The sequence below is a fragment of the Dendrobates tinctorius genome, unplaced genomic scaffold, assembly GCF_039654945.1.
Source record: "Dendrobates tinctorius isolate UK_male_01 unplaced genomic scaffold, ASM3965494v1 ptg000020l, whole genome shotgun sequence".
NCBI lineage: Eukaryota > Metazoa > Chordata > Amphibia > Anura > Dendrobatidae > Dendrobates > Dendrobates tinctorius.
The window spans coordinates 1,144,103-1,288,281 of record NW_027361688.1 but is presented as its reverse complement, the minus strand read 5'-3'; the positions used below and the strand labels follow the sequence as shown (position 1 = coordinate 1,288,281).

The following is a 144,179-nucleotide window of genomic DNA, read 5'->3' as shown; positions in this document are numbered from 1 at the left end:
GCAGGATATGGATGTATATAGCACTATATGGGGGTATACAGCTGGATATGGAGGGTATATAGCACTATATGGGGGTATATAGCACTATATGGGGGTATATAGCACTATATGGGGGTATATAGCACTATATGGGGGTATATAGCTGGATATGGAGGGTATATAGCAGGATATGGAGGGTATATAGCAATATATTGGGGTACATAGCTGGATATGGAGGGTATATAGCACTATATGGGGGTATGCAGCAGGATATGGAGAGTATATAGCACTATATGGGGGTATATAGCTGGATATGAAGGGTATATAGCACTATAAGGAGGTATACAGCAGGATATGGAGGGTATATAGCAGGATATGGAGGTACATAGCACTATATGGGGGTATACAGCTGGATATGGAGGGTATATAGCACTATATGGGGGTATATAGCACTATATGGGGGTATATAGCTGGATATGGAGGGTATATAGCACTATATGGGGGTATACAGAAGGATATGGAGGGTATATAGCAATATATGGGGGTATATAGCTGGATATGGAGGGTATATAGCACTATATGGGGGTATGCAGCAGGATATGGAGAGTATATAGCACTATATGGGGGTATACAGCTGGATATGGAGGGTATATAGCACTATATGGAGGTATACAGCAGGATATGGAGGGTATATAGCACTATATGGGGGTATACAGCAGGATATGGAGAGTATATAGCAATATATGGGGGTATATAGCTGGATATGGAGGGTATATAGCACTATATGGGGGTATGCAGCAGGATATGGAGAGTATATAGCACTATATGGAGGTATACAGCTGGATATGGAGGGTATATAGCACTATATGGAGGTATACAGCAGGATATGGAGGGTATATAGCACTATATGGGGGTATACAGCAGGATATGGAGAGTATATAGCAACATATGGGGGTATATAGCTTGATATGGAGGGTGTATAGCACTATATGGGGGTATGCAGCAGGATATGGAGAGTATATAGCACTATATGGAGGTATACAGCAAGATATGGAGGGTATATAGCACTATATGTGGGTATACAGCAGGATATGGAGGGTATATAGCAATATATGGGGGTATATAGCTGGATATGGAGGGTGTATAGCACTATATGGGGGTATGCAGCAGGATATGGAGAGTATATAGCACTATATGGGGGTATACAGCTGGATATGGAGGGTATATAGCACTATATGGAGGTATACAGCAGGACATGGAGGGTATATAGCACTATATTGGGGTATACAGCAGGATATGGAGTGTATATAGCACAATATGGAGGTATACAGCAGGATATGGAGGGTATATAGCAATATATGGGGGTATATAGCTGGATATGGAGGGTATATAGCACTATATGGGGGTATACAGCAGGATATGGAGGGTATATAGCAACATATGGGGGTATACAGCAGGATATGGAGGGTGTATAGCACTATATGGGGGTATACAGCAGGATATGGAGGGTATATAGCACTACATGGGGTTTACAGCAGGATATGGAGGGTATATAGTACTATATGGGGGTATACAGCAGGATATGGAGGGTATATAGCACTATATGGGGGTATGCAGCAGGATATGGAGGGTATATAGCAATATATGGGGGTATATAGCTGGATATGGAGGGTATATAGCACTATATGGGGGTATGCAGCAGGATATGGAGAGTATATAGCACTATATGGAGGTATACAGCTGGATATGGAGGGTATATAGCACTATATGGAGGTATACAGCAGGATATGGAGGGTATATAGCACTATATGGGGGTATACAGCAGGATATGGAGAGTATATAGCAACATATGGGGGTATATAGCTTGATATGGAGGGTGTATAGCACTATATGGGGGTATGCAGCAGGATATGGAGAGTATATAGCACTATATGGAGGTATACAGCAAGATATGGAGGGTATATAGCACTATATGGGGGTATACAGCAGGATATGGAGGGTATATAGCAATATATGGGGGTATATAGCTGGATATGGAGGGTGTATAGCACTATATGGGGGTATGCAGCAGGATATGGAGAGTATATAGCACTATATGGGGGTATACAGCTGGATATGGAGGGTATATAGCACTATATGGAGGTATACAGCAGGACATGGAGGGTATATAGCACTATATGGGGGTATACAGCAGGATATGGAGTGTATATAGCACAATATGGAGGTATACAGCAGGATATGGAGGGTATATAGCAATATATGGGGGTATATAGCTGGATATGGAGGGTATATAGCACTATATGGGGGTAGACAGCAGGATATGGAGGGTATATAGCAACATATGGGGGTATACAGCAGGATATGGAGGGTGTATAGCAGTATATGGGGGTATACAGCAGGATATGGAGGGTATATAGCACTACATGGGGTTTACAGCAGGATATGGAGGGTATATAGTACTATATGGGGGTATGCAGCAGGATATGGAGGGTATATAGCGCTATAAGGGGGTATACAGCAGGATATGGAGGGTATATAGCACTATATGGGGGTATACAGCAGGATATGGAGGGGATATAGCACTATATGGGGGTATTAAGCAGGATATGGAGGGTATATAGCACTATATGGGGTATACAGCAGGATATGGAGGGTATATAGCACTATATGGGGGTATACAGCAGGATATGGAGGGTATATAGCACTATATGGGGGTATGCAGCAGGATATGGAGGGGATATAGCACTATATGGGGGTATTAAGCAGGATATGGAGGGTATATAGCACTATATGGGGTATACAGCAGGATATGGAGGGTATATAGCACTATATGGGGTATGCAGCAGGATATGGAGGTATATAGCACTATATGGGGGTATTAAGCAGGATATGGATGGTATATAGCACTATATGGGGTATACAGCAGGATATGGGGGTATACAGCAAGATATGGAGGGTATATAGCACTATATGGGGTATACAGCAGGATATGGAGTGTATATAGCACAATATGGAGGTATACAGCAGGATATGGAGGGTATATAGCAATATATGGGGGTATATAGCTGGATATGGAGGGTATATAGCACTATATGGGGGTATACAGCAGGATATGGAGGGTATATAGCAACATATGGGGGTATACAGCAGGATATGGAGGGTGTATAGCACTATATGGGGGTATACAGCAGGATATGGAGGGTATATAGCACTACATGGGGTTTACAGCAGGATATGGAGGGTATATAGTACTATATGGGGGTATACAGTAGGATATGGAGGGTATATAGCACTATATGGGGGTATGCAGCAGGATATGGAGGGTATATAGCAATATATGGGGGTATATAGCTGGATATGGAGGGTATATAGCACTATATGGGGGTATGCAGCAGGATATGGAGAGTATATAGCACTATATGGAGGTATACAGCTGGATATGGAGGGTATATAGCACTATATGGAGGTATACAGCAGGATATGGAGGGTATATAGCACTATATGGGGGTATACAGCAGGATATGGAGAGTATATAGCAACATATGGGGGTATATAGCTTGATATGGAGGGTGTATAGCACTATATGGGGGTATGCAGCAGGATATGGAGAGTATATAGCACTATATGGAGGTATACAGCAAGATATGGAGGGTATATAGCACTATATGGGGGTATACAGCAGGATATGGAGGGTATATAGCAATATATGGGGGTATATAGCTGGATATGGAGGGTGTATAGCACTATATGGGGGTATGCAGCAGGATATGGAGAGTATATAGCACTATATGGGGGTATACAGCTGGATATGGAGGGTATATAGCACTATATGGAGGTATACAGCAGGACATGGAGGGTATATAGCACTATATGGGGGTATACAGCAGGATATGGAGTGTATATAGCACAATATGGAGGTATACAGCAGGATATGGAGGGTATATAGCAATATATGGGGGTATATAGCTGGATATGGAGGGTATATAGCACTATATGGGGGTATACAGCAGGATATGGAGGGTATATAGCAACATATGGGGGTATACAGCAGGATATGGAGGGTGTATAGCAGTATATGGGGGTATACAGCAGGATATGGAGGGTATATAGCACTACATGGGGTTTACAGCAGGATATGGAGGGTATATAGTACTATATGGGGGTATGCAGCAGGATATGGAGGGTATATAGCGCTATAAGGGGGTATACAGCAGGATATGGAGGGTATATAGCACTATATGGGGGTATACAGCAGGATATGGAGGGGATATAGCACTATATGGGGGTATTAAGCAGGATATGGAGGGTATATAGCACTATATGGGGTATACAGCAGGATATGGAGGGTATATAGCACTATATGGGGGTATACAGCAGGATATGGAGGGTATATAGCACTATATGGGGGTATGCAGCAGGATATGGAGGGGATATAGCACTATATGGGGGTATTAAGCAGGATATGGAGGGTATATAGCACTATATGGGGTATACAGCAGGATATGGAGGGTATATAGCACTATATGGGGTATGCAGCAGGATATGGAGGTATATAGCACTATATGGGGGTATTAAGCAGGATATGGATGGTATATAGCACTATATGGGGTATACAGCAGGATATGGGGGTATACAGCAAGATATGGAGGGTATATAGCACTATATGGGGTATACAGCAGGATATGGAGGTATATAGCACTATATGGGGTATACAGCAGGATATGGAGAGTATATAGCACTATATGGGGGTATACAGCAGGATATGGAGGGTATATAGCACTATATGGGGGTATACAGCAGGATATGGAGGTATATAGCACTATATGGGGGTATTAAGCAGGATATGGATGGTATATAGCACTATATGGGGTATACAGCAGGATATGGATGGTATATAGCACTATATGGGGGTATTAAGCAGGATATGGATGGTATATAGCACTATATGGGGTATACAGCAGGATATGGGGGTATACAGCAAGATATGGAGGGTATATAGCACTATATGGGGTATACAGCAGGATATGGAGGGTGTATAGCACTATATGGGGGTATATAGCTGGATATGGAGGGTATATAGCACTATATGGGGGTATACAGCAGGATATGGAGGGTATATAGCACTATATGGGGGTATACAGCAGGATATGGAGGGTATATAGCACTATATGGGGGTATATAGCTGGATATGGAGGGTATATAGCACTATATGGGGGTATGCAGCAGGATATGGAGGGTATATAGCACTATATGGGGGTATACAGCAGGATATGGAGGGTATATAGCACTATATTGGGGTATATAGCTGGATATGGAGGGTATATAGCACTATATGGGGGTATACAGCAGGATATGGAGGGTATATAGCACTATATGGGGGTATACAGCAGGATATGGAGGGTATATAGCACTATATGGGGGTATATAGCTGGATATGGAGGGTATATAGCACTATATGGGGGTATGCAGCAGGATATGGAGAGTATATAGCACTATATGGGGTATACAGCAGGATATGGAGGGTATATAGCACTATATGGGGGTACGCAGCAGCATATGGAGGTATATAGCACTATATGGGGGTATACAGCAGGATATCACCCTTTGCTCCCCTGACAAGTGATAATCTCAGTGATTTCTCTGGTCTCACGCCGCCATTGCTCTGTGACTAGTGAAACGTCCTGGAGATAAAAGCGGGAAAATGACAGGAAAAAGTGCGGGAAATTCAAAACCCCCAACAGCTCTGTGCTCCGCCCACATGTGAGGAGAAGCCGCAGCTCCTGCTGCTGGGGGAGGGGCTGGTGACCGCGCTGTGCCCGGATGGCTGCAGTCTGCTCTACGGGAGCCGGAAACACCGACCACTGAAGGGTTAACTCTGAGTGTCTGCGGGGAAGTGACCCTGAGGGCGGAGCCATAGCCGTACTGAGTGCTGATTGGCTGAGCACTGAATATGAAATTCCCGCCCAACGGCTGTTAGTTTCTCGCGCTGTTTGTTCTCAGTGTAACACGTGGTGCTCAGCGCTGTGTGGAGGGAAACATAATGCGCTATGTGGCCGTATACAGCACTATATGGAGGGAGTATTGTAGTATTTGGGCACAGACCGCATCATAAGGAGGAATACAGCCCGATATTCAGTGTATAAGGCGTGATATCCTGTATCCAGCACTATGGATGGAGGGTGACACTATATGGCGATATACAGCACCACATGGAGGGTGACACTATATGGCGATATACAGCACCACATGGGGGGTGACACTATATGGCGATATACAGCACCACATGGAGGGTGACACTATATGGCGATATACAGCACCACATGGAGGGTGACACTATATGGCGATATACAGCACCACATGGAGGGTGACACTATATGGCGATATACAGCACCACATGGGGGGGTGACACTATATGGCGATATACAGCACCACATGGGGGGTGACACTATATGGCGATATACAGCACCACATGGAGGGTGACACTATATGGCGATATACAGCACCACATGGAGGGTGACACTATATGGCGATATACAGCACCACATGGGGGGGTGACACTATATGGCGATATACAGCACCACATGGGGGGTGACACTATATGGCGATATACAGCACCACATGGGGGTGACACTATATGGCGATATACAGCACCACATGGAGGGTGACACTATGGCGATATACAGCACCACATGGGGGGTGACACTATATGGCGATATACAGCACCACATGGGGGGTGACACTATATGGCGATATACAGCACCACATGGGGGGTGACACTATATGGCGATATACAGCACCACATGGGGGGTGACACTATATGGCGATATACAGCACCACATGGAGGGTGACACTATATGGCGATATACAGCACCACATAGGGGGGTGACACTATATGGCGATATACAGCACCACATGGAGGGTGACACTATATGGCGATATACAGCACCACATGGAGGGTGACACTATATGGCGATATACAGCACCACATGGAGGGTGACACTATATGGCGATATACAGCACCACATGGGGGGGTGACACTATATGGCGATATACAGCACCACATGGGGGGTGACACTATATGGCGATATACAGCACCACATGGGGGTGACACTATATGGCGATATACAGCACCACATGGAGGGTGACACTATGGCGATATACAGCACCACATGGGGGGTGACACTATATGGCGATATACAGCACCACATGGGGGGTGACACTATATGGCGATATACAGCACCACATGGGGGGTGACACTATATGGCGATATACAGCACCACATGGGGGGTGACACTATATGGCGATATACAGCACCACATGGAGGGTGACACTATATGGCGATATACAGCACCACATAGGGGGGTGACACTATATGGCGATATACAGCACCACATGGAGGGTGACACTATATGGCGATATACAGCACCACATGGAGGGTGACACTATATGGCGATATACAGCACCACATGGAGGGTGACACTATATGGCGATATACAGCACCACATGGAGGGTGACACTATATGGCGATATACAGCACCACATGGGGGGGTGACACTATATGGCGATATACAGCACCACATGGGGGGTGACACTATATGGCGATATACAGCACCACATGGGGGTGACACTATATGGCGATATACAGCACCACATGGAGGGTGACACTATATGGCGATATACAGCACCACATGGGGGGTGACACTATATGGCGATATACAGCACCACATGGGGGGTGACACTATATGGCGATATACAGCACCACATGGGGGGTGACACTATATGGCGATATACAGCACCACATGGGGTGGTGACACTATATGGCGATATACAGCACCACATGGGGGGTGACACTAAATGGCGATATACAGCACCACATGGGGGGTGACACTATATGGCGACGTACAGCAACCACATGGGGGGTGACACTATATGGCGACATACAGCACCACATGGGGGGTGACACTATATGGCGATATACAGCACCACATGGGGGGTGACACTATATGGCGATATACAGCACCACATGGGGGGTGACACTATATGGCGATATACAGCACCACATGGGGGGTGACACTATATGGCGATATACAGCACCACATGGGGGTGACACTATATGGCGATATACAGCACCACATGGGGGGTGACACTATATGGCGATATACAGCAGCACATGGGGGTGACACTATATGGCGATATACAGCACCACATGGGGGGTGACACTATATGGCGATATACAGCACCACATGGGCGGTGACACTATATGGCGATATACAGCACCACATGGGGGGTGACACTATATGGCGATATACAGCCCCACATGGGGGGTGACACTATATGGCGATATACAGCACCACATGGGGGGTGACACTATATGGCGATGTACAGCACCACATGGGGGGTGACACTATATGGCGATGTACAGCACCACATGGGGGGTGACACTATATGGCGACGTACAGCACGACATGGGGGGGTGACACTATATGGCGACGTACAGCACCACATGGGGGTGACACTATATGGCGACGTACAGCACCACATGGGGGTGACACTATATGGCGACGTACAGCACCACATGGGGGTGACACTATATGGCGACATACAGCCCCACATGGGGGGTGACACTATATGGCGATATACAGCCCCACATGGGGGGGTGACATTATATGGCGATATACAGCACCACATGGAGGTGACACTATATGGCGATATACAGCACCACATGGAGGTGACACTATATGGCGATATACAGCACCACATGGGGGGTGACACTATATGGCGATATACAGCACCACATGGGGGGTGACACTATATGGCGACATACAGCACCACATGGGGGGTGACACTATATGGCGACATACAGCACCACATGGGGGGTGACACTATATGGCGACATACAGCACCACATGGGGGGTGACACTATATGGCGATATACAGCACCACATGGGGGGGTGACACTATATGGCGATGTACAGCACCACATGGGGGGTGACACTATATGGCGATATACAGCACCACATGGGGGGTGACACTATATGGCGATATACAGCACCACATGGGGGGGTGACACTATATGGCGATATACAGCACCACATGGGGGGTGACACTATATGGCGATGTACTGCACCACATGGGGGGTGACACTATATGGCGAAATACAGCACCACATGGGGGGGTGACACTATATGGCGATATACAGCACCACATGGGGGGTGACACTATATGGCGAAATACAGCACCACATGGGAGGGTGACACTATATGGCGACATACAGCACCACATGGGGGGGTGACACTATATGGCGACATACAGCACCACATGGGGGGTGACACTATATGTCGATATACAGCACCACATGGGGGTGACACTATATGGCGATATACAGCACCACATGGGGGGGTGACACTATATGGCGATATACAGCACCACATGGGGGGGTGACACTATGGCGAAATACAGCACCACATGGGGGGTGACACTATATGGCGATATACAGCACCACATGGGGGTGACACTGTATGGCGATATACAGCACCACATGGGGGTGACACTATATGGCGATATACAGCACCACATGGGGGTGACACTATATGGCGATATACAGCACCACATGGGGGGTGACACTATATGGCGATGTACAGCAACCACATGGGGGGGTGACACTATATGGCGATATACAGCACCACATGGGGGTGACACTATATGGCGATATACAGCACCACATGGGGGGGTGACACTATATGGCGATATACAGCACCGCATGGGGGTGACACTATGGCGATATACAGCACCACATGGGGGGTGACACTATATGGCGATATACAGCACCACATGGGGGGGTGACACTATATGGTGATATACAGCACCACATGGGGGGTGACACTATATGGCGATATACAGCACCACATGGGGGTGACACTATATGGCGATATACAGCACCACATGGGGGGTGACACTATATGGCGATATACAGCACCACATGGGGGGTGACACTATATGGCGATATACAGCACCACATGGGGGGTGACACTATATGGCGATATACAGCACCACATGGGGGGGTGCCATGGGGGGGTGCCACTATATGGCGATATACAGCATCACATGGGGGGTGACACTATATGGTGAAATACAGCACAACATGGGGGGGTGACACTATATGGCGATATACAGCACCACATGGGGGGTGACACTATATGGCGATATACAGCACCACATGGGGGGTGACACTATATGGCGATATACAGCACCACATGGGGGGGTGCCATGGGGGGGTGCCACTATATGGCGATATACAGCACCACATGGGGGGTGACACTATATGGTGAAATACAGCACAACATGGGGGGGTGACACTATATGGCGAAATACAGCACAACATGGGGGGGTGACACTATATGGCGATATACAGCACCACATGGGGGGGGACACTATATTTCGATATACAGCACCACATGGAGTTTGACACTATATGGCGATATACAGCACCACATTTGGGGTGACACTATATGGCGATATAAAGCACCACATGGGGGTGACACTATATGGCGATATACAGCACCACATGGGGTGTGACACTATATGGCGATATACAGCACCACATGGGGTGGTGACACTATATGGCGATATACAGCACCACATGGGGGGTGACACTATATGGCGATATACAGCACCACATGGGGGGTGACACTATATGGCGATATACAGCATTATATAGGACTATATAGCACAATATGACTGACTGCTCAGGGCCTATACAGCGCTATATCGAGGGTGTATAGGAGTATTCAACACTATATGAGGATAAGACCATAAAGGGGGAAGGAGAGTCCACTCACCCAGGTTGCAGCAAGGATCCTTTAGAAGTCCATGGCCGCTCCAATGTAACTGAGACCTATGTACACATGAGTGAGGCGCCAGAGAGGTGTGATGCGCCGGTCTCAGTCACACTGGAGCTGACAGGCACTTTTAGGCTAAGTGCACACGTGGATTTTCCTTCTGTGGATTTTTCCACGCAGATTTGAAGAAATCCGCAGGTGAAATGACCTGCATTTTTCCTGCGGATTACTTTCTGTTTTTGTGCGGTTTTCTTGCGATTTTCCCCCTGCGGATTTGGAGAATGGAGCAGGTGGAAAACCGCACAAAAGAAGTGACATGCTGCATTTTTTGAACCGCACAAAAACCGCGCGGAAAAAAACGCAGCGTCTGCACAGCGGGGTTTTTTTAAAATTGTACTGTAAATCACTTTGCGGATCCGCAGCGTTTCTGCGCGGTAAAATCCACTGCCGATCCGCAGGAAAAATGCATCGTGTGCACATGGCCTTAGGCTATGTGCACACGATGCAGATTTGCTGCGGATCCACAGCGGATTTTTCCGCACAGAAACGCTGCAGATCCACAAAGTGATTTACAGTACAATGTAAATCAATGGAAAAAAAGCTGTGTAGATGGTGCAGAAAATTCAGTGCGGAATTGCTGCGGATTTAAAAGAAGTGCATGTCACTTCTTTTGTGCGGTTCTGCAGCGTTTCTGGAACCCTCCATGATAGAAATCCGCAGTGGCAAAAACCGCAGAAAATCCGTACAAAAACAGCGGCAAAACCGCGGCTGCGGATTTTGTGCAGAAAATTCTGCACCACTTTTCCTACGTGTGCACATAGCCTTAGTTTATTTTTCTATAATCAATGTGGATGTTATCGTACACACCTGCTGCCTCTCTGGATTTTCGTTCCTCTGTAAGTGGACAAAACCGCAGTATTTTAGTATCAGCATCTACATGGAGGATTTCTGCTCTATACGGATGTATACGGCACAATTTGGAGGGTATGAAGCGCTGCACTGGATGTATACAGAACTATATGTTGTGTAGAAAACTATACAGAGGGTATATAGCACAATACTGAGGATCACAGCACTATATGGGGGTACATGACATAGCAGTGGGATTCTGGAGTGATATGATATTTTAGCTTAATCATCAAAGGTTGTTTCCTATGACCCCAGATGTGAACACTGCCCCCCATACTCTGCACACAATGGATATATACACTCACTGGCCACTTTATTAGGTACACCATGCTAGTAAGGGGTTGGACCCCCTTTTGCCTTCAGAACTGCCTCAATTCTTCGTGGCAGAGATTCAACAAGGTGCTGGAAGCATTCCTCAGAGATTTTGGACCATATTGACATGATGGCATCACACAGTTGGCGCAGATTTGTCGGCTGCACATCCCTGATGCGAATCTCCCGTTCCACCACATCCCAAAGATGCTCTATTGGATTGAGATCTGGTGACTGAGGAGGCCATTTGAGTACAGTGAACTCATTGTCATGTTCAAGAAACCAATCTGAGATGATTCGAGCTTTATGACATGGCGCATTATCCTGCTGAAAGTAGCCATCAGATGTTGGGTACATTGTGGTCATAAAGGGATGGACATGGTCAGCAACAATACTCAGGTAGGCTGTGGCGTTGCAACGATGCTCAATTGGTACCAAGGGGCCCAAAGAGTGCCCAGAAAAAATTCCCCACACCATGACACCACCACCACCAGCCTGAACCGTTGATACAAGGCAGGATGGATCCATGCTTTCATGTTGTTTACGCCAAATTCTGACCCTACCATCCGAATGTCGCAGCAGAAATCGAGACTCATCAGACCAGGCAACGTTTTTCCAATCTTCTACTGTCCAATTTCGATGAGCTTGTGCAAATTGTAGCCTCAGTTTCCTGTTCTTAGCTGAGAGGAGTGGTACCCAGTGTGGTCTTCTGCTGCTGTAGCCCATCTGCCTCAAAGTTCGACGCACTGTGCGTTCAGAGATGCTCTTCTGCCTACCTTGGTTGTAACGGGTGGCAATTTGAGTCACTGTTGCCTTTCTATCAGCTCGAACCAGTCTGCCCATTCTCCTCTGACCTCTGGCATCAACAAGGCATTTCCGGCCACAGAACTGCCGCTCACTGGATTTTTTTTCTTTTTCGGACCATTCTCTGTAAACCCTAGAGATGGTTGTGCGTGAAAATCCCAGTAGATCAGCAGTTTCTGAAATTCTCAGACCAGCCCTTCTGGCACCAACAATCATGCCACGTTCAAAGGCACTCAAATCACCTTTCTTCCCCATACTGATGCTCGGTTTGAACTGCAGGAGATTGTCTTGACCATGTCTACATGCCTAAATGCACTGAGTTGCCGCCATGTGATTGGCTGATTAGAAATTAAGTCTTAACACACAGTTGGACAGGTGTACCTAATAAAGTGGCCAGTGAGTGTACATAGCGCTGCAGCTCTAGCCGCCCTGAAGAAGGCTCCGGCTCCTGGAGGATGGGACGTAGAGAAGCGTAACAGCCGCCTGAACCATCAAGCCTCCGGTCACCAAGGGCACTGGGCTCCAGCTGACGGGCAGCAGCGCCTCCAGATCCTTCAAGCTGACAATGGATGCGGACAACCCTGAGAAACCAGCAGGCAAGAAAGTGGGCGAATCTCTGATCTCAAGAAGAGCCCCAAAAAATCCAAGAAAGTCACCGAGAAGCCAAATAACCCCCCGAAGCTGAAGAAGGTGACGAAGAGTCCGACTAAGAAAATGGCTAAAGACAAGAAGTCCCTGCCGAGAAATAAGATTTAGCTGCCTCATCCTCCCACAAAGGCTTTTATTCACTGCCACCACCTTGTCCCAGCAGAGCTGTGTGATCAGTGCGACCACCTTGTCCGGGCAGAGCTGTGTGATCAGTGCCACCACCTTGTCCAGGCAGAGCTGTGTGACCAGTGCCACCACCATGTCCCGGCAGAGCTGTGTGATCAGTGCCACCACCTTGTCCCGGCAGAGCTGTGTGATCAGTGCCACCACCTTGTCCCGGCAGAGCTGTGTGATCAGTGCCACCACCTGTCCCGACAGAGCTGTGTGATCAGTGCCACTACCTTGTCCCGGCAGAGCTGTGTGATCAGTGCCACCACCTTGTCCCGGCAGAGCTGTGTGATCAGTGCCACCACCTTGTCCCGGCAGAGCTGTGTGATCAGTGCCACCACCTTGTCCCGGCAGAGCTGTGTGATCAGTGCCACCACCTTGTCCCGGCAGAGCTGTGTGATCAGTGCCACCACCTTGTCCCGGCAGAGCTGTGTGATCAGTGCCACCACCTTGTCCCGGCAGAGCTGTGTGACCAGTGTAGACATGATGTGACCCTTTCCTGCATTATCGCAGCCTGTGACCAGTGTGAACTGCGGAGACCCAGCAGCACTTCATGGAGGGGGAAACAACGAGATTACTGGGAGTTGTGCTGAGCTTCTTCTGCATAATGATTGGTTGCACACAGCCAATATAGTGTAAGGGGCGTGATTCACATAAACCAATGAGAATGATCCCATGAGTATAAAGACCCTGCTCTTGTTGCTCCTCTCATCACATCTGTGTACATCTCTACAGAGCTATGGCCAGAACTAAGCAGACTGCCCGTAAATCCACCGGAGGGAAAGCTCCCCGCAAGCAGCTGGCCACAAAGGCTGCCAGGAAGAGCGCGCCTGCCACTGGCGGAGTGAAGAAGCCGCACCGCTACCGCCCAGGAACAGTCGCTCTCCGGGAGATCCGCCGCTACCAGAAGTCCACCGAGCTGCTGATCCGTAAGCTTCCCTTCCAGCGCCTGGTGAGGGAGATCGCCCAGGACTTCAAGACCGATCTGCGCTTCCAGAGCTCGGCGGTGATGGCTCTACAGGAGGCCAGTGAGGCGTATCTGGTGGGACTGTTTGAGGACACCAACCTGTGTGCCATCCACGCCAAGAGGGTCACTATCATGCCCAAAGACATCCAGCTGGCCCGCAGGATCCGTGGGGAGAGAGCTTAGATCCGCCCTGGGCACTGAAGACAACACAAAGGCTCTTCTCAGAGCCACCAAATTCTCCCACTAAGGAGCCAATGCCTAAACTATCCGGATCTTGCGCCTGATCCTTGTGGAGATGGGTTCTCTCCTTGAGTTAAGTTTCCCTTCTGGAAATAAATCACAACTTAGTTTATAAGTAATGAGCAAATGTGCTTGGATAAGGCGTTAATCGGAGCATGATCATGTGCTAACGGTGTCTTCAGTGTGCTCGAAAAATATGTTCCAGTCTCTAGGGCTACATGTCTGGCTCCTGTTAGGCAATTCCTGCATTTGTTTCAGCTGTAACAAGCGTGAGACAATGTAGCTGCTAGGACTCAAACTTATTTTTCGAGCACGCTGAAATAACAGCACAGGAGCATGCTCTCATCACTATAACAGACTTGCGCATCCGTCTCAGAAGCGAAAAGGGTTAACGCAACATCAGTACTAAAAATGGGTCTGGGCATTGAAAGCGAACAGCTCAGCCTTTTACCAGCAGAACAGGCAGCGCTAAAACCCAGCTCTTTGTAGCCAGTCGCTTTTGTAGGTCATTGTAGGAGACTCTTCTTCAGTGGATGCAGCTGCCCAGGGACTTGTTACATCCACTGCGCCCCACTGTCGTTGAGATATCACGTGGGTGCTGCTTCTGGGCAGATTCATAGCCCAATGAATGAATTAAAAGCACCCAATACTGTAGAAATTTAAACTAACTTGGTTTCCTTGGCACTCCATTTGAGTCAGGTTTAATATAAGACCTGAAATTAATTTAACTAGATCACAACATTCTATATCATACCCCCCTTTTGTCTGTTTGTGACTTTTACACATTATTATATACATGAAAATGATTAACCAAAAGTTAAATTAAATATTAGTTGACAACCTATAAATGAGTGAAAACTTGAGGCTAAATTTTCTCTTTTCCTATAAAAATTACAAATTTTTTTTTGAAAACAGATCACACCAGAGATCAGCGGCGTCAGCTCTTGTGGGGACGGTGTGGGTGGCTCTTAGAAGAGCCTTTGGGTTGTGTGGATGATACGGGGGTCGGTGGCAGCGCTCACTTGCTCTTGCTGGACTTGCTGCTCTCGGTCTTCTTGGGCAGCAGCACGGCCTGGATGTTGGGCAGGACGCCCCCCTGGGCGATGGTCACCCCACCCAGCAGCCTGTTCAGCTCCTCGTCATTGCGCACGGCCAGCTGCAGGTGTCGGGGGATGATGCGGGTCTTCTTGTTGTCTCGGGCAGCATTACCAGCTAATTCCAGAATCTCAGCGGTCAGATACTCCAGCACAGCGGCCAGATAGACCGGAGCCCCGGCGCCCACCCTCTCAGCATAGTTACCCTTGCGGAGAAGTCTGTGCACACGACCAACCGGGAACTGCAGTCCTGCCCGGGATGAGCGGGTCTTGGCTTTAGCACGGACCTTCCCTCCTTGTTTGCCACGTCCAGACATCACTGCACTCACAGTTATCAGCAGATAGAGAATGCTCTTGTGTGGGGAGTGCACAGTCTCCTGCGCCTTTTATAATCTGCTGCTGCCCCACCTCCTCTCCTGCCATTGGCTGGATCTGAAGTCACCAATGGAAACAAGACTTGTGGAAACACCAATGAGCTGCAGTGGGTGGAGATCATTATGTGTACATTGGTCACATGACTTTCTCACCCAATAGCACAGCGATCTGACAGCATTGCTCATTTGCATGGCCGGTCTATAAATACGGCCGCTCTGGGAGGAGCAGGATCATTATTCTCTCTCCAGTGACGAGAACATTCTGCTCTCATCATGCCTGATCCTGCCAAGTCTGCACCAGCGGCCAAGAAGGGCTCCAAGAAAGCCGTGACCAAGACTCAGAAGAAGGATGGAAAGAAGCGGAGGAAGAGCAGGAAGGAGAGCTACGCCATCTATGTGTACAAGGTGCTGAAGCAGGTCCACCCTGACACCGGCATCTCCTCCAAGGCCATGGGCATCATGAACTCCTTCGTCAATGACATCTTTGAGCGCGTCGCAGGGGAAGCCTCCCGCCTGGCTCACTACAACAAACGCTCCACCATCACCTCCCGGGAGATCCAGACCGCTGTGCGCCTGCTGCTGCCCGGAGAGCTGGCCAAGCACGCCGTGTCAGAGGGCACCAAGGCTGTCACCAAGTACACCAGCGCCAAGTGATCTGCTCTGTGCTCTGCACCCACAACCCAAAGGCTCTTCTAAGAGCCACCCACCCCGTCTACAGCAGAGCTGTGACTGCGTGTCTGTATCTCGCTCCTCTCCCTGGGGAATGTGTCTGCACTTACTGGCACCTCGTGTGTTAGCTGGAGGAAGAGATCAGATCAATGTATCTGGCATTAGAGGTTGGGGATTAAAGGATAGTAAAATGGAGAGGGAGATGAGGGTTGTAGTGAGATTTAGAATGATGGGGAACATCAGGAATAGTCTGACAGTGGAGGAGCAGGTGCAGGCAGCCATAGATGATCGGTTGCTCCTCTCTCATTAAATCCGGTTCTCTCCCAGAGCGCTGGGGCCTGGTGTCCATTGTTCTGCTGATAGTAGGTGGAGATGGGCTGTTGGCTCTTTGTAGTCAGCGATGTTTCCAGCAGTTTGTCCTCATTCTGATCAGAGCTCTCTGCACTTTCTCACTGACGTTCCTCTGATATTACACACCCTTTGCTCCGCATATTGGTGGAGGCTCCTGGCCAATAAGATCCCAAAGATTGATCTATTTCTAGGTCTGAATCTCACATTGTCATTGAGAAGCCGATCACTTGTTTATCGCTGCAGAACCTGTCACTGAGATAAATGAGCAGAGCACAATATGGAGGGTATAAAGCACAATATGGGGGTTTATAGCACTACATGGAGAAATATAGTGGTATATTACAGGTATACAGCAGTATATGGCGGTTATACATTACTCTATGGATGGAGAGAATATAGCAGGTCCGGCTCTCACATTGTAATTACTCCGAGCAGGATGTCACCGCGGAGAGGAATCAGGTTTCTGACTATTTTTAGTGTCATCCCTGTAGAAGCGGAAAAGAACAAAACAATGAGCGGGAAATTCAAAATCACTAACGTTTCTGTGATTGACCAATCAGTAGAGGAAGGGGCGGAGCTGATAATGCAAATTACTTTACATCCCTGCCCTGGAAACGCGTCATCGCTGCAGTTCTCTTTCTGGTCCGCTCACAGACTATATAAAGGCGGACTGTGCACTCCTCAGTCATAGATTTCTGCTGACTACCTGGAAGATGTCTGGTCGCGGTAAAGGAGGGAAAGGTCTGGGGAAGGGCGGCGCCAAGCGGCACAGGAAGGTTCTCCGTGATAACATCCAGGGCATCACCAAGCCTGCCATCCGCCGTCTCGCTCGCAGGGGAGGAGTGAAGCGCATCTCCGGCCTCATCTATGAGGAGACCCGCGGCGTCCTGAAAGTCTTCCTGGAGAACGTGATCCGTGACGCCGTCACCTACACCGAGCACGCCAAGAGAAAGACAGTCACCGCCATGGACGTGGTGTACGCGCTCAAGCGCCAGGGCCGCACTCTCTACGGCTTCGGAGGTTAATTGTATTCTCTTCTCTATCCTGACAACCCAAAGGCTCTTTTAAGAGCCACCCACATCTTCTGAGGAGAAGCTACAGCTCCTGGGGAGGGAGAGGGGGAAGGGGCTGCTGATAGTCCTGGGCTGGGATGACTGCAGCCTGTGCTGCTGCAGCTGGATACATTGCAGGCACTAATGGGTTAACACTGAGGGCCTGGGGGGAGTAATCTGGAGCTGCCTGTGGGCGGAGCCATAGCCCTACTGAGTGCTGATTGGCTGTGCACATGGGCTGATGGTTTCTTCTGCTCTTTGTTCTCTGTAACATGTGGTGTCAGGATGGCGGTGGTGGATCTGCTCTTGTCAGGCTCGGAGCTGTGATTACAGGGGTAGTTCCATCTCCAAGACCCTACATTAGTAAATACCTCCAATTAGAAATTTAGTATAGTTCTCCTGATTTGCGGTTTCTTTCTTCGTGTGCAGTTATTGCAGGACCTTCGATATCCATGATTACCAACACTAGCAACTATGTAACATGGATACCTAAGGTCCTGCAATGATTGCACATGAGGAAAGAGACAGCAAATCCGAAAAACTACTATATTTCTAATTTGAGGTATTTGCTATTATTCTACCTTCTCCATATTGGATAGTATCTTGGAGCTGGGAATACCCCTTTAAATATCTGGTAGTGGTGAGTGAACCATATATATGGGGTGATAGTTTATACTTTTTAGGGGTTGTACAGCACTACATGGAGGGTAAACTACATCATGTGTCGGTATACAGAGCTATGTGGCGGTATACTACGCTATCTGGGGCAGAACAGCATATCAGGATTATACAGCGCTATATGGGGGTAAACAGTACAATATGGGGGTGGAAAGCATAGAGGCATCAACAGCACAATCTGTGTACACAGCACTGGATGAACGGGATTGTGAAGGAAACCATGTTGTCTCCATCTTGTTCCCTGAAGTAACCATGTACATGGACTTTTCTCCCTGCATCCCCCAACCTTGAAGAACAAGTTCTGTCCTCTGTATTCCCACAGGCCACATCCATTGTGCTTGTCAGGACCACCCTGAATACCTGCAATTCTTCTGTTTACCTCTCTAGATAACCAGAAATGTACATTATGTGTATAATAATAGCAGTGTGATTAACAACTGAGAAGAAGCGGACTCCTCATAATAGCATTTATCTCCATATATATAGAGGCGCTGGGAGCCGCACACTCAGTTCTGAATGAAAGCATCAACAAAATAGACATTTTTAGAGTAAAAAGGAATTATCAGCAGCTCAAACAACCAGCAGTGTCTGCAGATTCATTCAGAAACTGGAAACGTTACAGTATAAACCGAAGTTTGTTTCCAGATGTCGCCTTTCTGCACTAATATTCAGCTATATAACCTTTACTTCTGATAACCGCTGTGCATCTGTGTGGCGCGGAGTCACTGACACCTGCGGACAGATATTCCAGACATTCCATAGTTCTTTTCCATGATGTCTGGTGTGTGATAATTGCACCGAACCTGGAACATCTGCCTCCGCATGGTTCCCCTCACCACTATGGCCGCAGCAGCATCCTCTTCCCCCTCGCTTGACCTCATCTGCAGACCTGCTTCTAAACCTTAGATCCCTCCTTCTAAAGCACAACATAAGCCCTACATGCTCCCTCTCCAACCTCCTCTCACTCTCTCTGCTCCTCCTCACTGCTGGTGACATATCTCCCAATTCTGAACCTTAAAAGCTAAATACCTACTATTATTTTTCCATTCTGTTATTCCCCAGCTACTATAAATCTGGTAGGGGTCACGTTCCTGCGTTCGCACAGGAGGAATCCCGAGCCTTGCCTTCTGCAGTCTCCCATTCAGTCCCAGCCACAGAGGAAGCTGCTCAGCAAAGACATCGTTCCCGGCGTCTTGATCAGGCCAGTGCTGTCGGTTCAGTTGCTGCCATCTCAGGGTCAGCAATAGCAGCCTGCACTGGTCAGCAGCAAGCAGCTCCTGGGACTAAGTCCTTCTTTCGGGCTACTGAGCATGTCCGAGGGTCGTCCTCTCATTGGAGGCCGAGGGTCACATGCTCAGGTCCTGTTGCTGCTCAGATTGGACCATCTGGAAGGTCCCGGAAGGCTGTGCCTATAAAAGGATCGCACAGCCGTGCGCTAGTATAGACTTTTATGGTTTAGGGTGTGTGAGATGATGGATGCATGTGTGTGCGACTGACTCATTATGATTCCCCTCCCTTTAGAGTCTGCGCCTATTAGTGGCATTGTCTAGCGCCGCCACAGTGATACCAAGTCACCGCACCTCACACTAGCGTCCGACTGTGCCATCCCGTACATGGCACTCTCGTATCTCGCCATGTCTCAGCTCCCGCCAGTGCGGCGCCCGGCGATTGGTGGCATGCGCCAGAGCGTCTCTGTGCACACTTGTGCGCTATTTTCATATTACTCCTAGCTGGCACCCGTGGGCTAGAGGGACTCTAGCCCTTGTCTCTGGGGCTGAGTCCTGTGACCATTTAAGAGCACCCCTTCAGCCGAGACCTGTGAAAGTTAACAGGCTCCGGCATTTGTTTTAGCGGCTCTGTGCAGAAACGGAGTTTGTTGCTGTGTACACCGGGTCAGTGGTTAACCAGCCGGTGTTCACTCAGTATTCTGCCATTACTGAGCAGCAGTTTTCCATCTCTGCACAGTGGACCCTGGGTTGCGATCGCACTTCCTTATATTTTATATTTAGTGCGACCCGCAAACCCTAACAAAATCTACCAAACCTCTCCAACGTAATACCCACCCAGTTGACCCTCACTCCATCTTTCTGAAGCACTATGGAACGCTGTTCCACCTGCAACAAACCCCATGCCATTCATGACCACTTTATCTCTCTCAATCTATTCTTGCTTGGCCAGAGAAACAAGGATGACACCCTCACCTGCTGTGTTATGGTGGCCTTCACTTCATCCACACTGCTCACAGTGACAAAAAACATGATGGGAGAGTTGGCCTTCTCCTTTTTAACAGCTTCAACCCAATCCTATCTCTACCCTCCATTCATTTGAAGTGCACTCTGTGCGTATCCACTCTCCAAGTGGACGTGTGTTACACACCTGTCCCAGATCTGGGTCCTCCTCCCTTCACATCAGGCTTTACAGGTTCCCCGACATATGACAATCTCCCTAGGCCTTTAAAGGCCCATTATGACACAGACCTGTATCTTCAGATTGCAATTCAAGACTCGTGTGTGCCACGTCCTTGTTTCCCACGTGCTATCCTGCTAGCTACACCAATGCCGTGGGTCCGTGTACCCACATTGGGCTTAGCGGGTACACTTCACAAGGTGAGCCTGACACCATTATATACCGACCCGTGGGCTCCATTTTTATCGATCACTTCTCCACTTTCTCTATTCTGACATTCCCACCATCATCGTAGGCGATTTCAAAACACCAACTGACACCCACCAATCTGCAGCCTCCAAACTCCTATCACGTCCTTCACAATGATTCTCCACATAAATCCACACAGACGGAGATACAGTAGACCTCTTCACCCACCTCTGTTCCCTATCTAACCTTACAGCCTCATCTCTACTCCTTGCTGACCACTCTCTACTAATTTTCTCATCCTTGTCCTCTTCACCTGCTCCAAGTCCTGCAGCTAGCGCATGTAGGGAGAAGGCTGGGATGAAGAAGACGTCGTGGAACAGGGGGTTGTGATGATGTTGTTTCATTCTATGCATTAATGTGTGATACAGTAATGTTATAGTTTATCCTTATGGCCAGTGTTGTGTGTTCTCCTATAGGCTATGCCTAAGGCTGTCCCTGGGAATCTGGGAGGTCTGTCCACTAGGGGAACCATACATCATACAGCAGATAGGGGTACAGTTTGCACTACACTAGGGATTAGATAGTTAATAGAGTTGGGATTAGCCCACAGTTTGTGAGGGGTTAGATAAGCTTTTATAGAAAATGTTTTCTGGGTTAGGGCAGTTTCACACGTCAGTGGCTCCGGTACGTGTAGTGACAGCTTTCTCACGTACCGGAGACACTGACACACGTAGACCCATTCTAATGAATGGGTCTATGCACATATCAGCGTGTTTTCACGGACCGTGTGTCCGTGTGCAAAATACATTGACATGTCCGTTTTTGTGCGACAGTACGGATCCCACGGACCCATACAAGTCAATAGGTGCGTGTAAACACGTACTGCACACGAATCACATCCGTGTGTGATCCGTGTGCGTCAAAAGCTTTGTGAGTGATACGCATTCACACGGACAGCACACAGACCTGACACACGGACAGCACACGTATCCACACGGACACGGATAGCTCCGGGACCGTTTTCTCCGGTACCGGAATTATCTGGACATGTGAAACCGACCTTACAGTGAGTCAGACACAGTATAGTCAGAGTCCAGGACTCAGTCAAGTTCTGGGTGCAGTGGAGAGCAAGGCTAAACATAGCAGAGCGAGCAGTTTCTAGTGCAGCTAAGCTGCATCAGAAGAGAATGGGACAGTTCAGTGTAAGTTTCCGAGAAGAACGAGGACACATCTTTGGTCACGTCTGGACGCAGGGACAGTCCTGGACATAAGGTCAAGAAGAGGTACAGAGAGTCTTACCTCTGTCTCCCTGATAAGGAAGATGTCAGCCGGGTGGCAAAGTGAGGTCAAGATGGTGGGTCTCAGGACAAGGACAAGGGCTGATGGATCACTAAACCAAGGGAATATCACTAAAAAGAGACTTTGTCTAAGGCCGGGGTCAGACTTGCGAGAAACTCGGACGAGTCTCGCACGTCAATAAGCGTCACTGTTGCCGGAACTCGGATCGAAGTGTTAAGCTGCATTTATTTCTATACAGCTGAACGCTCCGATCCGAGTGCCGGCGGCAGTCTCGGGTATTGACATGCGAGACTCGTCCGAGTTTCTCGCAAGTCTGACCCTGGCCTAAATCTGTATGCAGCAGCCATGTGTAAATGAATTGCACAGTAAAGTTGGACCTGTTATCCTGGACCCAAGGTCTTCTGTCTTGTTTGTAGCCGAAGTTAGTCCCTTGGACGGAGAGGTAACAAGGGCTCCAGAAGTAAAAGTGAGTAAAGAATGTATTCCACCACACCACAAACTCCATCCAGACATCCGTTCAGAACATGGTTTGTGGGGCAACCGGTACTCCGTTCCGGACCACAGGAAACACAAACACGTGTACCCCGGCCCTGTTTCAGGCTCCCACACAGAAACCTCACACACATCAGCATTCACACACTCTGACTTTATACTACTGCTGTCCTCCATATCTTAACTCCATGACAGGCACAGAAATAGTTTTCTACAGTGCCACACTTCCATCAGCTATCGATCTCCCATCCTGTGCACGGAAGAGTGCGACAAATTAATAGACAACCCTTAAACATCAACCTGACCAAAAATCTCCGGCATGTGTCCAGCGGTGCAGAGTGCTGTATGAAAACACACTCACAGGCAGAGTTCACCACATTCACGTCAGCCTTCACCTCTGCTAAATAAGATGTCAGAACCCTCATATCTTCTCTACCACATAGCCCCGAGATATGGTCAAAATATGACCTAATTGTATACAGTATATGGGCAAATACAGCAGAATATGGAAGGTATAAGACTATGTGGGTATAAAATGCTATATGGGGAGTACAGAGCAATATATAGTGAGTATACATCTGGAGATATACAGCCAGAGTCAGACTGGCCCACTGGGTCACCTGTGAAATGCCCGGTAGGCCCCAGAGAGAAGGACAAAGAAGAAAAAACATTTTTTAGGGATGCGGGCCCTTTAAAACTCAAGGAAGCAGAAGCGCGCGGGCAAGTGCAACCAGTCCCGACCCAACGCCATGAACAGGGCCTGCGGCACCACCTGGCGAACCCGGGTAAGCGCTGGGGGCTTTGGGTGAACGGAGGGTGGGACACACAGCATAGGGTCTGAGAGTCGGGGGAGCCCAGTGCCAGCGCTGGAACGGGCACCCCACTAATACTCACCTCTCCTCGACGCCTCGTTTCTGGCAGCTACAGTGTATTCAGTGCCCTCTGACTCTACAATGTCTACTGTATGGAGGAACATGGGGCCCATAATACTGTATTAAGAAGTATGTGGCCCGGCCTATAACGGTATGGAAGAGCATAGGGCACATAATATTGTATGGAGGAGCATGAAGCCCATAATACTGTACGGAGGAGCATTACATGGGGCCCGTGATGTGCTGTATGGAGGAGCATTACATGGGGCCCGTGATGTGCTGCACGGAGGATCATTACATGGGGGCCCATAATACTGTATTACGAAGCATGGAGCCCATAATACTGTATGGAAGAGCATTACATGGGGCCCGTGATGTGCTGTATGGAGGAACATTACATGGGGTCCGTAATGTGCTGTACGGAGGAGCATTACATGGGGCCCATGATATACTGTATGGAGGAGCATTAAGAAGCAGCAAAAGGAAATCAGTGCATAGATGTCCAAGGTATGATAAAATCACAAATCTTTATTAGATAACACAGGTAGAAAAGCACAAACAATGACAAACAAAGGGTGACACAAACAGAAGCAGAGCAAAGGGGTATACAGTGTCAAAAACCTCACTCTGACCCTTATCGTGAGTAAACAACTGGTGGTAAAGATAAATAAGTATCCAAGTATAAACACCCAATATATAACAGGCAGACCAGTGAAAAGCAGTAAGGGGTAAAATCCCCAGCTGGACAGCCATATAATCAGGGGTGAAGTTACAAAGACACAAAAGCAAGGTACATACCAGGAGGGGAGAGGGGAGAGACACTGAATCCAAAGCTCAGCTGACCCTGACGTACGTTTCGGAAATGATCTTCCTTCCTCAGGGGGCGTGTCAATGGGGTGTTAATTGCAGTTTAAATAGGGGAAGTAAAAACAAGCACCAATCATGAGGGGTGACGCTGACCAATCCCCCCACATCCCCCATCACTGCCTTAGCTGGCGCTGATCAGCACGGGGCCCCATGACGTCAGACGCCAGACCACAGGCAGACGGGGGCGGGACAGGAAGCGCGTCCACCCACACATGTACACATTTTTTTTTTTTTAGCCATCTCATTATTATGAATGCTGGACTAATGATGTTGCTGTATCCATATATAGGTGTATTTTATGGCTCAATATTATGGATGTGTATACTGATGTATATATTGACACGTATACAGCTTTTGTGCGGCTTTATGTATTTAAAATCATGTATTCGATTATATATGATAGGTATGGGCACTGAACACTGGTTATTGTTATTAACTCTGTAATATTATGTGCTCTGCCTCTCATCTTACCGATTATTCTTGCTGCCTAGGTGTAATTTATACACTTAGTTTACATTTACATTTCTCGTTAATTCCCTATTTGCGCTTCCCTATATATTAATTAATTTGTATATCATTGGTGATGCATTACTACATTGTTATATTAGGGTACTTCATTAGTTGTAGCGCTATTCAGCCCGCTTCTATCTTGTAAGGTCTTTTCAGGGACGCTCACTATTCCCCTTCACAGTTCTGGCAGATTTCCTGCCTTTTGCCCATATCCAAGATGGCCGCGGCCGTCTTTCCTGTTCCTGTACATGTGTGGGTGGACGCACTTCCTGTCCCGCCCCTGTCTGCCTGTGGTCTGGCGTCTGACGTCATGGGGCCCCGTGCTGATCAGCGCCAGCTAAGGCAGTGATGGGGGATGTGGGGGGATTGGTCAGCGTCACCCCTCATGATTGGTGCTTGTTTTTACTTCCCCTATTTAAACCGCAATTAACACCCCATTGACACGCCCCCTGAGGAAGGAAGATCATGTCTGAAACGTACGTCGGGGTCAGCTGAGCTTTGGATTCAGTGTCTCTCCCCCTCTCCCCTCCTGGTATGTACCTTGCTTTTGTGTCTTTGTAACTTCACCCCTGATTATATGGCTGTCCAGCTGGGGATTTTACCCCTTACTGCTTTTCACTGGTCTGCCTGTTATATATTGGGTGTTTATACTTGGATACTTATTTATCTTTACCACCAGGTGTTTACTCACGATAAGGGTCAGAGTGAGGTTTTTGACACTGTATACCCCTTTGCTCTGCTTCTGTTTGTGTCACCCTTTTTGTCATTGTTTGTGCTTTTCTACCTGTGTTATCTAATAAAGATTTGTGATTTTATCATACCTTGGACATCTATGCACTGATTTCCTTTTGCTGCTTCTTATTGATTACAGTGTGTCCTACACTGATTTTCCATGGGCTGATTGTGTTGGTTTTCTTTTTATCTGCACCCACATGTAATATATGATGTTATACTGTTTCAGCCTTGTGGTCTGTCATTTTTATTTATCATGGAGGAGCATTGTATACGACCCTTGATAGGCTGTATGGAGGAGCATTATATGCGGCTGTGATATACTGTATGAATGAGCATTACATGGAGCCCATAATACTGTATGGAGGACTATGTGGTTCCCATAATACTGTATGGAGGACTACGAGGTGCTCATAATACTGTATGGAGGATAATAGAAAAAAATTAGTGTCCGGCTCAACCGGACTGGATTTTCCTTTTTATTTTTCAAAAGAATTTATAGTGCATATAAAAGAAAAATGGACATGGTCGACATGACGTAGTTGACGCGTTTAGACTGCTTAGTGCAGGTGAAACGCGGCTACTGGGTCATGTTACCTCAGCGCGCGGCCTGTCACAGAGCAGAGCACCCTGTCACAGCTGCAGTCGGCAGCCATTTTAACGACCATGCCGAATATGAAGCCACAAGAGAACGCCAGGGAGCTCAAGGTGGTGAGGAGAATCCCACCCACTCTGTGATTGGGCAAGGTAGTGGCCATAGGGGCCTAGGGAGGGGACTTTGTTAAAGTGGACATTGGGGTCCAGGATGGGGACATTAAATAAAGGGGCTCAGGATCTGGCACCTTATTAAATAAAAGGGTGACAATTACTGTATGGAGGTCAGGATAAGGAACATACTTTATTGGTTTATAGTGGCAAGTGGAGACATAATTACTGTAGGGGCCAATCAGGGGACATTATTACTGCTGTAATTTAATATACATTTTGAGGTTACTGTCCTCCATGGGGGATAACAAAAGGGGGTCCTGCTACCGTGCAGGGCGGCACTATGTCTTTTTTTTCTTCATCTGACATAGTGTAAAAGTTGCGGAATGTGCTCGGAAAGTGATCAGCTATAGATAACTGTGTTATTTTCTGCAGAGATGAGTCCTGGCTGGAAGAAGTGATGGCGGTCTGCACTGGGTGAAGATAAAAGACTTCAACTACAGACTTCACCGGTGAGTCAGTGTTACTTGTACATTTACACTATATACTGTATACTGTGTACAGAGCTCCTGTGTATAATGTCACTGGTGATCCCTGTATTACCTGTACACTGAAACTATGTAAAGAGCTCCAGTGTATAATGTCACTGGTGGTAATCTTAGTGTTATTAGTATTGTGGTTTTTATTAAAAGAGAACCTGTCACCAGGTTTGGCAGATATAAGATGCGGCCTCTGCCGTTCAGGGCATATCTACAGCAATAATAGGGTCTTTTCAAACGTTACACAGAGTTGCCCACCAAGAGAACTACTCACCTGGTGAGATTGAAGGAAAGACATATTAATGGTGGCTGCTGCAAATCCACAGGTCAGTGCAGGACCTGGTTGAAGCATACACTTAAGTAGGAAGGATCAACCCCGCACTGCCGCAAGAAGAATTCCAAAAATTGTAGAGGTTTCAAAGTGGTTTATTCTACGCACTTCATGGTTTAGTTGACCCCTTCATCAGGACAAACCACAAATATTGTACAAGAGTCATACACGGTTTAAGTTCACATCGGCATTTGAAAACGACGCCCAATGGATCAGATGACACCCAGTGTCAAAGTTCAGGCTCATCAGGAAGTTCACATGACAAGATTAAAAATCATCAGAGAAATACAAATTAATATTATACATTTAACCTTATTTTTAATTGTAGGATAATGAAATTGAAAAAGAGAGATATCATGGAAAGAAAAAAATGGAGAGACACACGGTCTCACTGAGAAAAAAGGTGGAATCGAACCTCTGAATTTATTCCATTTCTCCTATGTGAGTTCAATTCCACTTTTTTTCTCAGTGATACCGTGATTCTCGCAATTTTTTTTTCTTTCCATGATATCTCTCTTTTTCAATTTTGTTATCCTACAAACAAAAATAAGGTTAAATGTATAAGATATTAATTTGTATTTCTCTGATTTTTAATCTTGTCATGTGAACTTCCTGATGAGCCTGAACTTTGACACTGGGTGTCATTTGATCCATTGGGCGTCGTTTTTAAACGCTGATGTGTACTTAAACCCCGTATGCCTATAACTTTTGTATAATATTTGTGGAATGTCCTGATGAAGGGGTCACCTGAACCCTGAAACGCGTAGAATAAACCACGTTGAAACCTCTACAATTTTTGGAATTTGTCTTGCGGCAGTGCGGGGATGATCCTTCCTTCCTACATCAGTGTAAATTTTTATTCATTGCATAGTGGAATGTGTTCAGAACAATAAAACAATTATCAATGTAAATCAAAATGAATATCCCATGAAGGTCTGGATTTGGAATGATACTCAAAATCAAAGTGGAAAATCAAATTACAGGCTGATAATGTGAAGGGTTAAAACTAAAATCAGAGCTGAAGTTTCATTTCTCCATTTCTCTGACGGTTTCGTTTCTCCATTTTTGTTGCTGTAAGATAAATTTTTGTAATTGGGATGGGCTGTCTTGAAACCAGACTGTTCCCATCAGGTGCAAGATAAGGGAGGTGGGAGTGTAGAATTCTGAAGAATATGCCATTATATTACTTTCTATGCTATTTGGATACGGACATATATGTAGTTTCCGGTTTTCTTGCAATATTATTGGCTTATACAGTGAAATGATGCTATTGGTAGTTGAGAACTTTGCATAATTAAGCAAAAGATTATAAAAGAAGTGACTAAAATAAAGGGGACTAGTGATCTGTCTTGATCCTCCCGTACAGAGACCCCTGTCTCCGTGTGGTCATTTGAGTTGCTAGCAACACTCTGTAGAATAATTTGGACATCAATGGCTCAACCGTGAAGGGTTAATTTAGCCCTCCCTAAATAGCTACCCCGACAGCTTGGCGCCCAATGTGGGGCCCCCGAACAGGGAGGCCTCTGCCCCCGGAGGACAACAAGACAAAAAACCCTCGGAGCAGACACAGTTGCTGGAAAATTGGGACTGATCATCCCCCACAACAACCACGGTAAGGCCTGTTTCACACTTCCGTTTTTGTGTCCGCCAAACGGATCCGTTTCCGTTTTTTTGACGGAAACTGATGCAAACGGATCCGTTTTTAAAAAAACGGATCCGTTTTTTTGACGGATCCGCGGTAACCACTAATGGAAGTCTATGGGACAAAAAAAACGGATCCTGCAAAAAAATGGCGGATCCGTTTTTTTACGGAAACCAACGGATTTTGACGGATTTGAAAAAACGGAAGTGTGAAACAGGCCTAAGTTGGCAGTTATAGTGTTCAGACTGACCGTTGGTGTGGTTTTCCTGTGCTTGTTGCTGCAAAGAGGATGTGAGGTTTGTCCCCATGGTGGGGTGATTCATGGGTGGAATCATATAGAGGTGCAGTCCCGTTGGGGGCCCAGTGCTCGAACCGTACCTCATAAGGGACGGACACCCCGGATTGACCAGTGATTGTGGCTCTCTTTATAGTCAAAATATCCTGAATTCACTGTTAGAGTCAGGCGTGGTGATGTGATCGAAGACTGGGTAGGATACGTAACTCAGGTATATATAGATAGATATAACCAGAGGTGTCCAGAGGGATAGTCTGAGATGCCCTCCTCCTTTCACTGAGTACCGCGTTGAATTTTGGGTATCCCAGAGGGGGATTGACCCTGTGGAACAGACTGATACGGCCACTCCAGATCTGTGCACAACTGAAGTAAGGATATTTAGCTCTAAATGAGAGAGTCTGTGGAAGGAAAAGAAGAATTTTGTGGCTTGGCACATGAATTGTGTGACGAAGGTGTTAGGAAGAACAGAGAAAGTGAATTCTGATTGCTTCTGTTACTGCTATGTTGAAGAAGGAAAAATTGTCTATTATTATGGCAAGGACTGGATGTATTGTGGTTCAAGAACGTGACTGTGGTGTGAGAAAGAGATTAAAGAAGAAACAGATATCGAGACTGATGTGTCAGGCAAATAGTTAAGAATGATTTGAAAGAAGAGGTCTACCTGCTAGAAGATAATTATACAAGGAGACAGAGAGTCACTGCCCCCACCTTTTCTTTGATAAGCGCTCACGGTATCTATTATCTGCCACCGCCGCCAGCCTCAGTCCTTGTTATGCCTAATATTGCTAGTGGTTATGAGTATCCACCCCCTTCCAGATCCAGAAAAAAAAAAGTTTTCAGAAGACTTTAACCAGCTCTGTATCAGCAGGGAAAGAAAAAAAAAAAAAAAGCAAGCTAGCAACTGCAGCTGCTCCAGTTCTCCCTCCAATTCCAGCTCCCCCTCCCACATTGCCCCCCACCGCAGCTCATTCACACACAGCAAACCCCAGCCCTCCCTGGTAATTCTTGTCTGCAATTCTGGCACTGCCTGACTCGGACACTTTCAGAGAGTGCTGTTTTAATCGGGGTAGATGGCAAACCCAATTAACATACTTTTATAAACCCCATCCCTGTGGGACCCTTCCCCGAGGTTACTGCTCAGTTTGTAATCTCTCCCACATGTCCAGTAAATTTACTGGGAGATTTGTTATCACAGTTCCGCTCCAGAATACAATTCCAAGATGATGGTCAGATGATTCTTAGGTTATATAATCCCTATGTAGATGAAGACAGTGCGGAAATCTGTATTTTGCATGCCTTTCCCACAGTTCTGCCACAAGGGGCCCTAAACAGTCCCAACCAGTTTGCAAAAAAAAAAAATAATATGAGCAGGTGTCTTTTGCCATTTGTTGCCACTGTTAGCCTCCTCAAGCATCTGGCAGCACTGAACTGTCGGGTTTCGGCCTCGAGACTTCAGTTCTGGCTTGGTCAAGTGATATTCTTGGGTCACTGTCTCCTTCAGGGTGCCAGACACCTCGCAGAAGAAAGAAAAATAGCTGCCAGCTCCCTTCCTTTTCCAAAAGATGAAACTAGATGAAAATGAACTCCAGCGTTTTCTTGGACTATGCACTTATTGTTGTCAGTGGATACCGGATGCATCCCGCATAATGCAACCCCTTTACAATGCCTTGAAAGACGGTATAATGAACCATAAGGAAAGATGGCAGTGATGAGGATTACCTCCAATATGATTGTTCCCAATTTCTGATAGAAGAAACAGCTACTCCACCAAATGTCAGTGAGAATTCACTCCCAAATCCTGATCTGGTGTTATACACGGATGGTTCAAGATATGCTGATGAGTTTTGTAGATTCCACACGGGATATGCTGTTACCACAGAGGACGCTGTAGTGCACGCAGCTGCGCTCCCGCCCTGACAGCACAAGAAGCAGAACTCCAGGCTCTGTCTACTGCATGTACTTTGGCCAAGAACAGACAGGCTAATATATACACGGACTCACAGTATGCATATGGTATTGCTCACGATTTTGGTGCTCTATGGGCCAATCGAGGGTTTATTACTACTGCCGGAACTCCAGTGAAAATGCTGAAGCTGTTAAAACCCTCATGGACTCGATCAAATTACCTATTCAGGTGGCCATTATCAAAGTTAAAACGCACGGTCCTAGGACCAGTCAACAGACTGTTGGCAACACATTTGCGGATATGCAAGCAAAAGCCGCCGCCGCTCTCTTACCCGTTGAACCAACCATACCAGCTATGGTGACCACACGCTCTCAGCGTAAACAGTTACAAGAACCTGATGATCTACAACAGACTGAAGTTTTCTGTCGGACCCCGCGAGACCGCTTACTGATGATGCAGAGAATGTCTCCAAAGAGGTGAAGCAATGGAAAACTGATAGGGCACGTATGGATAATGGTCTCTGGAAAAAGGACCAACTTGTGTGTCTCCCTAAGCAGATGTACCCTGCTATTGCCACATGGGCACATGGGCCTACACATCGAGGAAAGAATCAGGCCCTCGCACTGGTGCAAAAATTCTACTGGGCCCCGGTTCTCCAGTTGGCCGGAAGCATTCCCTGTTACCAACATGACTGCAAAGACCACAGCGAAGAAACTGGTGATGGAAGTTATATGCAGATATGGGGTTCCAGAAGTTGTTGAAAGTGATCAAGGTCCGGCCTTTTTTTCTTATGTGTACCAAGACGTTCTGACAATGCTTGGATCCACAGTAGCCCTCCATACTCCGTACCACCCACAATCCAGTGGGGAAGGTGAGAGGCTGAACGGCACACTGAAGGGACAATTGACCAAAATGATGCAGGAGACTACGGCTCCATGGCCAGAGCTCCTACCCATTGTACTATACCATATTCGTACTACCCCTATTACAAAATATGATTTGTTCCCATATAAGATACTGTTTGGTACTAGGCCCCCAGTTGCAAATTTCCAGCCTCAGCAGTTATCAGAAGAAACTGACCGTGCTGTTCAATGTGTTATTCAGCTTAGTAAAAAGCTTGCTAACACCCATGTTCTAGTTTTCTCTTCTTTTCCAGATTCAGCAGAAACCAACACCTGTTATAACCTGAAGCCTGGTGATTTGGTAGTCGTGAAAAGGCATGTCAGGAACCACGGACTAGAACCCTTGTATGACGGTCCCTATCAAGTTCTCCTCATCACCCAACAAGCCAATAGCAAATAAAGGGGCATAATGTTTTGGTTTTTCGCATTTTCCATATTATTATTGGTAGAAGTTAAAAGTTAAAGTTAGAAGATATTCAAAGACTCAGAGATCAATACGATAAAGACAATGATCGTAATAAGGACAGTTGGTGGTCAGACACCTTCTCCTTTCTCAATCCAGCCAATTGATTTAAGGAAATTGGGGGCTGGATAGCTGGGATCTTACAGAGCTTGTTACATGTTGCTGCCTGTATCCTTGTTGCATATGTGATACTTGTTCTTTGGTGTATTTCTGTATGTATTAGGAAATTCTGCACTAAGACAGCTAATGATACCAAAGGCGTTGTTGCCCCTGCTCTTCTCTGCACCGATCTCAAAAGGCTATTTGATGAAGATGTAGAAGCCAAGCATATGGCTACCTTCAAAAGTTCTCCAACACCGTCATCAAAAATTGTTATTCGTGAATTGCAGTATACACGGGGGATGGGTGCTCCGCGACAGCCATGACTGGTAATACGGCATCAGTCATGTGAAGACCAGTACCCCTCAAGCTGTTAGCTTGGGATAGCACCTCTGATGTTGCATATGTGTTATCAAAATTTATCTAGGGGGGAATGTGAAGGGTTAAAAGTAAAATCGGAGCTGAAGTTTCATTTCTCTGAAGGTTTCGTTTCTCCATTTTTGTGGCTGTAAGATAAATTTTTGTAATTGGGATGGGCTGTCATGAAACCAGACTGTTCCCATCAGGTGCAAGATAAGGGATGCGGGGGTGTAGAATTCTGAAGAATATGCCATTAGATTACTTTCTATGCTATTTGGATACGGACATATATGTAGTTTCCGGTTTTCTTGCAATATTATTGGCTTATAAAGTGAAATAATGCTATTGGTAGTTGAGAACTTTGCATAATTAAGCAAAAGATTATAAAAGTGACTAAAATAAAGGGGACTAGTGATCTGTCTCGATCCTCCCGTACAGAGACCCCCGTCTCTGTGTGGTCATTTGAGTTGCTAGCAACACTCTGTGGAATAATTTGGACATCACTGGCTCAACCGTGAAGGGATAATTTAGCCCTCCCTAAATAGCTACCCCGACAGCCCAACTTCAGTGGAAAAGACTTATGACAAGGAAAAGATGATCAGTATTGTGTGTGGCCTCCACGTGCCTGTATGACCTCCCTACTGTACAACTGGGCATGCTCCTAATGTGGCGGCGGATGGTCTTCTGAGGGATCTCCTCCCAGACCTGGACTAAAGCATCCGCTAACTCCTGGACAGTCTGTGGTGCAACGTGACATTGGTGGATGGAGCGAGACACGATGTTCCAGATGTGCTCAATCGGATTCAGGTCTGGGGAATGGGCGGGCCAGTCCATAGCTTCAATGCCTTCATCTTGCAGGAACTGCTGACACACTCCAGCCACATGAGGTCTGGCATTGTCCTGCATTAGGAGGAACCCAGATGCCAACCGCACCAGCATATGGTCTCACAAGGGGTCTGAGGATCTCATCTCGGTATCTAATGGCAGTCAGTCTACCTCTGGCGAGCACAAAGAGGGCTGTGCAGCCCTCCATTGAAATGCCACCCCCCACTATTACTGACCCACTGCAAAACCGGTCAAGCTGAAGGATGTTGCAGGCAGCAGATCGCTCTCCACGGCGTCCCCAGACTCTGTCACGTCTGTCACATGTGCTCAGTGTGAATCTGCATTCATCTGTGAAGCGCACTTGGCGCCAGTGGCGAATTTACCAATCCTGGTGTACAGTGGCAAATGCCAAGCGTCCTGCACGGTGTTGGGCTGTGAGGACAATCCCCACCTGTGGCCATCAGGTCCTCAGACCATCCTCATGGAGTCGGTTTCTAACAGCTTGTGCAGACACATTCACATTTGTGTCCTACTGGGGGTCATTATGCAGGGCTCCTCCTGTTCCTCCTTGCACAAAAGGCGGAGGCAGCGGTCCTGCTGCCCTCCTGCGGCCTCCTCCACGTCACCTGGTGTACTGGCCTGTCTCCTGGCAGCGCCACCAGCCTCTGGACACTACGCTGACAGACACAGCAAACCTTCTTGCCACAGCTCGCATTGATGTGCCATCCTCGATGAGCTGCACTACTTGGACCACTTGTGTGGGTTGTAGAGTCCGTCTCATGCTACTACTAGTGTGAAAGCAAAACCAACATTCAAAAGTGACCAAAACATCAGCCAGAAAGTATTGGTACTGAGATGTGGTCCCCACCTGCAGAACCACTCCTTTATTGAGGGTGTCTTGATAATTGACAATAATTTCCATCTGTTGTCTATTCCATTTGCCCGACAGCATGTGAAACTGACTGTCAATCAGTGTTGCTTCCTAAGGCCTCTTTCACACTTTCAGTTAAAAGCCGCGGAAAAGCGGATCCGTTCGTAACTGATGTGAACGGATGGCACAGGATCCTTACTTTGACGGATCCGCAGAATGAAGAATGTTAAAGGAACCGCTGGGGGGAAGGGGGGGGGGGAGAGAGAGAATTTTTTTCGTCCGCCAGAAAGGATTTCAGGGTTAATTTTCTCCGCGACTTCCTTTCTCCGAGCATGCGCAATGGAAACAACAAAAAAAAGTTGCAAGGTCCGTCCAGGCATGCAGGCGGATGAAATAAATTTGGCGGATCCTCACAAAAACGGATCCAACGGATGGCCATCCGTCAAGATCCGCCAGAATGCAACTCAATGGGGAAAAAAACGGATCCGCAAAAAAAAATGGCGGATCCGTTTTTTTTCAAAACCTGGCGGAGGCCTAAGTGGACAGTTTGATTTCACAGAAGTTTGATTTAAGGCTCATTCACACGTCAGTATTTTGCAACAGTGTTTGTATGCCAAAGCCAGGAATGGAACTTACCAAGAAAAAAATATAATTGAAAGACTGATGTCTGTTCTTTGTTTTGGAGACACTCCTGGTTTTGTCATACAAATACTGATGAAATACTGATGTGTGAAAGAGGCCTAACTTGGAGTTATAGTCTGTTGGTTAAGTGTTCCCTTTATTTTTTTGAGCAGTGTACAATGATTGCAGATAAGCCCTGAAAGGCAGTGGCCGTATTTTATATCGGCCAAAACTGCTGACTGGTGCACTTTAATGATCAGTATTGTAGTACTCTTACTATATGGTGGTAGTATGTGATCTGGTAGTATTTCTCTTGTATGTAGTAGTATTTGGTCACCATGTGGTCTGGTTATGATGTGAATGTATTAACCACCTGTATGTTGGATTATTCAGTCACTATGTGTTGGTAATATGTGGTCTGGTTGTGGAGGTATTTGTTCCTTGCATGTGGTATTATTGGTGTTGGTATAGTGGATTGTGGTTGTGTATGGAGGTCACTTGTTCTCTCTGCTATCTATAAGGGGGAAGATTCTTGATTTCCAATACAGATTAAATACTTGAATGTTTAACCCCTCCCTGTCCTGTGATTATTATACAGTAGCAAATATGCACGTACAGTGGTTCTGCGGTGTAAACAAGTGATCACCTAGCCTAATGGCCCCGTTACATTTAGCGATGCACCAGCGATCCCAACCACGATATGACCCAGTCAGGATCGCTGGTGCATCGCTAAATGGTCGCTAATGAGCTGCCAAACAGGCAGATCTCACTAGCGATGCTCGGCGGTCGTTACTCAACTGTCAGACGCGGCGAAGGTGACGTCTTCCGCCTGCGTCCATGGCTCGCTCGTCGGCAGGAAGCAGACGACGAGAAATGGACCAGGCCGATCTCGCACGATCAGCTATAGCCAGCAGGGGGGGTCGGAGGTGAGTGTCACATGTAGCGATATCGCTGCTGCGTCACAAAATTGGTGACGCGCTAGCGATATCGCTATGTGTAACAGGCCCTTAAGGCCATGTTCATAAATTTAGTGTTGGGTCAGTATTTTGTCTAAGTATTTGTGATCCAAAACCAGGGGTGGGTAATAAATACAGAAGTGGTGACCTCACTCTATAATACTTTTCCTCTGATTGTTCCACTCCTACTTTTGCCTCACAAATACTGATGTAAAATACTGACCAAATACTGACCGTGTGAACGTGGCCACAGGATAAGTGATAAGTTATAGATCGGCGCAAGTCCCAGCAGTCAGACCAACCTAATAATAATCTTTATTTATATAGCGCCAACATATTCCGCAGCGCTTTACAGTTTCAAAACAAAAGTCATAAGTAACAACATTAACAATACAATAATTATAGCAAAATAAGACGACCCTGCTCGAGAGCTTACAATCTACAATGAGGTGGGGGAGATACAAAGTACAGGTGTGTATTTACAATGGTGTATTTACAATAATGGTCCAGCCATCTTGAGGGAGTGAGGGATGGATGGAGATAGTGAATGGGCTACACACACACTTACACATAGAATGATTTTGATCAGTGAACGTGATGGGCCGCTCTGAACAAATGTGTTTTGAGGGAGCGCCTAAAACTATGCAAATTGTGGATAGTCCCAATTCCTTGGGGTAGAGCATTCCTGAGGATTGGCGCAGCGTGGGAGAAATCTTAGTCGGGAGTGGGAGGTACGGATTAGTGCAGTCGAAAGTCGTTTGCAGAGCGCAGCAGTCGGTTAGGCCGATAAGACAGAAATGAGGGAGGAGATGTAGGGGGGTGCTGCACTGTAGAGAGCTTTGTGGGTGAGAACAAGTACTTTGAATTGGATCCTATAATGAATGGGCAGCCAGTGTAACGATTGGCGAAGAGCAGATGCGTCCAAGTACCGATTAGCCAGATGGACGACCCTGGCTGCTGCATTAAGTATGGACTGGAGAGGGGAGAGTTGAGTAATGGGGAGGTCAATTAATAGAGCGTTGCAGTAATCCAGGCGGGAGTGGATCAATGCTACAGTGAAGGTTTTTTTTTTGTTTCCATGGTGAGAAAAGAGCAGATTCTAGAGATGTTCTTTAGGTGTAAGCGACAAGAGCGGGCAAGAGATTGCATATGGGATGTGAAGGAGAGGTTGGTGTCAAACATAACACCCAGACAGTGCGCCTGAAGCCGGGGTGTTATTATAGTGCCACTCACGGAGAGGGAAATGTCACATTTAGGAAGGTTAGTAGACGGCGGGAGCAAAAGAAGTTCAGTTTTGGAGAGGTTGAGTTTCAGATAGAGAGCAGACATGATGTTGGAGACTGCGGACAGTCACTGGCGTTCTGTAGTATCGTGGAGGTAAGGTCGGGGGATGACGTGTATAGTTGTGTGTCATCAGCATAAAGATGGTACTGAAAGCCAAATCTGCTGATGGTCTGTCCAATTGGGGCCGTGTAGAGAGAGAAAAGAAGGGGGCCAAGGACTGAGCACTGAGGTACCCAGACAGCGGGAGGAAGAGAACAAAACACTGAGGGAGCGGTCAGAAAGATAGAAAGAACCAGGAGAGAGCAGTGTCCTTAAAGGGAATCTGTCACCCCTTTTTTGAGATGTCATATAATAATATCATTCAATTGTGTGTCACATAGGGATTCTCTTAGTAATTTTGCTTCTCCCTGACCCCGCACCTTTCATGCATAAATACCTTTTTTATATCGGTTCAGATGTATGTAAACTGCCACTGTCCGAGCCACTGGGCGGGGCTTAATCACCTGCTCCCCCCTCCCTGTCTTGCTCTACGCATTTCTTCTTGTGTAGAGCAAGACAGGGAGGGGGGGGGGCAGTTGAATAAGCCCCGCCCAGCAGCAGTTTACATACATCTGAACCGATATAAAAAAGGTATTTATGCATGAAAGGTGCGGGGTCAGGGGGAAGCAAAAGTACTAAGAGACTCCTTATGTGACACAATTGAATGATATCATATCTCAAAAAAGGGGTGACAGATTCCCTTTAATGCCTAGTGACTGGAGCCTAGAGAGTAGGAGACGGTGTTCAAAAGCATCAAAAGCTGCAGATAGGTCAAGAAGAATGAGCAGAGTGTGGTCACCGTTACGTTTTGCTGTCAGAAGGTCATTGGTTACTTTGATGAGTGCAGTTTCAGTCGAATGTAGGGGGCGGAAGCCGGACTGTGAAGGGTCTAGATGTGAGTGAGTGGAGGTAACGGGTAAGGCAGGAGTAAACTAGGCGCTCCAAAAGGTTAGAGATGAAGGGGAGATTGGAGACTGGTCTGTAGTTGTGCAGGATGGGTCGAGAGTGGGTTTCTTTAGTAATGGAGTAACGATGGCTTGTTTGAAGGATGGGAAAATGCCCGGGGGGAGGGAGAGATTAAAGATTGCAGTTAGGCGAGTTGTGACGACTGGAGGAGATGTGAGGGAATGGGTCTGTAGTGCATGAGGTCAGACGAGAGGAAGAGAGGAGTCTTGAGACTTCTTCTGTGATGGGATCAAATGTGGAAAGTGAGCCAGGGGAGATGCAGGAAGGGATGGGAGTCACAGCACTTGGTGGTTGGGAGCAGATTTCCTGACGGATATTATCTATTTTTTCTGTAAAGTGGGAGGCCAGGTCATCAGCACAAATGTCTGTGATAGGGGCTTGTGCTTTTGGCCTGAGTAGGGAGTGAAAGGTATCAAAGAGTTTCTTGGGCTTGTTGGCTAGTGAGATCAGGGTGGTGAAGTAGGTCTGTTTGGCGAGGTGAAAGGCAGCGTTATAGGTTCTTAACATGAATTTGAAGTGGATGAAGTCTTCTGGTGTGCGGGTTTTTCCCCATAGGCGTTCAGCACTCCTAGAGCATCGCTGGAGAAGTTAGAGAGGAGATTGGGAACAGTGATGAGTGTAGGGAGTCTGAAAGTGTCTTAGGGTTAATGGCTTGTAGATTTCTGATTGTGTGGTAGTTAGGAGTGAACTGGGGTGGGCGAGGATTTGTGAGCTTGAAGGAGAGTATGTTGTGGTCAGAGAGTGGAAGCGGTGAGTTATTTAGGTGGGAGATTGAACAGAGCCGGACAAAGACCAGATCAAGGGTGTTATCGTCCTTGTGTGTCTCAGAGGCAGAGAGCTACGAGAGGCCTAGAGAGGTGGTTAGTGACAGAAGCTGGGATGCAGATGTGGAAGTAGGGCTGTTAATGGGGTTGTTGAAGTCTCCCAGGATGAGTTGGTAGTTCTGAGGACATGAAGTGCGGCAGCCAGGCAGAAAAGTGGTCAAGGAAGTGGGTGAGCTTGGTGGCCGGTATATGACCGCTACTCTGATGGAGAGGGGACGGAAGAGCCTGATGGTGTGAACCTCAAAAGAAGGGAATGAGAGTCATTGAACTGGGGGATGACCTGGAAAGTGCATTGTGGGGACAGGAGTATGCCGACTCCACCACCATGTCTGTTTGTGGGTCTCGGGGAATGAGAGAATTGTAAGCCACCATAGGAAATGGCAGCAGGAGAGACAGTGTCAGAATCCTGAATCCAGGTTTCAGTGAGGGCCAACAGATTGAGAGTTGTTCAGAAAGTAGTTGTGCAGGAAAGGAAGCTTGTTACAAACAGACCGTGGATTCCAAAGAACAATTAAAAGCTGGAGATGAGGGAGTGCAAGTAATATTAATAAGAATGCAGAATGTGAACTCTTATTCCCATTAGTATGGAGCGGCATGTACGACTTGAGCACGGATCTGTTCATTCCTTAAGGGGCTGCACTTGACTTTTTCTGGAACCCGCAAAGAGGATGAATGGAGCTGCGATCAGACATCCCATCTGCCACTTCATTTTAAAATGGCGCTAAAAGTGTCCTTTCATGGATAAAAGTTCCCCATTCTTCGGATTGTTGCGGTTTCTAGTGGTCGGATTCCACCGATCATTAAGTTATCACCTCCTTAACAATGGATAGCATCGTTTAATGCAAACTACCGTAATTATACATCCCAGTTATGGTGGCGCAAAGTAGATGTGCAGGAGCCGCCTGTGTTTTACAGTCGACGCTCCACTATATCAGGGATAATGGCCAAGTTATTTGCATACAGCTGTAGGGTGGCCCCTAGAGTCAATTCCCCCTGTGGGGCCCAGATACCCCAGCCCTGTATACAGCACTATATGGGGACTACATAGCACTAGATGGATGAAGGGTATCATTTACTTTATAGCAGTATGCAGCACTATATAGACATGCACAACATTAAATGGATGTTCATATATGGTGGGTATACAGCAGTATAAGGAGAATTTACAGCACGATATGATGCTATATAGCAATGTTTGTGAACAGCACTATAAGGTGGTATACATGACAGATCAGTACACAGATCACACAAGATCAGCGGCGTCAGCTCTTGTGGGGGACGGTGTGGGTGGCTCTTAGAAGAGCCTTTGGGTTGTGTGGATGATATTGGATCGGTGGCAGCGCTCACTTGCTCTGCTGGACTTGCTGCTCTCAGTCTTCTTGGGCCGCAGCACGGCCTGGATGTTGGGCAGGACGCCCCCCTGGGCGATGGTCACCCCACTCAGCAGCCTGTTAAGCTCCTCGTCATTGCGCACGGCCAGCTGCAGGTGTCAGGGATGATGCGGGTCTTCTTGTTGTCCTGGGCGGCATTACCAGCTAATTCCAGGATCTCAGCGGTCAGATACTCCAACACAGGAAGAGCAGGAAGGAGAGCTATGCCATCTATGTGTACAAGGTGCTGAAGCAGGTCCACCCCGACACCGGCATCTCCTCCAAGCACGCCGTGTCAGAGGGCACCAAGTACACCAGCGCCAAGTGATCTGCTCTGTGCTCTGCACCCACAACCCGAAGGCTCTTCTAAGAGCCACCCACCCCCTCTACATCAGAGCTGTGGCTACGTGTCTTTGTTCCACTTTTGTAACTGGGGAATATGTGATTGCATTGAATAAAACATTTTGAACAGATGTTTAGTAATAGATGCTGTGATCACTCCCCAATAGCACAGAAGTGAGAATCACCATAGTGCCAATAAAGACAGTTTTGTGTGGTTGAGGTCATCCTGGTCCAAGATTAGAAAGGGTGACAATAGATCCATTCTACAAAAGGAGAGAGAATGGATCTTTCATTTTGGCAAGAAGAGTAAGTGAGCACCGCTGATCCTGTAAAGGCCCTTTTACATTTAGCGATGCACCAGCGATCCCGACCACGATACGACCCGGTCAGGATCGCTGGTGAATCACTAAATGATCGCTAGTGAGCTTCCACACAGGAAGATCTCACAGCGATACAGCGGACGATACTTACCTTTCAGACGCGGCGATCCTGACGTCCTCCCGCCCGCGTCCACACGTCGCTCGGCGGCGCCACAGGAAGCGCCCGACGAGAAATGGAGCTGCGCGATCAACGACAGACAGCGGGGGAGCCGGTCGGAGGCAAGTATCACACATAGCGATATCGCTGCTGCGTCACCAAATCGGTGATGCTTTAGCGATATCGCCATGTGTAAAACCCCCTTAAGAGTCACCCACACAGTCACCACAAGAGCTGACGCTGCTGATCTCTGGTGTGATGATCTGATATATGCAGAATCTTGGCCATATAATCTGTACAACATCACGGTGTACAAGGGATATGCGGTAGTTGGTTTATGCAGTGAGTAAACTCCTGTCACTATTGGGTTGGCACAGTGGGACTGATGGTGGTTTATAACCTGCTGTTACTGGCACTTACTGATCCAGTATCAGGTCTTACACTCTCCTCTCCCCCCAACCTTCTGTAGTGCGAGGTGCTGAGTAATTAACCTGCTGTAAGGTGACCACACGTTCATATTTGTGACCTGTGATGGGCACCGTGCATTAGATGGGTAATGTGGGCAGATGCCGATCCTGGTGGCTGCACTAGTGCACTGCAGTTTGACTATGTTACTGCACCATCCTCACATCCCATGTTGCGTATATGGGGGGAGATATCCAAATATATACTGTACACATCCCACATTGTGTTGTATGCTTCTATATAGTGCTACTTCACAGCATGATGTCCGTGAGTCGGGGGAGTAAGACTGCTTGGTGCAGTCAAAACACGTTGACTGGGTCGTGTCGACCATGTACTTTTTTCTTTCGTATGCAATATAATTTCTTTTGAAAAATAATAAAACGAAAATCCAGTCCTGTTGGACCAGACTCTAATTTTTTCTATTATCCTTGATGTGAGGCCAGGGCGAGGCCGGTGTCTGAGCCCCAGGTGGATGAGCATAGAGCAACTGAGTGAGCTGGAATAAATATTTTACAACTATATGGAGGACTATGTGGTGCACATATATTGTACTATACCTGTATTTTTTATCTACAGCATTATAGAATGCTGTAGATAAGCCCTGAAAGGCTGAGGCCACATCTTATATCGGCCAAATCTGGTGACCGTTTCCCTTTAATAAAAACCACAATACTAATAACACTAATATTACCACCATTGACATTATACACTGGAGCTTTGTACACAGTATATAGTGTAAGTGTACAAGTAACACACTGACTCACCGGTGAAGTCTGTAGTTGAAGTCTTTTATCTTCACCCAGTGCAGACCACCATCACTTCTTCCAGCCAGGACTCTTCATTGCAGAAAATAACAGTTATCTATAGCTGATCGCTTCCCGAGCACATTCCCCAACTTCTACAATATGTCAGATGCAGGAAAAAATGTAGATTCTAGTCCGCACTGCCCAAATAATAGATTTCCAAGAAGTAGTAACAGTAAAGCAATGGTTTAATCAACGCGTTTCAGGGTTAATACCACCCCTTCCTATAGAAGCTATATGTGGTATTTTCCAGAAGAAGGGGTTGTATTCACCCTGAAGCGCGTCGATTAAACCACTTCTTAACTGTTACTACGTCTTGAAAGTCTATTATTTGGGCAGCGGGGACTGGAATCCACATCTTCTCTTCAGTGTATGGTATTGTCGGGTCGTTGACCGACCTGTGGATCTGCGGCAGCCTTTCCTACATGTGCTTTAACCACCTAATACCAGGTGAGCAGATTCCTACTTAAAAAGTGCTAACTTACTATCGGATAAGACCCTATTGCACATTGTGTCTCCCTTGTTTTGTCTATTAGATGAAGGAAAAAAAAAAAAAAAAGACATGGTGCCGCCCTGCACAGTAGCAGGACCCCTTTTGTTCTCCCCCATGGAAGACAGTAACCTCAAAAGTAAATTAAATTACAGCAGTAATAATGTCCCCTGATTGCCTCCTACAGTAAATATGTCCCCACTTGCCACCATAAACCAATAATGTATGTTCCCGACCTCCATACAGTAATTAGGTCACTCTATTTAATAAGGTGCCAGATCCTGGGTCCTTTTATTTAATGTCCCCAATGTCCACTTTAATAAGGTCCCTATCCTGGGCCCCTTCCAGTAATAATGTCCCCATCCTAGGCCCCTATTTCCACTTTAATAATGTTCCATCCCTGGGTCCCTATGTCTGCCCCTATGGCCATTACTTTGCCCAATTACAGAGTGGGGGGGGGGAATTCTCCTCACCTTCTTGAGCTCCCTGGCGTCCTCTTGCGGCTTCATATTCGGCGTGGTCGTTAAAATGGCCTGTCACAAAGTAGAGCGCCCTGTCACAGCCGACAGCCGCAGCCTATATTCATCTTGATGTGCATTCTCGTCAGGGTTGGCTCCAGGTTCTCGTGGGCCTCAGGCGAAAGTATCAGTGGGCCCCTTTAACACATGCCACGATTCCTGAAAAGGTAAGAAAAATAAGTTTTATTATACTCAGAGCAAAGCACTGCAGTGCGCAGGTGCCAGGAAAGGTCAGAGAGGGCCAGCGCCAGCTCACTGCAGGAATTTGCTCTGCCCTCAACAGATAAGTACTCCTGCAAAGGAGCGCAATGCCGGGGAGCCTGTGAAGCATGCAAGAGGGTGGCAGCGCAAGGAGATGGGAGGCGCCGGACCTGCGACACCCATTGGATCGGACCGCCCCCAGGTGAGTAGAATAAAAACTTATTTTTCAGGTCAGATCGGGGGCTATACAATGATTGTAGATAAGCCCTGAAAGGCAGTGGCCGTATTTTAGACTGGCCAAAACTGCTGACTGGTGCACTTTAATGATCACTATTGTCGTACCCTTACTATGTGGTAGTATATGATCTGGGGGCATTTCTCTTGTATGTGGTAGTATTTGGTCACTATGTGGTCTGGTTATGGTGTGAATGTATTAACCACCTGTATGTGGTATTATTCAGTCACTATGAAGTGATAATATGTGATCTGGTTGTGGTAACATGTTTCCTGTATGTGGCATTATTTGGTCACTTTGTGGTCCGGTCATGGTGTGGCGGTATTTGTCCCCTGTATGTGATATTAGATATTATTTGGTCACTATGTGGTGGTAATATTTGACCTGTTCGTGGTGTGGTGGTATTTGTTCCATCTATGTGGTATTATTGGTGTTGGTATAGTGGATTGTGTTGTATATGGAGGTCATTTGTTCTATCTGCTATCTATAAGGGGAAGATTCTTGATTTCCAATAGAGATTAAATACTTGAATGTTTAACCCCTCCCTGTCCTGTAACTATTATACAGTAGCAAATATGCACCTACAATGGTTCTGCGGTGTAAACAAGTAATCACCTAGCCTAAGGCCATGTTCAGTACATTCAGTGTTTGGTCAGTGTTTTGTCTAAGTATTTGTGATCCAAAACCAGGGGTGGTAATAAACACAGATGTGGTGACCTATCTCTAAATACTTTTCCTCTGATTGTTCCACTCCTGGTTTTGCCTTACAAATACTGATGTAAAATACTGACAGTGTGAACGTGGCCAAAGTTATAGATTGGGAACTGCACCGATCTGCATAATGTGAACTCTTATAGGGTCAGATTGGGGTGTCTGGAGCCCACCAGGGGAATGGACTCTAGGGGCCCACCATACAGCTATATGCAAATATCTGTCAGTCGTTATCCCCATTATAGTGGAGCGTCGACTGTAACACACAGGCAGCTCCTGCATATCTACTGTGCGCCCCCATAACTGGGATGTATAATTACAATAGTTTACATTAATGGGGTTCTTTGGTTAAAACAAGTTATCACCGATCCATGGGCTCCACAGGATAAGTGATCACTTAGGTCCGATCATTAGAAACTGCACCGACTGGAAGAACGAGGAAGTTTTATCGTTGATAAGACACTTATCCCCATTTTAAAATGGAGCCGCTGTTGGGATGTCTGACCGCAGCTCCATTCAAGTGCAGCCACGGAGGGAATGAATGGATCAGTGATCAAATTGTACATGCCACTCCAGTCTAATGGGGATAAAAAGTTCCACATTTTGCTGAATGGGTCCAAGTAGTCAGACCCCCACCGATCAATACGTTATCACTTATCCTGTGGCGGTGATTACTTTTTTCACAGGAAAACCCCTGTAAGTGCATCTCTACCGCTGTGTGCCAAGTATTTAATTATTAGAGAGAACAAATGACCACCATACACAACACAATCCACTATACCAAGACCAATAATACCACATGCAGGGAAGAAATTCCACCACACCATGACCAGACCACATAGTGACCAAATACCACATACAAGGAGAAATACCACCACACTATAACTAGACTACATATTCCACCACATGGTGACCGAATAATACCACATACAGAAAAGAAATACTGCCACACCATGACCAGACAGCTTGGTGACCAAATTATACTACATGCAAGGGACAAATACTGCCACACCATGATCAGACCATATAGTGACTCAATAATATGACATATACAAAAATACTTGGCACTCAAAAACGGAGAAGCAATTTTATCTTTATTGTGCATCCAGACAAAAATAGACTCATATCATATGAACGTTTTCAGTCCAACAACGGACCTTCATCAGAAAGGTCTTTTTGTTTCTTTAGAGTAGACTAAGAGATACAGTAGGGTAAAAGATATCCTAAGGCAGGAATGAAATCATATAATGCTGTTTATTTTTTAATGACTGGAGCGCGAGTCTATCAAAGGGGCTGGATACAGTGTGACTGGATGAAGCAGGCCTTAGGGAGAGAGAGGCAGCGCTGTATGGAGCAGTATCTGCAAGGGGCTGCAGCGCTAAGAGGCTGCTGAAATAATCCAGGGTGCCGCCGTGAGAGGATTGTTTCAGCGGCCTCTTAGCGCTGCAGCCCCTAGCAGATACTGCTCCATACAGGGCTGCCCCTCTCTCCCTAAGGCCTGCCTCATGCTCATTCATACAGTATATCACAGGCTACATATACTGCTCCTCCATACAGTATATTATGGGCCCCTGCTACGCCATACAGCATTTTAGGCCCCATGTAATGCTGCATAAATAAAAAAAGAAAAAGAAAATCCTCACCTCTCCCGTTCCACCGCAGGTCCAGTGCACTTAGCGCCTCTCCAAGCTCTGCAGCACTCAGGACAGAGAGGCTGAGCGCGCAGTGATAACGTCATCGCACTCTCTGGCCCTGAGACGCCACAGAGTCAGAGCGCTGAAGACCCTGCAGCTGCCGGAACGAGGAGAGGTGAGTATTAGAGGGGGCCCCGATGCCAGCGCTGGTGCCGGGGGGCCCCCGACTCACAGACCCTATGCTGCGTCCTGCGTGTTCCACTCCCCGTTTGCCCAGGGCCCCAGCGCTTACCTGGGTTCACCAGGGCGGGTGGTGCCGGAGGCACATCTAGGCTTTCTGGCACCCGGGGCAAAAACTTGGTTTGGCGCCCCTCAACCCCCCCAAGTACATATGCGACTTGCACACTTCACCATGTACCCACGAGCTGCTCTCTCTAATGCTCTCAATGTTCAGTAAAAAACTGAAAGCAGGAAGAGAAGCTTGTTGTCACAGGACCATAACTATGAAAATCGCACATGAGTGAAGTTTCTATGTGATGACTACTGGAACCTGCAGAGCTGAGTCCTGACATTGCAGCTTCTGAATTCTCACAACTAATGCACTGCACACTTTTAGGATTGTCCCTTGCCGATGTACAGTCATGTCAGCACAAGTATGTGATTTGTATACTTCTGGCCACATTCCGACTAGACGTGCCCGGCCTCGCTCCGTTCATTTTCATTGAGTGAAGCCACACGTCTAGTCAGCATGTGACCGCATGTATGTAAATTATCAGCATGAGAGAATCCCAACATAGAATGACTGCAGACTCAGCACAAACCTGAACAACCCCATTAATGTTCCTAACATAAATAAAAACATGAGAATAAGTCAGTATCACAAATAATATTTACATCCAGGTACCTTATAGACGACGTCGTCTCTGGAGTCGTTCTTTTCTTCTTCTTGTCAAGACCCCATGATGGGAGTTTTCTCATCCACAGCCGTCTCTGCAGACTTCCATCTTCTCCGGTCTTCTGCAGCAAATCTCCACACAATGCCCTTAAAGATAGAAGTGTCATTATAATGCTCCTAAATAAAAATATCTGCAATATACTGTCACCTCACACTATTCTCCTCCCTCCTCGTACTGTCTCCTGTAACATCCCCCCTGTTCACCATACTGTCTCCTCATATATTTACCCCCTCACTCTCTATACTGTCTGCTCACACATACCACTGACTCCCCATACTGTGTCTGCTCACATCCCATAACCCTCACTCCCCATACATTAACCCGTTGGCTCCCCATACTGTCTGCACCCATCCCCCATACTGTTTCCTCATACATACTCTTCATTTTGTGTCCTCAAATCTCCCCACACATATTAAATCCCCCCATCCCCAATCCCCCACACACATTAAGTACCCCCCATCCCCACTCCAAATCCCCCCACACATTAAACACCCCATGTCCACTCAAATAACCTCCCTACTCCCAAATCCCTACACATTATGTACCCCCCACTCCCAAATCCCCCCACACATTAAGTATCCCCATCCCCACTCAATAACCCCCCGTCCCTACTCCCAAATCCCCCAACACATTATGTACCCCCACTCCAAATCCCCCCACACATTAACCCCCCCATCCCCACTAATTAACCCCCCACCATTAACCCCCCACAGATTAACCCCCATCCCCACATTAACCCCTTTACTACCAAGGGTGGTTTGCACGTTAACTCCCGGGTCAAATTTTACAATTCTGATCACTGTCCCTTTATGAGGCAATAACTCTGGAACGCTTCCATGGATCCCGGTGATTCTGACATATTGCACTTCATGTTAGTCGTCAAATTTCATTCATATAACTTGCGTTTATTTGTGGAAAAAAAAAAAAAAAACGGAAATTTGGCGAAAATTTCACAATTTTCCAACTTTGAATTTTTATGCTCTTAAATCACAGAGATATGGCACTCAAAAACTTAATAAGTAACATTTCCCACATGTTTACTTAACATCAGCACAATTTGGGAACCAAATTTTTTTTTTATTAGCAAGTTATAAGGGTTAAAAGTTGACCAGCGATTTCTCATTTTTACAACACCATTTTATTTTTACGGACCACATCACATTTGAAAATACCCATTCTAAAAACTGCACCCCTCAAGGTGCTCAAAACCATATTCAAGAAGTTTATTAACCCTTCAGGTGCTTCACAGGATAGATATATATATATATATATATATATATATATATATATATATATATCACATTTAACTTTTTTTCACAAAAAAATTACTTCAGGTCCAATTTTTTTATTTTACCAAGGGTAACAGGAGAAATTGGACTGCAAAAGTTATTGTGCAATTTGTCCCGAATACGCCGATACTTGATATGTGGGGGGGGGGGAAACCACTGTTTCTGCGCATAGCAGAGCTCAGAAGGGAAGGAGCGCCGTTTGACTTATTCACTGCAAAATTTGCTGGAATTCAGATCGGACGCCATGTCAAGTTTGGAGAATTCCTGATGTGCCTAAACAGTGGAAACCCCCCACAAGTGACCCCATTTTGGAAAATAGACCCCCCAAGGAACTTATCTAGATATGTGGTGAGAACTTTGAACCTCCAAGGGCTTCACAGAAGTTTACAACGTACAGCCGTACAATTAAAAAATCATTTTTTCAACAAAAATGATCTTTTCACCCCTAATTTTTATTTTCCCAAGGGTAACAGGACCCCAAAAGTCATTGTGCAATTTGTCCTGAGTACGCTGATACCCGATATGTGGGGGTAAACCACTATTTGGGCACATGGCAGAGCTCGGGAAGGGAAGCAGCGCCATTTGACTTTTTTGGCTGGAATTGAGATCGGACGCCATGTCGCGTTTGGAAAGCCCCTGATGTACCAAAACAGTGGAAACCCCACCCCCCCCCCCAATTCTAACTCCAACCCTAGCCCTAATGGGAAAATGGAAAAAATTTTTTATTATTTTTCCCTAACTAAGGGGGTTGATTTACTATTAATGGCTTTTTTTTTGTTGATTTTTTTTTTTTAATGGCGGGTTTTTATGTTTGGCAGCTGTCACACGCTAAGACGCTTTTTATTGTAAAAACAGGTTATGCATCACCACATTTTGCGAGCTATAATTTTTCCATATTTTGACCCACCGAGTCATGTGAGGTCTTATTTTTTGCGGGACGAGTTGACGTTTGTATTGGTACTATTTTCAAGCATGTGACATTTTTTGATCGCTTTTTATTCCGATTTTTGGGACGCAGAATGAGCAAAAACCAGCATTTCATGAATTTCTTTTGGGGGTGCGTTTACACCGTTCCGTGTGTGGTAAAAATTGATAAAGCGGTTTTATTCTTTGGGTCAGTACGGTTACAGCGATACCTCATTTGTCTTTTTTAATGTTTTGGCGCTTTTTATGCAATGAAAACAATTATATAAAAAATTATTTTTGCATCGCTTTATGCTGCAAGCTATAACTTTTATTTTTTCGCTGATGACGCTGTGTGGCGGCTCGTTTTTTGCAGGACAAGATGACGCTTTCAGCGGTACCATGATTTATATCCGTCTTTTTGATCGCGCGTTATTGCACTTTTTATTCGGCGGTATGATAATAAAGCATTGTTTTTTTGCTTCATTTTTTCTTTTTTACGGGGTTCAATTAAGGGGTTAACGAGCAGGACAGTTTTTATAGGGCGGGTCGTTACGGACGCGGTGATACCAAATATGTGTACTTTTATTGTTTTTTATTTTTCAAAAAATGAATTAGGGTTTTTTTTTTAATTTAACGATTTTTTAAAAATTTTTACTTTTTTTTTTAAAAAACTATTACATTATCCCAGGGGGGACATCACTGTAATGTGACAGATCGCTGATCTGTCACATCACAGATCGCTGCAGGCCCCCGGGGCCATATTGGATTCGGGGACCTGCAGGGAAGAGGCCCCCGCAGCAGCGCTGCACATCGCACTGCTACGGGGGTCTCAAGGAAGCATGGAGGGAGCCGCCTGCCTGCGCGCTTCTCTCCTATACCTCCAGTACACCTCGATCATGATTGATCGTGGTGTGCCAGGGGTTAATGTGTCGGGGGCAGTTGATCGCGCTAGACGTACTACTCAGTCCTTGGGACTTAGGTCCCAGATCACATGGACGGAATAGTACGTCTAATGTAGGAAAGGGGTTAACCCCCATCCCCACATTAACCCCCCCCCCCATCTTCGGTGGTCCTACAGCTCCACATTGGAGCACACTTACCACCAGCCTTCGCTCTGGGTGCCGGGGAGTGACAGCAGCGTGATCACATGACCTGATCACGCTGACGTCGCTCTGACCCGGCGGTCAGAGCTGCAATTGTACTGGTGTCTGTATAGGGAGCACCTTGGGAGCTTGACAGCTGACAGAACCGCCGACTCTCAGGCCGGGGGGGGGGGGGGGGGGGGCGGCAAAACGCAGCCGCCAGGGGAGACACTGCGGACCGCCGCATCAGGCGGCCCGACTGCGCCACCCTGCCGGCTGCGCTCGGAGAAACTGCCCCAGCTGCCCCCCCCACCTAGATACGCCTCTGGGTGGTGCCGCCAGCCCTGGTCGGGACGGGACTGCGTGCACGAGACAGCATGCGTCTCGTGCGCACGCCTGGGCCTCCTTTGGTGTTAAAGGGCCCGCGTTCCTTTTTTTTTCCGCCTTGTTTTTTTTTTCCCTCTTCTCCCTCCTCTCTGGGGCGGGGCCCACCAGGCGTGTCCCGGTGGGGCAGTCGAACCCTGTCCCCATTAGTATGGAGCAGCATGTACGACTTGACCACCGATCTGTTCATTCCCTAAGAGGCTGCACTTGGCTTTTTCTGGAAGCCCCCAAAGAGAATGAATGGAGCTGTGATCAGACATCCCATCTGCCGCTCCATTTTAAAATGGGGATAAAAGTGTCCGTTCATGGATAAAAGTTCCCCATTCTTCGGATCAGTGCGGTTTCCACCGATCAACAAGTTATCACCTCCTTAACATGTGGATAGCATTGTTTAATGCAAACTACCGTAATTATACATCCCAGTTATGGTGGCGCACAGTAAATGTGCAGGAGCCGCCTGTGTTTTACAGTCGACGCTCCACTGTATTAGGGATAACGGCTAAGTTATTTGCATACAGCTGTAGGGTGGCCCCTAGAGTCAATTCCCCCTGTGGGGCCCAGATACCCCAGCCCTGAATACAGCACTATATGGGGACTACATAGCACTAGATGAATGAAGGGTATCATTTACTTTATAGCAGTATGCAGCACTATATAGACATGCACAGCATTAAATGGATGTTCATATATGGTGGGTATACAGCAGTATAAGGAGAATTTACTGCACTATATGACTTTATATGGCAATGTTTGTGAACAGCACTATAAGGTGGTATACATGACAGATCAGTACATACAGATCACACCAGAGATCAGCGGCGTCAGCTCTTGTGGTGACGGTGTGGGTGGCTCTTAGAAGAGCCTTTGGGTTGTGTGGATACGGGGTCAGTGGCAGCACTCATTTGCTCTTGCTGGACTTGCTGCTCTCGGTCTTCTTGGGCAGCAGCACGGCCTGGATGTTGGGCAGGACGCCCCCCTGGGCGATGGTCACCCCACCCAGCAGCCTGTTCAGCTCCTCATCATTGCGCACGGCCAGCTGCAGGTGTCGGGGGATGATGCGGGTCTTCTTGTTGTCCCGGGCGGCATTACCGGCTAATTCCAGGATCTCAGCAGTCAGATACTCCAGCACAGCGGCCAGATAGACCGGAGCCCCGGCGCCCACCCTCTCAGCATAGTTACCCTTGCGGAGAAGCCTGTGCACACGACCAACCGGGAACTGCAGTCCTGCCCGGGATGAGCGGGTCTTGGCTTTAGCACGGACCTTCCCTCCTTGTTTGCCGCGTCCAGACATCACTGTGTTCACAGCTATCAGCAGATAGAGAATGCTCTTGTGTGGAGTGCGCAGTCTCCTGCGCCTTTTATAACCTGCTGCTGCCCCGCCTCCTCTCCTGCCATTGGCTGGATCTGAAGTCACCAATGGAAACAAGACTTGTGGAAACACCAATGAGCTGCAGTGGGCAGAGATCATTACGTGTACATTGGTCACATGACTTTCTCACCCAATAGCACAGCGATCTGACAGCATTGCTCATTTGCATGGCCGGTCTATAAATACGGCCGCTCTGGGAGGAGCAGGATCATTATTCTCTCTCCAGTGAAGAGAACATTCTGCTCTCATCATGCCTGATCCTGCCAAGTCTGCATCAGCGGCCAAGAAGGGCTCCAAGAAAGCCGTGACCAAGACTCAGAAGAAGGATGGAAAGAAGCGGAGGAAGAGCAGGAAGGAGAGCTACGCCATCTATGTGTACAAGGTGCTGAAGCAGGTCCACCCTGACACCGGCATCTCCTCCAAGGCCATGGGCATCATGAACTCCTTCGTCAATGACATCTTTGAGCGCATCGCAGGGGAAGCCTCCCGCCTGGCTCACTACAACAAGCGCTCCACCATCACCTCCCGGGAGATCCAGACCGCTGTGCGGCTGCTGCTGCCCGGAGAGCTGGCCAAGCACGCCGTGTCCGAGGGCACCAAGGCAGTCACCAAGTACACCAGCGCCAAGTGATCTGCTCTGCTCTGTACCCACAACCCAAAGGCTCTTCTAAGAGCCACCCACCCCGTCTACAGCAGAGCTGTCGCTACGTGTCTTTGTTCCACTTTTCTAACTGGGGAATGTTATTGCATTGAGTAAGAAAATTTGAACAGAAGTTTAGCTACTCAGCAGTGAGGGACACATCTCTTCCCGGATTTCGTCACCATGAAAGAGGAAGAGAAAACATCCTGCTGGGGGAAGAAGAGAGCAGTGGAGATAGCAGCTCAATATGTGAGCGCATGCCATAGACTGTGAGAAAGAGAACTATGGTATGCCATGGTCTTCTATGGCCCCCACCCTGGATCTGCCCCCATCCACCTTTCCTACAGTCCCCATCCCTTTTTCTACACTTGCTTTGGCAAAACTGTATTTAGTCCTGCCAATAAAGCTTATTTGAATTAGTAATAGATGCTGTGATCACTCCCAAATAGCACAGAAGTGAGATTCACCATGGTGCCACTAAAGACAGTTTTGTGTGGTTGAGGTCATCCTCACATAGTTCTACTGTATATACCCCCATATACTGCTATATACCCTCCATACTGTACTCTGCTCATGTATCTCCTGCCACTATAATCAAGTGATCGGCGTCACCATTAATGACAATGTGAGATTCAGACCCTGAAATAGATCAGCCTTTAGTTGATCATTGATCAGGAGTCTCCACCGGTCTAGGGATGAGGGTGTGTAATATCAGGGGAATATAACTGCTGACATCGGTTTCTTTGTAATTTTTTCAGGTTTAGCAACAAAAATTACAGTAATAAGACACGGTGCAGCGAAAACCGGGATGTAAATGCACGTGACAGCGTTATTGAAAGGGTTAAATGACTTTAGGCCACAGACAGGTATAATCGCTCTGAGGATTATACCCACTGTGCCAACCTGTCATGTACACTGCCACTAGGGGGTAAACAAAGAAAACAGGCAGCCCACATTATAATTAGCAGTACTCCCTACAGCGGTGTGTAACCCCCATACAGAGCGGTATATACGGCCATATGATGCTGGACACACAATACTCACATAGTGAGGAGTCTACAGCTCTCCTCAGCCTGACAGGAGCCGCCATGACACACTGAGGGGAACAAAGAGAGGAGGAACTATCAGCCGTTGGGCGGGAATTTCATATTCAGTGCTCAGCCAATCAGCACTCAGTAGGGCTATGGCTCCGCCCTCAGGGTCACTTCCCCGCAGACACTCAGAGTTAACCCTTCAGTGGTCGGTGTTTCCGGCTCCCGTAGAGCAGACTGCAGCCATCCGGGCACAGCGCGGTCACCAGCCCCTCCCCCAGCAGCAGGAGCTGCGGCTTCTCCTCACATGTGGGCGGAGCACAGAGCTGTTGGGGGTTTTGAATTTCCCGCACTTTTTCCGGTCATTTTCCCGCTTTTATCTCCAGGACGTTTCACTAGTCACAGAGCGGACTCCTCCCCGGTGACCTCCTGCTCGGATCAATGGCGGCGTGAGACAGGGAGAAATCACTGAGATTATCACTTGTCAGGGGAGCAAAGGGTTATATTCTGCTGTATACCTTCCATATCCTGCTGTATACCTCCATATAGCGCTATATACCCTCCATATCCTGCTGTATACCCCCATATAGCGCTATATACCCTCCATATCCTGCTGTATACCCCCATATAGCGCTATATACCCTCCATATCCTGCTGTATACCCCCATATAGCGCTATATACCCTCCATATCCTGCTGTATACCCCCATATATTGCTATATACCCTCCATATCCTGCTGAATACCCCCATATAGTGCTATATACCCTCCATATCCTGCTGTATACCCCCATATAGTGCTATATACCCTCCATATCCAGCTATATACCCCCATATAGTGCTATATACTCTCCATATCCTGCTGTATACCCCCATATATTGCTATATACCCTCCATATCCTGCTGTATACCCCCATATAGTGCTATATACCCTCCATATCCAGCTATATACCCCCATATAGTGCTATATACCCTCCATATCCTGCTGTATACCCCCATATATTGCTATATACCCTCCATATCCTGCTGTATACCCCCATATAGTGCTATATACCCTCCATATCCAGCTATATACCCCCATATAGTGCTATATACCCTCCATATCCAGCTATATACCCCCATATAGTGCTATATACCCCCCATATCCTGCTGTATACCCCCATATAGTGCTATATACCCTCCATATCCTGCTGTATACCCCCATATAGCGCTATATACCCTCCATATCCTGCTGTATACCCCCATATAGCGCTATATACCCTCCATATCCTGCTGTATACCCCCATATAGCGCTATATACCCTCCATATCCTGCTGCATACCCCCATATAGTGCTATATACCCTCCATATCCTGCTGTATACCCCCATATAGCGCTATATACCCTCCATATCCTGCTGTATACCCCCATATAGTGCTACATACCCTCCATATCCTGCTGTATACCCCCATATAGTGCTATATACCCTCCATATCCTGCTGTATACCCCATATACTGCTATATACCCTCCATATCCTGCTGTATACCCCCATATAGCGCTATATACCCTCCATATCCTGCTGTATACCCCCATATAGTGCTACATACCCTCCATATCCTGCTGTATACCCCCATATAGTGCTATATACCCTCCATATCCTGCTGTATACCCCATATACTGCTATATACCCTCCATATCCTGCTGTATACCCCCATATAGTGCTATATACCCTCCATATCCTGCTGTATACCCCCATATAGTGCTACATACCCTCCATATCCTGCTGTATACCCCCATATAGTGCTATATACCCTCCATATCCTGCTGTATACTCCATATACTGCTATATACCCTCCATACTGTACTGTGCTCATGTATCTCCTGCCACTATAATCAAGTGATCGGCTTCTCCATTAATGACAATGTGAGATTCAGATCTAGAAATAGATCAGCCTTTAGTTGATCATTGATCAGGAGCCTCCACCGGTCTGGGGATGAAGGGTGTGTAATATCAGGGGAATATAACTGCTGACATTGGTTTCTTCGTCATTTTTTCAGGTTTAGCAACAAAAATTACAGTAATAAGACACGGAGCAGCGAAAACCGGGATGTAAATGCACGTGACAGCAACAAAAGTGGGCACCGAGGAGCGTTAGTGAAAGGGTTAAATGACTTTTGGCCACAGACAGGTATAATCGCTCTGAGGTTGGCACAGTGGGTATAATCCTGTCATGTCCACTGCCACTGGGGGTAAAGAAAACAGGCAGCTCACATTATAACTAGCAGTACTCCCTACAGCGGAGTGTAACCCCGATACAGAGCGGTATATACGGCCATATGATGCTGTACACACAATACTCACATAGTGAGGAATCTACAGCTCTCCTCAGCCTGACAGGAGCCGCCGCCATGACACCACGTGTTAGGCCTCTTTCACACTTCAGTTTTTTGCATCAGTCATAATCCGCCAAAAGGACGGATGGCGGATCCGTTGTAGAACTGATGAGAACGGATGCCACCCGTCCGTTTTGTTGACGGATCCGACAAAAGCAGATTTTTAAAGGAATCGCAGCCTGGGAGAGAGAGAGAATTTTTTTTGTTTTGTCCGGCACCCAGAAAGAATTTCGGGTTAAAACAATGTCTAGAGGATCCGCCAGAGAAAAAAACGTTGCAAGCTCCGTTTTGAAATCTTTGAGGATGGTGACGGACGGCAACTTTTGGCGGATCCGCAAAAAAAACGGATGCAACGGACGGCAATCCGTCACAATCTGCCAATAATGGAAGTCAATGGGGAAAAAAACGGATCCTCAAAAAAAAATTGCGGATCCATTTTTTTCAAAACCTGGCGGATTGTGACTGATTGTAAAAAACTGAAGTGTGAAAGAGGCCTTACACTGAGGGGAACAAAGAGCGGAGAAACTATCAGCCGTTGGGCGGCAATTTCATATTCAGTGCTCAGCCAATCAGCACTCAGTAGGGCTATGGCTCCGCCCACAAGGTCACTTCCCCGCAGACACTCAGTGTTAACCCTTCAGTGGTCGGTGTTTCCGTCTCCCGTAGAGCAAAGCAGACTGCATCCATCCGGGCACAGCGCGGTCTCCAGCCCCTCCCCCAGCAGCAGGAGCTGCGGCTTCTCACATGTGGGCGGAGCACAGAGCTGTTGGGGGTTTTGAATTTCCCGCACTTTTTCCTGTCATTTTCCCGCTTTTATCTCTGGGGCGTTACATCCAGTCACAGAGCGGACTCCTCCCCGGTGACCTCGTGCTGTATACCCTGATATACCCATGCGTAATCTTACTGATTTATACCCTTCAGATGTTTCTATATACCATCCATAAGTTGCTATATACTGCTGTGTAGCCTCCATACAGTGCTTTACACTTCCCATATGATTCTCTGTGCCATGTGCCACTATATAGCGCGGCGTACATTCTATTTAATGCTGAAAATCCCCATAGAGTGCTGTTTACCGTCCACAGTGCTTTATTAATTCCCTCCCTTATGTTGTATATTCCCAGAGTGCCAAATACTCTCCCTGTTACCCCCAAATAGTGCTCTTCTGCTGCATAGCTCCATATAATGCTGTGTACACCAGATAGTGCTGTGTGCCCCATACAGTGCTTAATGCTCCCAATTTACCAGTGTTTACCCTCCATATCCTGCTGCCTAATTCCAGATTATACTATATAACGTGTACCTCTATATAGTGCTAGATACCCACCATATCATTCAATATACCCCACATAGCGCTATGCAGCCACTAGAGTTGAGCGACTTTTGTTTTTTTAGGGTCGAGTTTTGTTTCGTGAAACCCGACTTTTCCAAAAGTCGGGTCGAGCAAGATCGTCCGATTATAGGGAAAAGTCGGGGTCGTCCCAAAACACGAAACCCAATGTAAGTCAATGGGGAATAAAAGTCGGCAGTGAGAGGACAGGAAACACACCTACAGTGCCCATTTGAATGCCAAAAGCATCAATTCTTCTTAAGCTTGTCAACCTTAATTTACTTCATAATACAAGTTACGCACTGAAAAATGGGGGTTATTTGGCTAAAGTTGTGGGGGGGAGGGCTGGCTGCAGGTTTTCATGTGCCCTGGGCGAAAGAGCGCCCCTTTAACACATACCACAACTCATCATGCTCCGATACGGCAGAGAAATAGCGGTATAGTACAATGAAAAATACTTCACTTTTTACATCTCATGACGAGGCCCATCTATTTCTCCATACAGAATCATTGGTCCCATATAATGTTTGAAACAGTATATGATGAGCTCCACATAATGCTACAGTATATGTTGGTCCCCATGGATGAAGCTCCACTGTCTTATGGGCCCAAATAATGCTCCAAACATAATGGGCCCCATTTCTAATGCTCTAGTGTATAATGGGCCCTGTAAATGCTGCTCCAGTCTCTGATGTCCACCTTTGGAATGTTCCAGTGTATGGTGGGCCCCATCTATCATTCTCCAGAGTATATTGCTCCCCAAAAATTGCTGTCCCAACATTGAAAACAATCAAATAAGTCTCCTCGCTAGGGAATCCCTGTACTTGTCTGGACTCCTCGTCGTCCCCATCTTCCATCTCACAGCACAGTATTTCAACTTTGCAAGTGCTGTGATCCTGAGCAAGCAGGGGGGACCCACTCGTTGGCGACGGCACTGACACAGGGCCCCTGATAGTACGGTGGTGTGTCTGATGGCGGGTGGGCCGAACCTGCACTTTCATCTGCAGCTTCCTCTTTGTCACCGTGTAAGATGGAACTGTATATGGGAAGGATAACCTGAGTTTCATCAGGGTCAGATTCAGGTCGTGTAGCGTGCGAGGGGAATGTAGTGGTCTGGGTCAATGTACCAACAGATTCATCGAGCAGTGGCTGGGCATCAGTGCACTTGTGTCGCCCCCAGGAGTACGGTCGCCACAGTGGCATTACCTTCCTAGGGAGTGTGATGTCATGCTTGGGAGCAACGAACGATCTCTCTAGCAGGTTAACTGATTGGGCGGCGTTATTCCCACGAGTCATGACCCTCCAAACAGCGTTCATGAAGGCAAAGTGTTTGTTTTACGTGGGCATTATGGTTGCAAAGCTGAACCTTAAAGGAATGTCCAGAAGGGCACCACCAGGAGTGGAGCCTACGGTTAAATTCGACTCCACCTGGGAAACCTCAACCATGCCAGCTACAGAACAGATGCACACATTGCAAGCTTAATTCCGTTAACGAACGAGACTCTGTCATGCCCCGCGGTCCGAGTCCGGCTTACTAGAGGGACACGTGAGGCTCTGGCACATGAGATTGGCCAATAACTGGTGTGTCATGCCCTTACATGTCCGTGGCTGCATGTGCGCTACACTGAAAAGGCCAGCGTTTGTCGCTTACAGGTGCAGATAACCCGCTGAACAACGTTAGTGATGGGGATCACTGATTACAATTATTACCCGTGAACAATGATTTCCCAGTAAGTGCAGGTCAACCGCAGTTCCGGAATTAGGCCTAACCGTCATTCCTGAAAAAATGAAAAACTTACGTGTGCAAACCACAGGTGCTGTAGCATGCTTAACAGCTCGACCAGCCGTTCTCACGCCCAGTATGGATTACACGTGATTGCACAAAGGTGAGAAAGGGTACCGTATCCCCAGATAACATGTATGGATAGCGTACACATTCAAAATATATGTCTATACATCAGGAGGCAGGCTCAGACGGTGTTAGGCCCAGTATGGATTGCACGTGATTGCACAAAGGTTAGAAAGGGTACCGTATCCCCGGATAACATGTATGGATAGCGTACACATTCAAAATATATGTCTATACATCAGGAGGCAGGCTCAGATGGTGTTAGGCCCAGTATGGATTGCACGTGATTGCACAAAGGTTAGAAAGGGTACCGTATCCCCGGATAACATGTATGGATAGCGTACACATTCAAAATATATGTCTATACATCAGGAGGCAGGCTCAGACGGTGTTAGGCCCAGTATGGATTGCACAAAGGTTAGAAAGGGTACCGTATCCCCAGATAACATGTATGGATAGCGTACACATTAAAAATATGTCTATACATCAGGAGGCAGGCTCAGACGGTGTTAGGCCCAGTAAGGATTGCACGTGATTGCACAAAGGTTAGAAAGGGTACCGAATCCCCGGATAACATGTATGGATAGCGTACACATTCAAAATATATGTCTATACATCAGGAGGCAGGCTCAGACGGTGTTAGGCCCAGTATGGATTACACGTGATTGCACAAATGTTAGAAAGGGTACCGTATCCCCAGATAACGTATGGATAGCGTACACATTCAAAATATGTCTATACATCAGGAGGCAGGCTCAGACGGTGTTAGGCCCAGTATGGATTGCACGTGATTGCACAAAGGTTAGAAAGGGTACCGTTTCCCCGGATAACATGTATGGATAGCGTACACATTCAAAATATATGTCTATACATCAGGAGGCAGGCTCAGACGGTGTTAGGCCCAGTATGGATTGCACGTGATTGCACAAAGGTTAGAAAGGGTACCATATCCCCAGATAACATGTATGGATAGCGTACACATTCAAAATATATGTCTATACATCAGGAGGCAGGCTCAGACGGTGTTAGGCCCAGTATGGATTGCACGTGATTGCACAAAGGTTAGAAAGGGTACCGTTTCCCTGGATAACATGTATGGATAGCGTACACATTCAAAATATATGTCTATACATCAGGAGGCAGGCTCAGACGGTGTTAGGCCCAGTATGGATTGCACGTGATTGCACAAAGGTTAGAAAGGGTACCGTATCCCCAGATAACATGTATGGATAGCGTACACATTCAAAATATATGTCTATACATCAGGAGGCAAGCTCAGACGGTGTTAGGCCCAGTATGGATTGCACGTGATTGCACAAAGGTTAGAAAGGGTACCGTATCCCCGGATAACATGTATGGATAGCGTACACATTCAAAATATATGTCTATACATCAGGAGGCAGGCTCAGACGGTGTTAGGCCCAGTATGGATTGCACGTGATTGCACAAAGGTTAGAAAGGGTACCGTATCCCCAGATAACGTATGGATAGCGTACACATTCAAAATATATGTCTATACATCAGGAGGCAGGCTCAGACGGTGTTAGGCCCAGTAAGGATTGCACGTGATTGCACAAAGGTTAGAAAGGGTACCGTATCCCCGGATAACATGTATGGATAGCATACACATTCAAAATATATGTCTATACATCAGGAAGCAGGCTCAGACGGTGTTAGGCCCAGTATGGATTACACGTGATTGCACAAAGGTTAGAAAGGGTACCGTATCCCCAGATAACATGTATGGATAGCGTACACATTCAAAATATATGTCTATACATCAGGAGGCAGGCTCAGACGGTGTTAGGCCTAGTATGGATTGCACGTGATTGCACAAAGGTTAGAAAGGGTACCGTTTCCCCGGATAACATGTATGGATAGCGTACACATTCAAAATATATGTCTATACATCAGGAGGCAGGCTCAGACGGTGTTAGGCCCAGTATGGATTGCACGTGATTGCACAAAGGTTAGAAAGGGTACGGTATCCCCAGATAACATGTATGGATAGCGTACACATTCAAAATATATGTCTATACATCAGGAGGCAGGCTCAGACGGTGTTAGGCCCAGTATGGATTGCACGTGATTGCACAAAGGTTAGAAAGGGTACCGTTTCCCCGGATAACATGTATGGATAGCGTACACATTCAAAATATATGTCTATACATCAGGAGGCAGGCTCAGACGGTGTCAGGCACAGTATGGATTTGACGGCCCAGACTACACAGCGGAGGAGCAGGGAGAGGTAAAGATTGCAAATGCTGGGGCCCTGCCCAAGCAAGGGGGGCCCACTCGTGGGCGTCGGTACTGGCACTGGGCCCCTCATAGTACGGCGGTGTGTCTGACGGCGGGTGTGCACCACCACCGTCAGAGACACTTGATTGCACTATGAAGGACCCTGTGCCAGTGCCCGCGCCCAAGAGTCAGCCTACCCACCTGTCCAGGGCAACGGCACTCGCACAGTGTCGTGCGCTAGGTGGTGACCCCGGCCATGGGGGGGGGGGGAGGCAGCACAGTTAGGGAGTTTTAGAAAGTGGCATATGTTGATGTTGGACATTCAGCTGATGCAAAAGGTGAAATAGGTCAAGTCCCAGGAAGAGGTGGACCAAAGCAAACCATTTTTCTGTCACCCTATGTGTCATCAGGGGAAGATGGGACAAAATCCTTGGAAACCCATGCGTGGTTCATTTTAATGAAGGTTAGATCATCCACATTTTGGGTTGACAGACGGGTCCTTTTTTCTGTCAGGATTGATCCAGCTGCACTGAAGTCTCTTTCCGATAGCACACTTGCAGCTGGGCAAGCGAGCTCCTGTAAGGCATATTGGGCCAATTCAGGCCAGGTGTCCAGTTTAGCGGCCCAATAGTCAAAGGGGAATGACCTGTGGGAGAGCATCGATATGGGAGGAAAAGTAGTTTGTAACCATAGTTGACAACTGCTGTCTCCTGTCACTTTCCATCGATGCAGTATTACCAGTTGTGTGAGCGGTACTTGAAAAATCAGTCCACAACATTGTCATGAAACCCCTGTCTCCAACGCCACTTCTGCTGTGTGCACCACGAACACCTCTGCCAAGCTGCCCCCGGCCCGTACGGCTCGTGTGAGAACCATCACCGCTGCTGTGTGCTGGGAATGCCTCAAGCAACCGATTTACCAGAGTTGCTTGTTTATTAGCCAATATTAGGTCAAGGTTCTCCTGTGGCATGATGTTTTGTAATTTGCCTTTATAGCGTGGATCCAGGATGCTGGCCAACCAGTAGTCGTCATCGTTCATCATTTTGGCAATGCGGGGGTCCCTTTTTAGGATCTGCAAGGCATAATCTGACATGTGGGCCAATGTTCCCGGTGTCAATGATGCACTGCGAGTGCTGGTTGGAGGAGCACTTTCTGGCAAATCCACATCCCTCCAGTCACGCACAAACCCTGTACCAGACCTTGCCACGCCAACATTTTCACTTGCCCCACGAGATGCATCCTCCTCCCCTAAGTAATCATCCCCATCATCCTCCTCCTCCTCCTCTTCTTCCTCCACCTCGTCCAGGAGAGGTCCCTGAGCAGACAATGGCTGAATGTCATCAAGGATTCCCTCCTCCTCTTCCTCCTCATCAACATTGGCTGCAGACGCCTGCTCCTTAAGGTGCGTCAAAGTTTGCATGAGCAGACGCATAAGTGGGATGCTCATGCTTAGGATGGCGTCGTCTGCACTTACCAGCCGTGTGCATTCCTCAAAACACTGAAGGACTTTACAGAGGTCTTTCAGCTTCGACCACTGCACACCGGTCAACTCCATGTCTGCTCTCAAAGTTCCTCCCACAAATGCATTATGGCCTGCCTCTGCTTGCACAGCCGCTCCACCATGTGCAAGGTGGAGTTCCACCTTGTTGCAATGTCGATAATGAGGCGGTGGTTGGGAAGGTGGAGCAATCGCTGCAGCTTCTGCATACGAACGGAGTGTACAGGCGACCGGCGGATGTGCGCGCACAGTCTTCGCACCTTCTGGAGCAGGGCTTTTAACTCCAGATAATTTTTGAGGAAGCACTGCACCACCAGGTTCAAGGTGTGAGCCAAGCAAGGTATGTGGCTGAGTTTTGAAAGGGCTATGGCTGCCACAAAATTACGCCCGTTATCACTAACTACCTTGCCTGCCTCAAGATGTACACTGCCCAGCCATGACTCAGTTTGTCGCTGAAAGTACTCGGCCAGCACCTCGGCGGTGTGTCTGCCGCCCAAACACATCATCTGCAACACTGCCTGCTGACGCTTTCCACTAGCTGCTCGATAGGGGGACACCTCGTGTGCAACAGTGGCAACTGCAGATGGAGTGCTCGTACGACTGCGCTCTGTGGACGAGCTTTCGCTTCTGGAGGAGGAGGAGGGTCGAACGCCTACAGCCAACTGTTTCCTATACTGTGGGCTAGGCAGCACTGTCCCACCACCGCTGTCCCCTGTGGACCCTGCATCCACCACATTAACCCAGTGCGCAGTGATGGACACGTAACGGCCCTGGCCATGCCGACTGGACCATGCATCAGTTGTGAGGTGCACCTTTCCGCTCACTGACTGCTTGAGTGCATGGACAATGCGGTCTTTCACATGATGGTGGAGGGCTGGGATGGCTTTGCGAGAGAAGAAGTGGCGACTGGGTAGGTCATAGCGTGGTACTGCATAGGCCATGAGTTCGCGGAAAGCTGCGCTTTCCACCAACCGAAAGGGCATCATCTCAAACGAGATTAGTTTGGCAATGTGGGCGTTCAAACCCAGTGTACGCGGATGAGAGACTGAGTACTTTCTTGACCTACTCATAGTGTCTGGGAGGGTGAGCTGGACTTGAGAGCTCCTATGGTGGAAGTAGCGGTGGACAGGGCGGACTGAGAGAGGGTTGATGATGGTGATGGAGTTGGTGTTCTTTCTGATGGCCTAGAATCAGTCTTTTGTTGATATAACAGTGGGATTCCCTGACTGCTGTGGCCTTGCAACGACACCTCAACATTTGCTGCTGTGCTAACCGGTGGGCTTACAGTGGGGGAAACAATGCAGCGTTGCTGACTACCTTCGTTGTGATCAGTTGCACATGTGGCACTTGAGGTTTGGTGTTGTGTCCACGCTTGCAAGTGCATGCTGGTTAAATGTCTAAGCATGCAACTGGTATTCAAATTTTTCAGATTTTTCCCTCGGCTAAAGGTCTTTGCGCACTTCTTACACATAACCTTGGCCTGATCATGAGGATTTTGTTCAAAAAAGTGCCACACTGCACTCTTCCTACTTTGGCAGACATTTTGCGGCCTAGCACACTGTGATCTTTTGACCCTCTGGACAAGCTGTCCAGCAACTCTTTTGATGTTTGGAACCTGTCTTTGGAGTGCTCCGGGCCTGCCAGATAACAGCTGTTGCGATGTCGATGTCTGCTGTGGATGCTCCTCATCTGAGCTATTGGAAGCAGCACCCTCTTCCCCCAATGGATGCCAATCTGGGTCAACAACTGGGTCATCCATCACCTCCTCTTCTATGTCATGTGCACCTTCCTCTGTGTCACCGTGTATGGTGGTATAGTGTGCGGGAAGGGGCACCTGAGTCTCATCAGGGTCAGAATCTGGCTCTGTACACTGCGAGGACAATGTAGTGCTCTGAGTGAATGTACCAGCAGAATCATCCATCAGCGGCTGTGCATCAGTGCACTCCATGTCAGATTCATCTTGGCCTGGGTAATTCACCATTTCACTTGATAATCCAGGCATGGTATGTGAAAACAGCTTCATGGAGTAATCAGTAGTATGGCCTGCGTCATCCTTCAATCTTGGTTGGGGTGAAGGACACAAGGAAAGGTGTGGTTCATGAACATGAGCCTCCAATGACGACTCAGTGCTTTTACTTTTTACAACTAAAGAAGAGGAGGCGATAGAGCTGGAGGCTGAGTCAGCAATGTAAGACAAAACTTTTTCCTGATGCTCTGGCTTTAAAAGCGGTTTGCCAACTCCTAGAAAACTAAGCGTTCGAGGCCTTATGTAACCAGACGATGACGCAGGCTCAACACCTCCTGCATTCGGTCCTATTTTGCTCTTGCCACTACCATCAGATCCACCACCAACACCATCATTACCAGCTGCCAACCCCCGCCCAATTCCACGGCCTCTTCCACCAGCCTTCCTCATTTTTGGTAGAAATGTAGACAAAATCCAACAAACTATATAGTAATGTAAAACAAGGTACAAGGTGTCTATAGGACAGGGGAGATTTTGAATTTCTGCAGACACTTGTGGACACTGGACACTTTTGGATTGTGTGAGGCCCACTGATATCTGAGCGCTATGTCACAGGCTCGATGGCACAGCTGTGACCAAAGTGACTAGAGGATAAGTGAGATTTTGAATTTCAGCAGACACTTGTGGACACTGGACACTTTTGGATTGTGTGAGGCCCAATGAATATCTGAGCGCTATGTGACAGGCTCGATGGCACAGCTGTGACAAAAGTGACGAGAGGATAAGGGAGATTTTGAATTTCTGCAGACACTTGTGGACACTGGACACTTTTGGATTGTGTGAGGCCCAATGAATATCTGAGCGCTATGTGACAGGCTCGATGGCACAGCTGTGACAAAAGTGACGAGAGGATAAGGGAGATTTTGAATTTCTGCAGACACTTGTGGACACTGGACACTTTTGGATTGTGTGAGGCCCACTGATATCTGAGCGCTATGTCACAGGCTCGATGGCACAGCTGTGACAAAAGTGACTAGAGGATAAGGGAGATTTTGAATTTCAGCAGACACTTGTGGACACTGGACACTTTTGGATTGTGTGAGGCCCAATGAATATCTGAGCGCTATGTGACAGGCTCGATGGCACAGCTGTGACAAAAGTGACGAGAGGATAAGGGAGATTTTGAATTTCTGCAGACACTTGTGGACACTGGACACTTTTGGATTGTGTGAGGCCCACTGATATCTGAGCGCTATGTCACAGGCTCGATGGCACAGCTGTGACCAAAGTGACTAGAGGATAAGTGAGATTTTGAATTTCAGCAGACACTTGTGGACACTGGACACTTTTGGATTGTGTGAGGCCCAATGAATATCTGAGCGCTATGTGACAGGCTCGATGGCACAGCTGTGACAAAAGTGACGAGAGGATAAGGGAGATTTTGAATTTCTGCAGACACTTGTGGACACTGGACACTTTTGGATTGTGTGAGGCCCACTGATATCTGAGCGCTATGTCACAGGCTCGATGGCACAGCTGTGACAAAAGTGACTAGAGGATAAGGGAGATTTTGAATTTCAGCAGACACTTGTGGACACTGGACACTTTTGGATTGTGTGAGGCCCAATGAATATCTGAGCGCTATGTGACAGGCTCAATGGCACAGCTGTGACAAAAGTGACGAGATGATAAGGGAGATTTTGAATTTCTGCAGACACTTGTGGACACTGGACACTTTTGGATTGTGTGAGGCCCACTGATATCTGAGCGCTATGTCACAGGCTCGATGGCACAGCTGTGACAAAAGTGACTAGAGGATAAGGGAGATTTTGAATTTCAGCAGACACTTGTGGACACTGGACACTTTTGGATTGTGTGAGGCCCACTGATATCTGAGCGCTCTGTCACAGGCTCGATGGCACAGCTGTGACCAAAGTGACTAGAGGATAAGGGAGATTTTGAATTTCTGCAGACACTTGTGGACACTGGACACTTTTGGATTGTGTGAGGCCCACTGAATATCTGAGCGCTATGTCACAGGCTCGATGGCACAGCTGTGACCAAAGTGACTAGAGGATAAGGGAGATTTTGAATTTCTGCAGACACTTGTGGACACTGGACACTTATGGATTGTGTGAGGCCCACTGAATATCACAGAGCTATGTCACAGGCAGAAATTGGCTAGTGTATCACAAACTACAAGGTATATGTAGAATTGGGCAGAATAGGAATCTCCCTAGAGTGCTGCTCTGTAAGAACGGAACATGTCCTCGTTTTATTCTCACAGAGTGACACACTGATAGCTTCACTGTGGCTGTGATAACAGCCGTTACACGGTACTGTGTGAGGAGCGTACACCGCTGTATGGTCTGAAAAAATGCACGCTCAGTACCTCAGCAGGACAAAAAAAAAAATTGGGATTGCTTTTAAAAAAGCAGTTTGCGGAGCAGTGGGTAAACAGCAATGCAGGAATGTCAGGAAGCCTTAGAAGGCAGCCCAACAACCAACACCACTGATACACCACAATATAGCCTCCCCTTGCACTGCACACACAGTGACTGGTGTGTTGTACAGGCAAAATCGCTAGCAGCAGAAGCAGTTTTTGGTGTCTTCTTCCCTGCCTAACGCTCTCCCTACAAAATCATCAGCAGCAGCAGCTCTCCCTATTCTGAGATCAGCATGAGTAACATGGCGGTCGGCGTGCACGCCCTTTTATACCCCCTGTGATGCCCCCCAAAGCAAGCCAATCACTTGCATGCCCTTCTGAAAGATGGTGGTGACCCGTGCCTATGTCATCACGTTGCCCACAGTGTCCGTGGATCCTGATTGGCTGAAAAAGAGCGCAAAACAAACTTTTGAAACGCGACTTTGGCGCGTAAGTCGCCGACCTCGTGGCCGATCTCATCCCAGGGTCGGGTTTCGTTTCATGAAACCCGACTTTGCCAAAAGTCGGCGACTTTTGAAATTTTTCGACCCGTTTCGCTCAACTCTAGCAGCCACCCCTCGATTGTAGGCCGCCTGTCCCATCGGCATCTTTAATTGGGCCCACTGCACCCTGATAGTGCTTGTGTTTTGAGGCCTGGGCACCATCTCTGCCTCTTTCCAGGTGTTTTTTTTTTTTTTTTTTACCATTTAGTGATGTATACCTTCCATATCCTTCTTTATAACCCCTTATATAATGTTACATACCCTCCCATTTCCTGCTGAATATCGCAAAATAGCAATGTACCCCTTTCATATTGAGCCGTCTACCCTCATATATTGCTCTATACACTGACATCACTACTGTATTCCTCCATATAGTGCCATAACCCCCATATACTGCTATATACCCTCCATACTGTGCTGTGATCATGTATCTCCCGCCGCTATAATCAAGTGATCGGCGTCTCCATTGATGACAATGTGAGATTCATTCCTAGAAATAGATCAGCCTATTGATCAGGAGCCATCACCGGTCTGGGGAGTGAAGGGTGTGTAATATCAGGGGAAATGCAGAGAGCTCAGACCAGAACAATGCGAAAATACTGAAAATGTTGCTGAGCACTGAAAGAGTTAATAGCCCATCCTCTCCTATTACCAGCAGAACAGTGGGGGCAGAGGGCACTAGGACCCAGTTCTGAGAAAATGGGTTCAGTAGGTGAGAAGTGACTGGGCTAAAGCCTTCATGTATGGACTCTGTCACAGATCAGCTTTTTTTGCCATCAGTCACAATCTGTTTTGTGAAAAAAAAACAGCAACTGATTTTGCTGAATCAGTTTTTTTCTCGTTGACTTGTATTAGCGACGGATGGCCGCACGTTTCATCCCGTCTTTTGACGGATTCGTCGGAAATTCTGTGTCCGTCGGCTGGATACAACGGACACGGGAACTTTTTTTCGTGTACGTCGAAAAGTCGGACAGCGACGAATCCAGCGTCATTCGTCGTGGGCTATAATGGAAGCCTATGGGCGCAGGATCCGTCGCTGGATTCCATTTTTTTTTCCAACTGAGCATGCATGGAATCATTTCTATTCCTTTAATTTAACCCTGAAAGCCATTCTGGCACATAAAATCTCTCTCGAATTCTGTTCCTTTAACCCCTTAACGACCAGGGGAATTTTTGGTTTTGCATTTTCATTTTTCCCTCCCCTGCTTCCCAGAGCCATAACTTTTTTATTTTTCCGTCTATATGGCCATGTGAGGGCTTATTTTTTTTTTTGCGGGACGAGTTGTACTTTTAAATGACACCATTGGTTTTACCATGTCGTGTACTCGAAAACGGGAAAAAAATTCCAAGTGCGGTGAAGTTGCAAAAAAAAAAGTGCAATCCCACACTTGTTTTTTGCTTGGCTTTTTTGCTAGCTTCACTAGATGCTAAATCTGACCTGCCATTATGATTCTCCAGGTCATTACGAGTTCATAGACACCAAACATGTCTATGTCCTCTTTTATCTAAGTGGTGAAAAAAAATTCAAAAGTTTGCTAAAAAAAAAAAAAAGAAATTGCGCAATTTTCCGAGACCCGTAGCGTCTCCATTTTTCATGATCTGGGGTCGGATGAGGGCTTATTTTTTCCGTGCCGGACTGACGTTTTTAATGATCCCTCTTTTGTGCAGATTCGTTCTTTTGATCGCCCGTTATTGCATTTTAATGCAATGTCTTGGCGACCAAAAAAACATAATTCTGGCGTTTTGATTTTTTTTCTCGCTACGCCGTTTTGTGATCGGGTTAATGTTTTTTTATTGATAGATCGGGCGATTCTGAACGCGGCGATACCTAATATGTGTATGTGGGATTTTTTTTCTACTGTTTTATTTTGATTGGGGCGAAAGGGGGGTGATTTGAACGTTTAGGTTTTTTTAATTTTTTTTTATTTTTAAACTTTTTTTTTTTGCTTTTGGCATGCTTCAATAGCCTCCATAGGAGGCTAGAAGCATGCGCAACCCGATCGGCTCTGCTACATATGGGCGATGAGCAGATCGCCCATATGTAGCAGATTTACTGCTGTGCTTTCAGCGCCGACCATCGGGTGGCGCTGAAAGCCATATGCCTGGAACAACCATAGAGGTCTCATAGAGACCTCTGGTTGTCCAGGCAACATGACGCCGACCCCCGATCGCGTGACGGGGGTTGACGATGACGTCATTTCCCGTTCGGCGGCCGGAAATGCTATTTAAATGCCCGCTGTCAGCGTTTGACAGTGGGATTTAACTAGTTAATAGGCGCGGGAGGACGGCAATTCCGCTCGCGCCTATTGCGGGCACATGTCAGCTGTTCATAACAGCTGACATGTCCCGGCTTTGATGCGGGCTCAGCGCCGGAGCCCTCATCAAAGCAGGGGAGATGTCTGATGACGGACTGTGTCCGTCATTGGACATTAAGGGGTTAAAATTCCTACAGCGGCTGCTGCAACGGATCTGTAAAAAAAAACCGGATCCGGTGCATCAGTTTTTTATGATCTGCGCAGGATCTCTTTTTTTACTCACTGACAGATTGTGACTGATGGCAAAAAGCTGGTGTGAAAGAGGCCTTCGGCTGTGTGCCCACGATGCGATTTTTAAGCGTTTTTGCTGCGATTTTCAGCACGAAAACGTTTAAAAATCATGTACGTATCTGCCCCCCATGCATTCCTATGGCATTCCGCACATGCTGTGCTAATGCTGCGCTTTTTTCCGCGGCGGAATCGCATCGCGGAAAAAAATCGCAGCATGCTCATTCTATTGTGCGGAATCGCAAAGAATTGCCGCGATTCCGCACCCATAGGAATGCATGAGAATCGCTTACTTCCCGCATGTGGCTATGCCCACCATGCGGGAAGTTAAGCGTCTCATGTGCGGTTGGTACCCACGGTGTGGAGGAGAGGAGACTGTCCTCCAGGCCCTGGGTACCATACCCCTGTAAAAAAAAGAATAAAAAATAAAAAAATCGGGGTATATTTACCTTCCGACGTCCCGCGCTGCATTCCCGGCCTAAGCGTTCCCAGTAATGCCTTGCGGCAAGGTCCTGTGATGACGTAGTCTCGCGAGATCGCTATAGTAACGCGAGACCAACGTCATCACAGGTCTCGCAAGGCATTACTGGGAACACTGTGGCCCGGGACGTCGGAAGGTAAATATGCCCCGATTTTTTATTTTTTTATCATTTTTAACATTTTATCTTTTACTATTGAAGCCGCATAGGCGGCCTCAATAGTAAAAAGCTGCTCACACTCGTCAAACACTATGTTTGACGAGTGTGACCAACCTGTCAATCACTTTCCAAGCGATGCTTCAAATCGCTTGGAAAGCGCTTGAGAAAATCGCGGTAAAACCGCGCGATTTCTGGGAAGGAGTCCGGTTTTTAGTCTGCGTTTTAAAACGCTACGTGGGCACATAGCCTTCATCTGCTTGCTGCCTTCAACATTCTAATATTTTTTTTTAAATATGGAGCCTCAAACTGGATCCCATATTTTAGATGTTACCCCTTTATAAATAACTTACTTGAGGTCACAAATATTGGGATCACAGGATTCTCTATACAATTTAAGAATCTTGTTTGCTTTTTGCAGCTGCTGCCTGACACAAGACTTCTGCAGCTCCACTCATAACCAGAACACCCACCATGTCCTTCCCCTGACACTTTACCCTTTCCCATCCAAGAATTGATCTGTACAGATCGTTGCCCTCCCCACTCCTGACGATATATTTACAGAAATTACCATTTACAAGTTTCTTGTCCCTTAATAATTTCGACACCCAACTGCGCAGTGTCCCTAGTCCCTGCATCTGTACAAGGTTGTTGTGGCTGAGTATTGAATGACTTTGTTGAGTCCAGCTATATCACACAAGCCCCATGATCAAATCTAGAACACCTTCACATAGAAATCCAACATGCTGGGAGTTAATTTCTGCAATATATTTTTCAGGTTTTCTTTTAATGCTGGTTAGTGCAACAGGATACAGGCAGCCACAGCTCTGCTGTAGACGGGGTGGTGGCTCTTAGAAGAGCCTTTGGGTTGTGGGTGCAGAGCACAGAGCAGATCACTTGGCGCTGGTGTACTTGGTGACGGCCTTGGTGCCCTCGGACACAGCGTGCTTGGCCAGCTCTCCGGGCAGCAGCAGGCGCACAGCGGTCTGGATCTCCCGGGAGGTGATGGTGGAGCGCTTGTTGTAGTGAGCCAGGCGGGAGGCTTCCCCTGCGATGCGCTCAAAGATGTCATTGACGAAGGAGTTCATGATGCCCATGGCCTTGGAGGAGATGCCGGTGTCAGGGTGGACCTGCTTCAGCACCTTGTACACATAGATGGCGTAGCTCTCCTTCCTGCTCTTCCTCCGCTTCTTTCCATCCTTCTTCTGAGTCTTGGTCACGGCTTTCTTGGAGCCCTTCTTGGCCGCTGGTGCAGACTTGGCAGGATCAGGCATGATAGCAGAATGTTCTCTTCACTAGAGAAAGAATAATGATCCTGCTCCTCCCAGAGCGGCCGTATTTATAGACCGGTTATGCAAATGAGCAATGCTGTCAGATCGCTGTGCTATTGGGTGAGAAAGTCATGTGACCAATGTACAGGTAATGATCTCTGCCCACTGCAGCTCATTGGTGTTTCCACAAGTTTTGTTTCCATTGGTGACTTCAGATCCAGCCAATGGCAGGAGAGGAGGCGGGGCAGCAACAGGTTATAAAAGGCGCAGGAGACTGCGCATTCCCCACACAAGAGCATTCTCTATCTGCTGATAACTGTGAGCGCAGTGATGTCTGGACGCGGCAAACAAGGAGGGAAGGTCCGTGCTAAAGCCAAGACCCGCTCATCCCGGGCAGGACTGCAGTTCCCGGTTGGTCGTGTGCACAGACTTCTCCGCAAGGGTAACTATGCTGAGAGGGTGGGCGCCGGGGCTCCGGTCTATCTGGCTGCTGTGCTGGAGTATCTGACCGCTGAGATCCTGGAATTAGCCGGTAATGCCGCCCGGGACAACAAGAAGACCCGCATCATCCCCCGACACCTGCAGCTGGCCGTGCGCAATGACGAGGAGCTGAACAGGCTGCTGGGTGGGGTGACCATCGCCCAGGGGGGCGTCCTGCCCAACATCCAGGCCGTGCTGTTGCCCAAGAAGACCGAGAGCAGCAAGTCCAGCAAGAGCAAGTGAGCGCTGCCACCGACCCCGTATCATCCACACAACCCAAAGGCTCTTCTAAGAGCCACCCACACCGTCACCACAGGAGCTGACGCCGCTGATCTCTGGTGTGAGCTGTATGTACTGATCTGCTGTATGGCTGAGATTCTGCAAAAATGGTATGGACGATATTCCCACTGTGCCAGGCTATTAGGTTGATGCGGCGCATTTTATCCAAACATTTCTTACAATATCCACATCCACCTGCCATACTGTGCTGTATAGCCTCCCATACTCCATATAGTGATGGGCAGTGCTGGGGTCCTGGGTTCAAATCCCACCAAGGATAACATCTGCAGGGGGTAGTATGTTCTCCATGATTACCTGGGTTTCCTCACTCTAAAGCCTTAATGATGGTGAATATAGACTGTGAGTCTTAATGGGCACAGTGATGAGAATGTCTGAGGTGCTGTGGAATTAATGGCACTAGATAAGTGCATAAAATAAAATATATTGGAATAGAACCCCCATATAGAGCGGTATATACGGCCATATGATGCTGGACACACAATACTCACATAGTGAGGAGTCTACAGCTCTCCTCAGCCATGACACCACGTGTTACACTGAGAACAAAGAGCGGAGGAACTATCAGCCATTGGGTGGGAATTTCATTTTCAGGGCTCAGCCAATCAGCACTCAGTAGGGCTATGGCTCTGCCCACAGGGTCACTTCCATGTAGACACTCAGTGTTAACCCTTCAGTGGCTGATGTTTCCGGCTCCCATAGAGCAGAGCAGACTGCGGTACCAAGGGCCCTCCAGTAACACTGACTTTGGGAGCCCACTTTTCACCTGCATACAATTATTACCCTACCCTCGTTCACAAATTTTTCTATATCATAATATACTGTATAGTTTGGTTAATGAATGATGAGATGTTGCTTTTTTTCTGTACAGAGTGAATTATGCCAAGTATTATCCATATAGTGGGGTTGGGGGTCCAAATCTGCAGTCACCGGCTTCTCCTCACATGTGGGCGGAGCACAGAGCTGTTGGGGGTTTGGAATTTCCCGCACTTTTTCCTGTTATTTTCCAGCTTTTATCTGCAGGACATTATGTCTAGTCATAGACCGGTCTCCTCCTGCTCGGATCAATGGCGGCGTGAGACATCACCATGATCATCGCTGGTCAGGGGAGCAAAGGGTTATATCCTGCTGTATACACCGAAACAGTGCTTAATGTTCCCCATTTACTGTTGTATACCCTCAAAATGTTGCTAAATATCTGTTTAGTGCTGTATACATATAGTGCTATACTATGTGATCTACCCCCTCCATATTGAGCATTTACCCCCATATACTGTTGTATACACTGAAAATACTATATTCCTCCATGTAGTGCAATAAACCCTCATATGGTGCTGTATACCACCCATACTGTGCTGTGATCCAACATGCTGGTGGTTTGTTATATTATGTTCTGCAGCGTTTTGCAGGTCATCTCAGATACTGTCGGTCAGTGCAACAGAACAAGAAGCAGCCACAGCTCTGATGTAGATGGGGTGGGTGGCTCTTAGAAGAGCCTTTGGGTTGTGGGTGCAGAGCAGATCACTTGGCGCTGGTGTACTTGGTGACGGCCTTGGTGCCCTCGGACACGGCGTGCTTGGCCAGCTCTCCGGGCAGCAGCAGGCGCACAGCGGTCTGGATCTCCCGGGAGGTGATGGTGGAGCGCTTGTTGTAGTGAGCCAGGCGGGAGGCTTCCCCTGCTATGCGCTCAAAGATGTCATTGACGAAGGAGTTCATGATACCCATGGCCTTGGAGGAGATGCCGGTGTCGGGGTGGACCTGCTTCAGCACCTTGTACACATAGATGGCGTAGCTCTCCTTCCTGCTCTTCCTCCGCTTCTTTCCATCCTTCTTCTGAGTCTTGGTCACGGCTTTCTTGGAGCCCTTCTTGGCCGCTGGTGCAGACTTGGCAGGATCAGGCATGATGAGAGCAGAATGTTCTCTTCACTGGAGAGAGAATAATGATCCTGCTCCTCCCAGAGCGGCCGTATTTATAGACCGGCCATGCAAATGAGCAATGCTGTCAGATCGCTGTGCTATTGGGTGAGAAAGTCATGTGACCAATGTACACGTAATGATCTCCACCCACTGCAGCTCATTGGTGTTTCCACAAGTCTTGTTTCCATTGGTGACTTCAGATCCAGCCAATGGCAGGAGAGGAGGCGGGGCAGCAGCAGGTTATAAAAGGCGCAGGAGACTGTGCACTCCCCACACAAGAGCATTCTCTATCTGCTGATAACTGTGAGCACAGTGATGTCTGGACGCGGCAAACAAGGAGGCAAGGTCCGTGCTAAAGCCAAGACGCGCTCATCCCGGGCAGGACTGCAGTTCCCGGTTGGTCGTGTGCACAGACTTCTCCGCAAGGGTAACTATGCTGAGAGGGTGGGCGCCGGGGCTCCGGTCTATCTGGCCGCTGTGCTGGAGTATCTGACCGCTGAGATCCTGGAATTAGCCGGTAATGCCGCCCGGGACAACAAGAAGACCCGCATCATCCCCAGACACCTGCAGCTGGCCGTGCGCAATGACGAGGAGCTGAACAGGCTGCTGGGTGGGGTGACCATCGCCCAGGGGGGCGTCCTGCCCAACATCCAGGCCGTGCTGCTGCCCAAGAAGACCGAGAGCAGCAAGTCCAGCAAGAGCAAGTGAGCGCTGCCACTGACCCCGTATCATCCACACAACCCAAAGGCTCTTCTAAGAGCCACCCACACCATCCCCACAGGAGCTGACGCCGCTGATCTCTGGTGTGATCTGTGTACTGATCTGTTATACGGCTGAGACCCTGTATAACACTGAGTTGTATAGATTGTATAGTTGCACCAGGCAGTGGGTATAGTGCTGTCTATCAATGGCCTGGCACAGTGCACATTTCTTTTTAGGGGGCGGGAAAAAATAAGACCTCACATTGTGTTGTATAGCTTCCTGTATATCATATAGTGATGTGTAACCCCGATACAGAGCGGTATATACGGCCATATGATGCTGGACACACAATACTCACATAGTGAGGAGTCTACAGCTCTCCTCAGCCTGACAGGAGCCGCCGCCATCACACCACGTGTTACACTGAGGAGAACAAAGAGCGGAGAAACTAATAGCTGTTGGGCGGGAAATTCATATTCAGTGCTCAGCCAATCAGCACTCAGGAGGGCTATGGCTCCGCCCACAGGCAGCACAGGGTCACTTCCCCCCCAAAGACACTCAGTGTCAACCCTTCAGTGGCCGATGTATCCGGCTCACGTAGAGCTGAAGACTAGCTGAAGAGCCCGGCGCTGCCCTGGCATAGTAACTAACTATGGTTAGTTAAAACAAATTATAATGAGATAGAGAGATATATATATATATATATATATATCTGTGTACAGCCCCATTCACTATAATATCCCACATCATCCCATCAGCCAGAGCCACCGGACTACTAATATCCCATATCATCCTGTCAAAGCTACCGGACTACTACCCCTAATATCCCATATCATCCTGTCAAAGCTACCGGCCTACTCCCCCTAATATCCCACATCATCCTGTCAAAGCCACCGGCCTACTACCCCTAATATCAGACATCAACCCGTCAGCCAGAGCCACCGGACTACTACCCCTAATATCAGACATCAACCCGTCAGCCAGAGCCACCGGACTACTCCCCCTAATATCCCACATCATCCCGTCAGCCAAAGCCACCGGACTACTCCCCCTAATATCCCACATCATCCCGTCAGCCAGAGCCACCGGACTACTCCCCCTAATATCCCACATCATCCCGTCAGCCAAGGCCACCGGACTACTCCCCCTAATATCCCACATCATCCCGTCAACCTGGCGTCAGAACCAGAGCGCTGAGTGGATTTCCCCTGACTTAAATACCAATGATCCATTTAATAGAAGCCTGGGGTGAGAATCAGAGCACTGAGGGATTTACCCTAATTTCCATACCGGAGATCCCTTTAAGAGAGGCCTGGGGTCAAAACCAGAGCGCTGGATGGATTTTCCCTGACTTCCATACCAATAATCCCTTTAATAGAGGCCTGGGGTCAGTACCAGAGCATTTGAAGGCAATTGCCCTGACTTCCAAACGGTGGATCCCTTTAAGAGGGGCCTGGGGTCATAACACTGAGTGGAATTGACCTAACTTCCATACCGGGGATCCTTTTAAGAAAGGCCTGGGGTCAGTAGCAAAATGCAGAGTGGATTTGCCCTAACTTCCATACCAATGATCCCTTTAAGAGAGCCTGGGATCAGAACCACAGAGCTGAGTGGAACGGTCCTAACTTCCATACCAATGATCCCTTTAATGGAGGCCTGGTGTCAGAATCAGAGCACTGAGGGATTTGCCCTAACTTCCATACAGGAGATCCCTTTAAGAGGGAAGATGTGCGCAGATTGTTCGTTCGGCAGGAGTGGGCGGAGCTGCAGCGTGTGTGATTGGGTGGCCTGGCCTAGCGCTGTAGTAGGCCGCAGTAGAAGCCGGGGACTAAATTTACGCCGGGAAGCTGCAGGGGAGAGGGGGATAGCGCAGTTTGCGACGGGGAGCGCTGACTGAGCCGGGACAGGGCTGGGAGAGTGCCCGCACTATTCAGCCCCTGTCCTGAAGACTGTCTTACTCACATCCCCACTCTCCTGCTGTATCCGTCCTCAGCCCTGCTCTCCACCACTCTGCTGCTTCGTGATTGGTTGGTGTCCCACTCTGCTGCTTCGTGATTGGTTGGTGATGCACACACACATTCAGATTTATATATAGAGATAACCAACAGTTAATACCAGTGATAGTGTTAGGCGCCTAGGTTCTCCCACTGCACAGGGGGCATCTTGAACAATGTCCTCTGAGGTCTCCATTCTTCTGCAGCCGCAGAGGTTCCTGCTCAGCAGAGACATTGGTCCCAGCGTCTTGCCCAGGTTAATGCTAGGTGTCTGGTTGCTCCTCCTGGCTCAGCTATTCTACCATGCATGAGTCAGCGGAAAACAGGCGCTCCTGGGACCAAGTCCTGCTTTTCTCCTACTGAGCATGCCCATGGGATGACCTCTCATTCGAGATCGGAGGTCACATGCTCAGGTCCTGTTTCTGCTCCGATTGGACCACCAGGAAGGTCCCGAAAGCCTACAACTGTAAAAGCTTAGCATGGCTGCCCAGCTATGCGCAAATATAGACAAAGATTAGACCATGTGGAGTGGGTGATGTATGAATGTCTCTGGTGAATGACTCATTAAGAAATCCCTACCCTTGGTACGCATGTGTTATGTAGCCTAGCTTGTTAAGCGCCCAGGCTTAGGTGTAGGTAGAGGCAGAGACTGGCATGTGTCCACCGGTGGCTCTTCATACCACGGTGCACTAGCTCGACACTCCACCATAGTCAGCGTCTATAGTGGCGTCCACAGGTACGATGCCACGTCCTCAGTAGGTCTAGAGGGACTCTGACCCCGTGTCCTTGGGGCAAAGTTCTGTGACCGCATTCTGTGCGCTCTGTGAGTTCTAACAGACTCCGGCATTTATGTTCCGCGGTAGTGCGGCTCTGTGACGTAACAGAGTCCACTTGTTAGGGCTGGCGGAACGCACCAAATTATAAAATAGTAGTAGGTACATTCGCAGCCCGGGCTCCATCGTGCAGAGGAGGTACACTGCTGCTAGATAATGGCGGAAGAATTAAGCGGTGTGAAAACAGTCACGTGGGTTACGTCACCCAATGTGAACAGGAGCGAATTCTGTTAATGCACAGAGCTGCACAACCGCTGAACGTAGATGCCGGAACCTGTTTAGCTCACAGAGCCCGACCAAAAGAGTACACAGTGTACGGCCACAGAACTCTACCGCAAGGAGAAGGGGTTAGAGTCCCGCTAGGCCCACTGAGCGCACGGCGTCACTGCTGCGAACGCCGCTATAGACGCTGGCTATGAAGTGTGGAGCACGTGTGTGCCGAGTCCCTGGTGAGGACTGATGCCTGACTCATCCTCTGACCGACCTACGCCTAAGCCTGGGCGCTAGCAGGCTAGGCTGCACAACACATGCGTACCAAGGGTAGGGGTTTCTTAATGAGTCATTCACCAGAGACATTCATACGTGCATACATCACTCACTCCACATAGTCTGTAAATACAGTCTATCCTAGCGCATGGCCGAGCCGCCATGCAAACCTTTTATAGTCGCGAGCATCCGGGACCTTCCTGGCTTTTCGGATGGGCCAATCCGAACAGGAGCAGAACCTGAGCACGTGACCTTCGATCTCCAATGGGAGATCACTCCACGGGCATGCTCAGTGGCCCGACATGGGGACTTAGTCCCTGGAGAATCTCGCTGCTGAGCAGCATGTATTGCCATAGCTTTGCCAGAGGTGGCAAGCAAACCCACGGAGCTGGTCTGGGCAGAGTGCCTGGACCGACAAGTTTGCTGAGCAACCTCCTCTGCGGCTGGAGAGGAATGGGAGACCGCTGGAAGTAAGGCTCGGGATTCTCACTGTGCAGTGACAGAAATCCGACACCTAACATTACCCCCCCTCCTAGGGCCCCCCCTCTCTGAGCCTTATTCCGCAATGAGAAGAGGAGCGTGGATGTTCTCCACCGGCTCCCATGTCCGAGCCTCTGGACCATGACCCTTCCAATCCACCAGATAAAACTTTTTGCCCCGCATCACCTTGCATCCCACAATGGCATTGACCTCCAACTCGTCAGACGACAGGTCTGAAAACCAGGACATGTGAACTGGCTTAAGGAGAGACACATGAAACGTGTCTGAGAGAGCCAAGTGTGGTGGAAGGGCCAGACGGTAGACCACAGGGTTAATCTGCTCGAGGACCTTGAAAGGGCCAATATAGCGTGGTGCGAACTTAGCGGATTCCGCCCGCAGCCTGATGTTTCGAGCGGAGAGCCACACCAAGTCGCCAAGGGCGAAGGTCAGAGCAGGGCGCCGGCTAGTATCAGCGGAGGAACCTCATTCTCTCCTTGGAGGCCCGGATAGCATCCTGCGTGCGATTCCAAATGTCACGTGCCTCCACCGCCCAGTCTGCCACCCTAGAGTCGGGCATGGGCACGGGGACGCGCGGATGCTGACCGTAATTTAAGAGGAATGGGGTCTGACCGGTGGAGTCGGCCACAGCGTTGTTCAAGGCGAACTCCGCCCACGGCAGCAAGGATGCCCAATCATCCTGCCTGGCTGAGACAAAATGTTGCAGGTATGTCACCAGGGTCTGGTTGGCTCTCTCAACCAATCCATTCGTTTCAGGATGATAGGCTGAGGATAGATTTAGCTCAATGCTGAGCAGAGAACAGAGCTCTCTCCATAACCGAGACGCAAACTGAGGACTCCGGTCGCTGACAATCTTATCCGGCATGCCGTGTAGGCGGAAAACATGTTTAATAAACAACGCTGCCAGGCCCCGTGCCAAAGGTAGCCGAGAGAGTGGTACCAGATGCACCATCTTGGAGAAATGATTGGTAACCACCCAAATGATGGTTGTTATGAATGAGTCACCGAAGGAGGAAAAAACAAAAATACAAGCTAAGTCCAGAAAACCAGAGAGGTTGGTAGCTATCGGATTGCAGACCCCTGATCCTATCCACAACAACTAACAGTAGCCGTGGGGGGTTCCTACGATGCCCTAGACCCCTCGATCACAGCCGGAGAACTAAATAGGCCTAAAGAAAGAAAGGGGAAATCTAAACTGCACCAGAGCAGACCCCAAAGCAATAGGCAGCCCCCAACATATAATGACGGTGAAGCAAGATGAAAACACTAACACAGATAGAAAGATAGGTTGAGCAAACGATGGGGCCCAAGCTAACTAAAAAGGACAGGATAGAAAAGCTGCTGTCTGCAATCCGTAAAAAACCCTACCAAAAATGTCCCAACCGTCTGATAGGAAAAACAGGCCCTGAAGTCGCTAGGACTTCAAAATGACTATATCAGCACTCAGGTAAATTCTGAAGACAGAGCAAAAACACAAACAAACTGATCAGAGACAAAAATGGAACTCAGCACACCCCCGACCGGGGATGGCTGAACTCCAAAAAACAAGGTAAACAAAACAAAACTAATAAGTTTTTGCTCTGCTTTTGAACTTATCTTTGGAAGCAGGAATCAGACTGGTCTCCAAGAATCCAGCAGAGAAATCACCAGCGACTCAGGAGGGCGTCGGCTGCCTTATATCCAGTCAGAAGTTCCTGTTACCCAGTCATCATCTACAAGATCAGGTGTTTGGTAATCAGCCTCACTACCTTCCTTCACCAGAAGAGGGAGTTCATCAGACATCGACAGTGAAGGGAAAAATGAACTCACAACAGACGGTGCTGCCACTGGACTTGGGCAGACCCACCACAAAGTCCATACCGACCATCTCCCAGGGCCTCTCCACTACCGGCAGAGGATAAAGTAGCCCAGCGGGCCGCTGCCGAGAGGACCTATTCTGGCGCAAGAGACGCACGCCTGAACATAGTCCCTGACGTCACGGGCCATATGCGGCCACCAGTACGCCCTTGCCAGGAGTTCAGAGGTCCGTTTGATCCCGAAATGGCCACCCACTCTGGACGAATGGGCCCAAGAGAGGACCTCCGGTCGCAAATGGGCAGGGACAAAAGTCTTGCCCGGAGGTACAGACTCGAGAGCCACCGGAGCCACTGTTCTCAGGCTCTCCGATGGGACTATCAGTCGAGGCTCCTCCGATGACACCACGGAGAAAGAAAGAGCATCGGCCCGGACATTCTTCTCCCCGGAGAGAAAATGCAGTGTGAAATGGAATTGGGAGAACAAGGACCATCTGGCCTGGCGAGAATTCAGCCGCTGGGCTGTCTGTAAATAGACCAAATTTTTGTGGTCGGTGAACACCTGGAATGGGTGGCAAGCGACCTCCAGGAGGTGTCTCCACTCTGAGAAGGCCAGCTTCATTGCTAGCAACTCCCTGTCCCCGATGGAATAATTCCGCCGGTGTGAAGGTCTTAGAGAAGAAGCATGGGTGTTTCTGACCTTGCGAGTCCTTCTGAAAAAGGACCACTCCAGCACCGACAGAGGAGGCATCCACCTCCAGAATGAAGGGCTTATCTACATCAGGGCGATGTAGAATGGGAGCGCTAGCGAAGTGGGATTTAATGGAGGCGAAGGCCTTGGAGTCAGTTTCCGACCACAGTTTGGGATTTGCACCCTTCTTGGTGAGGGCGACCAAGGGCGCTACCAAAGTTGAGAAAAGAGGAATGAATTGGCGATAGTAATTTATGAACCCCATAAAGCGCTGCACCGCTTTGAGAGAATGGGGTTCCTGCCAATCCATCACCGCCTGTAGCTTGGCAGGATCCATGGCCAAACCCTGGGCTGAGATGATGTAGCCCAGGAAAGGCAAAGACTCCTGCTCAAACACACATTTCTCCAATTTGGCATAAAGAGAGTTGGCCAGCAGGAGATCGAAAACTTTGCGAACAGCTCTCCGGTGGGAGTCAATGTCTGGAGAGTAAATGAGAATATCGACCAGATAGACTACTACCGAGGTGGTAAGCATATCCCAGAAGATATCGTTCACAAAGTCTTGGAAGACGGCTGGGGCGTTACATAACGCAAAGGGCATCACCTGGTATTCATAGTGCCCATCTCTGGTGTTAAAAGCCGTCTTCCATTCGTCCCCCTCACGGAGCCGAATCAAGTTATAGGCTCCCCGCAGATCAAGCTTAGTAAACACTCTCACTCCCCGTAGCCTAGCAAACAGTTCCGATATCAGGGACAGAGGATACTTGTTCTTAACGGTTATGGCGTTAAGGCCCCTGTAATCGATGCACGGACATAAATCTCCATTCTTCTTTTGGACATAGAAGAATCCCACTCCCGCCGGAGACACCGACTTCCTAATGAATCCTCTTGCCAGATTCTCCCTGATATAATGAGACATGGCCTCTGTCTCCAGGACAGATAGGGGATATACTCGACCCCGGGGAGGCTCAGCGCCGGGCAAGAGGTCAATAGGACAGTCGTAAGGGCGGTGCGGCGGAAGGGTCTCTGCCGCCTTCTTGGAGAAAACGTCTGCATACTGCTGATATGGCTTGGGAAGCAAGGAGAGATCTTCAGGAACCTCAGAAGTGGCGACCTGTACGCAGTCCCTCAGACACCTTCCCTCGCAGGATTTTCTCCAACCGAGGATTTTTCCCGAAGACCACTCTATGTGGGGAGAGTGGGATCGTAACCAGGGAACCCCTAGGAGGACCTGGTCGATACCTTCAGGCATCACAAGAAGAGACAGCATCTCCTGATGAGGAGACAGTGAGAGTCTCAGTGGAGCCGTCTGGTGGGTGATTTGGGATGGAAGTGTCGCCCCATTCACCACCCTAATGGTGACTGGTTGAGGTAGCAATACCAGGTGGATTGCGTGTTGTTGGGCGAAGGCAGATGACATGAAATTGCCTTCCGCCCCAGAGTCCACACAAACTTTGTGAGTTCATTTTTCGGTGACTTCTCCTTCCAGGCTCCCTCTGGTGGTAACTGGAGGTAGTGAGGCTGATTTAATCAGTAGAAATTTGCCACCAGATAATGAGGATGACGATTGGACCTCAGGAATCTCAGACTGGATTTAAGACAGCCGACGCCCTAGTCTGGTGCTGGTGATTCCTTCTGGCTTGTCAGGTCTTGGTTTTCAGCTCTGTTCCAGTCATCTAAAGCTAAGTTTTTCTGCTAATGTTCACACTTGATTTTGTTGGTCTATTCAGTTTTTTGTGTGGTCAGCCAGCCCCGGCTGGGGCTGCGCTAAATTTCCACTCTTATTTATCTGTATTTGCCAATTTGCTTTTTGTCCCTTATTAGATTGGCCTCTTTTTGCTGTCTCAGAATATTTCAGAGTGCTGATATACTGGGAGAAGTCTAGTGACTTCAGGGTTAATTTTGCTATCAGAAGTGTTGGACATTATTTTTGTAGGGTTTTTGGCAGATTGCAGACAGTGTCTTTCCTTTCCTATCCTTTTTAGTTAGTTTGGGCCCCATCATTTGCTCAGCCTTTTTTCCTGCCTGTGTTTGTGCTTTCATCTTGTTTCACCATCAATACATGTGAGGGGGCTGTCTTTCCTTTGGGGTCTTCTCTGGGGCAGTTAGTTTTCCCCTTTTCTTGCTTTAGGCTTATTTAGTCCTCCGGCTGTGACGAAGCGTCTAGGACCATCGTAGGTACGCTCCACGGCTGCTGCTAGTTGTGGTTAGGATCAGGGATCTGTAATCTGCATAGTTACCAACCTCTCTGGTTTTCTGTGACATTGTTTAGTCTTTTCCTCCTCGGTGACCCATTCATAACAGGGATGTGTCACAGCGGCGGTGACCCGGTCCGTGGCCCCGGGCGCCCAAATCAATGGTGGTTTTTAATGTAGTTTATGTGAATAGTTCCCACGCTTATTAGTTCATCTGCGGTCAGCCGGGGAGGCTGCGCAGAGATGAAGTCATTCATTCGGCAGTGGTTTACAGCGGGTCTGGTAGCATTAGCACTGGTCTCCGTTGAAAACTAGTTAACCCCTTGTGATGGATTGCAGCGGGGACCTGACTGAACTGCGGCGAGGTATGTATATTGTTGTTTTTTTATTTTATTTTTTTACAGATCATGGGCTATTTTTGGATTAGCAGATTAATAAATGTGGTCAAAAACTTTGCGTAATTATTTCATTTAAGAATTTGTAATTAATGTGTGTGCGTCTTTTTAACCCTTCACTATTCTAGGGTTAATAATGGATAGGAGTCTTATTGAAACCTCTCCATTATTAACCTGGCTTAATGTCACCTTTCAATAGCAAGGTGACATTAACTCATCATTATTAACCCACTAGCCACCGCTAAAGGCAATGGGAATAGAGAGGCTAAGTGCCAGAAAAGGCGCATCTTATAATGCGCCTTTTCTGGGGCAGCATCTTATAATGCGCCTTTTCTGGGGCGGCTGGTGGTAGATTTTTTTTTTTAGCCGGGGGGGGCCAAAAACAACGGTCCCTCTCTAGACTATTAATATCTGCCCTCACTCACTGGCTTTCCCTCTCTGGCGGAGAAATTACCGCGGAAGCCCACGCAATTTGTTTCAACGAATTTACCTGTTAATTTAGCATCTACATGTCCAAAATTTTACACACATACACTAATCTAATTAAAAAATAAATGAAATGGTTTACTGTATGCAAATCATGTGTCATTTCATGTTGAGTTTTGTAGAAGCCGGCAATTGATTTAGCGGCTATTATGCCGTATAGAATTCTATGAAATATAAATATATATATACACAGTATGTGTCTCAATGACATGTGTATATATATATATATATATATTCTCTATGTGTCTATATCTATTATTTCGTTTGTGTTTTAACCTGTTATTGGGATCCATTATATGTCCATTTTGCAAGCCAGCGAGAAAATCTCGGTATATGGATGCAATACACATGTCATACAGATGCTTACATGTGCAAAAAATGCAGCCATACCTTGCCAATGGATGACATAGGGATCACTGTTCAGGGAACATTTCTGCATATTACGACTGTAAAATACGGACCGTATTTTTATACGTTGTGTGACTCCGACCTTAGAAGGACTGTTGGTTTAGCTGGATTTGTGGATTCTGTGATGGTATACCCACACTGACTAAGGCTAGTTTCACACTAGCGTTTGGAGGCGCAGCGCACGCTCGGCGTGAAGCTCCGCCCCCTGCTGCGCCTCCTTCGGTCAGCTCCGCCTATGGGCGCATGACGCTGCATGCGACCTGCGTACCCTATATTTAGCATTGGGTACGCAGGATTGCATTTGGGCTCAAACGCACCGTGTTGTGTTTTGGTGCCACCGGCACAGTGTCAAAAGGACGCATGTGTCGGCAAAAGCATACCTGCGCACCGCCTGCGTACCCAATGCTAAATGCACGCAGCGTCATGCGCCATAGGCGGAGCTGACCGGAGGCGCGGCAGGAGGCGGAGCTTCACGCCGAGCGTACGCTGCGCCTCCAAACGCAAGTGTGAAACTAGCTTAATAAATCCCCAAATCTGACCCTATGTTAGCAGCAGATCTCCCTATACTGTCCGAATCCGGAGCTGAATGCGCCGAGCATGGCAGCATCAGGTCTCTGATAGATCTGATGATGCTGTGCGGCCAGCCAATCACTGTAATACCACAGCAAAGATGGCTGCGGCATTACAGTGCATGACAGACAATCCCTGCATGTTGATTGGCTCTCTAAAGAGCGCCAAACATGCTGGGAGGGGACTCGAGTTCCCGCCGAGCAATCCCGGAAATGCTTGGTGCTCGCCGAGTACCGCGAGTATAGTGATAGTCGGGCGAGTAATGAGCATTACTGAGTATGCTCACTCATCACTAATAAAAAGCTTAGAAAAGTCATTTTGCGCCTTTTGGCATCTTCACACTATTTTCGCCTAGCTCCAACAAAGTGGGGGGAACCGTGATGGGGTATGACGACTCCCCGCTCGTCAAATTCATAACTAGCAGCGATGGTCATTACGCCACAAATCTTACTTTAGCCCCTTACTGGAGTGAAATTTATGGTGAAGCACACCTAGCCTGATTCATCTGTCCACCTCATAATGAATCAGATGCTTCATGCTCCACCCTGAACCCTCAAGACTGGTGTGAAAAATTACAATCTTGTTGAATCAGGGCCTATAATGTTTAAAGTCTATATAAATTGATGACATTACCTGTTCCCCAATAAAAAAAAAAAAAAAAAAATTGTACACTTAGTGAATTTTTCAAAAATTTTATTATTTTCTTATGTCAGTAAGATACAGTATGTCATAAAACTCTGACCACTATGAACCATCTGTGGAGACTACCACCAATATCCATAATAAGATCATCCACCACCGAAATGGATGAAAGTTTTAGACATTGCCTAAAATATAAACAAAATACGGTACATTTACACAATTGCCCTATTAATTTTGCCCCTGCCTGCAAAGCTGATCCCACCAGTGTGAGGTCCTTACTGTTTACAAATTGTATCTCACATGACTGTGACGAACATTAGCCTAGTAGGTTTGTAAAAAAAAAAGTTTAGGGGATTGGGGATGATGGGCCTTGCGGGAATAGCACAGAATAATTTTGTTCTTGACATGTGCCAAGGACTGAGTAGGATTAGGAAATCATCTACTTCAATGATGAGTAGTTGCAATTACAGAAACAACCCACAGGCAGGTGCTGTGCAGCTATGAATTTTATCCTACCCATGTGAACATACCTTAGAGCATTATAAGCCTTAATTACCCAGAATCTGTCCTGATCACAATGATAACAGCTTTATGGTTGATTTCTCAGGCTGGGGCCGTACCGTGACAATCGCAGTAAAATGATCTCAGTATTTCCGTATTTTGCAAAACATTGAGTGATTATTACAAGAATTTCTACATGGTCAGAAGTATAAACGCTTCAATCATATATTCTGCTCCCGGAGATGTCACCAGTCGCAGGTTAAATTTCTTCTATGGCGACGGCTCCTCACCTTCTGCTCCCCGATATTTTTATATAACCATAGCACACCCATAACACAGCATGTAGGGGCTCGGAGAAGGTGGCAGTGAAGGTGTGTAAGTGTCTGATGGGGTCACACAGCTCATAAAAGGACAATTTCCCGGCCTCATAATCCAGATATATCCTGAACTGACCACTTGAGATTCGGTGAGGTAGCGGGATCACTTTACAGTCATGTATCACTGAATAATTATAGTCATACAACTGCCGCCGTCCATATAAACCCCAGGACTTGTTATTATATCCAATGTGTGATTGACATTCCCTTCTGCCCATACTGGGGTAACACATCCCCACCATCCACAACTCTGACCCTTTGATCTCCACATCCCAGTAATGTCGTCCTGAGGTAAATCCCCTCCCGCTCATCACCTGAGGATAATCCTGGAATCTCTTTGCTGTTTTTGGACGATTCTGTGTTTTCCATGTCCAGGTTGCAATACTCAGCTCATCTGAAATCAAAATACTATTAGCAGCTGTGTTTACATCCAGTAATATGTCTGCAGGATCCTTCACATAGAAGATCACATTTACATCTCTAATTATATCAGATAATGTGTGTGATATAAACTCTGCACTCCAATCACCTCCATCATGTCCTCCTGTGGCCTCATCACCTCCATCATGTCCCCCTGTGGCCTCATCACCTCCATCATGTCCTCCTGTGGCCTCATCACCTCCATCATGTCCCCCTGTGGCCTCATCACCTCCATCATGTCCCCCTGTGGCCTCATCACCTCCATCATGTCCTCCTGTGGCCTCATCACCTCCATCATGTCCCCCTGTGGCCTCATCACCTCCATCATGTCCTCCTGTGGCCTTATCATCTTCCTTCTCCTCAGGATCACACAAGTCACCGGTGTCTGGTTCCTGTAAGACAGTCAGTGGATCCGTCATGTCACACAGCTCCTCAATGTTCCTCATCTTCCTGGACAGCTCGTCCATCTTTATTTCCAGCTTCTGGATCAAATGAGACAGTGCCCATGACACCTGCTTTTCCTTTCTGGAGATCTCACTTATGGTCTTCTCCTCAAGGTTGTCCAGCCATCTTCTGATGTCTAGAAACAGGGCGGTGACCCCCTCAGCCTCTCCAGCTGCGTCTTCTTGAGCTTTTTTCCTGCGCTCCACCAGACTTTTGACTCTTTTCTTAGCCTTTTTTCTGTTTGTGGTCATTTTATGCAGAATATTTCTAAGGTTCTTTTTCTTCTTCTCAGAGGCCTCCTCCAACATCTCCACCTCGTGTCCCCGGTGTTTTCCAGCCAAACTGCAGGACACACAGATACAAGCATTGTCCTCAGTGCAGTAATATTCCAGGATCTTCTTATGGACAGAACATCTCCTGGTCTCCAGAGAAGTGCTGGGATCAGTGAGGACGTGTTCTGCTCCTTTGCTGTGAACCCTCAGGTGATTATCACACAGAGAAGCCTCGCAGTGTAGACAGGATCTAACAGCAGGTACAGGAGAGTGAATGCAGTAAGTGCAGCAGATCCCGGTGATCTCCTGATGTGTCTGAGTTGACCGGAAACGTTCTGCTACATTACGCAGAGTTATGTTCCTCATCAGTGTCGGCCGCTCCTGAAACTCTTCTCTACATTCAGGACAGGAATAAACTCCAGACCCGTCCTGTGTATCCAGCACACGATCAATACAGACCCGGCAGAAGTTGTGTCCACATCTCAGCATTACAGGATCTGTATAAATGTTCAAGCAGATGGAGCAGAGCAGCTCTTCTCTTAGATCAGCAGAAGCCATGACTTCAGTTCAGTTCAGTAAGCACAAGAAACTGAAACTAAACTATAGGGGTGTGTTGTCAGACTGCACAACCTACAGCCTACAGCTATTAACCCTATAATCTGCTAGATGGGAACAGAAGAATCAACAATAGACAAAGTTTATTTTTTTCATGTTTAACCCTTTTACTCCCAAGGGTGGTTTGCATGTTAATGCCCGGGCCAATTTTTACAATTCTGACCACTGTCCCTTTATGAGGTGATAACTCTGGAGCTTCCATGGATCCCGGTGATTCTTACATTGTTTTCTCGTGACATATTGTACTTCATGTTAGTGGTAAAATGTAATTAATATAACTTGAGTTTATTTGTGAAAAAAATGGAAATTTGGCGAAAATTTTGAAAATGTCGCAATTATACAACTTTGAATTTTTATGCCCTTAAATCACAGAGATACGGCACACAAAAAACTTAATAAGTAACATTTCCCACATGTTTACTTTACATCAGCACAATTTTGGAACCAACATTTTTTTTTTTTGTTAGGAAGTTATAAGGGTTAAAAGTTGACCAGCGATTTCTCATTCTTACAACACCATTTTATTTTTAGGGACCACATCACATTTGAAGTCACTTTGAGGGGTCTATATGATAGAAAATACCCAAAAGTGACACCATTCTAAAAACTGCACTCCTCAAGGTGCTCAAAACCAGATTCAAGAAGTTTATTAACCCTTCAGATGCTTCACAGTAATTTTTTGAATGTTTAAAAAAAATGAACATTTAACTTTTTTTCACAAAAAAATTACTTCAGGTCCAATTTTTTTTTATTTCACCAAGGGTAAAAGGAGAAATTGGACTGCAAAAGTTATTGTGCAATTTGTCCTGAGTACGCTGATACCTAATATGTGGGGGGGGAACCACTGTTTCGGCGCATGGCAGAGCTAAGAAGGGATGGAGCGCCGTTTGATTTTTTTCAATGCAAAATTTGCTGGAATTCAGATCGGACGCCATGTCACGTTTGGAGAGCCCCTAATGTGCCTAAACAGTGGAAACTCCCCACAAGTGACCCCATTTTGGAATCTAGACCCCCCAAGGAACTAAGGCCGGTTTCACACTTGCGTTAAAGGCCGCAGCGTCGGCCTGCGCACGGCCGCCGCTAAGCCCCACCCCCTGCCACGCCTCCACTGGTAGCTCCGCCTCCGGGCACATGACGATATTTATCACTGAGGACGCAGGCCGTGCGCAGTATGCGTTTTGGCGGCGCCTGCGCCCTTTTGACAGTGCGCCGACTGGCGCCAAACGCAACCTGTTGCAATTTGGTTGCGCTCGGCGCACCGTCAAAAGGACGCAGGCGCCGCCAAACGCATACTGCGCACGGCCTGCGTTCTCAGTGATAAAGATAGGGGACGTATGACTTATGCAGCGTCATGCGCCCGGAGGCGGAGCTACCGGCGGAGCCGCGGCCAGGGGCGTGGCTTAGCGGCGGCCGTGTGCAGGCCGACGCTGCGGCCTTTAACGCAAGTGTGAAACTGGCCTTATCTAGATATGTGGTGAGAACTTTGAACCCCCAAGGGCTTCACAGAAGTTTATATCGTACAGCCGTACAATTAAAAAATATTTTTTCCACAAAAATGATCTTTTCACCCCCAATTTTTATTTTCCCAAGGGTAACAGGACCCCAAAAGTCATTGTGCAATTTGTCCTGAGTACGCTGATACCCCATATGGGGGGGTAAACAACTACTTGGGCGCATTGCAGAGCTCGGAATGGAAGCAGCGCCATTTGACTTTTTTGGCTGGAATTGAGATCTGACGCCATATCGCGTTTGGAAAGCCCCTGATGTGCCAAAACAGTGGAAATCCCTCACAAATGACACCATTTTGGAAACTAGACCCCCCCCAAGGAACTTATCTAGATGTGTGGTGAGCACTTTGAACCCCCAAGTGCTTCACAGAAGTTTATAACGTCCGGGCGTGAAAATAAAAAAATCATATTTTTTCCACGAACATGATCTTTTAGTCCCCAATTTTTTTATTTTACCAAGGGTAAAAGGAGAAATTGGACCCCAAAAGTTGTTGTCCAATTTGTCCTGAGTATGCGGATATCTCATATGTAGGAGAAAACAACTCCCTTCCAGGTATTCACCGACCACAAAAAATTGGTTTACCTACATACTGCCCAGCGGTTAAATTCACGCCAGGTCAGATGGTCCCTATTCTTCTCCCGGTTTCATTTCACCCTTCATTTTCTTTCCGGGGAGAAGAACGTTTGAGCAGATGTCCTTTCTAGCTCTGTGGTGTCATCAGAGGAGGAGGAGGTGGAGCCTTGACTGATTGTCCCATCTGAGATTCTGAGGACCGTGGCTCCTGTCGCCCTCGAGTCGGTACCTCCAAGCAAGACTTTTGTCCCTGCCCGTCTGCAACCGGAGGTTCTCTCTTGGGCTTATGCGTCCAGGGTGGTTGGCAGGGCCGGACTGGGACAAAAAAGCAGCCCTGCCACACAAACCCCACCAGCCCACAAACTATAAGGGTATGTGCACACGCTGCGGAATGCTCTGAGGATTTGGTCGCGCAGATTTTGTAAAATCCGCAGGCCAAAAGACCTGCGGTTTTTCATCTCCACAATGGAGGAGATGGCAAACCGCAGAAAGAATTGACATGTCAATTCTTTCTGCGGTTTCAAAACCGCAGCAAATCCACGTGGAAAATTCTGCAGCGTCTGCACAGCGTTTTTTTATTTTCCATAGGATATTATGCTACTGTACACCGCAGCGTGTGCACACAGCCTGACACTCCTCACCCCGATCAGTGAATTTTTGCTATACTTTGTCGTCTCCTCATCACTCTCTTTAAGGAGTTATTTGAAGAGCCACATGTGAATGGCACCACAGTGAGTATGATTGACCACAGCTCCATTTACATGGTGCTCTTCAAAGCTATGTTTGCTAGGATCATGGGGGTCCCAGCGATCAGATCCACAACAAACAGAAAGTCATCCCCTATGTTAGGTGTCGGATTCCTGAGACTACATCCGGCGGTCTCCCATTCCTCTCCAACCGCTCTGGGACCTGCACAGCAATGTCTGCGATCCAGCCGCTCTGCTCAGACTCGCTCTCTGGATGTTGCTGCCACCTCTGGTCCAGCAATGGTAGCGCAACCTGCTATGCGGGAGATCGCTCCAGAGTCTAAGTCCTCTCACCGTGCTACTGGGCATGCCTGCAGGACGACCTCTCAGTGGAGATCGGGGGTCACGTGCTCAGGTCTTGTGTCGGATCTGATTGGGCCTTATCAGAGGACTGGAAGGTCCCGGAAGCGCATGGCTATAAAAAGCCTGCATGGCGGCTCAGCCATGCGCTAGTGTAGACTTATCTGCTATGTATGTATGGTGACGGATGCATGTGTCTGGTGACTGACTCATTGGAAACCCCTACCCTCTGATAATACGAATGGTGACAGAGTGTTGTTTCAGTCAGTGCCAGGTTGTGGCAAGCTATGCGCCACTGTGCTCACTGCACCTTATGCTAGCGTCCGACGGTGTCCGGCTCTCCGGCGCTGTCGTTTAGCGGCTGTAGTTTTCGCCGCGCTGCTGTCTGCAGCGCCTATTGGCGTTCGCGGCTGCGACGCCACACGCCGACTGGTCTTGTGGAGTTAACAGGTCCAGCGTCTACGCCTTATTTATGCTAGGGCGCCTCTGTGTACTTAACAGAGTCTGCCCTAAGGACCTCGGGTGACGTTAACCCGAGTGCAGTACTTCGCCATCTATCTAGTCTGCCATTATCCAGCAGCGGTCCTTACATCTACCTCACGGTGGACCCCGGGCGGCGAACGCACCTTCTACCATTTATATTTGGTGCGTTCCACAGTCCCTAACACAGTGCTCCATTCACCTGGAGTTGCTGGCCACACGATTTCCCTCCGAGCGGGCCAAGGTGGGGTTTATCATCTCCCTCCTGTCGGGCAGGGCCCTGGAGTGGGCCACCCCACTGTGGGAGTGCGGGGATCCCCTGGTACAGAGTGCCACCCATTTCCTGGTCACTCTGAAGCAGGTGTTCCTGGGTCCTCGGGTCACGCACGACACCGCACTTCAGTTGCTGGCTTTGACCCAGGGTGCGTCTTTGGTCAGCCAGTATGCCATCCTCTTCAGAACTCTGGTCTCGGAGTTGGAATGGCCAGATAAGGTTCTGATACCCATATACTGGAGAGGCCTGGCTGATCACGTCAAAGACGCTGTGGCCACTAGGGAGGTGCCCACCACTTTAGAGGAGCTCATTACGGTCGCTACCCGAATAGACATTCGCTTCATGGAACGAGGGCTGGATCGTTCCAGGTCCCACCAACGTTATAAGTTGGCTTCAAATTTCGCGAGACTTCTGGAATCTTCCGGTCAGCCTCCCGAGCCTCCAGAGGCCATGGAGGTGTCCCAGACCAGGTCTGCGCAGGTACCTTCAGTCTGCTTCCGCTGTCGGCAGACTGGGCATCTAGCTAACCAGTGCCCACAGCGCACGGGAAACGCTCCCGTCTAGTGGTTATCGGAGGGGGCCTACTAGACACCGCGACTTTCTCCTCCAAGCTCCTGTTTAAAGGGGCGTTAGAATTTAATTCCTCCACTCTGATGGTGGAGGTTTGTGTGGACTCAGGGGTGGAGGGCAATTTCTTGTCATCTGCCTTCGCTCAACAACACGCAGTCCCCCTGGTCTTGCTACCTCAACCAGCCACCATCAGAGTGGTGAATGGGGCGACACTCCCGTCCCAAATCACCCACCAGACGGCTCCACTGAGACTCTCTTTGTCTCCTTCTCATCAGGAGATGCTGTCTCTCCTTGTTATGCCCGAAGGGATCGACCAGGTGCTCCTAGGGGTTCCCTGGTTGCGATCTCTCCCCATATAGAGTGGTCTTCAGGAAAAATCCTCAGTTGGAGCAAGGCCTGCGAGGGTAGGTGTCTGAGGGACTGCGTACAGGTCGCCACTTCTGAGGTTCCTGCAGATCTCTCCTCGCTTCCCAAGCCATATCGACAGTATGCAGACGTATTCTCCAAGGCGGCAGAGACCTTTCCACCGCACCGCCCATACGACTGTCCTATTGACCTCTTGCCCGGTGCTGAGCCTCCCTGGGGTTGAGTATATCCACTATCAGTATATCAGGGAGAATCTGACAAGAGGATTCATTAGGAAGTTGGTGTCTCCAGCGGGTGCGGGATTCTTCTTTGTCCAAAAGAAGAATGGAGAATTACGTCCATGCATTGATTACAGGGATCTTAACGCTATAACCGTTAAGAACAAGTATCCTTTGCCCCTGATATCGGAACTGTTTGATAGGCTACGGGGAGCGAGAGAGTTTACAAAGCTCAATCTGCGGGGAGCCTATAACCTGATTCGCATCCGTGAGGGGAGGAATGGAAGACGGCTTTTAACACCAGAGACGGGCACTATGAATACCTAGTGATGCCCTTCGGGCTATGTAATGCGCCAGCCGTCTTCCAAGACTTTGTGAACGACATCTTCCGGGATATGCTTACCACCTCGGTAGTAATCTATCTGGATGATATTCTCATTTACTCTCCAGATATTGACTCCCACCGGAGAGATGTTTGCAAAGTTTTCTATCTCCCGCAGGCCAACTCTCTTTATGCCAAATTGGAGAAATGTGTGTTTGAGCAGGAGTCCTTGCCTTTCCTGGGCTACATCATCTCAGCCCAGGGTTTGGCCATGGATCCTGCCAAGCTACGGGCAGTGATGGATTGGCAGGAACCCCATTCTCTCAAAGCGGTGCAGCGCTTTATGGGGTGCATAAATTACTATCGCCAATTCATTCCCTATTTCTCAACTTTGGTCGCGCCTTTGGTTGCCCTCACCATGAAGGGTGCAAATCCCAAACTGTGGTTGGAGACTGTCTCCAAGGCCTTCGCCTCCATTAAGTCCCACTTTGCTAGCGCTCCCATTCTACATCGCCCTGATGTAGATAATACCTTAATCCTGGAGGTGGAACGGTCCTTTTTCAGAAGGACTCGCAAGGTCGGAAGCACACATGCTTCTTCTTCTCTAAGACCTTCTCACCGGCGGAGAGGAATTATTCCATCAGGGACAGGGAGTTGCTAGCAATGAAGCTGGCCTTCTCAGAGTGGAGACACCTCCTGGAGGAGGCTCGCCACCCATTCCAGGTGTTCACCGACCACAAAAATTTGGTCTATCTACAGACAGCCCAGCGGCTGAATTCTTGTCAGGCCAGAAGGTCCTTGTTCTTCTCCCGATTCCATTTCATGCTGCATTTTCTCTACGGGGAGAAGAACTTCCTGTTAGGACAGCGGAACGCACCAAATATAAAATAACAGGAGGTGCGTTCGCCGCCCGGAGTCCACCGTGCGGTAGGTGACAAGACCGCTGCTGAACAATGGCAGATGCACCTAAGCAATGAGGTACTGCGCTCGGGTTAACGTCACGCGAATGCTAAGAACGCCTCTGTTCTGGCACAGAGTCGCAAGAGGCAATGTGATGCTGAGACACGGCTCTGCTAATGTCACAGAGGCCTGCGTGTGGCGTCGCAACAGCGACCAAGAGTAGCTGCGGTTAGTGCAGCGCAGCGGCAGGTAAAACCGCAGACGTCGGCGCTGAGACACAGGCGCCGACGGACGCTAGTGTAGGCGAGGATCACGTGGCGTGTAGCTTGCCACAAGCTGAGACTGACTATCCAACTCTCTGTCACCATTCGTAATATCCGAGGGAAGGGGTTTCATAATGCGTCAGTCACCAGTCCACACATCCGTCACCATACACACACAGCATAATATGCTACACTAGCGCATCGCCGAGCCGCCATGCAGGCTTTTTATAGCGATGCGCTTCCGGGACCTTCCATTAGCTTGGGAAGGACCAATCAGATACAACGTAGGACCTGAGCATGTGACCCCTGCTCTCCAGTGAGAGGTCAAGTTGCGAGCATGCCCAGTAGCACGGCATGAGGACTTAGCCTCAGGAGCAGTTCCCTGCAGAGCAGGTTGCGCTGCTATTGCTGCACCAGAGGTGGCAGCAACATCCAGGCTGTCAGAGCGAGTCTGAGCAGCAAGCCTGGCTCGCTGTGTTTGCTGAGCAACACCCAGAGCGGTCGGGGAAGAATGGGAGACCGCAGGACGTCTGGCTCTGGACTCCAGCTGTGCAGTGCCAGGAATCCAACGCCTAACATTACCCCCCCAGGGTCCCATCCCCGCTGAGCCTCACTGCGCTCAAAAGCCGCGACCAGGAGCAGTGCATGAATTTTCTCCACCGGCTCCCAGGTCCGAGCCTCGGGACCATGACCCTTCCAGTCCACCAAATAGAACTTTTAGCCACGGACAAACCTGCGCCCCATGATGGCGTTAACCTCATACTCGTCAGACGAAAAGTCTGATGACCTGGTGGATGGCTCAGAAAACCGGACCATGTGAACTGGTTTGAGGAGGGACACATGAAACACGTCCGATATGGCCAAATGTGGAGGAAGAGCCAGGCGGTAGACCACTGAGCTAAGACGCTCGAGGACCTTGAACGGTCCAATGTATCGTGGTGCGAACTTGGGAGACTCGACCCGCAATTTAATGTTCCGGGTGGAGAGCCACACCATGTCGCCAGGGGAGAAGCTTGGCGCGGGTCGCCGGTGCGTGTGGGCGGACGCCCTCATCCTTTCTTTAGATGCCCGAATAGCATCCTGAGTGCGATCCTAAATGTCCCGGGCCTCCACTGCCCAGTCTGCCACCCTGGAGTCAGTGGAGGACACCGGCATTGGGACAGGGACGCGTGGGTGTTGACCATAATTTAGGAGAAAGGGCGTCTGACCAGTGGAATCGGCCACCGCATTGTTTAGGGCAAATTCAGCCCAAGGCAGCAAGGATGCCCAGTCATCCTGCCTGGCAGAGACAAAATGTCGTAGATAGGTGACCAAGGTCTGATTGGCCCTTTCGACCAAGCCATTCGTCTCGGGATGGTAGGCGGAGGACAGATTTAGCTCGATGCTGAGTAAGCTGCAGAGCTCCCTCCAAAAACGAGACGCAAACTGGGGACCTCGGTCACTTACGATTTTGTCCGGCATACCATGTAAACGGAATACATGCTTAATGAACAGGACGGCCAGACCTCGGGCGGAAGGTAGGCGTGCGAGTGGCACCAGATGTACCATTTTGGAAAAATGGTCGGTAACCACCCAGATGACCGTACTGCCACTGGACTTGGGCAGGCAAACTATAAAGTCCATGCCCACCATTTTACATGGTCTATCCGCTACTGACAGGGGAAACAAGAGCCCCGCCGGCCTCTGTCTAGAGGGCCTGTTCCGGGCACACGAGACGCATGCTTTCACGTATGTCTTGACGTCTCGAGCCATATGTGGCCACCAGTATGACCTTGCCAGGAGTTCGGTGGTCTGTTTATTACCAAAATGGCCACCTAGCCTGGAGGCATGTGCCCAGGCAAGAACCTCCGGCCGTAGCCGAGGGGGCACCAAGGTCTTGCCTGGCGGTACCGACTCGAGAGCGATAGGAGCCATGGTCGTAAAACTCTCCGGAGGGAGAATTAACCGGGGCTCAGCTTCTCCTTCTTCCGCTGAGACCACCGAGCGTGAGAGGGCATCTGCTCGGGTGTTCTCCCCGGAGAGGTAGTGCAGGGTGAAGCGGAAGCGAGAGAAGAAGAGCGACCACCTGGCCTGACGGGAATTCAGGCGTTGGGCCGTCTGAAGATAGACCAGGTTTTTGTGGTCCGTGAACATCTGAAAGGGGAACCGGGCTCCCTCCAGGAGATGTCTCCACTCGGAGAAAGCCAATTTCATGGCCAGCAGCTCCCTGTCGCCGATGGAGTAATTTTTCTCCGCCGGTGAAAAGGTCTTAGAATAGAAGGAGCAGGGATGCTTCCGACCTTGAGCATCCTTTTGGTAAAGGACTGCTCCTGCTCCGACGGAAGAAGCGTCTACCTCAAGGATAAACGGCTTATCCACATCGGGACGGTGTAAAATGGGAGCGCCTGCAAAATGGGACTTTATGGAGGAAAAAGCCTTAGAAACCTGTTCGGTCCAAGCCTTAGGATTAGCTCCTTTTTTTGTGAGAGCAACCAAAGGAGCTACCAGAGTGGAGAAGTGGGGTATAAACTGACGGTAATAATTAACGAACCCCAAAAAGCGCTGCACCACTTTAAGAGAATGGGGTTCCTGCCAGTCCATAACCGCTTGCAGTTTGGCCGGATCCATAGCCAACCCCTGGGCCGAGATGACGTAGCCCAGAAATGGCAAGGACTCCTGCTCAAACTGACACTTCTCCAGCTTGGCAAACAGGGAATTCGCCCGCAAGCGGTCGAATACCCTGCAGACATCTTTCCGGTGGGTGGGAAAATCTGGCGAAAAGATGAGGATGTCGTCCAGATAGACCACCACCGAGGTAGAAAGCATGTCACGGAAGACGTCGTTGACGAAGTCCTGGAAGACAGCGGGCGCATTACAAAGGCCGAAGGGCATGACCAGATATTCATAATGGCCATCCCGAGTAATAAAAGCTGTCTTCCATTCGTCTCCCTCGCGAATACGGATCAGGTTGTATGCCTCTCGTAGGTCTAGCTTTGTGAATAACCGTGCCCCACGCAACCTGTTGAACAACTCAGAGATCAACGGGAGAGGGTACTTATTCTTTACCGTGATGGCATTGAGACCCCGGTAGTCGATACAGGGGCGTAACTCTCCGCTCTTCTTCTGAACGAAGAAGAAGCCTGCCCCAGCCGGTGACACCGACTTCCTGATAAAGCCCCGCGCCAGGTTCTCCCGGATATATTGGGACATTGCCTCTGTCTCCGGAAGAGACAATGGGTAGACACATCCTCGAGGAGGTTCTGTGCCCGGCAGGAGGTCAATTGGGCAATCATAGGGACGGTGCGGCGGGAGTGTCTCCGCAGACTTCTTAGAGAAGACGTCCGCATACTGATGGTAAGGTTCAGGAAGCGTGGAGAGATCTGCAGGCAGCTCTGTAGAGGCTACCTGAAGACTGTCCCTTAGACACCTACCCTCGCAGTCCTTGCTCCAGCCCAGTATTCTCCCCGACGCCCAATCAATGTGAAGGGAGTGACAACGAAGCCAGGAAACCCCGAGGAGTACCTGATCGATGCCGTGAGGCATAATAAGCAAGGACAGGGTCTCCCGATGTGAGGGGGACATGGCGAGACCGAGTGGGACCGTCTGATGGGTCACTTGAGACGGCAATGGTGCCCCATCCACCACCCTGATGGTCAGAGGTTGTGGGAGTAATACCAGGGGAATGGAGTGACTCTGGGCGAAACTCGTGGACATAAAGTTCCCTTCGGCCCCGGAGTCCAGAGTAACCTCTGCCTCCCAGGTGGAGGAACCATTATCCAGAGTACCCCGGAATACCGGCTTAGGCGAAAAGGGCTCCATCTGGGACTGGCCACCACCTACAACCATGGAACGGGGTCGTCCCTTTGCCCGCTGAGGACATGTGCCAGCCGAGTGGCCAAAGTTTCGGCAGTGATAACAGCGCACAGAGCCCCGCACCTGACGTGGCTTAGTACCAGTGCGAGATACCTCCATGGGCTCGATGGAGGGAGGCTCCTGAGCGGAATGGCTCAGCGGTTCGGTAAAGGTGGGAGCCAGGTTAATCTTACGTCTGGATTGAGTCCTCTCCAGCCCGCGCTCCGTGAACCGGAGGTCAATACGGGTGGAGACGGAGACCAATTCCTCCAGAGTTGTGGGAATATCTCGGGTGGCTAGAGCATCCTTGACGTGCTCAGCTAGGCTTCTCCAGAACACTGGGACTAACACTTTGTCCGGCCACTCCAGTTCGGAAGCCAATGTCCGAAACCGGACAGCATAATGGCTAACCGAGAGTGACCCTTGTGTTAACGCTAACAGTTGGAGAGCCGTATCGCGCGTGACCCGTGGTCCCAAGAAGACCTGCTTCAGAGCCGCGAGGAACTGAGCAGGCCCCTGAACCACGGGATCATCACGTTCCCACAACGGTGTGGCCCACTGCAATGCCCGGCCAGCTAACAAGGAGACAAAGCCCACCTTGGCCCGCTCTGTAGGAAACCGTGCAGCCAGCAACTCCAGGTGAATGGAGCACTGACTGACGAATCCCCTACAGGTGGCGCTTTCACCCGAAAACTTATCGGGGAGCGGGAGGGAAGAGATTGTTGGCGAGGGCAAAATTGTGGGCACACGTGAGACGGCCTCAGCGACCGTCTGGGCGGCAGCTAGCGCAGCATTCACAGCTGAGTTGGTGCTCTCGATAGCCGCCAACCTGCTCTCCAGCTGCCGAATGTAGCGCTGCAGCTGCTGCACTTCTGCCATTGTCAGACAGACCCTGGCGCTAGTGTAATGTTAGGACGGCGGAACGCACCAAATATAAAATAACAGGAGGTGCGTTCGCCGCCCGGAGTCCACCGTGCAGTAGGTGACAAGACCGCTGCTGAACAATGGCAGATGCACCTAAGCAATGAGGTACTGCGCTTGGGTTAACGTCACCCGAACGCTAAGAACGGCTCTGTTCTGGCACAGAGTCGCAAGAGGCAATGTGATGCCGAGACGCGGCTCTGTTAATGTCACAGAGGCCTGCGTGTGGCGTTGCAACAGCGACCAAGAGTAGCTGCGGTTAGTGCAGCGCAGCGGCAGGTAAAGCCACAGACGTCGGCGCTGAGACACAGGCGCCGACGGACGCTAGTGTAGGCGAGGATCACGTGGCGTGTAGCTTGCCACAAGATGAGACTGACTATCCAACTCTCTGTCACCATTCGTAATATCCGAGGGAAGGGGTTTCATAATGCGTCAGTCACCAGTCCACACATCCGTCACCATACACACACAGCATAATATGCTACACTAGCGCATCGCCGAGCCGCCATGCGGGATTTTTATAGCGATGCGCTTCCGGGACCTTCCATTAGCTTGGGAAGGACCAATCAGATCCGACGTAGGACCTGAGCATGTGACCCCTGCTCTCCAGTGAGAGGTCAAGTTGCGAGCATGCCCAGTAGCACGGCATGAGGACTTAGCTTCAGGAGCAGTTCCCTGCAGAGCAGGTTGCGCTGCTATTGCTGCACCAGAGGTGGCAGCAGCATCCAGGCTGTCAGAGCGAGTCTGAGCAGCAAGCTTGGCTTGCCGTGTTTGCTGAGCAACACCTGGAGCGGTCGGAGAAAAATGGGAGACCGCAGGATGTCTGGCTCTGGACTCCCGCTGTGCAGTGGCAGGAATCCGACACCTAACACTTCCAAGCCGATACTCTTTCCCGTTCCGTGGTATCATCGAAGGAGGAGGAGCCTTGGTTGATAGTCCCATCAGAGAGCCTGAGGACCGTGGCTCCGGTTGCTCTCGAGTCTGTACCTCCGGGCAAGACATTAGTTCCTACCCATCTGTGACCAGAGATCCTCTCTTGGGCCCATTTGTCCAGGTTGGGTGGCCATTTTGGGATCAAACGGACCTCTGAACTCCTGGCGAGAATGTACTGGTGGCCACATATGGTCAGGGACTATATTCAGGCGTGCGTCTCTTGCACCCAGAATCGGTCCTCTCTGCAGCGGCCTGCTGGGTTACTCTATCCTCTGCCAGTTGCGGACAGTCCCTGGTAGATAGTCGGTATGGACTTTGTGGTGGGTCTGCCCAAGTCCAGTGGCAGCACTGTCATTTGTGTGGTCACCGATCATTTCTCCAAGATGGTGCATCTGGTACCACTCTCTCGGCTACCATCGGCACGGGGTCTGGCAGCTTTGTTTATTAAACATGTTTTCCGCCTGCACAGCATGCCGGATAAAATTGTCAGCGACCGGGGTCCTCAGTTTGCGTCTCGGTTCTGGAGAGAGCTCTGTTCTCTGCTCAGCATTGAGCTAAATCTCTCCTCGGCCTATTATCCCGAGACGAATGGGTTAATTGAGAGAGCCAACCAGACCCTGGTGACATATCTGCGACATTTTGTCTCTGCCAGGCAGGATGATTGGGCAATGGGCAGAGTTCACCTTAAACAACGCTGTGGCCGACTCCACCAGTCAGACCCCATTCCTCTTAAATTACGGTCAGCATCCGCGCGTCCCCGTGCCCATGCCCGTGTCGTCCACCGACTCTAGGGAGACAGACTGGGCGGTGGAGGCACGTGACATTTGGGATCATACGCAGGATGCTATCCGGGCCTCCAAGGAGAGAATGAGGTCCTCCGCTGATTCTCGCCGGCGCCCTGCTCTGATCTTCGCTCCTGGCGACTTAGTGTGGCTCTCCGCTCCAAACATCAGGCTGCGGGTGGAATCCGCTAAGTTCGCACCGCGCTATATTGGCCCTTTCAAGGTCCTTGAGCAGGTTAACCCTGTGGTCTACCGTCTGGCCCTTCCATCACATTTGGCTATCTCGGACACGTTTCATGTGTCTCTCCTTAAGCCAGTTCACATGTCCAGGTTTTCTGAGCCATCTGCCAGGACATCAGACCTGTCGACTGACAAGTTTGAGGTCAATGCCATCGTGGGATGCAAGGTGATGCCGGGCAAAAAGTTTTACTTGTTGGATTGGAAGGGTCATGGTCCAGAGGCTCAGACCTGGGAGCCAGTGGAGAACATCCACACTCCTCTTGTCATTGCAGAGTTTGAGCAGAGTGAGGGGCCCTAGGAGGGGGTTTAATGTTAAGCATTGCATTTCTGTCGCTGAACAGCGAGAATCCCGAGCCTTACTTCCGGCGGTCTCCCATTCCTCTCCAGCCACAGTGGAGCTTGCTCAGCAGGCTCGTCGGTCCCGGCGCTCTGCCCAGATAAGCTCCATGGGTTTGCTTGATGCTGACACCTCTGGCACAGCTATGGCAATGAATGCTGCTCAGCAGCGAGATTCTCCACGGACTAAGTCCTCATGTCGGGCCACTGAGCATGCTCGTGGTGTGATCTCCCATTGGAGATCGAAGGTCACGTGCTCAGGTCCTGCTCGTGTTCGGATTGGCCCATCCGAGAAGCCAGGAAGGTCCCGGACGCTCGCAGCTATAAAAAGTTTGCATGGCCGCTCGGCCATGCGGTAGGATAAGCCAGTATTTTCTGACTATAAGGAGTGATGGATGCACGTATGAATGTCTCTGGTGACTGACTCATTATGAAACCCCTACCCTTGGTATGCATGTGTTGTGCAGCCTAGCCTGCTAGCGCCCAGGCTTAGGCGTAGGTAGGACAGAGTTGAGTCAGATATTAGTCACGCCTCCAAGCTACTGGAACAACACGTCTACCTTGAACTGTCCTCCCATCTCTCTTCTTGCTCCCTCTTCGACCGCTTACAATCTGGCTTCCGGTCACACCACTCCACTGAAACTGCCCTTACTAAGGTCACCAATGACCTCTTAACTGCCAAGAGCAAGCGACACTACTCTGTCCTCCTCCTCCTGGACCTGTCGGCTGCCTTTGACACAGTGGACCATTCCCTATTATTACAGACCCTCTCATCCCTCGGCATCACAGACTTGGCCCTCTCCTGGATCTCATCATACCTAACAGACCGGACATTCAGCGTCTCCCACTCACACACCACCTCCTCACCTCGCCCCCTATCTGTCGGAGTCCCACAAGGTTCAGTCCTTGGGCCCCTGCTGTTCTCTATTTACACCTTTGGCCTGGGACAGCTCATAGAATCTCATGGCTTTCAGTATCATCTTTATGCTGATGACACACAGATCTACATCTCTGGACCAGATATCACCTCCCTACTAACCAGAATCCCTCAATGTCTGTCCACTATTTCATCCTTCTTCTCCACTAGATATCTGAAACTCAACATGGACAAAACAGAATTCATCATCTTTCCCCCATCTCACGTGACCCCCCCTACGAACCTATCAATTACAGTAAATGACTGCCCACTCTCCCCAGTCCCAAAAGCTCGCTGCCTCGGAGTAATCCTTGACGCTGATCTCTCCTTCAAACCACATATCCAAACCCTTTCCACTTCCTGCCGACTTCAACTCAAAAATATTTCACGCATCCGTTCATTCCTCACCCAAGAATCTGCAAAAACCCTAGTCCATGCCCTCATCATCTCTCGCCTTGACTACTGCAACCTCATGCTCTGTGGCCTCCCCTCAAACACTCTCGCACCCCTCCAATCTATTCTAAACTTTGCTGCCCGACTAATCCACCTGTCCCCCCGCTATTCCCCAGCTTCTCCCCTCTGTCAATCCCTTCACTGGCTCCCAATTGCCCAGAGACTCCATTACAAAACCCTAAACATGACATACAAAGCAATCCACAACCTGTCTCCTCCATACATCTGTGACCTCGTCTCCCGGTACTTTCCTGCACGCAACCTCCGATCCTCACAAGATCTCCTTCTTTACTCCCCTCTTATCTCCTCTTCCCACAATCGCATACAAGATTTCTCTCGCGCATCACCCCTACTCTGGAACTCTCTACCACAACATATCAGACTCTCACCTACCATCGAAACCTTCAAAAAGAGCCTGAAGACCCACCTCTTCCGACAAGCCTATAACCTGCAGTAACCACCGATCGACCAAACCGCTGCACGACCAGCTCTACCCTCGCCTACTGTATTATCACCCATCCCTTGAAGATTGTGAGCCCTCGCGGGCAGGGTCCTCTCTCCTCCTGTACCAGTTATGACTTGTATTGTTTAAGATTATTGTACTTGTTTTTATGTATACCCCTCCTCACATGTAAAGCGCCATGGAATAAATGGCGCTATAACAATAAATAATAATAATAATAATATCAGTGACTCGGCACGCCTCAGAGCAAGTGCTCCGCACTCCTTAGTCAGCGTCTATAGCGGCATTCGTGGCAGCGACGCCGCGTGCTCAGTGGCCTAGAAGGACTCTAACCCCATGCCTTGGGGTGGAGTTCTGTGGCTGTTTGCTGTGCGCTCTGTAGCCGGGTTCTGTGAGCTAAACAGGCTCCGGCATTCACTTTCAAGCGGCTGTGCGGTTCTGTGACGTAACAGAATCCGCTCCTGTTCACACTGGGTGACGTAACCCACGTGTGACTGTTTTCACGCCGCTCTTCTCTTCCGCCATTACCTAGCAGCAGTGTACCACCTCTGCACGGTGGACCCCGGACTGCGAACGCACTCTCTACTATTTTATAATCTGATGCGTTCCGCCAGCCCTAACACCCCTGGCAACTTAGTGTGGCTCTCCGCCCGTAACATCAGGCTGCAGGTCGAGTCCACTAAGTTCGCGCCTTGCTACATAGGTCCCTTCAAGGTCCTTGAACAGGTTAACCCTGTGGTCTACCGGCTGACCCTTCCTCCTCGCCTGGGTATCACTGACACCTTCCACGTTTCCCTCAAGCCCATCCACATGTCCCGGTTCTCCGAGTCATCTGCCAGAACATCGGGCTTGTCCTCGGACGAGTATGAGGTAGAGGCCATTGTGGGGTGCCAGGTGGTACGTGGCAAAAAGTATTACCTGGTGGACTGAAAAGGGTCATGGCCCAGAGGATCGGACCTGGGAACCTGTGGAAAACATCCACGCTCCTCTGCTCATTGCGGCCTTTGAGCATGGCGAGGCAGCCCTAGGAGGGGGGGGTAATGTTAGGCGTCGAGTTTCCCCCACGGCACAGAGACTCTGCGGTCTCCCATTCCTCTTCAGCCACAGAGATTCTTGCTCAGCAGAGACATAGAATCATAGAATCATAGAATCATAGAATCGTAGAGTTGGAAGGGACCTCCTGGGCCATCTGGTCCAACCCCCTGCTCAAAGCAGGATTCGCTAAATCATCCCAGTCAGATGTCTGTCCAGCCTCTGTTTGAAGACTTCCATTGAAGGAGAACTCACCACTTCTCGTGGCAGCCTGTTCCACTCATTGATCACTCTAACTGTCAAAAAGTTTTTTCTAATATCTAATCTGTGTCTCCTCCCATTCAGTTTCATCCCATTGCTTCTAGTCTTTCCTTGTGCAAATGAGAATAAAGTTGATCCTTCTACAATGTGACAGCCCTTGAGATATTTGTAGACAGCTATTAAGTCTCCTCTCAGTCTTCTCTTTTGCAAACTAAACATTCCCAAATCCTGCAACCTTTCCTCATAAGACAGGGTTTGCAGACCGGTCACCATTCTGGTCGCTCTTTTCTGAACTTGCTCCAGTTTGTTGATGTCTTTTTTAAAATGTGGTGCCCAAAACTGGACACAATATTCCAGATGAGGTCTGACCAAAGAGGAGTAGAGGGAAATAATGACTTCACGTGATCTAGACTGTATCTTCTGTTAATACATCCTAGAATTGCATTTGCCTTTTTTGCTGCTGCATCACACTGTTGACTCATATTCAGTCTGTGATCTATTAGTATACCCAAGTCTTTTTCACATGTGCTGTCACTTAGCCCTATTCCTCCCATTCTATATGTGCTTTTTTCATTTTTATTGCCCAGATGTAGTACTTTGCATTTCTCCCTGTTAAAAACCATTCTGTTAGTTGCTGCCCACTTCTCCAGTTTATTTAAATCTTTTTGAATCCTCTCTCTCTCTTCTCTAGTATTAGCTATCCCTCCTAGCTTTGTGTCATCAGCAAATTTAATCAGTTTACCCTCAATTCCTTCATCTAAATCGTTGATAAAGATGTTGAACAATACAGGGCCCAGGACAGAGCCCTGTGGTACCCCACTTGAGACATTCTTCCAACTGGATGTGCAGCCATTTACGACCACTCTTTGGGTCCGATCACTAAGCCAGTTATGAATCCACCTAACAGTTGCCTTGTCCATTCCATACTTAGTCATTTTTTCAATAAGGATTGTATGAGAGACTTTGTCAAATGCTTTGCTGAATTCAAGATATACTATATCTACAGCATTTCCTTGATCCACCCAATCAGTGATACCGTCATAGAAGGAAATTAAGTTAGTCTGACAAGACTTATTAGTTACAAACCCATGCTGACTCTGTTTAATCACTTCATTCTTATCCAGGTATTGACATACATGTTGTTTAATAATTTGTTCAAAGATCTTTCCTGGTATAGAAGTCAGACTCACCGGCCTATAGTTGCCTGGGTCCACCTTCTTCCCCTTTTTGAAGATAGGAACAACATTTGCTCTTCTCCAGTCTTCTGGCACTTCTCCTGTTCTCCAAGAATTTTCAAAGATTATGGAGAGGGGTTCAAAAATTTCTTCTGCTATCTCCTTCAGTACTCTGGGGTGTAATTCATCTGGACCTGGAGACTTGAATTCATTTAGGTTAGCTAAGTGTTTCCTCACTATCTTTCTGTTTATAGATATCCTGGATTCTTCTATTCCCTTAATAGGACAGTGAATAACAGTTGATGTTGCATTTCCTTTCTGAGAGAAAACAGATGCAAAATAGGAATTTAAAAGTTCAGCCTTCTCAACATCCTGTCTTACCATTTCATAATTTTCATCCTGTAAAAATCCTATAGCATCTTTGACTTTTCTTTTACTTTTGACATATCCCCAAAATCCTTTATTATTGCTTTTGACATCTCTTGCAAGCCTCAATTCATTTTCAGCTTTAGATAATCTGATTTGTGCCCTGCAGGTTCTGCAGACAGCATTATATTCTTCTTTAGATATGCCTCCCTCTTTCCATTTTATAAACAATTTTTTCTTCCTTTTTAGCATGTGCTTAAGTTCTGTGTTCATCCATCCTGGTTTCCTTAAATGCTTCCTATTCTTCCCTCTTTTCGGAATTGTTAACAACTGTGCTTTGAGAATTTCATTTTTCAAGATTTCCCATCCTTCCAGGACATTTTTGTCTTTAAGGATATCCAGCCATTGGATCCCTCCAATTCTCTTTCTGAATCCCTTAAAATCTGCCTTTCTGAAATCTAACCTTGACGTCTGAGTCTTCACAGGTCTTCCGCCTCTAGTTATCCAAAATTCTAAAATAGCATGGTCGCTACCTCCTAGGGTCCCAGCCACTTTTACCTCCTCAACCATTTCCTCCCTGTTTATAAGGATTAGATCCAAGGTAGCAGTTCCCCTAGTTTTCTCCCTTACCTTTTGGAAGATAAAGTTGTCAGCAAGAGAGGATAAGAATTTCCTTGACCTGTTAGTTTTGCCTGAGAGAGATTCCCAACAAATGTCTGGATAGTTGAAATCTCCCATGACAACTATGTCATATTTTTTGGAGAACTTGGCCATTTGATGCATAAAGAGTTCATCCATATCTTCAGCTTGCACAGGCGGCCTGTAGTAAATGCCTACAATGGTGTCCTTTCCATTGTTCTGTCCTTGTATTCTTACCCAAACAGTTTCCACAGAACTTCCAGTCTCTGAAGCTTCAATCTCTGTGCAGATATACGCGTTTCTAACATACAATGCGACACCTCCTCCTCGTTTATCAAGTCTGTTTCTTGCAAATAAGTTGTATCCTTCTAGTCTTGTATTCCAATCATGTGTATTGTCCCACCAAGTTTCAGTGATTCCAATGACATCATATTTCTTTTCCTGTGTTAGTAGTTCCAATTCTCCTTGTTTGTTGCCCATGCTTTGTGCATTAGTATAGAAACATTTTAGTTTGTGATTGGTTTCTCTTTCTCCAATATTTTTATTAATTAGATTCTTTCGTCTTTGTTCTCCCTTTCCACTTCTAATAGCAGAGTTCTCAATAGCATTTGTCAGGTGTATGGCTTTTTCTGGTCTTTTGCTTCCCTTCCCATGTTGTTCTAGTTTAAAGCTCTCCTTACAAGTGTAGCAAGGCGACTTCCAAATACATGCTTTCCAGTCTTCGTAAGGTGCACCCCATCTCTAGCAAGTAGTCCATCGTATAAGTAGTTCACTCCGTGATCCAGAAATCCAAATAGTTGCTGACGGCACCATCGACGTAGCCAATTGTTTACCTGCAGAATCTTATTCCACCTCCTTGTTCCATGGCCATCCACTGGGAGGATGGAAGAGAAGACCACCTGCGCTCCCAGTTCTTTCACTTTCTTGCCTAAGTCTTCAAAGTCTCTGCAGATGGTTTGGTGCAGGCATCTTGCCCAGGCTGATGCTAGGTGTCTGGTTGCTCCCTCTGGCTCTGCTATATCTCCATGCTTGAGTCAGCAGTAAGCAGATGCTTCTGGAACTAAGTCCTGTCTTTTGCTTACTGAGCATGTGTGGTGCCCCTGAGGATTCAGTCGCCACAGAGGTACTGCACCTCCTCCTGAGGTGTGGTGCCCCACCATCCAGGTAAGGTGGAGACACCTGACCACGCTCCAACACCTGCATCCCACACAACATAGTAGTGTAGCAAATCACCCTTTGGTGTCTCCCTGCTTGGAACACGAAGCGTGCTGGGAGGCGGGTGGAGTTTAGTTGGCACCAAAAGAGCGGGAAGAGTTTAGGATTTAGTGAGTCTGACAGAGTCAGTGGAAGAGTGAAGATCCCCTGGGTGGGATGGATGAAGGAAGTGCTGCAGCCGACCTCAATGACCTGGGTCCGCTGGCACAGGCAAGGGACATTGATGGAAAGCCTGACTCTCTCCATAAGAAAGAAGGATTAGTACGGAACGTAAGGAGGGAGAGGAGGACTAAGGATTAGGGTTAGAGCAGAACCCTTCCCAAGTTCACAGCGCAAGGCCGGGGTCCGGTCCCCGAGGTTGTATGGATACTAATGGTCCTGCAGCAGACACCGGAGGAATAGAAGTTGTCACCACTTTATTTCCATACAAGACTTGGGGGCACAACCGCATTGTGAGTGAGCCGGGACTAGATAGCAAGGAGTCCCCGAAGCAGGCTACAGCTGTCTGCCGTACAAGTAGAGTTCATAGGAACATCTGACAGGAGGAACTCCAGTGTAACTCAGTACTGTGAGTACTTCACTATAGGCGCAAAAGGGAGACGTTCAGAAAAGGCACATATGTTGGCGGAGCGTTGGAAAGGAGTACTTCATCTTGCCTGGAAGTTGGCTGAGCTCCTGACCTGGAGGACATGGCACGGATGCGGGCACCTGTACCTGCAACAGACTGTGAGTAAAGCTTTGGAACTACATGCCCTGGTGTCCTCCGCTTATTCCTGCGCCAACACACCCAGCACTGCTACATCCTTGTGCCTAGCACTGCACCATCCATGTCTCACCCCGATCACTTCATCTACACTGCCCTGGAACTACAGCCCTGCCTGTGGGGGGCTACACCATCATTGCTGCACCACACCATCTGTCCCAGAGGATCTGTCTGCGTCAGCTTAACATCTTCATTGCCGAATACCACAGGTGGCGTCACGAATCATTCACTCAAACTTTATTCCATCACTCAACATTCCCCTTTTACAATGGATGCCCAGGGCCACGAACCGGGTCACAGCTACCGTGACATCTCCCATTGAAACCAACGAGCCCGGCTCCGAGTACCCCGCTGCCCTGGGTGAGGGCGATCCATTTTTGGCGTCACGAACAGGATGACGAAGCCCGGTGCCACCGGGTTCTGTGTGCCTGAGTTTTATTGGACTTAAACATTGCTGAGAATGTGCAGGATAACCAAATTAATAGACTGTAAAATGGGCTCTCAAAATGGCCGCCGGCGCGGTGAAGAAGAGCGTTACAACATGGGTGGTCCTAAGAAAAGACCGCAAACTGTCCTGGGCCTCCCCTGCCTGAACTTCTATGCAACTGCAACACGGCCCACCCCCTGAGGGGTTCGGATACTGGCTTGGTATGGAGGAGTAGAAAGAAGACGCCGCCCACAGAAGGAGGAGCGAGGGCTGGTGGCAGGAAAGGAGCCCGGGAAGGAGAGAGAAGGCCAGAACGCCGTGATGGAAGAAGGAGGGAGGCCCGAAGAGCGCAGGGAGGTTGAGCTGAACTTCCCCGACGCATTGGCTGAAGGTTCCGATCCGACTTCCAAAATGGACCGCCGGCAGCTGGAGGACGAGATTGCCCAGCTGACACACCGCCTGCGGCTGAAACAGGAGGCGCTCTGGATCATGAACTGGCAGCACACTCGGGAGGGGCCTACGCCATCGGACCTCCAGCACTGGTACCCTCGCCATTGGTACCCGCCGCCGCTGCTATATCGCCGGCACCTTCACCCGCGGTACCCGTCGCTGCTGCACAAGATCTCCCCCAGGCAGCACCTGCGGAACCTACGGCCGCTGCCCTGTCACTGGCAGCGCCTGTCTCCACCTCCACGCTGCAAGCACTGCTGAGCGCGGCCTGTCATGAGGAGTTTTCTGGGGGCCTGGAGGCTGAAGCGGAGGACATTGAACTCCTGCCTGGACCGGACGCGGCTGCGCAGGTCCCACCGGAGACCCCTGCGGACCAGGAGCCACCAGCTGCCCCGCCAACGTCTCCGATCCCGGGTAAGGCAGTGAACATCGTGCATCGCCGGGAGGCTCCAGGTATGACCGCCACCCCCGCCAACGGGTTACCCCCTGAGTTCTCATGCACTGCGGCCGGCATGGTCGAACTCCACATGGGACAAATGGAAGGGCTGTGTTCTCAATTCAAAAGCACTAAGCTGACTGCGATGGGGAAATGGAAGAAGTCCCTGTTGAGAAGAGTAAGGCTGGAACAAGCGCGGCCCATTCAAAATCTTCTGATCTCCGCAGAGGAGTCTGAGCAGCTGATGGGTGTTACTACACACCATGGGTTCCCCCTTCCAGATATTCAGAACCCTCACATTTCACCCTACAAGCGCCCACAGACATCGGTGCCACCAGACGTTAGGCCAAAAACCAAGGCAGCAGCACTGCTAACTGTGGTACCACCTGAAATTGGGGAACAATATCCATCGGTACCAGCTGCAACTCCCGCTGAATCACTGGCAGCAGAGATACCACCAGCAGCAGCTGAAGTGCTACCCACCCAGGCAGCAATTACCCCCGCTGCCATTCCATCTACACAGGCAGATACCAACCTCATCTCTCGGGAGAAGGAATACCTGCAATTTGTGGACAATCAGCAAGAAAAGGATGTCCTTCAGTTCTCCCCTGGAAGTAGCCCAAGCAACCCGCTTCCACCACCCCAGGAGGAGACCACCACTAGGAAAACAATCCCCAAATAACTAAACTGTTACCCAGGAGGGTATAGGCACTGTTATCCCTTCTTTATTATGTTCATCATGTTGTTTGTTTGTTTTTTCTTTTTGGATTCCAGTTGCCCAGTTTCTTTGGCACCCCTTTTATATTTGAACTGCAGAGATCATGGACAATGAATGATCCAGAACTGTCCTGTAAATAGTTGTACCTCTTTAGGTGCTTTCTCTTGGTTTTACATAGATCTGCTTGAATAGGGACATTTCAATACATCTTGGCTGGATCAATGTCTACTTTACATAATTGCATTTAATAATAATGTTTAGCCTTTTGATAGTATGGATAAATAGTGATAGTGTTTAATAAAGAACAGATTTAATATAGGATATAGTTGGTAGTGAGATCTAGGAATCAGACTACTAGTGAATGTTTTACAGAATTTAGATACATGCTAATGTTTGAATAAAGATGAAAAATTTGAATAAAGATTTGAAAATGCAGGTGACGAACCAGGCATCAGCGGTTGTCACCTAGGGTCTAGAAGTAATAGTAAAAAGGTGAAAGGACATAGATAGTTAAATTGTTTGTAACGTTCAAGAGTCAGTGCCTCCCATATTGGGAAATTTAGATAAGTATTGTTTATTAAGCATTTAAAAAATTTTTTGTATGTTCCTTGTGTTTTGTCTAACTTTGTTTCACTTGCAGCCCGCGGACGTACTGTGTTTAACGAGAGGGTATGTGGCGCCCCTGAGGGTTCAGTCGCCACAGAGGTACTGCACCTCTTCCTGAGGTGTGATGCCCCACCATCCAGGTAAGGTGGAGACACCTGACCACGCTCCAACACCTGCATCCCACACAACATAGTAGTGTAGCAAAGCACCCTTTGGTGGCTCCCTGCTTGGAAAACGAAGTTGTCATGATCTGAAGTGGATCTGACAGTTTTAAATTGCACAGGGTGAACTTTTTTTACTTTGGCAAGTGCCAAGTGACTTGACTGTCCCCGGTGGTGGTTAGTGGTATCGCACTTTAGGTTTAATGTGCACGTAATTATGAATCAGGTGTGGGGCTCTATAAGTGAGTCTCAGGGTGTGCAATCACTGCTGGTGATATTGATTCATTCTGAGTTTGTGAAGCCTGGTTGAACATGGAGCTGAAGAGGAGTCCTGCGCAGTCAGCCAGAGGAGACGAGTGGCAGCTAATGGTGTCTGCAGGAATTGCTGGCATGGCGTGGAGGAGTCGCAGTTTATGGTGTCGGCGGGAAGTGCGTGCATGGCTTTGTGGAGTGGCGACTATGGAGAGAGTTGCACTCGGCATGCTCGACTTGGTGGCCGAGAGCTGGACTCAAGCATGCTTAGAATTTTGGCAGAGGCTGACTCATCCTTGGGACTTTGTTATTGGACTGCTGCAACGGGAGATGGACTCTGCTCCAAGGCTGCACTATGGTGTAGGATCCAGGATGGTGATGGATCCGGGTGGAGGAGAAGACGCACACAGGTGGTGGGGCTCTGTTGTAGGAGCATAAGCATAGAGCCTAAAGCTAAGTGGTGTTTCCCCTGTATTGTCTTCTTTCCTCATGTGTGTTGCTAGTGCAGTGGTGGGATTAGTCTCCGCACCGACCAATTCCCAGTGAGGGTTTAGGGTCAGGGCGAGCAAAGGTTTAAGGTTTGCGTGCGGCGACAGGTGCGGAGCCTGTATAGGGAACGTAAGGAGTGCAGGGACACTGGCTCAGGGGAGCTTAGGAGGTCTCCACGTCCCCATTCCCTATCGCAGGGCCCACCATTGTTAATGTTTCCCAGGTTCCCCTTATTATTTAAATTCGCCACTGGAGGCGCTGTATCCAGGGTCACGTGTGTTATGGGTCCGCCTTGCGGTATCATCTGCATCCTGACACACGTTGACCGTGACATTATCACCAGCCCTACAGTTTTTTTTTTTGGTTTTTTTTTTCTGGTGAGCTTTTGGCCATGTGGAGTCCTGTGAGCAATTGTCAGGGTCTAGGGCCTTTGGCCATGTGGAGACCTGTAAGTAATTGTCAGGGTCTGGGGCCTTTGGCCATGTGGTGACCTGTGAGCAGTTGCTGCTGGGCTTCACTGAGGTGACTGGGAGCGGCATGGTGTGTTTAAGCCGCTGCAGCAGCAGTTATCTGGGTCTGGGGCCTCTGCTGAGAAAAAAAAAAAAATGGCGGCTGTGATCTGGCTAAAAGCCCCTAGAGTCGCTGCTGGGGAGCGGGACTTGCTCATGCACGCGGGTGTACCCAGGCAGGTGGGAGGAATGGTGCCCCACGGAGCTGCTTGGTATTCCCCGAGGTGAAGGGGTACGTTCCAGTGATGAGCAGACTGGTGTAGAGTCCGCGGGGCTCACGCCAAATCTTTAATGCCGCCCCCTCCTGGTCGTGTGGAGGTGACCAACGAGTTGTTGTTCCTCCATATCCGGACCCCTCTCCTCCTGGTGTGAGCAGCAGGTGTGCTGAGGGGGGAGTAGGGACAAATCTCAACCCTCGCCATTAACCAACCCTGGGAGGCGTAGACCTCATGGTAAAGAGGGTTGGAGGGTGGTGTCCCATGGTGAATAGCGGGGGTGTGAGTGTGGTGACACAGGGGGACGCCTCTGCTGTCTAGTTCAGAATGAGTTCACCAATTATGACAAACAAATGTGTGCAATGAACGTTCAGGTCCGGACCTGTGTGTGAACGAGCATGTATGGGTGCCACCAAAAAACATCTTGTGGAAGTGTGTTGTGGAGCCTGATCAGCTCATAACAAACACACACATACATAAACTCGTTCCCCAGGTCGGCGCAGTGGAGATGAGTGGTGCCTCCAAAATGAACTTTATTGCCAATACCATCTGTGTGTTTGTCATAAACCTGAATTCAGGTAGTGGTGGAGGGAACTCAGGATCTGGGCGTCCCCGCTGTAGGTGTTTCCCTAATGAGGGGTGGTCTTGAGGGTCCAGAGGCCCCTCATTAAGGAGGGGGTACTGTCATGATCTGAAGTAGATCTGACAGTTTTAAATTGCACAGGGTGAACTTTTTTTTACTTTGGCAAGTGCCAAGTGACTTGACTGTCCCCGGTGGTGGTTAGTGGTATCACACTTTAGGTTTAATGTGCACGTAATTATGAATCAGGTGTGGGGCTCTATAAGTGAGTCTCAGGGTGTGCAATCACTGCTGGTGATATTGATTGATTGATTCATTCTGAGTTTGTGAAGCCTGGGTGAACATGGAGCTGAAGAGGAGTCCTGCGCAGTCAGCCAGAGGAGACGAGTGGCAGCTAATGGTGTCTGCAGGAATTGCTGGCATGGCGTGGAGGAGTCGCAGTTTATGGTGTCGGCAGGAAGTGCGTGCATGGCTTTGTGGAGTGGCGACTATGGAGAGAGTTGCACTCGGCATGCTCGACTTGGTGGCCAAGAGCTGGACTCAAGCATGCTTAGAATTTTGGCAGAGGCTGACTCATCCTTGGGACTTTGTTATTGGACTGCTGCAGCGGGAGATGGACTCTGCTCCAAGGCTGCACTATGGTGTAGGATCCAGGATGGTGATGGATCCGGGTGGAGGAGAAGACGCATGCAGGTGGTGGGGATCTGTTGCAGGAGCATAAGCACAGAGCCTAAAGCTAAGTGGTGTTTCCCCTGTACTGTCTTCTTTCCTCATGTGTGTTGTTAGTGCAGTGGTGGGATTAGTCTCCGCACCGACCAATTCCCAGTGAGGGTTTAGGGTCAGGGCGAGCAAGGGTTTAAGGTTCGCGTGCGGCGACAGGTGCGAAGCCTGTATAGGGAACGTAAGGAGTGCAGGGACACTGGCTCAGGGGAGCCAGTTAAATAATAAGGGGAACCTGGGAAACATTAACAATGGTGGGCCCTGCGATAGGGAAAGGGGACGTGGAGACCTCCTAAGCTCCCCTGAGCCAGTGTCCCTGCACTCCTTACGTTCCCTATGATTCAGAATGAATCAATCAATCAATATCACCAGCAGTGATTGCACACCCTGAGACTCACTTATAGAGCCCCACACCTGATTCATAATTACGTGCACATTAAACCTAAGGTGCGATACCACTAACCACCACCGGGGACAGTCAAGTCACTTGGCACTTGCCAAAGTAAAAAAAGTTCACCCTGTGCAATTTAAAACTGACAGATCCACTTCAGATCATGACAGAAGTGTGCTGGGAGGCGGGTGGAGTTTAATTGGCACCAAAAGAGCGCGAAGAGTTTAGGATTTAGTGAGTCTGACAGAGTCAGTGGAAGAGTGAAGATCCCCTGAGTGGGATGGATGAAGGAAGTGCTGCAGCCAACCTCAGTGACCTGAGTCCGCTGGCACAGGAAAGGGAAATTGATGGAAAGCCTGACTCTCTCCATAAGAATGAAGGATTAGTACGGAACGTAAGGAGAGGAGGACTAAGGATTAGGGTTAGAGCAGAACCCTTCCCAAGCTCACAGCGCAAGGCCGTGGTCCGGTCCCCGAGGTTGTATGGATACTAATGGTCCTGCAGCAGACACCGGAGGAATAGAAGTTGTCACAACTTTATTCCCACACAAGACTTGGGGGCACAACAGCAACGTGAGTGAGCCGGGACTAGATAGCAAGGAGTCCCCGAAGCAGGCTACAGCTGTCTGCCGTACAAGTAGAGTTCATAGGAACATCTGACAGGAGGAGCTCCAGTGTAACTCAGTACTGTGAGTACTTCACTATAGGCGCAAAAGGGAGACGTTCAGAAAAGGCACATATGTTGGCGGAGCATTGGAAAGGAGTACTTCATCTTGCCTGGAAGTTGGCTGAGCTCCTGACCCGGAGGACATGGCACGGATGCGGGCACCTGTACCTGCAACAGACTGAGTAAAGCTTTGGAACTACATGCCCTGGTGTCCTCCGCTTATTCCTGCGCCAACACACCCAGCACTGCTACATCCTTGTGCCTAGCACTGCACCATCCACGTCTCTCCCCGATCTCTTCATCTACACTGCCCTGGGACTACAGCCCTGCCTGTGGGGGGGCTACACCATCATTGCTGCACCACACCATCTGTCCCTGAGGATCTGTCTGCAGCGTCAGATTAACATCTTCATTGCCGAATACCACAGGTGGCGTCACGAGTCATTCACTCATAAACTTTATTCCATCACTCAACATTCCCCTTTTACAATGGACGCCCAGGGCCACGGACCGGGTCACAGCTACCGTGACATCTCCCATTGAAACCAACAGACCCGGCTCCGAGTACCCCGCGGCCCTGGCAGGCGACCCACATGCCCGTGGGACGACCTCTCATTGGAGGTCGGGGGTCACATGTGCAGGTCCTGTTCCTGCTCGGATTGGTCCACTACTGGGAAGGTCCCAGAAGAACGCCGCTATAAAAGAGTCGCATGGCCGCTCAGCCATGCGCTAGTATAGACTCATATGCTTATGGTGTGTATGTTGATGGATGCATATATCTGGTGACTGACTCATTAGAAACTCCTACCCTTGGTTGTGTCTGTTGTTAGGGTTTTGTGGTAGAGTCAGCGCCTGTCAGTGGCTAGGCTTCATGCCACAGTGCTTCCAGGTCAGTACCTCACTTAGCGCCATATTGTGCCATCCAGCACAAGGCACATAAGTACCGCATCTACTGCAGCGCCTGTCAGAGCAGCGCCGTGTGCACTTCGGTAGTGTTATAGTGCGCTTTCCAGTCATAAGTCTGGGCTGGTTAGTGGCGTCTGCCAGTGCGGCACTGTATGCACTTTAATGCGGTACTAACTATCTAGTCCTCCCTGGCACCGCAGCCACGGCGCCGAATGCTGGTGAGTCTAGAAGGATTCCGACCCTGTATCTTGGTACAGAGTCCTGTGACTTTACACCAGCGCTCACATCGCCGAGCTCTGTGAGCATAACAGGCTTCGGCATCTTTATTCAGCGGTAGTGCGGCTCTGTGAGGCAATAGAGTCTGCCTTGTTCACACCGGGTGACGTTAACTCACGTGTGTTCACTTATTATACCGCCATATAGTGTCTGCCATTACCGAGCAGCAGTTACCATCTCTATGCACGGTGGACCCCGGGCTGCGAGCGCACCAAAATACCTGCTATATTATTTGGTGCGTTCTGCCAGCCCCTAACACCAAGAACCTTATCTAGATGTCTGGTGAGCACTTTGAACCCCCAAGTGCTTCACAGAAGTTTATGACGTAGAGCCATAAAAAATAAAAAATCATATTTTTATCCACAAAAATGATATTTTTTCCCCCAACTTTTTATTTTCCCAAGGGTAACAGGAGAAATTGGAACCCAAAATTTGTTGTGCAATTTGTCCTGAATAGGCTGAAATCCCATATGTGGGGGTAAACCACTGTTTGGGCGCATGGCAGAGCTTGGAAGGGAAGGAGCACCATTTGACTTTTTGAACGCAGAATTGGCTGGAATTGAGATCAGACGCCATGTTGCGTTTGGAGAGCCCCCGATGTGCCCAAACAGTGGAAACTCCCCAATTCTAACTTCAACCCTAACCCCAACACACCCCTAACCCTAAGGGTGTGTGCACACGTTGCGGATTCTGCTCCGATTCCGCAGCGGATTTGGCCTTGCAGTTTCTGCTGCGTTGTACAGTATCTTTATATTCAATGGCAAACGCAGTGCACATGCTGCAGATTTTTCCGCACGGATTTGCTGTGGTTTTAAATCTGCAGCATGTCACTTCTTTGTGCGGAATCCGCAGTGGTTTGACACCTGCTCCATTACCAGGTGTCAAAATGCAGAGGAAAACCGCAGACTAATCCGCACTAAATCCGAAGGTAAAACGCAGGTCATTTGACCTGCGGATTTAGCCAAATCTGTGCTGAAAAATCCTCATCAGAATCCGCATCATGTGCACACAGCCTTACCCTAGCCCTAAGCCTAATGGGAAAATGGAAATAAATACATTTTTTTTATATTATTATTTTTCCCTAACTAAGGGGGTGATAACGGGGGGTTTGATTTACTATTTATGGCGGTTTTTATGTTTGGCGGCTGTCGCACGCTAAAAGACTCTTTTTATTGTAAAAAAAAGTTTTTGCATCACCACATATTGAGAGCTATAATTTTTCCATATTTTGACCCACCGAGTCATGTGAGGTCTTATTTTTGCGGGACGAGTTGACATTTTTATTGGTACCATTTTCTGGCACGCGACATTTTTTGATCGCTTTTTATTCCGATTTTTGGGAACGCGGAATGAACAAAAACCAGCATTTCATGAATTTCTTTTGGGGGGGGCGTTTACACCGTTCCACGTGTGGTAAAACTGATAAAGCGGTTTTATTCTTCGGATCAGTACGGTTACAGCGATACCTCATTTATGTTTTTTTATGTTTTGGCGCTTTTATGCAATGAAAACAATTTTATATAAAAATAATTATTTTTGCATCGCTTTATTCTGCGAGCTATAACTTTTTTATTTTTTGGGTGATGACGCTGTATGGCAGCTCGTTTTTTGCGGGACAAGATGACGTTTTCAGCGGTACCATGGAAATTAATATGCGTCTTTTTAATCTCGTGTTATTGCACTTTTTGTTCAGCGGTATGATGATAAAGCATTGCTTTTTGCTTAGTTTTTTTTTTTTTGATGGGTTTAACTAAAGGGGTCAGCTAGTGGGACAGTTTTATAGGGCGGGTTGTTATGGTCGCGGCAATACTAAATATGTGCATTTTTATAGCTTTTTTCTTTTATTTACAAAAAAAGAATTTATTGGGGAATTATTATTTTTTGTTTAATTTATTCGGGGATTTTTTTTATAAATTAGGTTTACAAGTGTTTTTTTTTCTTTTACTTTATTACATTGTCCCGGGGGGGGGGGACATCACTATCTAGTGTCAGATCGCTGATCTTACACTTCACACAGTGCTGTGTCAGATCAGCGATCTGACAGGCGCTGCTGCAGGCTTCCCTCGTGCCTGCTCTCAGCAAGCTCTGTGGAATCCACCTCTCTGCAGGCCCCCGAAGGCCCCCTGCAGCCATATTGGATCCGGTGGCCTGGAGAGAGGAGACCGTCGTAGCGACGCAGCACATCGCGTCGCTCCGGGGGTCGCAGGGAAGCACAGAGGGAGCCCCCTCCCTGCGCGCTACTCTCCTATGCCCCCGGTACACTGCGATCATGTTTGATCGCAGTGTGCCAGGGGATAATGTGCCGGAGGCGGTCCGTGACCGCCCCTGACACATAGTGCCGGGTGTCAGCTGTGATAATCAGCTGACACCCGGCTGCAATCAGCGGCGCTCCCCCCGTGAGCGCCGCTGATCGCGCTGGACGTATTATTCCGTCATTGGGACTTAGGTCCCAGGTCACATAGACAGAACAGTACGTCCAATGTAGGAAAGGGGTTGAAAGCTTTTCTTTTAATAGACTGTGATCAGATCATCAGTCGCTCAGCCTCCTGTATTTCACCTTTATTGTAGTAGTTGTGTATTCCCTGCTCTACTTATTGAACAATTCTGAAATACATTAATGTGTTAATTATTATGCATATGTATTTTTTTGGAAAAAAAATGCTGTAAAGAAATTTTTTTTATTAAGATAGAAATATTAATAAGATAACCTGTCACCATGAAATTGCAGTCCAATTTGTAGGCTCCATGTAAGGCCCCCTTCCTATCTCTGTGTTAGGGCAGAGACACACTGCCGTATTTTTCGTCCGAGAATCGGATTGTAAAACTTGCACTGGCTGTCTGCTCTCCTGACCTGAGCTTGACAGCTGCATAGTAATAAATCACGCTGTCATGCTCAGGTCAGGAGAGGTGCCGGCCAGTCCGTTCAGTGCGATGAGATTATCGCAGGAGAAATACACAAGTGTGACTCTGCCCTTACACTTACACCCGCATACCCATTGTAATCTATGGGGCCGCGCCCATGCCTGTGTGCTCGCATGAGCCATGTGTCCAAGTGACCTACACATAGACCTGTCCGTTTTTTTTTCCGGCAGGATGGATGTCAATACGTCCCGCACACGTACACACGGATGACAAAGAAAGTGTGACGTCTGTGTGACACTTTCCCGGAATAAAATGCAAAATAGAAAGTACAGATGTTTAGATGATAAAGATGTGCAAAGGTAGAGGTAGATATGGGGTAGATAGATGGCTAGATAGATATCCCTGAGATATATAATTAGTAGAGATGAGTGAATATTTCAATGTTCAGTTCGGATTACGATTACCAATTTTGCAATATTCGCCAAATTATTAGTCTAATATTCGTCAAACATAGCCAAACGCCATTAGAGTCAGTAGGATGCAAAAACAAACACAGACCAAACACCTTCAAATGGGCCCAAAAGCTGACAAAACACATCAAATTAGGGGCAGACACCAAGGAAGTGGCCTCAATTGACCCACAAGACAAATTTTAGAATGGCACGGCAGTAATCAGACATGTATGAGTTATTAGGGTCTGCGCCAGGATTTACAGTTTTGAATTGAACTTCAAATTAAGACGAGGTGGGTGAGGGATTGGTGTAGGCCTGATGTGCTGGGAACCCTGATACCACATGCAGAAGTTCAATCTGCTTTCATGCTCCGCCACACTCAGGTGGCACAAATATCAGTTTCGTAGACTACTATTAGAGGCAGACACCACCAAAGTGGCATCAATTTCTATACAGTAGAACTCAGGCCCGGATTGGCAATATAACCAACCGGGCATTTTCCCGCTGGGCCGCTGTCACGTGGGCCGCGGGCGGCAGCGCCCGAACATCTGGCCACTTGCCAGCTGCTGCGGCCACTGTGGCTCCTGCCGCCGGCCCTCTGCGGGCACGGCGGTGATAGATTCAAGTTCCTCCCGCACTGCAGGGAGATAAGCCGCCACGCCCCCCCACGCACCCCATCCTCGCCGTAGCATGAGACCCCCTCCCCCCCGCAGCCACTCACAGCGTCGCACTCGCTTGCCTGCTCGCTCTGTTCGCAGGACCTGTGATGAGATCACAGGAGGGGAGGAGTCAGGGGGTCACATGATCAGGAGCCTTTGTCCAGACCCCCGATCATATCACCCCTGACTCCGCCCCTCCTGTGACCTCATCACAGGTCCTGTGCGCTCAGCCTTGCCTCTACCGTCTGCAAGACTCTGCTTTGCTGTTGTCATGGTGCTGGTTGAGGTAAGTATGTGTGGGGTCAGGATTTACAGTGTGGATGTAGCAGAGCTGTGTGTGTACGAGGTGTACGGAGCGGAGCTGTGTGTACGAGGTGTACGGAGCGGAGCTGTGTGTGTACGAGGTGTACGGAGCGGAGCCGTGTGTGTACGAGGTGTACGGAGCGGAGCCGTGTGTGTACGAGGTGTACGGAGCGGAGCCGTGTGTACGAGGTGTACGGAGCGGAGCCGTGTGTACGAGGTGTACGGAGCGGAGCCGTGTGTACGAGGTGTACGGAGCGGAGCCGTGTGTACGAGGTGTACGGAGCGGAGCCGTGTGTACGAGGTGTACGGAGTGGAGCCGTGTGTACGAGGTGTACGGAGCGGAGCCGTGTGTGTACGAGGTGTACGGAGAGGAGCCGCGTGTGTACGAGGTGTACGGAGAGGAGCCGTGTGTGTACGAGGTGTACGGAGAGGACCGCGTGTGTACGAGGTGTACGGAGAGGAGCCGCGCGTGTACGAGGTGTACGGAGAGGAGCCGCGCGTGTGTGAGGTGTACGGAGAGGAGCCGCGTGTGTACGAGGTGTACGGAGAGGAGCCGTGTGTGTACGAGGTGGAGCCGTGTGTGTATGAGGTGTACGGAGAGGAGCCGTGTGTGTATGAGGTGTACGGAGAGGAGCCGTGTGTGTACGAGGTGTACGGAGAGGAGCCGCGCGTGTACGAGGTGTACGGAGAGGAGCCGCGTGTGTACGAGGTGTACGGAGAGGAGCCGCGCGTGTGCGAGGTGTACGGAGAGGAGCCGCGTGTGTACGAGGTGTACGGAGAGGAGCCGTGTGTGTACGAGGTGGAGCCGTGTGTGTATGAGGTGTACGGAGAGGAGCCGTGTGTGTATGAGGTGTACGGAGAGGAGCCGTGTGTGTACGAGGTGGAGCCGCGCGTGTATGAGGTGTACGGAGAGGAGCCGTGTGTGTACGAGGTGGAGCCGTGTGTGTATGAGGTGTACGGAGAGGAGCCGTGTGTGTATGAGGTGTACGGAGAGGAGCCGTGTGTGTATGAGGTGTACGGAGAGGAGCCGCGCGTGTACGAGGTGTACGGAGAGGAGCCGCGCGTGTACGAGGTGTACGGAGAGGAGCCGCGTGTGTACGAGGTGTACGGAGAGGAGCCGCGCGTGTGCGAGGTGTACGGAGAGGAGCCGCGTGTGTACGAGGTGTACGGAGAGGAGCCGTGTGTGTACGAGGTGGAGCCGTGTGTGTATGAGGTGTACGGAGAGGAGCCGTGTGTGTATGAGGTGTACGGAGAGGAGCCGTGTGTGTACGAGGTGGAGCCGCGCGTGTATGAGGTGTACGGAGAGGAGCCGCGCGTGTACAAGGTGTACGGAGAGGAGCCGCGCGTGTACGAGGTGTACAGAGAGGAGCCGCGCGTGTACGAGGTGTACGGAGAGGAGCCGCGCGTGTACAAGGTGGACGGAGTGGAACCGTGTATGTATGGAGTGGAGCCATATGTGTACGGGATGTACGGAGCGGAGCCAAGTGTGTACAAAGCATACGAAGCGGGCTTTTCCCACGGACACAGCAGTACACGGCGGAGCCCCGAGGAGCATTTTAAAACACACACATGACGTTCCACCTGAAGTGATGTGCTGGAAGCTGACCGGAAATGAGATAATTTCTTGAGGAGATTGTGACGGAACCAGGAATGCTTCAGATCCATCACCGTGTCCTCCTCCGACAGCGCAGACAGCAGGATCGCCTTGGAATCGGGGATGCCGGCCATGTGAGCGGATCATGATAGGTCCTGCATCGGGAGGCTCAGGTGGGCACTACAATGGGAGCCGGGCTGCTATAGTATCTTTGTAGAATCTTTCTTTATTTCTTTCTCTTTTTCTTTCTTTCTCTGTTCTTTCATTCTCTCTCTGTTCTTTCTTTCTCTCTCTAATCTTTCTTTTTTCTCTCTCTGTTCTTTCTTCCCCTCTTTCTTTCTTTTTCTTTCCTCTCTTTCTCTCTGTTCTTTCTTTCTTTTCTTTACTTCTTTCTTTCTCTCTCTGTTCTTTCTCTGTCTCTCACTGTTCTTTCTTTGTCTCTCACTGTTCTTTCTTTCTTTCCCCTTTCTTTCTCGCTCTCTCTGTTTTCTTTTTTCTCTCTCTCTGTTTTCTCTCTTCCTTAGTGCCAGTCAGTGTGCCCATAATGCCAGCCACTGTGCCCTCAGTACCAGTCAGTGTGATCAGCAGTGCTAAATGGGTGCGATTAGGTGTGGACATGGGTGTGACTAGTTGTGAAATGGGTGTGGTTGGGCGTGGCCAAAATTTGCAGTGGAGCGCTGCGCGCGCCGCAGTCTTTGTCCGTCTTTCCCTTCTTCAAAAGTTGGGAGGTATGATAGGGGCGGCTATGACCAGGGGGTCTGGTTTCCCAATAGAGAGCAGTTCTGCCAGGAATTCTGTAATCATGCATACAAAAGGGGACAGAGATTTGGGAGGAGTACTGTACCTAAAAGCAATAAATAGGACTGAGCTGAAATACTGGGCACAGCTCTGACTACATGTTATATAGTCGTGTTAATCTCCTCTCACTTCTTGTAAACTACAACTGTACAAAGATATTATATAGTCACCATGTGACTAGTGGGCCTGTGTAACTTCAAATGCCAGGGCTGAATTTTAGGGCCAGTCCGGCCCTGGTAGAACTAGTACAATGGGGATCGACACCTCTTCCACTACAGCCAACTCAGCAGATGGATACTGTAAAAGGCAAGGTGGTGGAACCACTGTGACATAACCCATGGAAAGCCTGGAGGGGCGTAACTAGGTGGCCTACCAAATCCGACCTATGGTGACATGTTTCTATTCTATTTTTCCTCTCCTGGTTTTGGCTTGCAAATACTGAGGTAAAAAAAAAGTGACCAAATACTGAACATGTGAATGTGGCCTCATAGAATGACACTAGGAATCAGTATTATATTCTGTAATGTAATGTGACAGCGCCACCTAGTGTGGAATCTGACCATTAGGATTTTGTGACTTGTCAGAGTATTTTCTGTGCTGCCATATGTAGAGACATGTAAAGTTGAATTGTTCTAACTGAGGTTGTCTTCCAATAATGGCAACCACTCAAGAAAGCCATGTTAAACTGGCATTGACCCCTACATATACTAGAAGGCAGGGGTCACATTAGCAAATCACATCCGATGCGAGAGCTGTAAAACACCCTCGGTCCTGGAGGGTTATTAATGGGGAAGGTTCAGTAACAGGTACCCGGCCATGTTTTTCTAATTCTGACCTTTTTTAGGGTCCATACTGGTCGGATGTGCTGCAGCCGTGTGGTTTGTAATTGCAGAATTTGCAGCATAATGACCGTGGGTTTGATGCAGATTTAATTTCTCTCTAAGAGTTCCGTTACACTTAGCGATGCACCAGCGATCCCGATTAGCGATATGACGCGGTCAGGATCGCTGGTGTATCGCTAAGTGGTCGCTAGTCAGCTGCCACACAGGCAGATCTCACCAGCGACATCGCAGGGGACGGGGTCGCTACTTACCTGTCAGACGCGGCGATCCTGACGTCCTCCGTCCGCATCCATGTGTCGCTCATCGCCCCAGCAGGAAGCCCAGCAGGAAGTGGCTGACGAAAAACGGCCCAGGACGTTCACGCGCGATCAGCGATAATCAGCGGGGGAGCCGGTCGGAGGTAAGTATCAGACATAGCGATATCGCTAGCAATATTGCTTAGTGTAACAGCCCCTTAAGACCGGGGTCACACTTGCCTGTGCAATGCAAGACACTCGTGCAAGTCTCTCGCATCAATACCCGGCACCGGAGTGTGTGGCTGCATGTATTTCTATGCAGCCGCACACTATGGTCCGAGTGCCGGCGTCAGTGCTGGATGTTGGTGCGAGAGACTCGTGCAAGTTTCTCGCATCACACTCGCAAGTCTGACCCCGGCCTAATCAGTGGTAAAAATCCACAACATAACCTGACGGAATGAAGAACTAAAATCCACACGACAAGTCATGTTATGTGCGGATTATCTGTGACTTTTTTTCTACATTGTTTAAGATTACTGTACTTGTTTTTTATTATGTACACCCCTCCTCACATGTAAAGCGCCATGGAATAAATGGCGCTATAATAATAAATAATACCAACATTGTGTGGATGAAATTCCTTAACCGCTTCGTGCACCCAGACATCACCGTCCACATCACGGTCACAGGGTGTATGTAAGAAGCTATAGGCCGAGGTTCAACGGAGACTGCGATTTATACTATATACTGCAATACTGCAGTTAACCCCTTAAGCCCCAAGGGTGGTTTGCACTTTCATGACCGGGCCAATTTTTACAATTCTGACCACTGTCCCTTTATGAGGTAATAACTCTGGAACGCTTCCATGGATCCCGGTGATTCTGACATTGTTTTCTCGTGACATATTGTCCTTCATGTTAGTGGTAAAATTTCATTCAAATAACTTGCATTTATTTGTGAAAAAAACGGTAATTTGGTGAAAATTTTGAAAATTTTGCAATTTTCCAACTTTGAATTTTTATGCCCTTAAATCACAGAGATACGGCACACAAAAAACTGAATAAGTAACATTTCCCACATGTTTACTTTACATCAGCACAATTTTGAAACCAAAATTTTTTTTTGTTAGGAAGTTATAAGGGTTAAAAGTTGACCAGCGATTTCTCATTTTTGCAACACCATTTTATTTTTACGGACCACATCACATTTGAAGCCACTTTGAGGGGTCTATATTATAGAAAATACCCAAAAGTGACACCATTCTAAAAAGTGCACCCCTTAAGGTGCTCAAAACCACATTCAAGAAGTTTATTAACCCTTTAGGTGCGTCACAGGAATTTTTTGAATATTTAAAAAAAAATGAACATTTAACTTTTTTTCACTAAAAAAATACTTCAGGTTCAATTTTTTTAATTTACCAAGGGTAACAGGAGAAATTGGACTGCAAAAGTTATTGTGTAATTTGTCCTGAGTACGCTGATACCTGATATGTGGGAGGGAACCACTGTTTCGGCGCATGGCAGACCTCAGCAGGGAAAGAGCGCCATTTTACTTTTTCAATGCAAAATTGGCTGGAATTCAGATCGGATGCCAAGTCGTGTTTGGAGAGTCCCTGATGTACCTAAACAGTGGAAACCCCCCCAAGTGACCCCATTTTGGAAACTAGACCCCCAAGGAACTTATCTAGATATGTGGTGAGAACTTTGAACCCACAAGGGCTTCACAGAAGTTTATAACGTACAGCGGTACAATTAAAAAATCATATTTTTTCCACAAAAATGATCTTTTCACCCCCAATTTTTATTTTTCCAAGGGTAATAGGTCCCTAAATGTTATTGTGCAATTTGTCCTGAGTACACTGATACCCCATATGTGGGTGTAAATGACTATTTGGGCGCATGGCAGAGCTCGAAAGGGAAGCAGCACTATTTGACATTTTTGGCTGGAATTGAGATCGGACACCATGTCGCGTTTGGAAAGCCCCTGATGTACCAAAACAGTAGAAACCCCCAACAAATGACACCATTTTGGAAACTAGACCCCCCAAGGAACTTATCTAGATGTATGGTGAGAACTTTGAACCCACAAGGGCTTCACAGAAGTTTATAACATACAGCCGTACAATTAAAAAATCATATTTTTTCCACAAAAATGATCTTTTCACCCTCAATTCTTATTTTTCCAAGGGTAACAGGACCCTAAAAGATATTGTGCAATTTGTCCTGAGTGCGCTGATACCCCACATGTGGGGGTAAACCACTATTTGGGCGCATGGCAGAGCTCGGAAGGGAAGCAGCGCCATTTGACGTTTTTGGCTGGAATTGAGATCGGACACCATGTCGCGTTTGGAAAGCCCCTGATGTACCAAAACAGTAGAAACCCCCCATAAATGACACCATTTTGGAAACTAGACCCCCCAAGGAACTTATCTAGATGTGTGGTGAGCACTTTGAACCCCCCAGTGCTTCACAGAAGTTTATAACGCCCGTGCATGAAAATACAAAAATAGTATTTTTTCCACAAACATGATCTTTTAGTCACCAATTTTTTCATTTTCCCAAGGGTACAAGGAGAAATTAGACCCCAAAAGTTGTTGTCCAATTTGTCCTGAGTACGCTGATACCTCATATGTGGGAGAAAACTACTGTATGGGCACATGTCGGGGCTCGGAAGGGAAGTAGTGACGCTTTGGAATGCAGACTTTGATGGATTCGTCTGCAGGTGTCATGTGCGTTTGGAGAGCCCCTGACAGGGCCGGACTGGGACTAAAATTCAGCCCTGGCATTTGAAGTTACACAGGCCCACTAGTCACATGGTGACTATATAATATCTTTGTACAGTTGTAGTTTACAAGAAGTGAGAGGAGATTAACACGACTATATAACATGTAGTCAGAGCTGTGCCCAGTATTTCAGCTCAGTCCTATTTATTGCTTTTAGGTACAGTACTCCTCCCAAATCTCTGTCCCCTTTTGTATGCATGATTACAGAATTCCTGGCAGAACTGCTCTCTATTGGGCAACCAGACCCCCTGGTCATAGCCGCCCCTATCATACCTCCCAACTTTCAAAGAAGGGAAAGACGGATAAAGACTGTAAATTTTGGCCACGCCCAACCACACCCATTTCACAACTAGTCACACCCATGTCCACACCTAATCGCACCCATTTAGCACTGCTGATCACACTGACTGGTACTGAGGGCACAGTGGCTGGCATTATGGGCACACTGACTGGCACTAAGGAAGAGAGAAAACAGAGAGAGAGAAAAAAGAAAACAGAGAGAGCGAGAAAGAAAGGGGAAAGAAAGAAAGAACAGTGAGAGACAAAGAAAGAACAGTGAGAGACAGAGAAAGAACAGAGAGAGAAAGAAAGAGGGGAAAGAAAGAAAGAACAGAGAGAGACAGAGAGAACAGAGAGAGAAAGAAAGAAGTAAAGAAAAGAAAGAAAGAACAGAGAGAAAGAGAGGAAAGAAAAAGAAAATAAGAGGGGAAGAAAGAACAGAGAGAAAAAAGAAAGATTAGAGAGAGAAAGAAAGAACAGAGAGAGAATGAAAGAACAGAGAAAGAAAGAAAAAGAAAGAAAGATTCTACAAAGATACTATAGCAGCCCGGCTCCCATTGTAATGCCCACCTGAGCCTCCCGGTGCAGGACCTATCATGATCCGCTCACATGGCCGGCATCCCCGATTCCAAGGCGATCCTGCTGTCTGCGCTGTCGGAGGAGGACACGGTGATGGATCTGAAGCATTCCTGGTTCCGTCACAATCTCCTCAAGAAATTATCTCATTTCCGGTCAGCTTCCAGCACATCACTTCAGGTGGAACGTCATGTGTGTGTTTTAAAATGCTCCTCGGGGCTCCGCCGTGTACTGCTGTGTCCGTGGGAAAAGCACGCTTCGTATGCTTTGTACACACTTGGCTTCGCTCCGTACATCCCGTACACATATGGCTCCACTCCATACACACACGGTTCCACTCCGTCCACCTTGTACACGCGTGGCTCCTCTCCGTACACCTCGTACACGCGCGGCTCCGCTCTGTACACCTCGTACACGCGCGGCTCTGCTCTGTACACCTCGTACACGCGCGGCTCCGCTCTGTACACCTCGTACACGCGCGGCTCCTCTCCGTACACCTCATACACACACGGCTTCTCTCCGTACACCTCATACACGCGCGGCTCCACCTCGTACACACACACGGCTCCGCTCCGTACACCTCATACACACGGCTCCTCTCCGTACACCTCGTACACACGCGGCTCCACCTCATACACACACACGGCTCCGCTCCGTACACCTCATACACACGGCTCCTCTCCGTACACCTCGTACACACACGGCTTTGCTCCGTACACCTCGTACACACACGGCTCCGCTCCGTACACCTCGTACACACGGCTCCTCTCCGTACACCTCGTACACACGGCTCTGATCCGTACACCTCGTACACACACAGCTCTGCTACATCCACACTGTAAATCCTGACCCCACACATACTTACCTCAACCAGCACCATGACAACAGCAAAGCAGAGTCTTGCAGACGGTAGAGGCAAGGCTGAGCGCACAGGACCTGTGATGAGGTCACAGGAGGGGCGGAGTCAGGGGTGATACGATCGGGGGTCTGGACAAAGGCTCCTGATCATGTGACCCCCTGACTCCTCCCCTCCTGTGACCTCATCACAGGTCCTGCGAACAGAGCGAGCAGGCAAGCGAGTGCGACGCTGTGAGTGGCTGCGGGGGGGAGGGGGTCTCATGCTACGGCGAGGATGGGGTGTGTGGGGGGCGTGGCGGCTTATCTCCTTGCAGTGCGGGAGGAACTTGAATCTATCGCCGCCATGCCCGCAGAGGGCCGGCGGCAGGAGCCACAGTGGCCGCAGCAGCTGGCAAGCGGCCAGAAGTTCGGGCGCTGCCGCCCGCGGCCCACATGACAGCGGCCCAGCGGTAAAATGCCCGGTTGGTTATATTGCCAATCCGGGCCTGGCCCCTGATGCACCTAAACTATTGAAACTCCCCACAAGTGACCCCATTTTGGAAACTAGACCCCCCACAGAACTTATCTAGATGTGTGGTGAGCACTTTGAACCCCCAAGTGCTTCACAGAAGTTTATAACGCCTGGGCGTGAAAATAAAAAAATAATTTTTTTCCACAAAAATGATATTTTTGCCCCCAATTTTTTATTTTCCTAAGGGTAACAGGAATACCCTATATGTGGGGGTAAACACTGTTTTGGCGCATGGCAGAGCTTGGAAGGGAAGGAGCACCATTTGACTTTTTCAACGCAGAATTGGCAGGAATTGAGATCAGACACCATGTTGCATTTGGAGAGCACCTGATGTGCCCAAACAGTGGAAACCCCCAATTATAACTCCAACCTTAACCCCAACACACCCCTAACCCTAATCTCAGCCCTAACCCTAGCTTTAACCCTAGCCCTAACCCTAGCCCTAACCCTAGCCCTAATGAGAAAATGAAAATAAATACTTTTTTTTAATTTTATTATTTTTCCCTAACTAAGGGGGTGATAACGGGGGGTTTGATTTACTATTTATGGCGGTTTTTATGTTTGGCAGCTGTCGCACGCTAAAAGACGCTTTTTATTGTAAAAATAGTTTTTGCATCACCACATATTGAGAGCTATAATTTTTCCGTATTTTGACCCACCGAGTCATGTGAGGTCTTATTCTTTGCGGGACAAGTTGACGTTTTTATCGGTACCATTTTTGGGCACGTGACATTTTTTGATCGCTTTTTATTCCGATTTTTGGGACACAGAATGAACAAAAACCAGCGTTTCATGAATTTCTTTTGGGTGGGTGCGTTTACACCGTTCCACGTGCGGTAAAATTTATAAGGCGGTTTTATTCTTCGGGTCAGTACGGTTACAGCGATACCTCATTTAGGTCGTTTTTTTATGTTTTGTCGTTTTTTTGCAATGAAATCAATTTTATATAAAAAATAATTATTTTTGCATCGCTTTATTCTCCGAGCTATAACTTTTTTATTTTTTTGCGGATGATGCTGTATGGTGGCTCGTTTTTTGCGGGACAAGATGACGTTTTCAGCGGTACCATGGATATTTATATGCGTCTTTTTGATCGCGTGTTATTGCACTTTTTGTTCGGTGGTATGATAATAAATCATTATTTTTTGCTTCGTTTTTTATTTTTATTTTTTAAGGGGTTTGCTAAAGGGGTTAACTAATGGGACAGTTTTATAGGGCGGGTCGCTACGGACGCGGCGATACCAAATATGTGTACTTTTATTGTTTTTTTTATTTTCAAAAAATGAATTTATTGATTTATTGGGGAATATTTTTTTTTTTTACTAATTTATTTAGCGATTTTTTTTAAATTATTTTTACACTTTTTTTTTTTTTTTTTTTACTTTATTACATAGTCCCAGGTGGGACATCACTGTCCTGTGACAGATCGCTGATCTGTCACATCATAGATCACTGTGACAGATCAGCAATCTGTCACAGGCAGTTCTGCAGACTTCCTCATGTGTGCGCTTTGCAGGCAGTGAGGAAGTCAGCTCCCTACAGGCCCCCGAAGGCCCCCGTCGCCATCTTGGATCCGGGGGCCTGTAGGGAAAGAGCCCTCCGCAGCAGCGCTGCACATTGCGCTGCCGTGGGGGGCTCAGGGAAGCACGGAGGGAGCCCCCTCCCTGCCGATGCTTCCCTTTAACTCCCGGTACACCGCGATCGTGTTTGATCGCGGTGTACAAGGGGTTAACGTGTCGGGGGCGGTCCGTGACCGCCCCTGACACATTGTGCCGGGTGTCAGCTGTGATAATCAGCTGACACCCGGCCGCGATCAGCGGCCCTCACCACGTGGGCGCCGCTGATCGCATTAGACGTACTATCCCGTCCTTGGGAATTAAGTCCCAGGGCACATGGACGGGATAGTACGTCTAATGGCAGAAAGGGGTTAAAGTTCCCAAAGAGGAGTAAAAAATATGCTAAAAAATAAACAAAATCTTTCTAAAAATATTAAAAAAAAATGTGAAACTTTAAAGTTAAATCACCCCCTATTTCTAGATTTAAACTAAAACATTTAAAAAGTAGTAACAATAAACATAATTGGAATCACCAAACCTATGAAAGTCTGATCAAAATCTCAAATTATTTAAATCATACATTAATAGCAACAAGAAAACACATTTCACTACACTTCAAAATGGAAAAAATTTATTGTTTTTGTTTTCAGTCCCTGCAGTTTCGCAAAAATGCAATAAAAAGTGATCAATCTACTGTATGCGCCCCAAATTTGTATTAATAAAATCATAACCAAAAAAACAAACAGTCACACAACTCTGTGGAAGGGAACATCTCCGCACTCCGACTGACCTGGAGAATACTGTTGCCAGGTCATTTTTACTGCATATGAAAACTAGAGTTGAGCGAAACGGGTCGAAAAATTTCAAAAGTCGCCGACTTTTGGCAAAGTCGGGTTTCATGAAACGAAACCCGACCCTAGGATGAGGTCGGCCACGAGGTCGGCGACTTACGCGCCAAAGTCGCGTTTCAAAAGTTTGTTTTGCGCTCTTTTTCAGCCAATCAGGATCCACGGACACTGTGGGCAACGTGATGACATAGGCAGGGGTCACCACCATCTTTCAGAAGGGCATGCAAGTGATTGGCTTGCTTTGGTGGGCGTCACAGGGGGTATAAAAGGGCGTGCACGCCGACCGCCATCTTACTTCTGCCAATCTCAGTATAGGGAGAGGTTGCTGCTGATTCTGTAGGGAGAGCGTTAGGCAGGGAAGAAGAAAAAAAAACTGCTTCTGCTGCTAGCGATTTGGCCTGCACAACACACCAGTCACTGTGTGTGCAAGGGGAGGCTATATAGTGGTGTATCAGTGGTGTTGGTTGTTGGGCTGCCTTCTAAGGCTTCCTGACATTCCTGCATTGCTGTTTACCCACTGCTCCGCAAACTGCTTTTTTAAAAGCAATCCCAACTTTTTTTTTTTGTCCTGCTGAGGTACTGAGCGTGCATTTTTTCACACCATACAGCGGTGTACGCTCCTCACACAGTACCGTGTAACGGCTGTTATCACAGCCACAGTGAAGCTATCTGTGTCACTCTGTGAGAATAAAACGAGGACATGTTCCGTTCTTACAGTCCTGCACTCTAGGGAGATTCCTATTCTGCCCAATTCTACATACACCTTGTAGTTTGTGATACACTAGCCAATTTCTGCCTGTGACATAGCGCTGTAATATTCAGTGGGCCTCACACAATCCATAAGTGTCCAGTGTCCACAAGTGTGTGCAGAAATTCAAAATCTCCCTTATCCTCTAGTCACTTTGGTCACAGCTGTGCCATCGAGCCTGTCACATAGCGCTCAGATATTCAGTGGGCCTCACACAATCCAAAAGTGTCCAGTGTCCACAAGTGTGTGCAGAAATTCAAAATCTCCCTTATCCTCTAGTCACTTTGGTCACTGCTGTGCCATCGAGCCTGTCACATAGCGCTCAGATATCAGTGGGCCTCACACAATCCATAAGTGTCCAGTGTCCACAAGTGTGTGCAGAAATTCAAAATCTCCCTTATCCTCTAGTCACTTTGGTCACTGCTGTGCCATCGAGCCTGTCACATAGCGCTCAGATATTCATTGGGCCTCACACAATCCAAAAGTGTCCAGTGTCCACAAGTGTGTGCAGAAATTCAAAATCTCCCCTGTCCTATAGACACCTTGTACCTTGTTTTACATTACTATATAGTTTGTTGGATTTTGTCTACATTTCTACCAAAAATGAGGAAGGCTGGTGGAAGAGGCCGTGGAATTGGGCGGGGGTTGGCAGCTGGTAATGATGGTGTTGGAGGTGGATCTGATGGTAGTGGCAAGAGCAAAATAGGATCGAATGCAGGAGGTGTTGAGGCTGCGTCATCGTCTGGCTACATAAGGCCTCGAACGCTTAGTTTTCTAGGAGTTGGCAAACCGCTTTTAAAGCCAGAGCATCAGGAAAAAGTTTTGTCTTACATTGCTGACTCAGCCTCCAGCTCTATCGCCTCCTCTTCTTCAGTTGTAAAAAGTAAAAGCACTGAGTCGTCATTGGAGGCTCATGTTCATGAACCACACCTTTCCTTGTATCCTTCACCCCAACCAAGATTGAAGGATGATGCAGGCCATACTACTGATTACTCCATGGAGCTGTTTTCACATACCATGCCTGGATTATCAAGTGAAATGGTGAATTACCCAGGCCAAGATGAATCTGACATGGAGTGCACTGATGCACAGCCGCTGATGGATGATTCTGCTGGTACATTCGCCCAGAGCACTACATTGTCCTCGCAGTATACAGAGCCAGATTCTGACCCTGATGAGACTCAGGTGCCCCTTCCCACACACTATACCACCATACACGGTGACACAGAGGAAGGTGCACATGACATTGAAGAGGAGGTGATGGATGACCCAGTTGTTGACCCAGATTGGCATCCATTGGGGGAAGAGGGTGCTGCTTCCAATAGCTCAGATGAGGAGCATCCACAGCAGACATCGACATCGCAACAGCTGTTATCTGGCAGGCCCGGAGCACTCCAAAGACAGGTTCCAAAAATCAAAAGAGTTGCTGGACAGCTTGTCCAGAGGGTCAAAACATCACAGCGTGCTAGGCCGCAAAATGTCTGCCAAAGTAGGAAGAGTGCAGTGTGGCACTTTTTTGAACAAAATCCTCATGATCAGGCCAAGGTTATCTGTAAGAAGTGCGCAAAGACCTTTAGCCGAGGGAAAAATCTGAAAAATTTGAATACCAGTTGCATGCTTAGACATTTAACCAGCATGCACTTGCAAGCGTGGACACGACACCAAACCTCAAGTGCCACATGTGCAACTGATCACAACGAAGGTAGTCAGCAACGCTACATTGTTTCCCCCACTGTAAGCCCACCGGTTAGCACAGCAGCAAATGTTGAGGTGTCGTTGCAAGGCCACAGCAGTCAGGGAATCCCACTGTTATATCAACGAAAGACTGATTCTAGGCCATCAGAAAGAACACCACTTCCATCACCATCATCAACCCTCTCTCAGTCCGCCCTGTCCACCGCTACTTCCACCATATGCAGCTCTCAAGTCCAGCTCACCCAGACACTATGAGTAGGTCAAGAAAGTACTCAGTCTCTCATCCGCATACACTGGGTTTGAACGCCCACATTGCCAAACTAATCTCGTTTGAGATGATGCCCTTTCAGTTGGTGGAAAGCGCAGCTTTCCGCGAACTCATGGCCTATGCAGTACCACGCTATGACCTACCCAGTCGCCACTTCTTCTCTCGCAAAGCCATCCCAGCCCTCCACCATCATGTGAAAGACCGCATTGTCCATGCACTCAAGCAGTCAGTGAGCGGAAAGGTGCACCTCACAACTGATGCATGGTCCAGTCGGCATGGCCAGGGCCGTTACGTGTCCATCACTGCGCACTGGGTTAATGTGGTGGATGCAGGGTCCACAGGGGACAGTGGTGGTGGGACAGTGCTGCCTAGCCCACGGTATAGGAAACAGTTGGCTGTAGGCGTTCGACCCTCCTTCTCCTCCTCCTCCTCCTCCAGAAGCGAAAGCTCGTCCACAGAGCGCAGTCATACGAGCACTCCATCTGCAGCTGCCACTGTTGCACACGAGGTGTCCCCCTATCGAGCAGCTATTGGAAAGCGTCAGCAGGCAGTGTTGCAGATGATGTGTTTGGGCGACAGACACACCGCCGAGGTGCTGGCCGAGTACTTTCAGCGACAAACTGAGTCATGGCTGGGCAGTGTACATCTTGAGGCAGGCAAGGTAGTTAGTGATAACGGGCGTAATTTTGTGGCAGCCATAGCCCTTTCAAAACTCAGCCACATACCTTGCTTGGCTCACACCTTGAACCTGGTGGTGCAGTGCTTCCTCAAAAATTATCCGGAGTTAACAGCCCTGCTCCAGAAGGTGCGAAGACTGTGCGCGCACATCCGCCGGTCGCCTGTACACTCCGTTCGTATGCAGAAGCTGCAGCGATTGCTCCACCTTCCCAACCACCGCCTCATTATCGACATTGCAACAAGGTGGAACTCCACCCTGCACATGGTGGAGCGGCTGTGCGAGCAGAGGCAGGCCATAATGCATTTGTGGGAGGATACACGGCCAGGCACTTTGAGAGCAGACATGGAGTTGACCGGTGTGCAGTGGTCGAAGCTGAAAGACCTCTGTAAAGTCCTTCAGTGTTTTGAGGAATGCACACAGCTGATAAGCGCAGACGACGCCATCCTAAGCATGAGCATCCCACTTATGCGTCTGCTCATGCAAACTTTGACGCACCTTAAGGAGCAGGCTTCTGCAGCCAATGTTGATGAGGAGGAAGAGGAGGAGGGAATCCTTGATGACATTCAGCCATTGTCTGCTCAGGGACCTCTCCTGGACGAGGTAGAGGAAGAAGAGGAGGAGGAGGAGGATGATGGGGATGATTACTTAGGGGAGGAGGATGCATCTCGTGGGGCAAGTGAAAATGTTGGCGTGGCAAGGTCTGGTACAGGGTTTGTACGTGACTGGAGGGATGTGGATTTGCCAGAAAGTGCTCCTCCACCCAGCACTCGCAGTGCATCATTGACACCGGGAACATTGGCCCACATGTCAGATTATGCCTTGCAGATCCTAAAAAGGGACCCCCGCATTGCCAAAATGATGAACGATGACGACTACTGGTTGGCCAGCATCCTGGATCCACGCTATAAAGGCAAATTACAAAACATCATGCCACAGGAGAACCTTGACCTAATATTGGCTAATAAACAAGCAACTCTGGTAAATCGGTTGCTTGAGGCATTCCCAGCACACAGCAGCGGTGATGGTTCTCACACGAGCCGTATGGGCCGGGGGCAGCTTGGCAGAGGTGTTCGTGGTGCACACAGCAGAAGTGGCGTTGGAGACAGGGGTTTCATGACAATGTTGTGGACTGATTTTTCAAGTACCGCTCACACAACTGGTAATACTGCATCGATGGAAAGTGACAGGAGACAGCAGTTGTCAACTATGGTTACAAACTAAACGCTAAACTGGACACCTGGCCTGAATTGGCACAATATGCCTTACAGGAGCTCGCTTGCCCAGCTGCAAGTGTGCTATCGGAAAGAGTCTTCAGTGCAGCTGGATCAATCCTGACAGAAAAAAGGACCCGTCTGTCAACCCAAAATGTGGATGATCTAACCTTCATTAAAATGAACCACGCATGGGTTTCCAAGGATTTTGTCCCACCTTCCCCTGATGACACATAGGGTGACAGAAAAATGGCTTGCTTTGGTCCACCTCTTCCTGGTACTTCACCTATTTCACCTTTTGCATCAGCTGAATGTCCAACATCAACATATGCCACTTTCTAAAACTCCCTAACTGTGCTGCCTCCCCCCATGGCCGGGGTCACCACCTAGCGCACGACACCGTGCGAGTGCCGTTGCCCTGGACAGGTGGGTAGGCCGACTCTTGGGCACGGGCACTGGCACAGGGTCCCTCATAGTGCAATCAAGTGTCTCTGACGGTGGTGGTGCACACCCGCCGTCAGACACACCGCCGTACTATAAGGGGCCCAGTGCCAGTACCGACGCCCACGAGTGGGCCCCCCTTGCTTGGGCAGGGCCCCAGCATTTGCAATCTTTACCTCTCCCTGCTCCTCCGCTGTGTAGTCTGGGCCGTCAAATCCATACTGTGCCTGACACCGTTTGAGCCTGCCTCCTGATGTATAGACATATATTTTGAATGTGTACGCTATCCATACATGTTATCTGGGGATACGGTACCCTTTCTAACCTTTGTGCAATCACGTGCAATCCATACTGGGCCTAACACCGTCTGAGCCTGCTTCCTGATGTATAGACATATATTTTGAATGTGTACGCTATCCATACATGTTATCTGGGGATACGGTACCCTCTCTCACCTTTGTGCAATCACGTGCAATCCATACTGGGCCTAACACCGTCTGAGCCTGCCTCCTGATGTATAGACATATATTTTGAATGTGTACGCTATCCATACATGTTATCCGGGGAAACGGTACCCTTTCTAACCTTTGTGCAATCACGTGCAATCCATACTGGGCCTAACACCGTCTGAGCCTGCCTCCTGATGTATAGACATATATTTTGAATGTGTACGCTATCCATACATGTTATCTGGGGAAACGGTACCCTTTCTAACCTTTGTGCAATCACGTGCAATCCATACTGGGCCTAACACCGTCTGAGCCTGCCTCCTGATGTATAGACATATATTTTGAATGTGTACGCTATCCATACATGTTATCCGGGGATACGGTACCCTTTCTCACCTTTGTGCAATCACGTGCAAGCCATACTGGGCGTGAGAACGGCTGGCGAGCTGTTAAGCAAGCTACAGCACCTGTGGTTTGCACACGTAAGTTTTTCATTTTTTCAGGAATGACGGTTAGGCCTAATTCCGGAACTGCGGTTGACCTGCACTTACTGGGAAATCATTGTTCGCGGGTAATAATTGTAATCAGTGATCCCCATCACTAACGTTGTTCAGCGGGTTATCTGCACCTGTAAGCGACAAACGCTGGCCTTTTCAGTGTAGCGCACATGCAGCCACGGACATGTAAGGGCATGACACACCAGTTATTGGCCAATCTCATGTGCCAGAGCCTCACGTGTCCCTCTAGTAAGCCGGACTCGGACCGCGGGGCATGACGGAGTCTCGTTCGTTAACGGAATTAAGCTTGCAATGTGTGCATCTGTTCTGTAGCTGGCATGGTTGAGGTTTCCCAGGTGGAGTCGAATTTAACCGTAGGCTCCACTCCTGGTGGTGCCCTTCTGGACATTCCTTTAAGGTTCAGCTTTGCAACCATACTGCCCACGTAAAACAAACACTTTGCCTTCATGAACGCTGTTTGGAGGGTCATGACTCGTGGGAATAACGCCGCCCAATCAGTTAACCTGCTAGAGAGATCGTTCGTTGCTCCCAAGCATGACATCACACTCCCTAGGAAGAAGGTAATGCCACTGTGGCGACCGTACTCCTGGGGGCGACACAAGTGCACTGATGCCCAGCCACTGCTCGATGAATCTGCTGGTACATTGACCCAGACCACTACATTCCCCTCGCATGCTACACGGCCTGAATCTGACCCTGATGAAACTCAGGTTACCCTTCCCATATACAGTTCCATCTTACACGGTGACAAAGAGGAAGCTGCAGATGAAAGTGCAGGTTCGGCCCACCCGCCATCAGACACACCACCGTACTATCAGGGGCCCTGTGCTAGTGCCGTCGCCAACGAGTGGGCCCCCCCTGCTTGCCCAGGATCACAGCACTTGCAAAGTTGAAATACTGTGCAGTGAGATGGAAGATGGAGACGACGAGGAGTCCAGACAAGTACAGGGATTCCCTAGCGAGGAGACTTATTTGATTGTTTTCAATGTTGGGACAGCAATTTTTGGGGAGCACTATACTCTGGAGAATGATAGATGGGGCCCACCATACACTGGAACATTCCAAAGGTGGACATCAGACACTGGAGCAGCATTTACAGGGCCCATTATACACTAGAGCATTAGAAATGGGGCCCATTATGTTTGGAGCATTATTTGGGCCCATAAGACAGTGGAGCTTCATCCATGGGGACCAACATATACTGTAGCATTATGTGGAGCTCATCATATACTGTTTCAAACATTATATGGGACCAATGATTCTGTATGGAGAAATAGATGGGCCTCGTCATGAGATGTAAAAAGTGAAGTATTTTTCATTGTACTATACCGCTATTTCTCTGCCGTATTGGTGCATGATGAGTTGTGGTATGTGTTAAAGGGGCGCTCTTTCGCCCAGGGCACATGAAAACCTGCAGCCAGCCCTCCCCCCCCACAACTTTAGCCAAATAACCCCCATTTTTCAGTGCGTAACTTGTATTATGAAGTTAATTAAGGTTGACAAGCTTAAGTAAGAAGAATTGATGCTTTTGGCATTCAAATGGGCACTGTAGGTGTGTTTCCTGTCCTCCTCTCACTGCCGACTTTTATTCCCCATTGACTTACATTGGGTTTCGTGTTTCGGGACGACCCCGACTTTTCCCTATAATCGGACGATCTTGCTCGACCCGACTTTTGGAAAAGTCGGGTTTCACGAAACGAAACGCGACCCTAAAAAACCAAAAGTCGCTCAACTCTAGTGAAAACCATAAAACTGAAAACCATGAACCATGTAGGGGCTCGGAGAAGGCGGCAGTGAAGGTGTGTAAGTGTCTGATGGGGTCACACAGCTCATAAAAGGACAGCTGCCCGGCCTCATAATCCAGACAGATCCTGACCCCATCACTGGAGATGTCGTTAGGCACCTGGGTCTGTTTCCGGTCATGTATCACTAAATACTGATTATTATACCCCAGCCCTGAACATAAACACCATGACATGTTATTACTGTACATCCAATGTATGACTGGCGCCCCCTCCTGTCTATACTGGGGTAACACATCCCCACCCTCCACAATACAGGTCCACTGATCTCCACATCCCAGTAATGTCGTCCTGAGGTAAATCTCCTCCTGCTCATCACCTGATTATCCTGGAATCTCTCTGCTGTTTCTGGACGATTCTGTCTTATTCCTGTCCAGGTCGCAGTTTTCAGGTCATCTGATATAAGGAGATTATTACCAGCCGTGGTTACATCCAGTAATATGTCTGCAGGATCCAGCACACAGATCCCTCCTTTTCCTGAATCCATAACTTTAAACGGATCACCCATCTTGATTATTACATCACTGCCCTCATATTTTATACCTGATAAAGGCAAATCTTGTGCATGACTGGTTAGAGGTCGAGTATTAGGGGGTTGTGGCCTACCTTCTTCTGGTTTTGCAGGTGAGATGGTCTGTAGATATCTATTATATAAAGCTCAAGTGTGTGTATGTCCGGGATTGGCATCCGCACCGTCACAGCTACAGCCACAAAATTTGGCACAGTCACACGTCTGGACCCCGAGAGCGTCATAGGCTATGTTGTGAGGTGAAATTTTAACCCCGCGCGTTCCAATTCACCAAACAATTTTGCCCCTATCTACATACTGGGGAAAAAGTGTGTGCGTATCAAGCCCCTCCCCTCATTATGATGTCACAATGGTTGCCATGGCGACACTGATGTCATCATAGAGGATATGTATGATGGGTATATAGGCACGGGACTATGGGATGGAGGATGTGTGATGGGTATATGGGCACGGGACTATGGGATGGAGAATATGTATGATGGGTATATGGGCACGGGACTATGGGATGGAGGATGTGTATGATGGGTATATGGGCATGAGACTATGGGATGGAGGATGTGTATGATGGGTATATGGGCACGGGACTATGGGATGGAGGATGTATGATGGGTATATGGGCACGGGACTATGGGATGGAGAATATGTATGATGGGTATATGGGCATGGGACTATGGGATGGAGGATATGTATGATGGGTATATGGGCACGGGACTATGGGATGGAGGATGTGTGATGGGTATATGGGCACGGGACTATGGGATGGAGGATGTGTGATGGGTATATGGGCACGGGACTATGGGATGGAGGATGTGTATGATGGGTATATGGGCACGGGACTATGGGATGGAGGATATGTATGATGGGTATATGGGCACGGGACTATGGGATGGAGGATGTGTGATGGGTATATGGGCACGGGACTATGGGATGGAGGATATGTATGATGGGTATATGGGCACAGGACTATGGGATGGAGGATGTGTATGATGGGTATATGGGCACGGGACTATGGGATGGAGGATATGTATGATGGGTATATGGGCACGGGACTATGGGATGGAGGATGTGTGATGGGTATATGGGCACGGGACTATGGGATGGAGGATATGTATGATGGGTATATGGGCACGGGACTATGGGATGGAGGATATGTATGATGGGTATATGGGCACGGGACTATGGGATGGAGGATGTGTGATGGGTATATGGGCACGGGACTATGGGATGGAGGATATGTATGATGGGTATATGGGCACAGGACTATGGGATGGAGGATGTGTATGATGGGTATATGGGCACGGGACTATGGGATGGAGGATGTGTATGATGGGTATATGGGCACGGGACTATGGGATGGAGGATGTGTATGATGGGTATATGGGCACGGGACTATGGGATGGAGGATATGT

General features: G+C 48.5%; 11 protein-coding genes, 1 long non-coding RNA gene and 1 pseudogene across 13 annotated transcripts; 7 read left to right on the top strand and 6 right to left on the bottom strand.

Moving 5' to 3' along the window:
• Window positions 1-14,299: 14,299 nt before the first annotated feature.
• LOC141083122 (histone H3) lies at window positions 14,300-14,860 on the top strand. Its single transcript, XM_073567305.1, has one exon. The coding sequence runs from the start codon at window positions 14,398-14,400 to the stop codon at window positions 14,806-14,808; it is 411 nt and encodes a 136-aa protein (XP_073423406.1). The 5' UTR covers window positions 14,300-14,397; the 3' UTR covers window positions 14,809-14,860.
• Window positions 14,861-15,825: 965 nt separating this feature from the next.
• Window positions 15,826-16,314, bottom strand: LOC141083121 (histone H2A type 1). The gene has a single exon (XM_073567304.1). It carries the CDS (start codon window positions 16,274-16,276, stop codon window positions 15,884-15,886), a length of 393 nt encoding a protein of 130 aa, XP_073423405.1. The 5' UTR covers window positions 16,277-16,314; the 3' UTR covers window positions 15,826-15,883.
• A 248-nt stretch (window positions 16,315-16,562) lies between these two features.
• Window positions 16,563-17,037, top strand: LOC141083230 (histone H2B 1.1-like). Its single transcript, XM_073567400.1, has one exon. The coding sequence runs from the start codon at window positions 16,607-16,609 to the stop codon at window positions 16,985-16,987; it is 381 nt and encodes a 126-aa protein (XP_073423501.1). The 5' UTR covers window positions 16,563-16,606; the 3' UTR covers window positions 16,988-17,037.
• An 813-nt stretch (window positions 17,038-17,850) lies between these two features.
• On the top strand, window positions 17,851-18,429 carry LOC141083231 (histone H4). The gene has a single exon (XM_073567401.1). It carries the CDS (start codon window positions 18,067-18,069, stop codon window positions 18,376-18,378), a length of 312 nt encoding a protein of 103 aa, XP_073423502.1. The 5' UTR covers window positions 17,851-18,066; the 3' UTR covers window positions 18,379-18,429.
• A 7,572-nt stretch (window positions 18,430-26,001) lies between these two features.
• LOC141083229 (uncharacterized) lies at window positions 26,002-36,578 on the top strand. 2 transcript variants are annotated; one of them, XR_012230670.1, is made up of 3 exons: window positions 26,002-26,250; window positions 27,591-27,667; window positions 33,025-36,578. It is a non-coding gene; the product is annotated as an uncharacterized lncRNA (long non-coding RNA). The 2 variants fall into 2 exon arrangements; XR_012230671.1 differs by having other exon boundaries at window positions 33,007-36,578.
• Window positions 36,579-52,783: 16,205 nt separating this feature from the next.
• On the bottom strand, window positions 52,784-53,419 carry LOC141083227 (histone H2A type 1-like). Its single transcript, XM_073567398.1, has one exon. The coding sequence runs from the start codon at window positions 53,407-53,409 to the stop codon at window positions 52,840-52,842; it is 570 nt and encodes a 189-aa protein (XP_073423499.1). The 5' UTR covers window positions 53,410-53,419; the 3' UTR covers window positions 52,784-52,839.
• An 8-nt stretch (window positions 53,420-53,427) lies between these two features.
• On the top strand, window positions 53,428-53,989 carry LOC141083228 (histone H2B 1.1-like). The gene has a single exon (XM_073567399.1). It carries the CDS (start codon window positions 53,561-53,563, stop codon window positions 53,939-53,941), a length of 381 nt encoding a protein of 126 aa, XP_073423500.1. The 5' UTR covers window positions 53,428-53,560; the 3' UTR covers window positions 53,942-53,989.
• A 19,191-nt stretch (window positions 53,990-73,180) lies between these two features.
• LOC141083226 (histone H2B 1.1-like) lies at window positions 73,181-73,629 on the bottom strand. Its single transcript, XM_073567397.1, has one exon. The coding sequence runs from the start codon at window positions 73,610-73,612 to the stop codon at window positions 73,232-73,234; it is 381 nt and encodes a 126-aa protein (XP_073423498.1). The 5' UTR covers window positions 73,613-73,629; the 3' UTR covers window positions 73,181-73,231.
• Window positions 73,630-73,886: 257 nt separating this feature from the next.
• Window positions 73,887-74,389, top strand: LOC141083225 (histone H2A type 1). Its single transcript, XM_073567395.1, has one exon. The coding sequence runs from the start codon at window positions 73,940-73,942 to the stop codon at window positions 74,330-74,332; it is 393 nt and encodes a 130-aa protein (XP_073423496.1). The 5' UTR covers window positions 73,887-73,939; the 3' UTR covers window positions 74,333-74,389.
• A 1,475-nt stretch (window positions 74,390-75,864) lies between these two features.
• Window positions 75,865-76,344, bottom strand: LOC141083120 (histone H2B 1.1-like). The gene has a single exon (XM_073567303.1). It carries the CDS (start codon window positions 76,286-76,288, stop codon window positions 75,908-75,910), a length of 381 nt encoding a protein of 126 aa, XP_073423404.1. The 5' UTR covers window positions 76,289-76,344; the 3' UTR covers window positions 75,865-75,907.
• Window positions 76,345-76,586: 242 nt separating this feature from the next.
• Window positions 76,587-77,068, top strand: LOC141083119 (histone H2A type 1). The gene has a single exon (XM_073567302.1). It carries the CDS (start codon window positions 76,619-76,621, stop codon window positions 77,009-77,011), a length of 393 nt encoding a protein of 130 aa, XP_073423403.1. The 5' UTR covers window positions 76,587-76,618; the 3' UTR covers window positions 77,012-77,068.
• A 10,962-nt stretch (window positions 77,069-88,030) lies between these two features.
• On the bottom strand, window positions 88,031-90,761 carry LOC141083224 (E3 ubiquitin/ISG15 ligase TRIM25-like). The gene has a single exon (XM_073567394.1). The coding sequence runs from the start codon at window positions 90,566-90,568 to the stop codon at window positions 88,784-88,786; it is 1,785 nt and encodes a 594-aa protein (XP_073423495.1). The 5' UTR covers window positions 90,569-90,761; the 3' UTR covers window positions 88,031-88,783.
• Window positions 90,762-96,765: 6,004 nt separating this feature from the next.
• LOC141083700 (tripartite motif-containing protein 14-like) lies at window positions 96,766-142,864 on the bottom strand (annotated as a pseudogene).
• Window positions 142,865-144,179: the final 1,315 nt, after the last annotated feature.

Bases quoted from the DNA above. Each gene is read 5' to 3' on its own strand.
- LOC141083228 (XM_073567399.1), top strand. From the start codon at position 53,561: ATGCCTGATCCTGCCAAGTCTGCATCAGCGGCCAAGAAGGGCTCCAAG.
- LOC141083224 (XM_073567394.1), bottom strand. From the start codon at position 90,568: ATGGCTTCTGCTGATCTAAGAGAAGAGCTGCTCTGCTCCATCTGCTTG.
- LOC141083122 (XM_073567305.1), top strand. From the start codon at position 14,398: ATGGCCAGAACTAAGCAGACTGCCCGTAAATCCACCGGAGGGAAAGCT.
- LOC141083227 (XM_073567398.1), bottom strand. From the start codon at position 53,409: ATGATCTCTGCCCACTGCAGCTCATTGGTGTTTCCACAAGTCTTGTTT.
- LOC141083231 (XM_073567401.1), top strand. From the start codon at position 18,067: ATGTCTGGTCGCGGTAAAGGAGGGAAAGGTCTGGGGAAGGGCGGCGCC.
- LOC141083230 (XM_073567400.1), top strand. From the start codon at position 16,607: ATGCCTGATCCTGCCAAGTCTGCACCAGCGGCCAAGAAGGGCTCCAAG.
- LOC141083226 (XM_073567397.1), bottom strand. From the start codon at position 73,612: ATGCCTGATCCTGCCAAGTCTGCACCAGCGGCCAAGAAGGGCTCCAAG.
- LOC141083225 (XM_073567395.1), top strand. From the start codon at position 73,940: ATGTCTGGACGCGGCAAACAAGGAGGGAAGGTCCGTGCTAAAGCCAAG.
- LOC141083121 (XM_073567304.1), bottom strand. From the start codon at position 16,276: ATGTCTGGACGTGGCAAACAAGGAGGGAAGGTCCGTGCTAAAGCCAAG.
- LOC141083120 (XM_073567303.1), bottom strand. From the start codon at position 76,288: ATGCCTGATCCTGCCAAGTCTGCACCAGCGGCCAAGAAGGGCTCCAAG.
- LOC141083119 (XM_073567302.1), top strand. From the start codon at position 76,619: ATGTCTGGACGCGGCAAACAAGGAGGCAAGGTCCGTGCTAAAGCCAAG.